The sequence below is a fragment of the Gopherus flavomarginatus genome, chromosome 3 (assembly GCF_025201925.1).
Source record: "Gopherus flavomarginatus isolate rGopFla2 chromosome 3, rGopFla2.mat.asm, whole genome shotgun sequence".
Taxonomy (NCBI): domain Eukaryota; kingdom Metazoa; phylum Chordata; order Testudines; family Testudinidae; genus Gopherus; species Gopherus flavomarginatus.
In genome coordinates, this window is record NC_066619.1 from 208,760,635 (window position 1) to 208,904,813 (window position 144,179).

A 144,179-nucleotide genomic window follows, 5' to 3' on the forward strand; every position below is an offset into this window, starting at 1 on the left:
CTGAGGAAAAGCTGAGATAGAAAACAAGGGAAATTAGCTATGGTTACCAGCTAATCAAACAACATGTACAAACTTCTTAGGACACCAAAAATCCAAATCCTTGTTAAGTGAATTGTATTAAAACTAAGAAAATACATCTGGAACTTAGGCATTTTCTAGATTTTAAAAGAGAAATTCCAAAAATTAAGCGCCCAAACTAGCTTTTTGTGGGGTTCAGCTTAAAGGTTACAAGCAAACAAAAGCATCATGGGTTAGCACAGAGCAGATCCACAAGCCAAAATAAAAAAGAAACCTGATAGCATCTAATTAAACGTTCCCTATCCAAATTATTTCTTCTAGGTATGGAAGATGCTGTGTAAGGTTTGAACCAGATATGAAAAAGTATTTCTGCTTATAGTACTGCAGCTCTGTTCCGTGTCCCTGCAGCCCAGAGACCAAGGGAAAGCTTCTTTCCCCATTTAAAAAAGCTCTAGCCTTCCCATTGGCTCATTTGGTCAGGTGCGAACTATTTTCTTTTCTTTACCTGGGGGACTTTTTAACCCTTTATAGGTAAAGCAAGTAAAGAACAGCTGTACCTTTTTACAGCTAACTGACTGGCTGGGTGTCCATCAAAGAAAGCTTTATTTATCACAAGGTCAAAAATAGCCTCCTTGAGGATTTGGTTTATTAATATAAATAACCTCCGAACAAAACTCAAAATCCCAGAAAAAGTCCAACCAAAAATCCACACAAAACAAAGGGTTCTCTCCCTTCTCGTAGGCATTCCTTGATTTGGAGGGCCACTCCCAGGCCCTACCTGACACTCGCTTGATCCTGCTCACTCCTACCAGTCTCAGGTCCTTGAGCATTCCTCTTTTGCAGGTTCCTGCTGCTTTAAAAAAAAAAAAAATCACCTGATTCCTCCAAGATGTTGCTTCTTCAGTAATCAGGGATGACTGGTCTCCAGCCCTTAAGGGCAAGCCCCCTGTTACAGGAAGTAAGAAATTAAAGTTAATAAGACATTGCCTGCATTGCTAGCAGTTGAAATTAAACTAGTGCTCACTGAGAACCAAGGGGGGAGTTTGCAGGGTCATGTGGAAAAAGTTGAAGACAGTAGTCACTAAACTTCACTTAAAACTGATTTCTATGATTTACAAATTTAGAATCACACTTAAAAGGTTTGTTTCATTTTCTTTTGCAAAGGATTGAGCCAAGAAGAAACACAAACATGTTTGTTTTGCATTATTAATAGGGAGAGACAGGAGGCATAGAAAATGATGAGACCATAAAAAAAGAATAGATTTAAAAAAAATAAAAATTAAAATAAATTCCAGAAAACAGTTTGACCACACAGCAAATTCCCAGCACCAACACAACTGACACCTTTGTTTCCAGCCTCAGCAGAAAGTCCAAGGCCTGAATGAACATGAAGACTATAAATCCTTGAGGTAGCTCTCTAAATCAGACTTGAGATACAAAGACACAACGGGGCAGGGACTGTTGTATTGTGCTGGTGAAAACTAGAACTATCTTGTCCAACCGTATAAATGGGAGCATTTCAAGAATAATTCTTTAATAGAAGGCATTGTATTCATCTTTCTAAACTACAAATTATAAGAATTTGTGAAATGCAAGAGGTGATATTACATTTTCTTCATATTATTGAATCCAAGGAATCATTATCCAAATAGCTAAAGACCTGTAGCTTAGTCTCTGTTGAAATGGTCTAACGTACAGTGAAGCTGGACAAGTACAGAATGTGTGCTCAATACTCAGACTATTAACTAAAAAGAGGTAGTTTTATATGTCAGTGATTGAGGAATATGATCTTAAACTACTTGTTGCTTGGCAACACTAAAAGCTGTTACACTGAGATCCTGGAATCAGAAAACTTTACATTAATGTCAATTATAGCAGTCAGAAAATAGCATGGAATGAAGTCAAAATATAAATGACTTTTTTAAGGCTATGAGATGAAAAGGCTACAGTTTTGGAATAGTAAACACAGAAAAGGAATATAGGAGTCAATGGCAAAACTTTCACTGACTTCAATGGGCCAGGATTTAACCCCATATCTTCTGATCACAGCCCTACCACTTCTATGTCACTGATTTTAATTGAGCACATTTTGATTGAACAGTAAATTGCTATGAAATGATAACTTTCAGTGTGAAATGGCATTTTAATTCAGTTAAAATTGTATTAACATCTACATCACAAAAACCATCATCATAACTTTGCTGTCAGTCTCAGTAAACATCATATGGAATGGACCTGGAGATTGAATTAAACCTTAGCCATAAAGGTGGCTCTCCAAGTCATGAGTGTTTATTAGAGAGAGAAGCTTGCTGTGTATGAACTGTACATGGATCAGGAACAGAAAGATGACAATCTCCGGAGCTATCAGTGCAGCAGCTTTTAGAAGAACTAAATTCACCTAATAATTGTAGAAAAAGGAAATTCTTCCCTAGTATATTTAATTTTAATGCTACAAATTTAAGCAAACATTGATTACAATTCTCACCACTGATGGCAAAAAGACATCTTGGTTAAAAGGAGACATGGAAGTGGATATACAAAGGATGGAAGTCAAAATACAAAGGATGGAAAAGAGGGTGCACAAAAAGCAATGAATATAAGCTACAAGTTCTAAAATGTAGGTGACTGATAAGGGAAGCTAAAGGAATCAATGAACTACCAATAGTCAACAGGGCTAAAGACAAAGGCACTTTTAAAAAAAACAAAAATGCTAGCTCATGTATACGGCCATTGCTAGATGTAGATGGTAAAACAGTCAATAGCGATGTAGAAAAGGCAGAACTGTTCAATAGATAATTCTGTTCTGCATTTGAAATGAAGCATTTCAATTTCTATTTCACATGAGGTTAGGAATGAAATAGAAAGTATCAAAAGAATACGTGAGGTAGTATCTGCTAAAATTAAACATTTTCAAATCAATATGGCACAGATAACTGACACTGAAGAGTCTTAAAGGAGCTAGCTGAGTTCTACAAACTACAAATGTCAATTTAACATATTTTGGAAAACTGGGATAATTCCAAAGGATTGGAGGACTGTCAATGTAGTTCTAATATTTAGAAAAAGGTTAAAAAGGATGTCATAGGGAAAAATAAATCAGAATGCATGACATCAATCTCATGTAAAACAATGGAACAGTTAATTCAAGACCATCAACAAAGCATTGAAGGATACATATATAATTACTACCAGTCAGCATGGTCTCATGGCAAGTAGGTCTTGTCAAACAAATGTGTTTCTTCTTGATAAGAAAAAGGCAACTGTGGTGATACAGCATACTTGGATTGTCCAAGTCATTTGATTTAGTACTGCATGGCATTTTGATTGAAAATTTGCATTATATGGCATAGACAGGGCACAAAACTGGCTCACTGACAGGTCTCAAAATGTAGTTATTAATAGGGAGACAAAAATGAGTGAGGATGGAAGGAATTTTCTCCAGATCAGACTGGCAAGGATGTATGGGGTTTCATGCCTTCCTCTGTAGCCTGGGGCATGAATCTTTTGCTAGGATCATCTGTCACCTAATCAATTCCCTGCCACTGCATGGGCCTCAGGCATTGGTGGCACTCTGAGCTCTCCTGTTCTTTGCCTGTGGGACACAGTAGTTTAGTCTCCCAAGGAATTATACGCTTTAGTCTATCTAAAGTGTTCAGCTTACAAAAGACAGTCTTGAAGAGATGTCTCATTACTGATGATGCTTTTTGCAGTGCAGACTTCAAGTTCTCTGTGCCAACTATGTTATTGACAATGGGGCTGAGGTAAAATCTCCAACAATCCTGACTGCGTGGTCACCCATTAAGATGCTAAAGCCTGCAGAATGTTCACTGACTGGAAGAATTTTGATTTTTACCCCAATTAATTTTCAGCCATTGAGCTTTCCAGGGCTTTAAATGCCACAACTAGCTTGTCCATTGATTTGACAACTAATGCTATGTCGTCAGAAAAATCAACACTGGTGAGGTTCTTATCGTCAAGGCATATGCCTAAAATGTATTTATTTAGTGTTTGGTCAAGCATATAGTCTATGAAGGCCTTGAAGAGTTCTGGGGCAGCAAGGCATCCTTGTCAAGTGCCTAACCTAATTGAGAAGATGATAGTTCTTTCCCTACTTCAAAGGATGTAATTTGATGAGTCAGCATATGGGAGAAAGAACATTCCACAGAGCTTGTCAGGAAGGCCTGTGAGTTTCAAGGTCAGCATAGTGATTCCCAGCAACAAGTGAAGGCAGCCTGTTGTTGTTTTCTCTTGCTCCTTTAGATATCAGCTGCTTGGGCCAACAAGACAGAAGCAAAAACTTTTCCCGGGATGGATAGAAGAGCAATTCCACAATAGTTACAAGAGTCTCATTTGCTGCCTTTCATTTCCAACATGGCAAAATAATGCCTTTTTTCCCCATTAGGATTGACTCTGTTCTCCAAAGGATATTTAAGAGAATCTGCAGCCACAGAAGAATAGCTGATAAGTAGAAAGACAAAGGTGAGGCTATATATTTCTTTCATGGTCTGTATTCTGACCTATGTAATTGAAACATTGCCCATCACTTTCTGGACACCATTCAGACAAAGCACCTCCAAATGATGAAAAATGTCAAATGGTATGAATTCAAGTAGAATGAAAAGCTCAATTTTCTAACTAAACAAGTCTTGTTCTCAGAAATAGCTGCCCACCACTCTTTAAGATGGTATGGTCATCTGCTCTGAATGTCTATGAACTTCCCTGTGAGAATCATCTTAGGCTTTGACCCAATGAAAACATGTAAGAAAGGGCCCCCTAAAAAACCTAAACCTTGATGGCTAGAAAGTGTCAACAGATACCTGTACCTCACAGGCATCCTACCCCATACTATGCCAGATTTGGCTCGGGACAGAACATCATGGAGGCACATCGTGCACTGGTGGCCTCTATTCTGTCCAAGCAACAGCATGAGAACTAACCTAATCTGTTACACAGAGGGACAAACACAATGATCTAATGGTCTGTGATGAGGTGCATACACAGATAGGCCCACATGAACTCCTTGCGGGCCTAAGAGGCCAGTTATGGTACCTGGCTGTACCTGGAGGGAAAGCCACACTTAAATGATCATGAAGCCCAGCTTCATGGACAGGTGCAGGTTGCTTAGTATAAAGCCAGGAAGTTGAGAGCAAAAAAAGAGAGAGAATCTGCCATCACTTTCTGGCCATGCAGAGGTGGTGAGGAGAAACCCTGGGGGAAGAGTAAGCCCAGGGATCCTGGCCCTGAAAGAAGGGTCAACCCAGAGAAGTTGCAGGAAAGAGCCTGAGAAATTCTGTGTAGGAAGTAGCCCAGGAAAACAACACTAAGGAGTAGGACTGTACAGACCTTGGCTGCTGGTTATAGGGTCCCATGGCTGGATATCAATGTAGAAGGTGTGCCCAAGTTCTCCTAGCGGCCACTAGGATGTGGCGCAGGACTGGTGAAGGCAGCATCTGGAGTACTGACATCTTTCTGTACCAACTGTCCAGAAGAGAGAAATTACGCAGTGACTTGCCGGAGAGCTGAGTCACAAAGAGAGAGCAACCTGAGTCCTGGTGAGAGAGACCACAGGGTGAGCAAGTGATGGAAGAGAGCACTAGACTGGACAAAAGCCGATCTCCAGACCCAGCTACAAGAGGGCACCTCAGCAGTGAGTGAAGCTTGTTACATGGTCCCGTCTGGCCTCAAGCTACCTGTGTGGTGGTTTAATGAGAAGCCTTGGGGTGACTGAAGTATTCACTAAAAATCTCAGAATAATCCAAAATGCCTAGCTCCCCTTGAATGATCTCCACTATGTGATAGTTACATTACATTCATAACTTTGCTAGACACTAAAAATCATGGTCTTGATAAAGACACTGGATTTGTAGCTTATTACAAACTAACCCCCCTTTTTGTCCTATGAGCACAAGGACGTTAATGGGCCAGTTCACCTTGAATGGTCCCTTAGAATATGTGCTGACTATTTATGCTAAACTATTATTTGGACCTTGTATTTAGCTGTGACACTCAGTACATTTCCCAAACCTGAGGAAGAGCTCTGTGCAAGCACAAAAGCTTGTCTCTTTCATCAAAGAAGTTGGTCCAGTAAAAGACATTACCTCACCCACGCTGTCGCTCTAATATCCTGGGACAGAAATAGCTACAACAATACTATATACACTATGTGAAGTCAATCAACATCTTTTACACTCTAGTCTCCTGTATATAAGGCATTTATGATGCAGCACTAACTATTAACCCATAATTGAGGCTGTCTAAAACATCACTAGGCATGAGGTACTAGATGTAAATGTCAACATATTCATATATGCAATTCTCCTTTTGCAGTTACCAGATTCTTCTTGAAATTATACCTATCCCATATTCAACTCAGTGATTCAATCAACTATCGTGCTTCATAGGTATTATAATAATAATGGTGGGGGTAAGAAATCACAATATCTACTCCACTAACCTTCAGCCTTTACTAATCAAGTATCATATAAAACTCTTACGTCCTGGAGAAATCCATTATGTGGTTGTTTTGTGTTTTTCCTAACAAGAAAGATGAGATTTTCTTTGCAGGTAATGGATGAAGCACTGAAGTGAAGCAAAGGATTTTTTATTTTAATCTCTTGATGAACCTGTGTGTTGCTTCTGAATAAATCATAATGACTCCTATGACTTTTAGAGCTTGGAACCTACGTCAAAATGAAATGAAAGGCATGTATCAAGTAGGAAAGTTTGTGTTTTGGTTTTATAGTGTCTGTAAACTTCCCAGATTTTTGCCTCCATTAAGTTTTTTATGACTACCATCATAAAATTTATAATATTTACAAACATAGTTTCCTTTTCTTTCTTTGTGTAATATTAAAAAAAGTAAAACAACCCACTACCACATCTTCACAGCACAACAGCAGTTAAAACAAGATCTGTCCATTCTGATTTACAGTAATGGACTAGTTGTATACATTACCTCCTCAAAACTGTAATTACACGTGAACAGTAAAAATGTGTTTTAACTGGATTTAGCATTTTATTCTTATTCTATTAACATAGGGGTTCTCAAACTGGGGGTCGTGAGCTGTCAAACCTACATCCCAAAGCCCACTTTGCCTCCACCATTTATAATAGTGTTAAATATATAAAAAATGTTTTTAATTTATAAGGGGAGTCGCACTCAGAGGCTTGCTATGTGAAAGGGGTCAGCAGTAAAAAAGTTTGAGAACCACTGTATTAACACCTTGTTTATTACCATATATTATCCTCTCTGTTTCCAGACATAAAGTTTGAACTATTAAAACTTTTCCTACCTTTCCGTATTTACAATCATGCAGCATCACTAAGAAGAGAGTAGACATTTGTACAGCAGTCTACTGTGGCTGGAAATAAGCAGGCAGACCCTCAGCTAGAGGAAATTGCCATTGTGCTGGTGAAGTCAATGGCACAATGACAATTTACAGCAGTGGAGGAGCAGTCCCTTAGTATCCATTACTGTGTTTTTGGTTCTTTACACCGCAAACATAAAATGAAGGAACACAGACACGCTGGCGTAGAAATATCTGTGTTTACTAACTAACTACACACACACGGGGTGCTGCTCTGGCAGGTTTCTGGTGGCTTTTGAAACACAGAAGTCAGAGACGGCTAGTAAAGGGCTTAGGGATACTACTCAATTCTGATACTGTACACATAAGTTCCTATATTGAGCATTTAAATGGCAGAATTGATTAAATGCTGCGGGGGTGAGGGCTGTCAAGAGACTGGCAAACTCATCTTTGGAGGATTTGAAATTAAGACACACCACTGAGTCTGAAACATGGGGAAAAATCTTAACATAAAAAAAAATGAAAAATGCTGAGCTTTATCCAAAGCTCATTAAAGTAAATGGACTTCAATGGGCTTTGGATCAGGGCCTCTCTCAGCTAAAACACAATATGAACTATATACAGAAAAAGGGATGTGTATAAAGATTCAAAATATAGGCAAATAAAATGCTTCAGGCAGTTTTAGGTCTCTTGTTCAGGCAAAATATTATCCTTGTTTAAATTTAACAAACTCACATAGCTAGAAAACAATGCAAATATTCATCTGTTGAAATTTTTTTCATTTATACTTTGTTGGGTATCTACGTATTTTTGTAAAAATTTCACAGGTGTCAAAGTGACATTAACAATAAGAGTAAGAAATGCACTTTGAATGTACAGTATTAGGAAGCGAGGCTGGGTGTGGGCAGCTTTGTCTGTATCTAATAGGCATATTTGGTCTTTCTAATAGAGATGTAAATAACTGCTTTGGGACCATGTCGGAAAGCCTGTATATAATTCTCAGGCTTTTTGTAAATGCTGCAGAAGGAGAACTTTTACTTTCTTGTGTTCGTATCTGATCTTTTATTTTTGTTTTGACCAACAGTTTTTTGACACAAGTGGGAGGATGAAAGGTGAGGGAAGGAGAATCTGAAAACAATATTTAGAGACTTTAAAAATAATATAAGTAATCACGGTCTTCTTAAGCATAAACAATTCTTACTTATTACAGACTGTTTGATCCTACTCCCACTGAGTTTTATGGAAAAATTCTTATAGATGTCAATGGAAGCAGAACAGTGCCCTAAGTGGCCAAGTGAATTTAGCAAAATGTGGATTTTCTTCATTTTGTTGGACAAAAAGACCCCACTTTTAAAGCTGAACATTCTGAATATCTGCTTACGTAATATTAAATGCTGATTCTGCTTGAAGTGCCTTTGGTCTCTGCTTGATTTTATGAGTCAAAACAAGAAAATACCTGCCAAGTGTGTTCTGAATCGTTATGCACTGTCATTGCATCTAGAGGAAGACAAGATTCCTTCTGGAGTGAAAAACTGTCTTCTTTTAAGTATCAGAGGGGTAGCTGTGTTAGTCTGGATCTGTAAAAGCAGCAAAGATTCCTGTGGCACCTTATAGACTAACAGACGTTTTGGAGCATGAGCTTTCGTGGGTGAATACCCACTTCGTTTATAATCACAACACTAATGGAGTAAAATGCAGTAATATATTCCAGCAGAATGAGTCTAGGAATCCAAAGATGTGCTATAAATATTCAATTAATCCTCCTGGAACAGTAGCAATAAGGCTGAGAATTAATCATCTTATCATTTCTTGATTGTTGTTGACAGTTTGACATGTGTTAATAATCTGGAAAGATTGCACTCATCAGAAGCAGTTTCACATGTGACATCCAGGCATTTTCATGGTCTCTCATACAATACTACTGTGTATAATACCAGAAACTCTGCCCCACTTGTGAGATAAAAGAGTAGGCTTTACTATTTATTCTGGAGAAGGGTTTGCACCATGCTTTGCTCTCTACTTAGCATTTATGCTCTTTGGGCAGAGACTACAGGTGGGATCCACAAAGGGATTTAGATGTTTCAAAGCTGAGCATTACAGCATCTAACTTTTAGGTTGCTAGAAAAATCACAGGATCAACATTGTATTGCACAAAGCAGAGTTAGGCACTTTGTATGAAGAGCAGAGAGTCGGCTCTCCATACAAAGAATTGGGAAAGATAGACCCCCCCTAAGAATGTGATCCACAAAAACTAGCATGCTAGGTGGGGAGCCACCTAAACTAGCCAATGAAAGAGGTCAACTGGAGAGGTGTATGCTAAGCCCCGTCCCTCTTGCAGAGATAGGCATCAAGACTGCATGGAAGTGTCTACCCATCCATGAATGGTTGGAGGGTACCCAACCATTTTATCCCAGTGGACTGAGCTATGGAATATTCTGATGTGGGGCCTGTTGAAGCTGTTCCACTGTGGATAAATAATGAAAGAGTGATCAGAGTAAGGAGAGTGGACCCAAGGTCTCCCATCTCCCAGGTGAGAGACAACCACTGGATTACAGAGTCATTCCCTGTCTTGTTCTCTGGCCCAATGTCCATTTAATTATTTACAGTGGAATAGCTTCAATGGGAAAGACTGAGGGAGTGCTACAGAATATCCCATACCTCAGTGTTTAGAGAATTCTCCTAAAAAATTGGAAGCCCCAGTTCAAACCCCTCCGCCTCTGGAAGATGGGGGAAATGAACATGTATCATCGACAGCCCAGGAAAGTGCTTTAACCACTAGGCTATAAATTGGGCACCACTCCCACCTCTTCCTCCTCCAACCAGATTTGAATGGAACCAAGTCCAGAGGCATGTGTACCAAATCAGGCCCACTGTGATTTAGGTGCCTAGATGCCCTGTTTTGTGAATCACTCTAGGGCTTAGACAGGAGGTCTACTTTTAGGGGCTACCGCAATTCTGACTTATTCAAAGGCACTGGGGCACTATGACTTGTGCCCCCTACTTCTCCCTGCACGGCCAGCAGTAGGGACAGGAACTGTAGGGGAGAACAGCAGCAGCAGGTTCTGCTACCCTCTGGTGGGGGGAAGCCAGGGTGTAGCTAGTGCATAGACTGCTGAGAGAGGGGAGACTGCCAGAGCAATCAGGGGACCTGGCACCGCCGCTTCACCGGGGGATAGTAGGTCCCATTGCTCACCCTTGGCACTTCACTGGTGGAGCCCAAGCTCTGACACTCTTCTCTAGAACCCATTCATCCCAGAAGGAAACAGAGGCACACCTGGTGCCCAGTCCAGCTGCTCAGCAGCAATCAGCTCATGCCTGCTGCCTCTTGTACCAACCACTCATTCAGTGATGGGCAGGGGAAAGAGATGGGAAATGGGGTCAGGGATCTGAGGAACCATGTGAGAGGAACTGGAGACCAAATGAGCTGAGGGATCAGTGATCAAGCCAGCTGGAAGAGAGAGAGGTCAGGAATCAGTGGTTAGAGGCGCTAGTGAGCCAGGGGTGAGAGAGAGGAACAGGAGACCTATGTGGGGAAAGAGGACAGGGAACAGCAGCTGTCACCATCGGGGACCCAGGGAATGAGGGAGGATACAGACTCAGCCAGGACCGGCTCTAGCAATTTCGCCCCCCCAAGCACGGTGGCACGCTGCGGGGGGGCGCTCTGCTGCTCGCTGGTCCCGAGGCTCCGGTGGACCTCCCACAGGCGTGTCTGAGGATGCTCCACTGGAGCCGCGGGACCAGCGGACCCTCCGCAGGGAAGCCTGTGGGAGGTCCACTGGAGCCGCCTGCCGCCCTCCGGGCAACCGGCAGAGCGTCCCCCGCAGCGTGCCGCCCCAAGCACGCACTTGACGCGCTGTGGCCTGGAGCCAGCCCTGGACTCAGCCCTTCCCCTTCTAGGAGCTTCCCAATAGGGAAAGCGCACCTATGGGCTGGGTGGAATGTCAGAGTGAAAAGGAAGACAGAGACAGGGGCAGGCCTGGGGGAAGCAGAGTGAGTGTTTGTCATGTACTTCGGTCTTGCTTATACACACCAGTTGTGTTCACCATAAGATCCTTAACCACTCTTTCAGATATGACTGAGGTTAGTTTAAACAAGGTCTTTTACACAAAATGCCACCTAGAGGCTGAACAGTATAATATAGTTTATCATTCTATTACATCTCCCCTTTTAAGATCTACATTCCTACCATTTACAATATTTACACTATCACACTGTCTTTGAAGTTCAGTACAGACCAGTCTGTTATGTGTGTCTGTATCATACTGGTTTTCTAATTATATGACCCAAACGTCTAACAATTTGGTCATCTAGCAGTCCATTAGTTACAATGACTGATTGTGGTCTGTCCAGAATCCTTGAGTTGTCTTCTTGTTATGCATCTGCCACCTGTAGAGGTCACTCTGATGATTATTCTCTCTGAGAAAAACTGTAGATGTCAAGAGTTTCTGTTGAACTTTCCATTGCTGGTCTTGGTCACATTTGATCTTGGTGCTGATTTTTTTTTCTTTATAACAGCTGGAATTGTCCTTTATCTCCATCGACTTTGACATGAACATTGTCATCCAGTTCTAGGCCTGGCAGTTCTCTGAATGACATCTGCTGTAAAAGTGTTTGTCAGTTCTTTTCACCAGTTTTGAATTATCTTCCCATCAGGAGCTGTGCTGGACTATATCATCCAGTAGCTGCTATTGATCTCTAACTCAGAAGAGCAAGGAATGGATCTTCCTGGAAAGGATTTTCTTGGCTCTCTCAGCCTCCCAATTTGCTTATGGGTAATGTGAACTGCTACTAATATGATCACAATTATGTTTCATTCAGAATGATTTAAACTCTGCTTCAGTGAATCATGGCCCATTATCCCTCACTAGTTGTTCTGGAATATGAGCAAAACTGCACTTCAGTTTCTCAGTAACACTGCCACATGTTATGTCTTTCAAGTACATTCCTTCTATATGCCTGGAAAAATAGTCCATGACAACTAGATAATGATGTCCTCTGAATTTAAATAACTCTGCAGCTAGTAGATTCTAAGGTGTCTCTGTCAAGGTTTTTGTACATGGTATACTTCAGCATTGCCTCTGAAGTTGATTTGTACTGTATCTCCTTTCATCATACCATATAATCATATGCGCTATCAAGTTCTTCCATCTTTCTGACTAGGCCCAGTGTGGCTGAGAAGATTGTTGCTATTTGATCCTTTGGTCACATGCACTCTGAATGCATAGCTTTTGTCTTTGTGTTTTTGTGGTGAACTGATCCATGCAGTTCAGAATACCAGGTATTCAGAGCGGTGGCAGATGAGTTCAGCTCTGGGAGAGGTTGAAGGAGATTGTAAATCCCTTCTGAGATGACTGTGATATCATGAGTCCATTTTAAAGTCAATAGTCTTGTCATGAAAACAACACTGGACTCCTTATTGTTTTTGTGGATACAGACTAACACGGCTACCCCACTGAGTCTTGCCATTGATATTTAGTTTCCCTCTCCAAGCAAGCTCTGTGTCATCTTCACAAGTGACAGATCCCAGAAACAATGGCTCTTGACTGTCTGTATTATGAGTCAATTCCCTGATTCCTTTGCTGTGGCTAACAGTTTCAAAACGCCCAGGAGTGGAGCAGGAGAGCTAAGCGGTTTTGTGTTTGCAGAAGGCTGGAAGGAGGCAGTAGTAGTTAGGCAGGTTAGACATAGGGTGACCAGATCACAGGGATGAAATATCGAGATGCGGGGGAGGGGGGAGAAAGCAAAAAAAACCAAACAAACAAAAATAAAAGCAGTTTCACAGCGGCCAAGCCGCGGGATCGCACACAGCGCCCCGGCCGTGTGCGCTGCCCTTCCCGCGGAGCCTCCCATCACCCGGCCCGCCCAGGCACATGTGGTGTATCCTGCTGCTGGTGGGGAGCCCGCCCTGCACCTCTCCCACTCGGCTGCACTCCAGTGGCTCCTTCCCAAGAGGGAGAGGCACGGGGCTCCCCAGCAGCAATGGGGAAGTTTACTGGTTCAGGGGACCCCGACTGGCTCCTCGCCCCTGTCTGCCAGCCCCCCCACCTGGGACAAGTCTCACCCCCTCAGCCTCTCTCCAAAGCGTGTCTCTGGCGGCCCACGCCCCTGGGCCGCGCTGCCCCCCCCCCCAGGCCCTGCCCGCTCCACGCTGATCCCCGGGAGGGATCCAATGGGGGACGGAGGGGGCAGAGTCGGGGGGGTGAGTGCCCCTCCAGGCTTCGCCTGTGTGCCGGAGCGGAGGGCAAAATTGTTAGGTTTGTCCAGTGTCCCGACCGAACATTGGTCGGGAAGCGGGACAAACAAGCAAATATCGGGACAGTACTGATAAAATCGGGACGTCTGGTCACCCTAGTTAGACACGAGGCAAAAGGCAGACAGGGATTTAAGGGGTAGTGGCAGGAAGAAGAGATCCTGTGGTGGGGGCAAAAGGGGAGTTATGAGTGGGGGAGTAGACATGGGGGTAACAAGGGAAAAAACAGGCAATCTTGACATGGAGGAAGCTCTAATGCTGTAAAGGAGGTACTCTCCTCCTCCCTTCCTGTATATGACTTATTTCAGACAGGGGCAGGGTCCTCTTCTGGATTACTACTGGTAGTTATTTTATAATAAACAATCACTTCCTAAACAGCTTTGTCAGTTTTCCATTATATTTCCTGGACCTCACATCCCACAAGGGCCCAACATAGTTTTGGGTGCTGTTATATAATTAATAATAAATGAGTGGGATATTTACAAGTACCTTGATGCTGTTGTTTGCCTCCTCCCAGATCTTTTACATATACAACCTACCTTCCATAACACGGCACATATTCTGCTCACTTGTTCCCCCCCTGCGATGCGGTATCCGCTCCACAGAAGGCCTGAAGGGATTAAGGTGGCTAGGTAGGCCAATTAACTGCCTAGGCTGCACCTGGAGGAGGAGTCAGAGAGTAATGAGTGTTAATTAGAGATGGGGCTCAGCTGGACAGGAACTGTATAACACCCAGTAACTGAGAAAAGAAGGGGACTCCAAAGAGAGGCAGACTGCAGTCACAGTCAGGGTGAGAGAAGGAATGCGAGGCAGCACCCCAGAGATACACAGCAGTAAGGTTAAGGATTGTGCAGACCTTGACTTTTTATTGTAGAATCCATGGGCTAAAAACCTAGTGTGGAAGGTACGCCTGGGTTCCTGCCTTACTGCTCTCTCATTTACATAAGCATGATCATATCATTACCATCATCAGTCACCTGCACCAGCTTCCTGTTCTTCCTAAAACTAATAACCTTGGGTGTGTTCCAGCATATCTCATGGATACTGATTCTCTTTACTCTCAGCCCAGATTCATACATTTGTCTGTTTCCTCTGTCTACCACCATTCTATTGTTTGTGCACCGGGGCGGCTCTAGGAATTTTGCCATCCCAGGCATGGCAGGCAGGCTGCCTCTGGCGGTTTGCCTGCGGAGGGTGGTCCCACGACTTCGGTGGACCTCATGCAGAGGCAGCCTGCCTGTCACCCTCGCGGCGCTGGCAGAGCGCCCCCCGCAGCTTGCCGCCCCAATTGGCATGCTGGGGCCTGGAGCCGCCCCTGTTTGTGCAACAGCCTCTCTCTCTGTAATACTTGCCCTCCGGAGCAGGCTTCCTGTATCTTTTCATCTCCCTTTTTTCCTGAGCTGTCTATGTCACTTTGTGCATTACTTATAGTGGAACATGCCACTTATTCTCTAGTGTATATTTACACAATTGACTTTTGTCATTTTGTACCATACACTTATTGTATTATAATATAAAGAATGATGGGAAACAGCTTGTATGAGAGATACCTGACAGGATAAATGTGGGGATCTCACCTTTTTTTCATTGAGTTAGGTTTATCTATTTAGATGAGCTACTTAAAATATATGGATGGGGGTAGGGAATGACACCTTCCAGTAATACTGACAGAAGATGAATGTGTCTTGAATTTAAACTCCTTACGTGGCTCCATGTGCCATTTAAACCAGTGCTTAGAGCATTAGCCAAAATGAAATTAGCTAGTAACCCTAGAGGAATGGCCACGGTGCAGGCTAGCTAACCAGAGATACAGAGATTACCCAGAAAAACAAAGTTATCTAAAGTCTATCTAGGAAATCTGGCAGATGGTACTCTGGTTTTAATTTCCATTATGTCTGCAGGCATACTTCTAAGCAACATGTGGAATGGCAGCAACACTATTACTATGATAAAATCCACACTTTTCTAAGAGGCTGTCTACAGACACAACTGAAATTGAAACCAGAGTCACTGCAAGGTGCTTTGCAGAGATGAACTTTTCAAAATGCAAAGGAACAGAGCTCTTCATTTGAAATATATGACTAGAAACCCAGAATGCTAATTTCACACAGAAGAAAATAATAAATTCTTTACAGAATAACATTGAAGACTTGGAAAATCAATCTGGGCACTCTAAGTTCTGCCTGTTTGTCTTTCCAGAATATGATAAAAGGTAAACCCATAGAACTTATGCAGATTTTCTTCTTTTTAGGAGACTCATTACAACCGACTGATAACCTTAATTTACAAATCATTGTGCACATTCTGTATCTGGCAACAAGTCCCTTAGGAACTTCTTTTTGGAGGGAAGGCCAAGGAGCTACAAAAATTGTAGTAGGGTATCTTATGCCCTGCAAAAGTCATATTAAAGGTCTATATAAAATCTATAGGACAAGGCTCCCAGTGCTGAACAGCTAAGGAATGAACTAGAAGTCTTTACCTGTTGTATTTTAATTTCTAGCTGACTGTTTTCTGAGAGGAAAAAGATGACCAGCATTACAGTTTTCCCTTAATGGCTAAGGTAGAAACTTACCTGAAGGACCTGTAGATTAATAGACTACATTAGCTAACTACTAGAGTCTCTGGCTATTTACCTGGTTCTCCTGTTTCATGGCTTGCTTTAGTACTACAGCTGATTCTTTACAACAAAGACTTCTGCCGAGCTCGGGGAACTGACAGGGTATTGTAACTCTTCTAGATACTGTTACTATTAATCTGAAACCTCTTACATGTCTCAGGGACACAGATCCCTGGTGCAGAACTGAAATAACTGAGCTGGATAACTGAGAAGAACAAAATGTTAACAAAATTAGCCAATAAGTATATTCACCCAGCAATTTGGTTGAATTAAGGACCGAAAAAGGAAGGGAGAATAAAAGCGAAAACCTACACAGAAAAAATAAAAATAGATGGGAGTAGAGAACAAAGAGTAGCGTTCAAGGTCAGTAATAAAATAATGAGGGAACAACCATTCCCCAACACTTGAAAGAAGAAACAGTGATCTTTACTAGGCTACTGTTGAAGATAATACTGGAAAGAGGAGATTGCCTAATATAAAACAATGAATCTTAGTTGTCTCCTTTATTATTCTATTCTTGGTTCAGAATTAATAACTAAAAAGCATTTATTATTCTATTTATTAAAATCATGCATACATTCGTACTGAGACATAAGATCACTGTTTACCCAGAATGGAGATTACTCATCAGCTGATATCACCTTCCAGCCCCCACTCAAACACACACAATTAAAACATCTTTTTGTCTCACCCTGGATGGCAAAATGGCATTGCCCTCATTAGGTAGCTTCTGAAAATTATAAACTAGGTAAAGCTTAAAAGATCAACCTCACTAGTTCCCTTCCTCCTCTGCCACCCACACATCTCCCTTTTTATTTCATTATGTCTGCTTTAGAGTCAATTGTTAAGAAATTATTACTTTTTTATGCTCTGTACCTAACCATATATGGTTTGAGACAGAATATTATAGTTTATTTGGATAAGTGATTAATTACTTATAGATACCTACCCTATTTATTTATTTTAACTTCACAGGGAAGAGTCAGAGGGATAAAAGTGAGATGTGCTTAGAATCTGGCATAGAAAAAAGACAATGCTTTTCATCTACCTAGATTGCAAGCATCATAGCTAAAGGTGAAGATTATGCCCTGATCGAGTTCCTCTCACCTTACACATCCCTTTGGGTCTTTATTCCTCTTTCTTATGAGTATGCAAACTGATTCTCAATGAGGAGGGCCCCAGTCCAGCAAACAGGTACAAATGCATGTAACTTATGCATGTAGTTAGATCCACTGACTTTAAAGGGACTTTAAATGATTTGCATGAGTGAAGATCTTGTTGGCAGGACCAGGGTTTAATACAATAAAGACACAGAGTTACATTCACAAGTGGGACTTAGATGCCTAACTGCTCATCATTTTAGGTGATACTGGCATTCACAACCCCCCTGCTCAATGCCACCTAAGCCTGTAGGTGCCTAAAGTCACTAGATACCTAAATTTCCACTGGTAAAGTCCCTCAGGTGCCCAAGTTTCAGCATCTGGGGATGTGCACAGTTACTTAACTCATAACACCCTTCAGCAGCTTGCCATCTAATGCCAAAGATCCAGAGGGCTTCCCAACTAGGCATTCTCTCACCTATCTTGAGTTTGGGGCCCAATCCAGTAGCCATGTGCAGAGCATACCTAAACCAGCACAAGAGACAGTGGAATGTTCAGCGCTAACAAACTTACTTTCACTTTTATCTGATGCTGTGTGTATTGTAATATATGAAATTCATACATTAGGAAATGCCAGGATTAAGATTGCCACGTAACCTTGATTCTTCCCTTGTGTATGTATACATTAAGATAGTCTATAACTATATGATTTCATACTTTTTTCCCTACAGGATGTAAAGAAATGAGGTAGGGTTACACAGTGAAAGAGGCTGGGGTTTCAGAAAGGCAAACAATGGCCTTGTGATTAAAACACTGGTTGTGAGACTCAGCAGTCAGAAGCCTGCAGCAGTATATATAACAATGGGCACAATCCAAAGGTAAATAGAATTGCCAATGGGCAATAGATTTTCAAAAAGAAAATACTTAACTAAACATTGGAAGAATGTTCCAGATGCAAATAAAGTCCTGTATCCTCATTTGCAACAATATTTAAGAAAATAATATTCAGCACTTGCACTGCTTTTTTATTTTCAAAATGATTTACATACATTTAATCCTTACAACATTTATCACAGGCATTGTAGGTAAATCATATTATTCCTCAAAGCAGATTTAGATGCAAGTCTTCCTGGAAGGCTAATAGAAGATATCTTAATCCCCCTAGACTGACTTGTCTTCCATTAGCCTTCCAGGAAGATGTGCATCTAACTTACTTAGACTGCTTTAGAAATCTCAGCCTCAGGCCATGTCTACATCTAAAGTTTTGCAGCGCTGGTTGTTACAGCTGTATTAGTACAGCTGTATAGGGCCAGCGCTGCAGAGTGGCCACACTTACAGCAACCAGCGCTGCAAGTGGTGTTAGATGTGGCCACACTGCAGCGCTGTTGGGCGGCTTCAAGGGGGGTTCCGGGAACGCGAGAGCAAACCGGGAAAGGAGACCCGCTTCGCCGCGGTTTGCTCTCTCGTTCCCGGAGCCACCCAGCAAACCGCAGGGAAGGAGATCTGCTTGCTCTGGGCTCCGGGAACGAGAGAGCAAACCGGGAAAGGAGACCCGCTTCGCCGCGGTTTGCTCTCTCGTTCCCGGAGCCACCCAGCAAACCGCAGGGAAGGAGACCTGCTTGCTCTGGGCTCCGGGAACGAGAGAGCAAACCGGGAAAGGAGACCCGCTTTGCCGCGGTTTGCTCTCTCGTTCCCGGAGCCACCCAGCAAACCGCAGGGAAGGAGATCTGCTTGCTCTGGGCTCCGGGAACGAGAGAGCAAACCGGGAAAGGAGACCCGCTTCGCCGCGGTTTGCTCTCTCGTTCCCGGAGCCACCCAGCAAACCGCAGGGAAGGAGATCTGCTTGCTCTGGGCTCCGGGAACGAGAGAGCAAACCGGGAAAGGAGACCCGCTTCGCCGCGGTTTGCTCTCTCGTTCCCGGAGCCACCCAGCAAACCGCAGGGAAGGAGACCTGCTTGCTCTGGGCTCCGGGAACGAGAGAGCAAACCGGGAAAGGAGACCCGCTTCGCCGCGGTTTGCTCTCTCGTTCCCGGAGCCACCCAGCAAACCGCAGGGAAGGAGATCTGCTTGCTCTGGGCTCCGGGAACGAGAGAGCAGACCGGGAAAGGAGACCCGCTTCGCCGCGGTTTGCTCTCTCGTTCCCGGAGCCACCCAGCAAACCGCAGGGAAGGAGATCTGCTTGCTCTGGGCTCCGGGAACGAGAGAGCAAACCGGGAAAGGAGACCAGCTTGATTACCAGAGGCTTCCTCCTTCCACGGAGGTCAAGAAAAGCGCTGGTAAGTGTCTACATTGGATTACCAGCGCTGGATCACCAGCGCTGGATCCTCTACACCCGAGACAAAACGGGAGTACGGCCAGCGCTGCAAACAGGGAGTTGCAGCGCTGGTGGTGCCCTGCAGATGTGTACACCTTCAAAGTTGCAGCGCTGTAACTCCCTCACCAGCGCTGCAACTTTCTGATGTAGACAAGCCCTCAGTTACTTTTCCCCGGCCACAGAAACAGTATTAATGAAAGTATTAGAATCAGGTTTCTAGCTGCTGGTCCTATGCTCAAACCACATCTCTCTTCCATACATCATAGCTTTCTCAAGATGAAAAAGTAAAAATAAAAGACAAGGAAAGCTCAGATTAGAATTATGAGTAAGCCTGGTCATATTAAAACAAGGCAGAAATGGAAAGATATTGATTTCAGAACATTATCCATCTTTTGCTCCTCGTACGTGGTTAGAGAAGTGGTGAAGTTCTGTCTTTTTTGGCATCAATTGCAATATATAACATCAACATTTTATAGTATTCAACATTCAGATATAACTACTTTGCTTTGGTGTTTTTTTGTTTTGTTTTTTTTTTTGCAAAAAGTTATTGTTTCTTGTATGTAGCATTTAACATATTATCTGTTTTGCAAAGAGATTTTATCTCCTGTCACTGTTCCCCCCATATATAGTCTCTAATATTTGTTCTATTTTAAAATATCCTACTCTTTTTGTCTCCTTTGTCCTTCCTCCATTCTGCCTGAGTATCCTATCCCCAGAATAGCAAGACTGCATGCAATACAGGAACAGAAATCTTGTAAAAGAGTAGCTATCTCAAGATTTCCAGTGTCTGAGACAGAAGGAAATCTTCTGATGGCAGAAGGTAACTAGTATTTTGAACTAGGAAATAAAACAAGATTTACAAGCCCAGAAGTTGCCTAAGAACACTAACCATCGAAAGCTTAATTTTGAATCCACTAGCTTTACGTGCACATAAGATCATGCAAAATGTGTTGTCATTCCTATTGTACAGGTCTGTGTACAATCCTTAAGTGGATAATTTTTCTGTACAAATTCCAGATCTGTGTTCTGAACAGATATACAGTACATTTGTCCTCTCCTCACTTATTGAATTAACTTCTTTGTTTAGCTATTCAGATAAAGGTAACTCTTCTCCTCAGTTAACCAGCAAATTAAATCCAAAAGCCACAAAAGTGCGGGGGGGAGAAACCTGTCTCTAACAAGACATAGCATTTACTCTCCTCCTCTTGTATGATATTTAGCAAGTTGTACTAGTGGACATGTGGAGCGTCAGCAGTTTACTCTCTATTACTGTAGCATGAGTGCAGGAAAATAAGTCTCACTTAATGAAAGAGTAGCATGAGTTCTAAGATACTGCATGGAATAAAAAAAAAATTATGAAGACCCCCCAAAAAACCTCAATCTATCTTTATCCATTTGAACAAAGTGAGCTTAATATTCTAACCAACTGAATTTTGAATTCAATTCAACTCACAGTCCAGAGTTCAGTATTTTAGACAACTTTAGCAACTAAATTTATTCAGCCTGAATTAAAATTTAAATAGAATCTTCAATGCCATTTAAAATATACAGCGTTCGCTGACCCTATCTTGTGCAAATGGGAAAAATAAACCATAATTACTTTGCTACAAAGATAGTCACTCTTCTGGCCTGTAACAACCATTTTTAACTTCCAGCATATTAAGCACCCTGCCTAAGCTAATTTCAACTTTATAGACAATTATTTTGTTGTAAGAACCAGAGTTTGAAACAAGAGTGTGCAAAACCTTCCCTCGCCCCTTCAATGGGAGGAGTAGGAGGCTATTTGTTGTTTGTCTAAAAGGCTCTTCTGATAGCAACAGATTAATGGTCTGAGTGCTCTCACCTTCAGTCACACCCAAATTCTTTAGGTTTCTCCAAGGGTTTCTCTAAGATTCATAACTTCGTGGAACTTCTATTGGCTACATATCTTCCAGAGGACTTTCTTCTTTCATCATACTGAAGCAACTGAAACAAATACTAAACAGTCAAATACTCATAAAGGCAGGAAACCCTAAATAACATGCCCAGGAAAGAAGTAACAATTTCCTGCCAGATTATAGTAATTGTTTTTTACTTACTGTCTCAAACTCTAAAAGCACCATAGTACTGCTCTGTGCTGGCATGGGGAAGACCTGGGCTGCCAGAGCAATTTCAGAAAGAGAGAGAATTGTATTGAAAAGAGAAACTAGGTGGACTAGAAGTGAAATTATTCATGTTGGGGAAAACTGGTTTCTTAGTGCCACCCTGATCTCAGAGCACATCTTCCCTCCCTCTCCATCAAATGACTAACTTTATAATACATTACTGGTAGGAGATCATGGTCGATTTGTGCTGGGTGGGAGAAAAGGGCAGAAGCTTTCCTCTTGCAACCAATGCCAGTCCCATACAAAGTGAAGTTGGAGTCAGTGGGGTGGGGGAGGGGGGCAAGGGTTGCAGGAAACTGGCCATCACAGCATAACACTTTGGGGGGCAATGGGTAAAGGCAACAGGGACACTGATGGGAAAGAGATTAGGCCTATTAAGTGGTATTGGGTGCCATGGCTTGGGAGTGGGGGGAATTAATCCTCTTTTTCCCTCCAAGGTTGGTTTCACCAGGAAATCTCTAATCCTTTTCCCATGCCTGGAGGTTAGGGCCCTAAGGTAGGAAATGTGTCCTCTCTATTCCTAGCAACATTGTGTGTGTGCAGTATGGCATCCCAGCTCTTCACCACTTAGATGTGGAGCTCCCTAAATAGAGGGTTCTCTCCATCTTTCACCTGGAGATTGCTGGGAAAGAAGTAAAGATTCCTCTTCACCCTCCCTCTCTTTCAGCAGCATGAGGGAAGACCTACAGGGGAAGATGTGTGAGGGGGCTCATTCACCAGGAATAAAACCAGTCTCCAACTCTCTCACTTTCTGATGTTATAGAACTATCATGAGCCACCGGTCTCACTATAACTATTCTCCCTATCTGGGGTGACAGTTTTCTTTGGCTCAAATACATTGCAACTGCTCTGGATAATTTTCATCCAAAATCCTAAAGTTCCAGGGAATGGATAAAAGGCTTTATTCTTGGCCCCTATATGCTATTATTGTGAGGCTCTGCTATGTGCCAGTTTACTTGGGTGAATGTTCAGTAAAGATGACCAGATGAGCCAATGTGAAACGTGGTGGTTGTACATACTGCACTGGTTGGAACAGTAAAGCTTTGAGACAGACTGCAGGGTTGTTTTATTACTAGTTTGATGCATGTCTGTCTGCCTTGTGCGTCTGCATAGTTGATCAAATTAGCAAAATTAGAAGGGAAAAGAAAGAAGAGGGGGAAAAAAAAGGATTTCTGTTCAGGTTTAACTGGTGATGCAAAAGCTGAATGCTCAGTGAGCTGTGCTGAAGACAACTGGTGATAAAAAGACCCTATTACTTCTACTTCCACTAGTGTTTTATTTGCTTTATCAGAGGTGGTCCCATATGTCATACTCCTCAATAGGTCATATAAAGTACTAATGAAAGGACTCAAATCATCAAATTTATCTTGCTCATTTCTCTATTGAAAGCACATTAAATGGGAGGTAGGAGTGGTTGTGTGTGTAAAATCACAATCTGATGTCGATCTGGGTCCTTTTCAACTTAATACAAATACCAAAACCTCCTTTTATTTATCTATATCTATATGGCATTGGCTGGGTGGATCTAGGAATATGACACTGCTCCTAGTAAGGGATATGCTAAATACAGCTAGCTGTAGGGCTTGATATTTCAGTAATTCCTTGAGCAAGCTATGAATTTCCATGGTTGCTCTGGCTGATGCAGGCTGGTTTGTCAGCATTACAAGTGCCCAGTGCTTCAGCAAGACATGCCAGCTGTAAGATCCACCTCCATTATGTAGCTGGTGCTGTCAGATAATTCAATTTAAGCCAAAGCCACACACTTTATTTTTTAAGTATTGATTCACAATAACCACATTTTTCAGAACCTGGCAATGGATCATACCCTATGGAATACAAACAGCCAAGCATGACTTTCAGATAGAAGCGTGAAATTTTGATCAAGAAAAGAAAACAGGAATGGCTCCTTAACTTAAACCTTTTATAGACATTCCTATGCCCTTTTTCTGCTAAAACCCTGCTCTTCTGCCACATCAGTATCTAGGTGACACTACCATTTACATTATCCCTGGATTTTTAGTCAAAAGCTTATCATCATGAACCAAGTTTTGAATGAATTTTACATCTCGCTTCTCCAAATGAAAGTCATCATTCAGGTGGTCAGGAAATATGAAATATATTAATGAACTAACTGAGCAAGAGTAGCCTGACAGGTCACTCTGGAGTCAGAGCTTCTTTTCAGTATTACCAACCTCATGATATTAAAAATTAAAATCATGAGTTTGATTTTTTTTCCTAAAAAAAGTTATGCAGTGTTTTTGTACTGTCTCTTGATTTGTGCACTCCCACTGGGTGTGTGTGTGTTGAGAGAGAGGGATTAGCTGGCCCATGCTACAGGAGCTCTAACTCATCCCTCTGCCCATGCCTCTGCAATTAATTCTGCTTTCATCCTCAGAATCAATCCTTGGCCCCCATTCCCACATCAGTTCAACCCTCCAGCCTCACCTCTGCTCCTTCTGAGTTTCTTCACTCCCCTCTGCCTCTTCCCAGGCCAGCTGTTGCAAGGGAAATGGAGGAGAAGCAGAGGCAGATGCAGCATTCCTGCTCACGGGAGGGCTGTGGGAAGGAGGGAAAAGAGCTGCCCTAAGCTCCTGGGCTATTAATTACCTCCATCCTCCTTTGAGAACAATGTTCAGTTGAGGAGGGCCAGGGGAGAGAATTCAACCTATAGCAGCTCTGATCGGCTGCTCTGGCCCAGGAGATGGGCAAGTGGAGCAGACGGCCAAGCAGAAGGAGGCCACCTGCACCAAGGCAGGGCTCAGATTTGCTAGAGGGCTGGAGCTTGTCCTGGCAAAGCTAGAGGGACCCCAGCCTCCGCTGAAATCCCATCACTTGTAAAAATGTCACAGGAGTTGCTAACACTATTTCATGCCCCACATAAAAAGAACCACTTGTGCAACAGAATAAGTCCTCCAGGAAGAATAGAGATGCCACCCATCCTGTCTCGCTGCAGTTGCCTGGTTTTCCAATGAGATGCTGTAGGCTGGGCAATAGAAACAAAAGGAGTACAGCGCAGTTGCAGGCTGCAGCAAGTGAGTAGTAGGACATTTTGTTAACTTATTTCCATACAGAATTTTCCTCCTAATAAAGGAACTGGTCTGCTGGTCAATAACATACCACACCCCCTTCACAACAGTAGCTACATTTATGCAGGGAAGCATTGTAACTAACTGTACTAGGATCAATGTACAGTAGGTTTCTCTATACCACAGTATGAAAAGGAAAAATGAAGTTATTCAATCTGTACATGCATGCAATTTTAAGGTCAAAAGCAGAGCTAGGTGCACACTAAAAAAATATATTAGTAAAACCCATTTAAATAGAAACAAAAATTCACATTGCTGGTATCTATTGCCCCTTTTGCTTTCTGAGAATGTTAGTCTGAGCTTGCTTCCACAAGTTTTCATGAAATATTGGACAAGTTTCCTTTACAGAAACTTTTTTTTTTTTTGCTGTTTGTTTGTCTTTTTAATGAGAAAGCTAATAAAAGAGCAGGTGCTTCTCTTTTGTATTTTACTGCTAACTGATCCAAGTACAATTTCTTTAAAGTTTATCCCACCATCTGGGCAGTTTAACAGTAGGTGAAATAACCAGTTTATCCAATTTCATTAGATCTGTAGCCTTATCATTTGCCTGATCTGGTGGCCAATAGAATAATCCTACTAATATATGTGTGTCTTTCTGACTTGGGACTTGTACCCCTTCAAATTCTACCATATGGTCCTCTCTACTCCTCACACATCTTTGACCTACTTTGTCCTTCCAGTATAGTTTACATTTAGATAATACAATATTCCTTTGATTGATTTATCATTCTGCTGTTTGAAAAAGAACAAAAACAAATTGTCAATATCCTCAACTAGGGCCAGGCATTCCAGTTCATGTCTTTTTGCCTGTAAGCTTCTTACACAGGTATATTGTTTTTACTGCTGTTAAAATAAAATTGGTCATTTTTCTCTTTCCCACTTCATAGTTTCCAATTCCAAATGCATCTCCACATAATTCCTCACAAGAGAGAGATGAAATTCTACCCAGTTCACACATAGTTTCAACAGATAATCTTCTTCCCAATCGTTATATGCTCCTGACATTTTTCTCCTTTTTAGAGAAAGTATACATCTCCTGAATCAGTCTTGCACACAGAAATCTCCAAGGAACCTAGTCTGTGTTTAACTGGCATTTTATTTTTAAACTCTGAGAAGTTCCTAGATTTGTTTTAGCTTTGTAATGAGACCCACAGGCTGACTACATATGCCCCATTCAAAGAACACAAACCAAACAGCCTTTGCAGAGACTTGCTATAAGCAAATGTGGATACTTAACGTTTGAGCTTTTTCAGCTATGCTCCTTCAGCCAGCATAACCTCATTGCTAGATTTAGGATTCAGCATCTAGTGGAACAAATTATCTGTTGTTCATTAAGGGTAGATATTCACTCCAAGCATAGGAGCCTGACTATTTGCATTCTATGTAGATAGAGTATGAAATAACTGGGAAGATTAATTCCACCTCCCTAATCAGAGGCCGTGGGAGACTCTGCTGTGCAGTGCCTCATCACCACCCATGTGGGATAGCAGGGCCACTGGTTTTGTGTTAATGTGAATCTTCAGCCACTCTGATGAATTGTCACCTGTTTTACACACCTGCAATTGCACAGAAAGTGCTAATGCACAGTTCTGCATCTATGTACACATATTCAAAATAAAAAACTGGAATCATTTTAGATTAACAATAAAATCACAAATAGCCTTTCATGGCTGCCAAAGGTTCCACGTTCATCAGGCCAAAACTATGCTGCATTGATATGTAGATGGGCATAAACCTCCAGAAACTTCAAATAACTCTGGTATAGTAGAAAACATTAATTCTGCTGTCTGAAATGTATATTTACTATGAAAGATCATCACCTGAAGTTTTAGTGTCTTGCAGTAAGTCCATACAACATTTTCCACTGAGTGCAACAGCAAACACCTTTACTAACTGCTCTTTGCAGAGATGTAGTTTCTTTATTACTTTAGTCAGGTAGTGTTAAGTATTAAAGTTAACAGACAACAACAAACAACATCCTTGATGAACACACGGAGCTGGGAGAGAACCTGTAAATTAGTAATTATAGCTATACTTAAAAAACCTGCCAGACTTATTATTTCCAGCTGTGCGACACCAGCATTTCTATTAGCATGAGTGCACAGCTTGATCCAAAAGGTTCCTCTTTCGGAAAAAAAATCTCCAAGGAGGAGCTAAATTACAGATATTAAAAGTAATTCTCAAAGTCACATTTTTTTAACTTGTATTTTATCTTATTTACTTTTTTTGGTGCTCTCTTACTATTCTTTAAATTATTTTCAAAGTAAAGTTGTACTACACAAAATGTTTTATCCCCATGGAAGAAAATGACAGCAATTGAGACTCCAATTAGCCTTAGTTCTCAAACAAGTAATAGAAGAACAAGCCTTTAAATCAGTGAATGAATGAGTAAATAGAATGAAAATAGAATTAGTCACTAGCTTCCACAGCAAGCCCAACTTTTAACACAGTATGGAGATTTCAGCTATCCATATCATGAGGCTTATGAAACTTCACAATAACAACAAATTAAAATTTATGTTTATTTAAGCCATTACAACTAGGCTTAATTCAGACTATGCTATTCCCACCTTCTATAATGTAGAAACAGCAGCCTCTCTAGTTTGAATTGCAGATGACTGGAAGAGTGATAATTTTGTGCCAATATTCAAAAAAGGCAAATGGGATGACTGAAGTAACTATAGGCCAGTTAGCCTGCTGTCAGTGCTAGGCAAAATAATAATTTTATTATTGGTACTGACTCAATTTATAAAGAATTAAAAGATAGGAACATAAATAATGCCAATCAACGTGGTTTTATGGAAAATAGGGCTTCTCAAACAAACTTGATCTGATTCTTTGATGAAACAACAAGTTTGGTTGATAAAGGTAACAGGATAGGGGTAATATACTTAGACTTCTGTAAGGCATTTGATTCAGTACCACACGACATTCTGATTAAAATTTAGCACCATGTAATATCAATAAAGCACACGTTAAATGGATTAAGAAGTGACTGACAGATCTCAAATAGTAGTTGTGAAAGGAGAATCATTGAATGGGGGTGGTTCTATGGAGGTTCTGAAGGGATCGGTAGCAGAACTGATTCTATTCAACATTTCATCAGTGGGCTGGAAATAATTATACAATCACTGGAGATAAAACTTGCAGATGACACAACAGACATAGAAAGATCAAACAAAATGTGTTTTAATACAACCAAAGGCAAAGTTTACATGCAGAAACAAAGGAATGTAGGCCATATTTACAGAATGGGAAATTGTATCCTGGAAAGCAGTGAATCTGAAAAAAAGATTTAGGGGTCACAGTGGACAAGCAATTCAACATGAGCTCTACTAAAATACTGTGGTAAAAACAGGTTAATGCAATCCTTGATTGTATAAACAGGAGAGAAGTGAGTATACTGGAACATGTAGCAGTATATGTTGTAACACATGTGATGGGGCAAGATCAGATGGCTACAGTAAAGTAGTAAGGAACAGGTATGTTAGCCCCAGGCTAACCAAATCTCTAGTACCATGGTAACTAAATGGCAGTTGCTCCAGGTTAATCAAGACATCTGGGGCCAATTAAGATCTTTCTAGAAGGCAGTGGAGATAGCTACATTGATTGGGCCACCTGAAGCCAATCAAGGGCTGGCTGGAACTAGTTAAAAGCTTCCCAGTAAGTCAGTGAGAGGCATGTGTGAGGAGCTGGGAGCAAGAGACGCACGGAGCTGAGAGTGAGAGAGTATTGCTGCAGGATTGAGGAGTACAAGCATTACACTGGTCTACAATTTTTGAGAAGTCGTCTGCTTCGGAGATAAAATGTGATATTTATTATGTATTTTGATGTGCTGAATTCAAATATGACAATTAAAACAAATGATTGGCTACTGTTTCTAAGATATTTAAGTTTTTACATTTTATGTCTATGTATATTGTGTAGATAGTAGAGTTTTAACCATAAATTGTAAACCTAGGTCTTTTCATGTCTTTATGGTTGCTTTACATGATAATATTTTCCTGTTTATGTAACACTTTAAAAATCAGCAAAAGGGTTATATAAATAACATTTATTATGAAACAAAAGGCAAAAAACTATTATGTACATAGTTTAGTCCTATTCAGTGTCTACTCGGCACTTCTTGGCTTGTCTCTTGTATTCATTAAATGGAGCATCTCTTGTCACTGTCCAGCAATAGTCTGCAAGCATTGATGGGCTCCATTTGCCCTGATAGCCTGCCAGGAGATTCCACTGCTGTAGTCTGGAGCCCAACAGCTCTGCCTTACTCTTGGGTAGTTCCAAATCCCTGACAAGGTCATTCAGTTCACCTTGTGTTATGAGGTGTGGTTCAGAGGAGGAGGATGGGAGAAAATGTGGGTCCTGTGACATAGATGGTTCAGGACCAGAAGTTTCATCCTCTTCCTCTTCCTCGTCTGACTCAAGTGAGAATGATTCTGGTGCATCAGGAACCAGCAGTCCTTCTCCGTGGGGTACTGGGTGTATAGTTGATGGAATGTTTGGATAATACACAGTCCACTTTTTCTTCTTTGACACACCTTTCCCAACTGGAGGCACCATGCAGAAGTAACAATTGCTGGTATGATCTGTTGGCTCTCTCCAAATCATTGGCACTGCAAAAGGCATAGACTTCCTTTTCCTGTTCAACCACTAGCGAAGATTTGTTGCACAAGTTTTTGCAGTATATGTGTGGGGCCCACCTCTTGTCCTGATCTCCAATTTTGCAGCCAAAAGAAAGGTGACAGGCTTTCTTAATCATAGTGGTTATACTGCGCGTTTGTGATGCAAAAGTCACTTCACCACAAACACAGCAGAAGTTATCTGCACTGTTCACAGAAGTACGAGGCATCTCTGCTCACTTTGGCTAAACAGAAATGTGTCCCTTTGCAAAATCAACCACTGACAAAGAAGAGAGCATGACACTGTAGGATTTCTAGAGCTGATATAGGGCAATTTGTTCAGCAGAGTGATGTAAGCTTCGTTATGACTACATCATCCATGACTTCTAGGAATAACATGATGTAATTCATATCATGTATGATGCAATGCCAGCTTCAGATTGCATCATTCATTGTTTTGCCTAAAAAGCAAGTACTGTCCAAACCCAGTCATAGATTTATTCATAGATCCAGTCAAAGATGTATTTTAGTCATTTCTGGTTTAAACTGAGATCCCTTCCCTTTATAACTCACTTATCCTCCGCCATTCCCAAGTCAAGGGTCGTATATACTGACCCAATAGCATATCTTGAAAACTAGAGCCAATCAAGAATTTTAAGCATCATTTTCGTTCTCAGTGACCCAGAATTAGTAAAGTTGGACTACATTTATTTCAGAAGCATTTTGGCTGTAGAGCAGTGTTATCAGACACCAGGAGGAAGGTGCTGTGGTGAGGATAAAGAAAGTGTTTGGAGAAGGCCATGGGGAAGTAGCCCAGAGAGTTGTAGCTGTCATGCAGCTGTTACAAGAGGCACTATCGACAGCTGCAATCCACAGGGCACTGGGCTGGAACCCGGAGTAGAAGGTGGGCCTGGGTTCCCCCCAAACCTCCCACCTCCTGATCCGACACAGGAGGAGTTGACCCAGACTGTTGGTTTCACCAGAGGGGAAGATCACTGAGGAAAGTAAATCCGCCAATAAGCGCAGGACCCACCAGGGTAGAGGAGGAACTTTGTCACACACACTACAGGCCATTGAGGCCTAGTGTGAATGGAATATGCTTGACATGAGTACATGAGTTGCATGCTGGCAATTGAAGTGAGGATTTAAGGTTTTGAGCATTCAAGAACTGTTCATGTAAAACAACTTTGTTGTGTCAATGGGAAATAAGAAGAATAATCAGATAAGGAATAACACTGGCTGTGTTGTTATGATAATCTATCCATTACAGATGTGGACAAAAATTGGGGGGGGGGGGGGGGGAAAGGAATGCCTCGGATTACGGCAGCCTGCCCAGGACTGTTTTCTTGGAGTTTTGGGTGAAAAGTCCAGTGAACAGACACAGAGAGCTGATGACAGACTGATCCATAAATGGTTGCCTGACATATCTGAAATGTGGAGTCATCCATCGATCCAGGGCCCTGTTTATGAAGAGGTGTGCCACATCATCTCCACACCTTGCAATCAGACTGAATCTCAACTGGCCATTGAGACCTCATTCTGATCTTTGGATTCTGGTGCAGTATGCTTGGAGTATGAATGTGGAGTGAGTGAGACCTATATTGTGATTAATAAAGAGCATTTAGAGTACTAAATATCAACAGAGTGTCCTGTGGCACCTTACAGACTAACGGAAGTATTGGAGCATAAGCTTTTATGGGAAAATACCCACTTCGTCAGAGTGGCTTAAATTTCCAGAGGCAGGTATAAATATGCAGGCAAGAATCAGTCTAGACTGAGAAAATACTGGGTACTAAAGGGACCCTTAATCCCGAGGAAGAATATATAAAAAGAATCAATGGCTGGAGACTGAAGTCAGACATACGCAAATTAAAAATTAGGCACTTTTTTTTTTAGCACGAAAAGAAAACATTTAAACAAACTATCAAGGGAAGGCGTAGATTTTTACTTTTTACTTTTTTCCATCTTTTGAGGTCTTCAGATCAAGCCTTTTCAGAAGATAAGTTTTAATCAAGGACAAGTTATTGAGCTCTATACAAGGATACCTGGATGAGCTTTAATGGCCTGTAATAATCAGGAGATCAGTCTATGGTTCCTTCTGGCTTAAACTCTAAAACTATTAATCTATTTAAGGTTCATACCTCATTTCCATTTCAAGCAAACTTTCACCACTACGATCTTAGAAATGGAATTTACTTTTTTCAAAGTCTGTATATGTGGCCTGTGAGGTGTTTTGTATCTCCAAAATGTCTTCTACAGACTTAGAAGAATTTATAAAACATGATCAGGGTGGATGAAGTTTTTGTTTGTTTCTTTAAAGTATTTATTTTAAATTAAGTACATTTTACTTTTTAAAATTAACTGCTTTTGAAAGTTTAGGCCTTAACATAGATTGCCATACTTACTATAATCTAGTCAAAAAGATTTAATTTCCTAACCCAAAAGTGTTGCATTCAGCATGGGAGAACTATATTCTAGACCTTATTTTGACAGATATAGAGGAACTGGTCACAGAATTAAAAATTAGTGGTAGCTTAAGTACAAGTGGTCTTGACATGATCACTTTAGTAATGTGCAAATTGAATGAAGTCCAAACCAATAATATGTATATTTGGTGCCTTAAAAGAGCCAATTTCAAGAAGCTGAAAACAATTGAGCCAAGTCAGCTAGGAGGAAGAATTTAAACAGGAAAAAAAAAAAGAATAATAATTGGGAATTGTTTATGAGCATTTTACCAGGTGCCTAAAGAGTCACAATCAAGGAAGATGGCTGTAATAGTTTAAAAAAATGATATGGCTGAGAGGGGAAGTGAAGGCAGCAATATATGGAGAGAGACCGACAGAGAGAGCGACAGAGAGAGAGTGTGCAAGCACAAATGGAAGAAAGAAGAAGTCAATATATAATGAATGAATTGAATGAATATAAATCTGAAGCTAGGAATTGTAGAAAATTGATAAAGGAAGCAAAAAGACACAAAGAGAACTCTCTAGCCGGCAGTATTAGGGACAAAGAGTTTTACGTAGATTAAGAACAAAAAGTATCCTAACAATAGTATTGCTCCATTACTAAATGGAAGTCGTAGATATAGCAATAATAATGCAGAAAAAGCAGAAGTATTCAAGAAATATCTCTTTTCTGTTTTGGGGGAAAAGCCAGATGATGTAGTAATATCATATGATGATGGTATAATTTCCATTCTACTAGCATCTCAGAAGGATGTTAAACAGCAGCCACTAAATTAGACAATTTTAAATAATCAAGTCTGGATAACTTGCAGTCAAAAGTTTCTAAAGAGCTGGTTAAGGAGCTCCCTAGATCACTAACGTTAATTTTCAATCTTAGAAAAAATAGGAAATCAAGATTGGATTTTTTTAAAAAAAGATATATAGTTAAAAAGATATATAAGATATATAGTTCAAAAATAATGGTTTTGGGGCAGGTCTATTTCTTGTGTTACACAGAAGGCCAGACTAGATGATCACAATTGTCCCATCTACCTTTGTAACCTATGAATTAAAATAATATTAAGCTTGTTCCAAAATTTTAGACAGAACTGGTAAATGTCACTGCCAAAGCCCTTGGCACCAGAATTTTTTGAAGTGCTAAACCAATTTTTGACAGGTGCTGATAAAATATTTCTTCATTTTAGTGTATTCAACTAGTTTAGTTCAATGATTAATCATTCAAAGTTAAGTAATCAACTGAGAGTTGAAAAAGCAGGGAAGATTCTCTTCCTCTTTCAATCTATGAATAAAAATGAGGTGCGAGAGGATGACATCTACTAGTTCTAAGGTGCCGAAGGACATGGTGACCAGAAATAATAAGTTCAATTCACTAGCTACAGATAATACTTCCTTTGTTTACTAAATCAGCTAGTTTTTGATAAACTTTCTTTTCTTATGTGCCCTGCACATTTACGGTAGATTTATTTAACTAGTTTAACTACGTGTGTGTGTGTGTGTGTGTGTGTGTGTGTGTGTGTGTGTGTGTGTGTGTGTGTGTGTGTGTGTGTGTGTGTGTGTGTGTGTGTGTATGTATATATATATATATATATATATATATATATATATAAAAATAACAGTTAAAATACCACAGTAAGTGTAACTACCATGGGTAGAAATTTTAGTTATTTGCTCACTAAAATAGTTAGTTACACCCACAATTAAATATATGGCAAAACCCATAATGCCTTAGATGAGTTGTCAAGGCTGATTCCCCACTCTGGCACTTCAAGTGCAGAAGGTGGGGGCCCACAAGGATTTTAACAATTAATACTGGCCACTCCTGGTTGGTATTAAACTCCCAAGGTCACAGCTTCTCTCTGATCTTGGATGGGTAGATGCTGCCACCACCCAAGTGCAAAACCCCCTTTGAGCACCTAGGAAGGCGCACTTGTGAATTCCTTCCTATGGGGTACCCTTAAGCCCTTTCAGCCCCTCTTCGGGGAAAAGCTGAGAAAGAAAACAAAGGAAATCAGCTGTTGCCACCAGCTAATTAAACAACATGCATAAACCTCTTAGGGACATAAAAATCCAATCCTGTTCTTAAAGGTAAATTTTATTAAACCTCAAAAGAAAGAAAATACATCTGGAACTTAGGCTTTTTGATAGATCTTTAAAAAATATTACAAAAATTAAGCATCAAAATAGCTTTCTTGAGGTTCAGCTTAAAGGTTACAAGCAAAACAAAAGCATCTAGGATTAGCACAGAGGAGTCCACAAGTCAGTAAGAAATAATCCTAATAGCATCTTTCTAAATATTCCCTGATTTACTTACAGATCTGGGGTTTCAGATAAGTAGGTTTGAGGTATGAATTAATGCTTTTTCATACTTGGTTTTATAGCTGCTTACAGCATTGCTGCTCTGTGTCTCCACTCTCCGGAGAGCAACAACACACACAAAGGGGAGTCTTGTTTTCAATTTTAAAAAGTTCTAGCTGTCCCATTGACCCCTTTTCTTTTACCTATGCTGGGAGACTTTTTGACCCTTTACAGGTAAAACAAGCAGAGAACAGCCACCAAGAGGGACTTTATATCTAACTGGCTGGCTGGCTATCCATAAAAGGGGTGCTCCGCCTCACCATTTATCAAAGGAGTATATTTAATCACTCAGGCGTTATGCACGTTTCCCATACCATTCAGCTGAAGGGGAAAGCTCCTTAGTGGCCAGCAAACTGGAGTGGTTGTCTGTAGACCAAAAGAATGCTGGGTAATAATATTACAGTATGTAGGACACAAATAGCAAATGCAGCTGCTAGGTTTGGGATTCTAATGAAATAAAGTACTGCTTGGCCTCCTGTTAGAAACAACCACAATCAACTCTGGATGTGGATGTGACAGTGCCCCCCATAAGGCTTTATAGAAATATGCTTATGAATGTATATATGACATAACTAGAATGTTTTATGCGACATATGCCATGTAACATATCTCTGTAAAGGTTACGATCTACTGAATTTATTAATCCCATTTGTATGCATGTATTATTTTTGTATTCCAAGTTATGAATATTGGCTGTGTACTGGCTTGATTTTCAAGTAGTCTTTGTAAAGCATATGGTCTGCTTCTTGAGAAAGGAAAGTGTAAATTAAGTGCCCACTCAAGAAGCACTTAAGGGACAATGGATCCTGCAAGGCTCCAATCCACATAAGAAGTCTACATGAGGACATTCAAGGTAGCAGGTAAGCAATGGCTGCTGCCTGTAAAAACTGGACATGAGACTTGCCCATGTGACTCCAAAACTATCTTGAAGCTAGACATTGCATAGGAAAGGGGGGGGGGGTCTCCACTCACAAGAAAAGGTCTATTTAAGCCCATGGGAGACCCCTCCATTTTGTCTTCAGCTTGCTCAAGGGATAGCCACTCCACCCCCAAGGATACCTGAAAGAAACTGGAACAAAGGACAGTAACTACAGAGGGTGTGAGTGATTGCTGGACCCAGACTAGCAGGGGACTAGTCTGTAAAAGGAAGCTTACTGGGTGAGGTTTTTTCCTGTATTCAGTTTTCTTAGACATAGACTTGCGTGTTCTATTTTATTTTCCTTGGTAATCCACATTGTTCTGTCTATTACTACTTGGAACCACTTAACTCCTACTTTCTGTATTTAATAAAATCACTTTTTACTTATTAATTAACCCAAACAGCTGTGCATCTCTCTCTATCAGTGTTATAGAGGGCAAACAATTTATGAGTTTACCCTGCATAAGTTTTATATAGGGTAAAATGGGTTTATTTGGGGTTTAGACCCCATTGGGAGTTGGGCATCTGAGTGTAAAAGACAGGAACGCTTCTTAAGTTGCTATCAGTTAAGTCTGCAGCTTTGGGGCACATGGTTCAGACCCTTGGTCTGTGCTTGAGCAGACTGGCGTGTCTGGCTCAACAAGACAGGGTGCTGGAGTCCCAAGCTGGCAGGGAAAGCAGGGGCAGTAGTCTTGGCATATCAGTTGGCAAGCCCAAGGAGGTTTCTGTGATCCAACCTGTCAGAGTGGATACTCTCCATACTTATGAAAATCCTGATTATCATCCCTTATCAATATGTGAGATGGGTTGTTAGTTGTTCGTTGCATCTCTCCATTGGTGGCAATTCCACCACCTCCCTTAGCAGATTGTTGAACTGGCTAGTTTTTCTGACAAGTTAAGTTATTCCTGCAACATTATTATTAGGGCTAGCAAGAAAACAAGAATTCTGTTTTGTGAAAAGTTTCAAGCTTTCAAAGACTGATTTCCTTCTGATGCAAAACAAAGGTACCTTTCATTATTTTTCATCAAAAAAAGACACATCCCCACCACAGAATAGCCAATAGCTCAATGAAAATACTGTCTCACTTTTGCCAAATAAAGCAGACTTGTGCATGGGTCTCTGACATCCCAACCAAAGGGGTATTGACTAGTCTGGGACAAATCAGTCTCTTGAAATTCGATACTGGACCTGAGAAACTTTTTTGATAAAAGTTTTATGAAAACTAATACATTGCTGCCAAAATATCTTTAGTCTGATGAAGCAGCATTTTCCAACCAAAAAACAAAGTTTGGGATAAAACTTCCCAACCTGTTCTAATTATGTCTCACTGAGTGAAAGAGTATTATTGAGAGGTTTTATTGTAAATCTGTTCCAACTGCTTGGTGATAAATGTGGAAATGTCAGCCTAAAAAGTTTAACACTGCATAAGCCTGTAACTGTAGGATTCCCATCTCAAGTATAAAATGACTAGACCGGGTACTGTATTCCAGTAAAAATGGTTGAATGGACCTTCACTAGGAACAAAGAAAGAAAGAAATGGACTAATTTTCAGAGGAGCTTGTGTGTGCAGTTTACATCTCTAAGAAGTCAGGACATGATTTTTCTTTAAGGATGTGGGAGACCAAAGTTCAAATCCTACTCAAATAACTGCAGGGGGTCGGACTAGATGATCACATTGTTCCCTTCTGACCCTGAAATCTATGAATCTATGAATCTATGAACTACTAGGTTATTTAGGTACAGTGGAACTGTTTCATCAGGAGAGATTGAGAGGGATCCTCCACACCAGAACATCCTATATTCTAGTGGCAAGAACAGTGTCATGTAATGTGAAAGCCCCAAGTTTGTATCTCTTCACCAGATCAGGCACAGGTGGGAAACTGAAGCTGGATTTCCCTACATCCCAGGAAAGTAGCCTAACCACTAGGCAACTGGTTATAACGGAAGGTCTCCTCTTCCTCCACAACACTTTATGAATCTAGTCCTTTGCTTTTGTAAAAATGTCTGCCTTGGAAACAAATCTTTTTTTGTCAGGACAAAATGCAATGTTTGATTTCAACCCAACTGAAGATTTTTCTGACTTTGATTTTCTGGGGAAAATTGTTTTTGATTCAACCTGAATTATTTATTATTATTATTTTGGTATTGCCAGAAAACTGAAAAATCCATTATTCACTCTGCTCTACTCAGAAGTAGCCTTTCAAAACTGTGTGAAGAATGGACCTGCAAGCATACTGTAAATACTACTTACACTTCATCACCTAAAAAAGGAACGTTTTGGATATTTTAGAAAACTATTGCTTTAACACTGAAGAGTTGTTCCATCTGAGCTACTGCAGAAATCTGATTTTTTTCTTCTAACCCGAGCTCATTTTTCACATGTATAAACATAAAAAAAGCATTTTTAAGATTATTTTCAAAGATGTGAAAAACACTTCATCTTTCTCTGAACATCTGCCTCTTTACTTTCTAAAAGATCTATCCCACGGTTTTATGTTCCTTCTTATGACCCATCATGTTTTTTCCAATGGCTTTAAACATAACAACGCATTTCACCCTGTCTCTCTTCTTTTGGTGTAGCAGTGCTGATCAAGCGATGTCCTAAGATAACTGCACAGTGGTAGCTCTTATTTACAACAAATAAAAGCCTGATGGTGTTAGCATCTAAAACCCTTTTTCTGCAGTCTAGTTCTGATGATGACAAAAAGCTTATGAACCTTTCTGAAAAAGACACAGGAAATGAGGTACCATATTTCTGATTGTCTTAAGTTATTATTAATCATGTTTATTAGGGCAATGCCTAGTTGACCAACAAAGAATGGGATCCTATTATGTTAGTTCCTGCCCCAAAGAGCTTACAACCTAGGCCACGTCTATATGTATAGCACTGCAGCAGCACAGTTGTACCAATACAGCTATGCTGTTGCAGCACATGTGTTGAAGACTCTATGCCGATGGGAGAAGCTCTCCCACTGACATAGCGCTGTGCTCACGAGTGCTTATGCCGGTGTAACTTACGTCATGGTGGTTTATTGACACTCCTGAATGACAAATTATGCCAGCATAAGCTGTAGTGTAGACAGAGCTAAATAGAGAGGGCAGAGAAGGGAAAGGGACAGAATGCACAAGCAGAGTGAACTATGTGAGCACAGCAAACACACTAGAATCATAGGACTGGAAGGGACCTCAAGGTCATCTAGTCCAGTCCCCTGCACTCAAGGCAGGACTAAGTATTATCTAGACCACCCCTGACAGGTGTTTGTCCAACCTGCTCTTAAAAATCTCCAGTGATAGAGATTTCCCAACATCCATAGGCAATTTATTCCAGTGCTTAGTCACCCTGATAGAAAGTTTTTCCTAATGTCCAAGTTAAACTGCCCTTACTGCAATTTAAGCCCATTGCTTCTTGTCCTATCCTTAGAGGTTAAGGAGAAATTTTTCTCTCCCTCCTCCTTGTAGCAACCCTTTATGTACTTGAAAACTTATGTCCTCTCTTAATCTTCTCTCCTCCAGACTAAACAAACTCAATTTTTTCAATCTTCCCTCATAGGTCATGTTTTCTAGACCTTTAATACTATCAGAAATGCAAACCTTCACCCAAGTTAGTGCTGGCAGGCAGAGGCTGAGTTTCATGGACAGTATGAATTAATTAGAGTTAGATGTCATACAGGCACTCTGTTCCTTTAATTATTGTATGTTATCAGCTTTATTTGTATGTTTTTGATACAGAGGTGTCTACGCACTCTAAGCTTTCCACTAACCTTAGGAACTACTTTACAAGTGCCATTGTGTGCTCACAGATTATATGGTAGACAGCACTGAAGTAATTAAAAACTTCTTGCCTCTCCTTCTGTCCAGGGACCATAGTTACTCTAATTCTGACCCTCCTGGAAATCACTGGTGTTAATGTGCATTTCATCTACTTGCCATTTGCCTTGAAAGGAGAGTCTGGCTGCAATTCATTTATAATTGGCATCTTGGTTTAACAAAAAATGTGATTGCAGGAACATAAGCACCTTTTTATGTACTCCTGCATGCCTGCAGAGTACAAAGACAGTTCTAAGGTAGTAACTGTTGTTCAAGAAATCAGGAGACATGAATCAGCCAGAGACTACAACCAACACAAGCACCCAAAGCATGTACTGCTGCACTACGGGACCCACTGGTGTCACCACTTCCCCAGTATCCCAAAATCTAGAACTGTGCAGAGGTACTCCCCTGCACATTCTGGGGAAACTAGGACCCAGGTGTTGCCTTCTCTTCCCCTGTCATATGCAGTCTTGAGGGGAAAATCTGCAGAAAGGAACCAGCTACTAGGAGCAGCTACAAATATTCACTTTTTACCAATTGCTCACAGAAGAAAGGACGAAAGGAAAAATAAGTAGATCTTAAGCATCTAATTTGCCCTAGGTAATGGAACTGTCCTTTCACAAATGAATTCAGCATCCCAGATATGAAAAATTGGTAAGTTCTGCTCCTCCAGTAGGTTTCATTAAAGGTGGGACACAATGTCTTAAGAAAAGTATAACCAAAACCATTATGAAACAAAGATGAGCCTGTAAGGTGGTTTTGGTACATGATTATATTCTGTTAGGAATGTTGCTTCAATTCAAAATGGAGATTAAAAATGCAAGATGGTGCATATGTTAGGGAGGGTTTGAACTCCATCGTGCTGCCCTTCTTCATGGCATTTTCCCACTAAAACTCTGTTTCCAGGCAGAACTTGAGGGACTGAGAACTGTCTGGAACTGGTTGAGGGCAGGGCCTATCAGTGTGTGCCTCAGAAAAGCACATCACAGAGAGCATATAAAGGGACTGTCAGTGGTGATGCAGGGACTGTCCACCATCGAGGCAGCCACGTCCAGGTTCTTTGCGTGGCATTGGATCAAGACTTTGGCTACTAACATCTGTCAAGGACTAGGATACTTACCTGATTTCTGTAATCCACCAAAGACTTGCCATCAGCTCAGCTCTGTTGATCTCCTGCTTTGGCAGTAAGACAGCCAGATCCTCCGATGTTCCAGGGATCCTAAGATGGACCATCCGTTGCTGGTGTCCTCCATCTACAATTAAAGAGAGACAGCAGTTATTTTGGGGCATTTATTAGTTTAGCCAAGGGAGAGTTTAAGAGCCTGGGCTTTATGCCGCCCTTACTGGAATCTATTCATGGATAGTTGTATTTGTAGTGTTCCCCATAGTAAATCTTCCCCGTTGCATCTATCCCTTAATAAATCTTTTCTGTTTAAGGTTATATTCCTTCTATCCTTTATTTCAATGCAACATGGATGGGAGGCACACAGATTTCTAATTCTCCCAGTTGATAGCTGCTGGTAGCAGTCAAACCTGTTGTATATGTCACCTTATTATTCTACACAGAGATCTAGGGTAACAAACCAATGCCGCAAACTTATTTTTGCTTGAAAGTCTAGTTCTATAACCAGGTAGAGAATTAACCCACCCCACCTCCCCAAAAATAAACTAGCAATATTTTGACATGCTACAATTTTAAAACCTATTTGTTGAAATCTTCTGGCACATTAGCGACAGAAGATAAAACATGTAGCTCTAATTCTGTCATGTTCTGTAGTTCAGTCAGTGCAATGTCTTTTTAAAGTAATCATGAATATTAAACAAACTTAAAATGTTTAAAAGCATACCCCCAAGGTTAGTTTAACTTTCAAAACCAAAGACATTCAAGATGTCTATATACCTACTTATTCTGTAGTGCCTAAATATTTTGGAAGGGCCTCCAAACACTTGATAATCTTACCTGTTACTGTGCAGTGTAAGTTCATTAGTAACTGGAACAACAACAAAATGCTAGAGGAAGTATTGTTTCTGAAGAGAAAAGAATGGAAAGCTGGGGCTGAAGAAGAGTCCCTCCTACAACCAATTTGTCCAGATCAGCAAGCCAGGGCTATTTAGCAGAGTTGTAAGAAAGTATTTGCCTATCAGGTACAGATTTTGTTTTCTTTGTGGAGCAGGAGAAAGGGAAGAAAATAGGGAGACCAAAAGGCTGAGAAGGAACAGTTACTCACCTTCTGAAGTAACTGGAGTTCTTCATGGTGTGTGCTCCTGGGGGTGCACAACATACCTTTAATCAGAGATTTTCAGTAGCAGTGCCCATTTGGCCTACACTCAAGCTCTACACCTCCTTGTGTGTGGTACCTAGGATATATACAGTTGCTTGGATGAACTATCCTTGGTTCCTTCTGCACTGTGAAATGACAGATGAGAGACTGAAGTTGAGGGCAAGTAGTGGAGGCACCAATAGGAAGACACATCTGGAAGGACAAGGCAAGTAACCTCTCCTTCCTCAAGCTGTGTCCCTATGAGTGCCACTTCAGGTGGCTCCCAAGCAATAGCTGTAGGAGCGAGCTTTGGAGCCAGATGCAAGACTGATGATCTGGCCTAGAGGCTGTACATGGGCATAGTGTTTTGAGAAAGCATGAAAAAATGCCCAGCTTTGCAAATTTCAGTCACTGGCATATCTTTCACCCATGCCATGGAGATGGACTGGGATCTAGTGAAATAAGCTGTTGCATTCTTAAAGGACGCTTAACATTAGTAGCCTCTTAACAAGTAAGGATACAGCCAGAAATCCATTTTGAAAGCCTTTAGGTGGAAATTGTAAGCTTTTAATCTCTCTGCAAATGAAACAAGCAATCAATCTCAGAGGCACTCTAAGCCATATGGTTCTGTTCAAATAGAAGGCTAACTCCCTTCTAGCATCCAGAGTAGATTCCAGCCTAGAGTGCTGAATCTTTGGAAAAAACACAAGAAGATATATAACATAATTGATGTGGAAATTAGAGGATATTTTGGGTTAAAAATTTAAGATATGGACATGAGGAAACCTTTTTCTAAAAGAAAACTGTAAGAATGTGTCTGCCATTCATGCCCCCAGTTCTCCAACTCTGTGGACGTTATGGCTACAAAAAAATACTGTTTTCTTAAATAAGTGTAGCGTAGAGCAATTCGCTAGTGGATCAAATGGAGAGTTCATGAGGCAGTTAGGAACTAAGTTCAAATCCAATACAGGAGTGGGTTGTGACACTACGCCCCACATTCTTCATAGAGATATTGTTATGATATGAATATCGCATAACTAAGATGCATTTTATGCAAGATGGGTCAAGTGAGGTATTATTGGAAAGGTTATGATTTACTGATTATTGTTATTCTATTTGTATGCATGTATCATTTCTGTATCTGAACTTAGGAATATTTACTATATAACACTTACAAGTGGGTTTAAACCTGGGGAGTGCACACTAGACAAAATGCAATCAGCCTGGATGGGCCATTAGGAAGAATAGGACTTTGAAGATGCTAATCTTCCACCTTCCTGAGAAGCTTCCTGGGATGCTTCCTGGGATGCTGCGAACAACCTTTGACTCATGACTGCTTTGACATTGCAGGGTCATGTGATCATGTCACCTGGTACTGGACTCCATCTTGGACTACTAGTATTTTTCCACTAATAGGGAGTGGGGATCAAACTGGGAAACAAAAGATTCCCACCATAGGTAAATCCTATTTAGGACAGAGAAATGAGCTAATCAGGGTTCATTCTTCACTGAATCCCCAACCAGGATGAAACAAAGACAAAATGGGGGAGAAGAACTGAGCCTAGGCTGGAAAAAGTGTCTGGCCTATGAAAACATTTAGGGGGAGAAATTACTACTTGTAACAAGTTTCTTTAATGTATTAAGCTTAGTTTGTGTGTTTATTGTATTTGTTCCATAATCTGCTTTGATCAGTTTGCTATCTCTTATAATCACTTAAAATCTCTCTTTTGTAATTAATAAACTTGTTTTTGTTTTCTCTAAACCAGTTTGTAGAATTCATAACTGGGAGCAAAAAGCTGTGCATATCTTTCTCCACATTAAGGGAGAAAGCGAATTTAATGAGCTAACACTGTAGAGTTTTCTGTGCAGCACAATACAATTTTGGGTTTACACTCCAGAGAGGGAGTGCACTTGAGTTCTGGGCAATTCCCTAGCTGCGTCTTCCCATGCAGAGCTGATTTCAGTGTCTCTCTTTCTGCACATGGGCGTGCCCCTATTTGTGTGTGTGCTGGAGGAGGCTTGAGGGCCTGGCTCAGCAGGACAGTGTAAGGGAGCTCAGGCTGGTGGAACAGGCGGGCAAGGAGGTACTCCAGTACATCAGGTGGCACCCCAGACTGGGGGGCATAAATTGTCACATGGATTTCCTTATTTGTGGGAATAGGTTAATCAATTTGTCACAGCTCAGGGCAACAGCACCTGTATTTCTCTCCTTCCACTCCGAACAAGCACTTTCAGAACATATTTAGTCCATCCTTGATACTGTTCAGAGGTCTTCACGTGCTCCTGGAAACTCCAGATCGATTAGTAAACAATGGATTTTCCTCACTGGGGCATAGTTTCAAAAGGGTGGATTCAAAGTGGATCATTTGCATTCTCCTTACACCACCCAGGAAATCCTAGTAAAGTCACTTTACATGTATTGTTCCAAAAGGCCCTTTGAAGTTCCTAAAATCTTCCAGTGATTGAATTAGTCGATCTCTTATAGAAGTTACATGCAATTCCACAATAACTCATACACAATTGCATTTTAATACAATGGACTCCAAAGGTATTAAAGCTAATTCAATAAGAGAACAAGGCAGGATCAAGAGCTATCATAGCTGTTGGTGATTGCTTTGAGCAGCAGCTAAACTGCTGCTGGGCTAAAAAGCTTATCTGCTGAACCTTCCAACCAATTAGACAGTGTAGCCAGTTAGGCAGCCCACTACAGGCCAGATGCACGCATTAGGTTGCCCTGAGACTGCCTCTGATGCAGGCCCTGTTTCCTTATAATATGGTTCCCTGAAGTTTCTAGCTTAACAGATTTACTTCCTAATATACCTAAGTAAAGGTTATTTTAAATTCCTTAAGTATAGTTTTGTTCTCATACAATCCTTTTTTATATTAATTTCATAATGCAGGTAACCTAGTGAGTCCAGTTCTATCCCCAGAATAGCTAGTTACCTGATTAACCAGAGTGGCTTACTCAGCAAGTTACTCAAGATTTACAGTTACTTCAGACATGAGAAGAAAAATTTGGTTCAATATATGTTTACAAAACAGTTCACTTGCAAATCAGTTCAGAAACAGAATATAAAAACCCTTGTTTTAGCAGGGATTAACCTGTCACAGTTTCAGGCCTGGTCTACACTACGCATTTATACTGATTTTAGCAGCGTTAAACCGATTTAATGCTGCAACCATCCACATAACGAGCCCTTTATATCGATACAAAGGGCTCTTTAAACCAGTTTCTGTACTCCTCCCCGACGAGAGGAGTAGCGCTGAAATCAGAATTACCATATCGGATTAGGGTTAGTGTGGCCGCAAATCGACAGTATTGGCCTCCAGGCGGTATCCCACAGTGCACCACTGTGACTGCTCTGGAAAGCAATCTGAACTCGGATGCACTGGCCAGGTAGACAGGAAAAGCCAAGCGAACTTTTGAATTGCATTTCCTGTTTGCCCAGCGTGCAGCTCTGATCAGCACGGGTGGCAATGCAGTCCCAAATCCAAAAAGAGCTCCAGCATGGACCGTACGGGAGATACTTGGATCTGATCGCTGTATGGGGAGACAAATCTGTTCTATCAGAGCTCCGTTACAGAAGACGGAATGCCAAAGCATTTGAAAAAAATCTCCAGGCTATGATACAGAGTCCACAGTATAGTGCTGAGAGACAAGCGTAATGGAAAGCCAAAGAATCAAATGGACATTCATGGAGGAAGGGGCGGGGTAGGACTGAGGACTCCAGCTATCCCACAGTCCCCGCAGTCTCCGAAAAGTATTTGCATTCTTGGCTGAGCTCCCAATGCCTGTAGGGCCAAACACATTGACGAGATATACCCTGAACCACCCCGGACAATTTACTTCCCCTCCCCGCCCCGTGAAAGAAAAAGGGAAAAAAATCATTTCTTGACTTTTTTCGGTGTCACCGTATGTCTACTGCATGCTGCTGGTAGACACGGTGCTGGGGCACTGAACAGCAGCATCCTCTCCCCTCCCTTCCCCGGTGGCAGACGGTACAGTGCAGTAGGACTGGTAGCTGTCCTCGTCACCATCCCATGAGTGCTCCTGGCTGGCCTCAGGTGAGGTCGGCCGGGGGCGCCTGGGTAAAAATAGGAAGGACTCCCGGTTATGCCCGGCAGATGGTACAGAATGGCTGGTAACCGTCCTCATCACAGAAACTGGGGGCTGAGTTCCATCAGTCCCCCCCTTTCATGTCTAAAGAAAAAATTCTGTACTGCCTGGACTATCATAGCAGCGGGATGCTGGGCTCCTCTCCTCCCCCACTGTTTAATGTCCTGCCTGCTACAAAAACACATCTAGACAGTTACAGTGTAAAAATAGTGTTTATTAATTCTTGGAATGCTTCAAACTTACTACATATCAAAGTTAAATCATTATTCAATATATTTCAGTTTTTTAAAGATGGGCTTATCAAAAGAAACACCAGTCTTTGCATGTCTGATATTGCTGCATAAGGCTGTATCTATTTAGCATTAGAATTTTGGATTTATTCTGTTCTTCTACATAATTTAAGCTCCCTCATATAAAATGTAAATAGCAATCACAAAATATACGGGGGTTTGTGGGTAGGAAAGCCATAGTTTTCCAAGATCCGCCACTCATTGTACACTCAGTCATGAAAATACTCATCTAACTGTGAGGTCCAAACTGAGATGGATGACCATTTGGAGAAGCAGGTGGTGGGGGTGGGGGTGGAGGAGGGGGCGGGGGGAATGGGAATGGTGGACTATAAATGTTAGAGTACATGTTGGGCCCTGTCCACATCATGTTTGGATTGGGGGGTGGAAAGTGATGCATCTCATTACCAACAGGTCCAAATCCTGGAGGAGGAAAAGGATACTGCAGCATCATGGGATTTTTTGGTCTATGAGGCTGTGGAAACATTGCAGATTCTTGATGTAGCCTGTGATCTGAAGAGTACAAGTGTGGAGGTCTTGGTTGTGGTCTTGAGAAGCTTGGGTTAACAGATGGGTGAGGAAACCTGTCCCTTGAGAAGCCAGGGTTAAATTCTCTGCCACGATATCCTCTTGAATAATTTGAAGTAGGCTTTTGCATAGGCTGATGTTGAACTTCATTATTCTCACCTTAAAAAATAGCCACAGAATTACTTTTTTTTTTTTTTTTTTTGAAGAACTAATATTCAAATTTTAGAACTTGGACTATATTTAAAACAACTTAGTCTAAAAGTCTGACAAAACAGGTGGTCGTCTCTTTCTCTTTAAAATCTAATAATTAAACACAAAAGTATGCAACCCACATTTAAACAAACTCAAAACCAGGACTAGATTATGTTTACCAGCTGACCTATTTGTGTTTTTAAAATGATGAAAAAATAAAGCATATGAACTGTAAGGTATCTTTTACACATCTGAAATTAGTAAATTTTGTGTGATTAGTGTGGTTAATAAATTACCATTTGTAAAGAAAATGTTAAATGAACTCCATTAGGTTTAGGGTTTTGTTTGTTTGTTTGTTTTTTGGGGTGGTGTTTTTTTTTTTTTGGTTTGTTTTTGAACACTGCTGTCAGTGGGTTTTTCTTGTAGGATTTGAAGGCTTGAAAATTAGTAGTAAAAAGAAGAAACAAACTTTCCCCCCCTTCCAGCATGCTCATTGGTTTATTTACGATAGGGATACTCAAATTATGAATAGCACACTCTAAAGTTCTCTTTACAATAAAATTAAAGAGTTTGTTTTGAATAGAAAAAAATATAAAGCTGAAGATGTAAAAGTTGTGTTCTCATACTGTGCAGGAGTTTTCAGATTTTAACTCCACTGAACACTGCTAAGATGACTGGTACTGGATTACCGAATAAACAACCAATAATTTGCCTGTAGTTAAAAAAAAAACAAAACACATTTTGCTCAGATAATATGCCAAGACACAATATTTATGCATAGAGTTGACCAATATATGCAAGGCTAATTATAATTATATCACATTATCAAGGTGAATTATTGATTCCACATATATTAATATGCAATAAGCATACAGTATCAATATAACATTATTTTTATATATATATATTTTTTTTCCTAGCAGTTACAGGGCCTGTTTTGACCTATGTCTTTTTATAAGCCTGTTCACTTACGTTAAGTATCACCTTACAAAGCTGAACTCATCTTCGGCATTAGAACACAGGAAAAGTACCAAAAGGGAAAATACATTAATGTTCTGACATGGTACAAGCTGAGAAGGTACCTTCATGAACCAGTATCTAAAATACAAGTATCCAGAATAAGAATAAGGACGGAACAGAACAACAAGTTGAAGAACTGTGACAAACTGGTGGATTTTAGTGCTATGTAAAAAGTTTTGTAACTTGCAATATCATTTATAGGATGATAAACACTCCTGGTTAAAATGTGTGACTTTGGGAGCACACCTTGTGTGTATGTCGAATTTAACAACACCTGCACAAGACAGCTTCCCTGAAACTAATATTCTTTAGCAATGAACCTGACTGAAAATGGTTATTTGGCCTCTTGAATACATTTCATACCAAACCAAAGTGTGGTCAAGCAATTGACTATACAATTTATCAACAGCAGTATGACAAATCTTGATTTTACCATTTAAATTTTACATGTCTCATGCAAGGTAGTGTCAAAGGATATCCTCTGTATTAACTCTAATTATTTAGTTTATCAGAGTAAGCACATATGAGGCTTAATCAGGATTTCGATTTTTACGATAACAAAAAACATGTCATGGAGCCCTTAATTAACAGGTATTTTGACTTACTGTGGAAGATCATTTTAAAAGCACGTACATTTAAAAAACTGAGCTTACTATTCCACCAAAAGGAAAATTATCAGGATGTCTTTGGTCATAAAATATTCACAAGATTCAGCATTAGACATCTGGGGAATTTACATTTTTATTGACATAGCTACTGTTGTAATAACTGAGACTACAGGTTAATTATGAGCTCAACTGTAAAAAAAAGTGAGTGAATTCATAAGAGGTCACAATCTATAACAACAAATGTTTACGTGAAAAGGTGCAGAAGCAAAACAGAAAATCTCAATTAGTCCCAATAAAAAGACCTAGTGATATAACTCAAAGACTATGTTAAAATCATGCTTGGTAAACAAGAGAAGTGTGGAATTGAAAATCAACAGGCCAAAATTGGTGTTTTGGAAACTAAGCCTAACAACTGGTGAACAAAAATAATGAAAGAATGGACTATTCCATCCAAACATCCCTTTTGGGGTCCTTAAAAACAAGACTTTTAAAAGAAAAATTAGCAAAAGCAGCAGCTGATTGCCAGAGACTGAAACAAGCTTCCCATCATGGCTGCCATTCCAAAGGTCTCCTGGGATCCCAGAACTTCTTTATCCTGAACTTGAAAGACAAACTGAGACAGAGAAAGAGAGAGCCCACTAGATGACATCACCAGCTCCAGTTGAATCCTGAATACTTTCGGGGATGTTAGACTTTGCCAACTACTTAACGCTCCTATATATGCTTTTCTTTCCCCACCTTATTTCCTGCCTTTCCTATGCCTCTTCTTTTGCCTTCTGTCTAATAAAAAACAAGACTGCATATTTTGTAACACTGCTATAAGCCCATGACCAGAAAAAGGCACAGCAATGCCCTGAACAGCCCAATGTTGTTGCCAAGGCTTGGAGTGGCTGATAAGACTGTGTATTTCCAGAGGTGAGGTTGCAAGTGAAAGTCAACATCAGGGACAGAAGCTGCATTTTCCATCTTTGTTTTTCTTCTCTCCCCTTTTGTGTTTTTGTCTTACATCTTCTTAGAAAACAAGATCGACTTTAACAGCAGCAGCAATAATAGCCCCAGCCTATCAAAACTCATTACCTCTCTTTTTCCCAAAAAGGACAGCTATTACTTTCTTGGATATCATCTAAAAGATTGTCAAACAAGGGTTTTTGTCCTTCTAAAAATTCTCGTCAGCTCAGGAGAAGAGAACAGGGGATGTTGTTAATATGAAAGCCTTACTTAGTACTTTACATTTTAATTGCTTTAACTGATTTTCCTTCGTTTCTGTATCTTTAATAAAAGGTTAGTAGGATTTTTAATGGCATTCACCATGGCACTAAGCAGGTTGAGATCTCTGTCTACTAACACTGAACCTGGTTTAAAATATTTACTGTTGAACACTAACCGAGTTAACAGCTTTGACTCTTTCGGCCCATTTATTCAATCTAAACATGTACACTTATGCAGTATTTGCACACACATGCAAATTTAATATTAAGTATATATATAATCTTCCAGACAATGTAATACTTAAGCAAACTAATATTTTTAGTTCACAATAAAATTCTCATTTAATCTGTAAATATTTAAGCTCATCTGATAGCAATTCTTTGTTCCAGTTTAGTGAGTTATGTTTGTATTTGGCTTTCAGACTCAAAACCAAAAAGAAAAACAATAGTGAACTCTTGCAAATTCCAGGCACCACTAGACTAATGCATCAAGAACAACTCTTGCCAATGGTTTAAGGGTTAGACTATTCTAATAAACTTTGGTGTGTTTGTGACATTTGTGCAGATACATCAACATATAACAGATTTTCCATTTTTCCAGTAAAGAAATGAGATTATTTAAATTTCACTTACACCAGAATCCTTGCCAGACTATGTACACTTACTGGATTAATGTAAATGGAGAGGGAGGGGTTAGGTTCCAGAGAAATTTTTTTTGCCAGATTAAAATACATTATATACATATACAGGATAAGTTTTAAATAATTTTATACTAACAATTTAATACTGTACTGATTGTGAACCTTAGTCGAGGCAGTGGCGTAGCGAGATCGGGGTATGGGGGCTTGCCCTGCTCCACTCACCGGGCATTCCAGACAGGGAGTGGGGTCGGAGTGCAGGGCTTGCCTTGTTCCATCCACCTGGGGCTCCTGCCAGGGAGTGGGATGGGGGGAAGAGGGCTTACCCCATTGTGCCCACCTGGCACTGCTGCTGGGGAGCAGGACCGGGGCACGGGGGCTTGCCCCGGTCCACTGGCCCAGCACCCCTGCTGGGCAGTGGGGTGGGGACTTCCCCACTCCCTGGCTGAAATGTCAGGTGGGCAGAACAGAGCAAGCCCCCTGCACTTCCACCCCACTATCCAGCAGGAGTGCCAGGCGGGCAGAACGGGGGAAGGGGGGGACATACAACGTAATAAGGGAACACTGCAGGACTTTAAAGGAGTATGTTCTCTAACAGGTCAGCAACCGAACAACAAAACGACATTAACTAGGACAACATTAAGTGAGGGGTTACTGCAAATGATGAACTGAGTGCTTCACCAAGATTAAATGTTTTCATTTAGTGGGTAAGGTCTTCTCTCTCTATTCAATGGCTCTGCACTGAGGCAACTATGTCCTTCCAGCCAAGGTGGATGTGATGCATCTCCCATGCAGTCTGTCAGTTTTGATAAATGTTCTCTAGACAGGGTCACTAATGAGTCATTACTCCTTTTGTGAGAGTTCATGACAGTTGTCCCCAATGTGTTCTCAGCTACTGTCAGCTATGGAGTAAAGAACTGAATTCCATTCCTAACCATGTTTCAAACAAGCACACTAGACCAGCAGATTTACTTTTTTTCATTTTTGGATAGTAGGTAAATTGACAATTTAGAATATTCATTATATGTACTGCTGATACTTAATAAGTTATGTATATTTACATAGAAAAAAGTGATAATTTAGCATAACAATAATCTCCTCAAAAACTTATTAGTGTGTTTATCTATATCAAATAGTGCAAGTTTAAGGGATGTGTCCTTATGTGTTTTTAATTACAACTTTTTAAAAAAATGAAAGATTTCATGATGAAATGTACCAAAGCTCCAATATTAAACCAGTATGAAATTTAAAGAAATCTCTATCACTATGCTTTTCAGACTTGGTCTGAGGGATTGAGGTTAAACCATTTATTTTCTCTATGATATTTACTCACTTGATTCATTCACTGCTGATTTGGGTTTCTTTCTTTCTTGATTCAGAGCTTTCTTTTTCTTTTGTTTTCTCTGCCTCTCCGTTTCATCATCACTGAAATCTATGGCCTTAGAAAAGTAGAAAAAGATATTATTTAGAAAAGTTATCAAAAAGTTGTTATACATTTAAAATTCGACATTTTAACTTTTAGAATACCTTACAGAGGTCCTTTGGAAAATAGTTTGATCAAGCAATTGCAGACTGTATCATAATATATATGCACAAGGGATTAAAATTAAGGTTTCACAGGCAACTTTAATTCTATCGTTTCCTAACTTCTGAATGTTTAACTTAGTTTTTTGGATGTTATAACTAACTATATATGTGTATAAAAACATATATGTAGTATTGTTAATAGCTACTGGATGCTGCCTACAATGTATTTTTACTCATTAGAAGTTAATGAGTAACAGGATAAGCCAGTTATCACACAGCTAATAATTCATCATTCCAAAATTTGAACTGGCCAGAAAAACCCTCTACAGTATATTGGGAGTAAAGGCATATTTAGGCCTGACAGAAATGTATTGTGAATTTTAAGAGTTTGTCTGATAGCATTTAACAGCGTAAGCATAAGTTGAATTGTGCATGCGTAAGAAATTGCACATTAATCAAGTTTATGAGAAAAAGAACAGATAAAGTTCTAAAAAAGCTAAAAAAGATCCACTTGAACTTGTAATGATGAAGAAGGAAAGTTAACATAGAAATGAGAGACTAAAACGTATAAGAAAAGATAAAGTTATAAATAAGTTTGTGTAACAAAGGGAGGTTGACTTTGTATTGTCCAGTGTTGGAGGTGATTGTGATGGGATCATCCTGATGAGCTTCCTACTTGTAAGTAACTGATCATCACTTGCTGAGCACTTTGTCTTAACAGACCCATGTGCAGATTAAGTGAATCTCAATCCAACATAGCACACGCCATAAATCCTCATATCAGGGGATGGAGAAACAACATTAATTTTTCTTCTTTTCTTCCTTCACTCCAACAAATTCCCAGCTACTAAACAAAAATATTGATTAAAAATAAAGGGCACTTTGGCTCAAATTTTAAAGGTATTTAGGCAATGAACTCATGGAAATCAATGGGCATCTAAACGCCTTTAAAAATCTGATCCTTCTAATTATTCAACTGCCTAGAGGCTGTAGTGAGAAATTAACCATTTACACAGAGAACAGAGTGCTTGTTAAGCACTCATTATGACAAGTCAAGGTTGAAAAATAATCCAATACATAAAATATTTTTTGTGAATAGTGCTAATCAACACCAAAAAAACACAATACATTTTAACTTAATGCCTCTTACTTGAATTCATTATGCAGAAGTACAGAATACAAAATATACACATTTTATATAATAGAAGTTTCACAACAATAGTAAATTTTAAACCTGCATGGTGGTGGTCAGAACACTTGCTTGCTGAAAGCTGGAGTAATAAGAGGAAAATGCTTCTTTATTTTAAAGAATATTGATCTTTAAAGACCATTTGTCACTATTATAATGTATTCAATATTTTTGCAACATTTGTGTTCTGATTTAGCTTGGCTATGCAGCATTTGGAATTCTGGCTAACACAATTCATTTAAGATTAATATTACTCAGTAAAAAGTCACAGCATCCACTCACACTCTATGACGAAGTCTTGTGGTGTGATTAGTTCTTTGAGAACTTGCTCCTCTGTTTTGGACTCAAAAGACGAAACAAAACAAAACCATAACGAAGCCAAAATTATTTTGCTGCTATACTAAGCAAATTATTTTGCTGCTATACTAAGAACCCATATTAGTAAGTACAGAAAAACAAAATGGGCACCTGTTTCTATTAAAGGCAGTGAGCTAACACACTGCTGAAATGCCAGAAAAAGCTGTGTGGCTTAACTGCCCAGATGGGGGCCCAAGGCATGGGACAATTGAGTTTATGGTTAATCCAGGCCTACTTGAAAATTACGAACTTGCCAATAAAGAAGCATTAAGTGTTAAGGCAGTGAGTTATATGGGTCCCTGGTGCCCATGCTCCACCAATATTTATGAACGTGGTCTGGCTCCACCAATGTTTGGGCTTACAGCACTTTGGGGGGCCCTGCACTTCAGAGGGATACAAGGTCCAGGGTGGCCTGCCGGAGGGCCTGGTGCTGGCAGCAGTGAGCGACCTGGCCCCAGCTCACCCCGGTTCCATACATAGTCATGCCTATGCTCCACCTGGCAGCCTCCATTTATTGGCAGTTTGATAAGCAGTGCTGAAAATAACCTGGAGGAGGGAACATAGTCCTAACTGCACAGAGACTGAAATACCATTCTACCAAATCTAGCTTCAAACCTTGAGGCCAAATCGGGAGTATAATACTTAGCAAAAGTGTGTACAGAACTCCTGGTTGCAGCCCTGCAAATTTCAGTAACAGACACTTGCTTAAGGTAAAGAATAGAAGCTACCACAGCTCTAGTGGAATGAGATTGTACTGTCGCAGGCACAGGAATTTCTGCTAATGTGTAACATTCAACAATACATTTTAATCCATCTAGAAATAGTCTGGGAATAACTGTATAACCCATGTGATTCTTAGAATAAAACTTGAATAATCTAGATGACTGTCAAAAGCTTTTAGTTCTAACTAAATATGCAAGAGCTCTTACTTCCAAAGTATGTAAAACAGATCACCCTTATTAATGTGTAGCTTTGGGAAAAAAATACCATCAAATTAATTGTCTGATGTGAAAATCAGAAGCCACTTTTGGCAAAAACCTGGGATCAGTCCTAAGAACCACCTTATATTTATGAAAGGACATAAAAGGTGGATCAGCCATCAAGACATTTAATTCACTCACCCTTTCGGCTGCTGCTATGACAATAATGAATTCCATTTTAACTGACAAATAATAAGGAACACTCATCCAAGGATTCAAAAGGTGGCTTCTCGAGTGTAACTAAAATCAAATTAAGATCCCAAGGAGGGACAAGATTTCTCAGAGGGTGAATGCATAATGCATTGCCTCTTCATAAACTTCTTAACCATACTATGCACAAGCAGCCATCTACCATCTACTAAAAAATTGGTAAGCAGAGATCTATTTGAAAGTTCAGCTGGCAGCTGAATGGGATAACCTCTTAGTTTTTAAGGTGCATTAAATGTTCTAAAAGGTATGGTAGCTGAGACAGGAGAATCAGACTTTCCCTTCATCCAAGCCACAAATGTGGTCCATTTCAAATGGTAACACATTCTAGTAGATCTCTCTCTAGAATTAAGCAGTATATCCTAAACCAACGAGGAACATGTCTGTTCAAGAGCCAGAGTCCGATCACCCAGGCCATCAGGTGAAAGCACTGCTGGTCTGGATGAAGAATCCTGCCCAATTGCTGAGACAGATCTGGAGACAGAGGAAGATGTACAAAGGCCCCATTGAACAGCTGAAGGGGGATCCATAAACCACTGCAGATACCACCAAGCCAGAGCAACCAGAAGCATCTCTACTCTATCCTGACTTATCTTTCTCACTGCCTTCTGAATCAAAGGGCGCGGGGGGGTAGAGCATACAGATGACCCCTTTCCTTAGTGTAGAATGAAAGCATCTGATATGGATTGATTGTTCCTGTCTGCACTTGAACAGAAAGGGCAAAACTTTTTGTTGAAGCTCACAGTGAACAGGTCCATGTCTTGCTGACCCCAACTGGAAAATATGCTTTGAATCAACTGATCCTTGAGCGACCATTCATACATTTGAGAACTGTCTCTATTGAAATAATCTGCAATCGTGTTCTGTCCTGCTAAATGCAGGACCACTGGATAAATGTCAGAAAGAATGCATCAGTCCCATAACCTGATCACCTCTGCACATAGCTTAGCAGGATGAGCACCCACATTTGTTGGCATAACACATAGCAGAACTAGTTGCAGAAACCTTCCAAGTGAGGAAGGAATGATCTGAGGGCCAGACAAATGGCTCAAGTCCAACACAATGTGCAAGCCTCTCCTCTTGAAAAGTCCAGTGACCTCAAACTTTAAGTTGGTTCAGATGCACCCTTCACCTCACCAAACAACTATTGACACATATGAAGTTACAGTCACCAACAACAGGAGACTGAACTGGATACCTCTGAAAATGTTTGCTGACTACCACGTCAACATGTCCAGAATGTCTCAAGGCATGATGAACATTTGAAGATTATCCAGATTTGTTTGTATATTCAGGATATCCAATGCTATACCGGTCTCGTTCTGAGACATGTAAGTAGTAGCTGCCATGAAACCCAGAGAAAAGATTAGTATCTTAGCGTTATCTGCGAACTTGCATATCTGAATGTTTAAAATATATTGCAATATCTTTTAAAAATTCTGTCCTCTGGTAGAAAGGCTTTCCAGGCTACTGAGTCAAATATAGAACCTATGAATAAAATTCTGCGTTGGACAGAGATTTGATTCTTTTGACATTCAGAATTTATCCCATGTCTGAGGAAAAGATGGTTGTAAAAGCAATAAGGCTTAATAAATCCATGCAAATGTCAGCCTTCAATAGCCAATCACCGAAATAAGAGTAATCAAAAATACCCTGCATTCTCAATTGAGCTGCTACCACAGACAGGCAATTAGTAAAAACTCTTGGTGCTATGGGAAGGCCAAATGGCAGCACCTGGTCATTGAAATGGTGTTCTGCTGCCACAAAATGAAGTTACTTTCAATCATTGTCAAATGATTGTCAAACTGGCTCTGTGGACATAGGGAAAGAAGTGCACATGATATAACCTGACTTTAACAAAGTTTTGATATGGTCTCCAACAGTATTCTTGCCAGCAAGTTAAAACAGTATGGCTTGAATGAATGGACTATAAGGTGGACAGAAAGATGGCTAGACCATTGGGCTCAATGGGCAGTGATCAACAGCTTGATGTCTAGTTGGCAGCCAGGATCAAGTGGAGTGCCCCAGGGGTTGGTCGTGGGGCTGGTTTTGTTCAACATCTTCATTAATGATCTGGATGATGGGATGGACTGCGCCCTCAGCAAGATAGGGTCCAGAGTGACAGACAAATTGGAGGATTGGGCCAAAAGAAATCTGATGAGGTTCAACAAGGACAAGTGCACTGTCCTGCACTTAGGATGGAAGAATCCCATGCACTGCTCTAGGCTGGGGACAGGCTAAGCAGCAGTTCTGCAGAAAAGGACCTGGAGATTACAGTGGACGAGAAGCTGGATATGAATCAACAGTGTACCCTTGTTGCCAAGAAGGGTAATGGCATATTGGGCTGAATTAGTAGGAGCACTGCCAGCAGATCGAGAGAAGTGATTATTCCCCTCTATTCAGCACTGGTGAGGCCACATCTGGAGTACTGCATCCAGTTTTGGGTCCCCCATTACAGAAAGGATGTAGACAAATTGGAAAGAGTCCAGCGGAGGGCAACAAAAATGATTAGGGGGCTGGGGCACATGACTTACGAGGAGAGGCTGAGGGAACTGGGGTTGTTTAGTCTGCAGAAGAGAAGCGTGAGGGGGGATTTGATAGAAGCCTTCAACTACCTGAAAGGGGATTCCAAAGAGGATGGAGCTAGGCTGTTCTAAGTGGTGGCAGATGACAGAAGCAATGGTCTCAAGTTGCAGTGGGGGAGGTCTAGGTTGGATATTAGGAAACACTGTTTCACTAGGAGAGTGGTGAACCACTGGAATGGTTACCTAGGCAGGTGGTGGAATCTTATCCTTAGAGGTTTTTAAGGCTCAGCTTGACAAAGCCCTGCCTGGGATGATTTAGTTGGGGTTGGTCCTGCTTTGAGCAGGGGATTGGACTAGATGACATTCTGAGGTCTCTTCCAACCTTAACCTTCTATGATTCTATGATATTTATGAAAATATGTTCTTTAAATCAAGAGTCACAGACCAATCTATGACTGAAAGTGAAGGCAAGTGGAGGCAAGAGTTAATGTATATAACCGAAATTTCCGAATACAATTTTACAGGCTTCTTAGATTTAAAATTAAATGAACCACTCCACTACTACTTCTGTGCCAGAAAGTAACCTGAATAAAACTCCTGATCCCTCAGGTGTTTGGATACCTTCATTACAGCCCTTATGAGAAGTAACTTCTGCACTTCTCAAAGTAGAATAACCTCATGAGACAGTTTGGTGAAAAGGAAAGGGCAGGGGAAACTGAGAAGTTTTCAAACTGAATGGCATAGTGGTTTCTATAATTTCTAGGACCTATTCCTCCAACATAATAAGCCTTCATTTGCTGATAAAATGGGCTAGCCTATCTCCAAACTGAGGAAGCGAAGGGTCCTTGCTGATTAGCTCTGGTCACTTGATACTCGCATCAAATCTCAGGGTTGGTGTGCAACAAAGATGATGGAGAGGTAGCAGACTGCTTAGGTTTTGACCTCGATTTAAAAAAAATAAAATAAAAAAATACTATACTTTTTATGCAGGCTCTAAAATGACATACCCTGCTCATGCTGTTGATGTCTTTGATATGATGAGAAACAACCCAAAGATGACTGCAGATAATATTGTCTGAAAACAGAAAGGAGGAGTAAAAGGTCTATTCCTAATAGAAGAAATCAAGCCCAAAGACCAGGTCATCAATCTTGTCTCCTTCAGCAACTCATCCATCTTTTCACTGAGAACACTATCCCCTTCCAAGGGGTCATCTTCCATTTTAATTCTAGCACCGAGACAAAGAAGAGGAACAAAGCTAAGCATGTCTCCTTGGAGAAGCAGTAGACGCCAATGCTCTAGCAAAAGAGTTCAAGGTGTCAAATGAAGTCCAGAGACTGTGCTTTGCCACAATTTGAATCTCGGTTAGGATTGCATTTGCCAGTTTCCTTTTGTCATCCAGTAAATCCTGCACACACAGTGCCATCTTTGGAATTGATAACAGGCCATAACAGCTTGGTAATTTGCCACCCTAATACCAAGAGAGGAAGAAAAGAACATTTTTCTTCCTAGAGAATTAATCTTCTTTCCCTCTCTATCAGCAGAGGTGGAATGTGCCTGTCCATACTTCAACCTGCTACTAGCAGCAGCCACTATCAGTGAATTAGATACAGAGTGTGTATGGAAATATAAAATCCCCTCCAAAGATATTTGATATAATTTGTTTGCTTTCTTGGCTATAGACAAAAAGCAAGAGTGGTCCAAGATGTCTTACCACGCTGGAGCACACCAGCAAGGATTGGTAAAGACATGGGGAGGTAGCCCCACGAACACTGGATGAGATATCTTCTCTATAGGCACTAAAGGCAATTTCAAAGTGGATACCAAGTGATCCACTAAAACTTACCTCAGGTGGTGGCTCCTGGTCATGCTTCCATGATGCATCAGACCCTTTTTCCCTAAAAGATTGGACACAAAGATATTGAGATATTGATATTTTAATAGCAATCTAATTAACTGGTTAACAAGAGATTCCTAATTCTGTGACTTAATCTAAAGTAATGACTTTACAAAAAAACAACACTAAGATAACAGATAGGCAGCTGTGGCACCTGGAATAAAATGTAAGTGAATTTTAAGCTCATCTTTGAAACAGTTTCTAACTAGTTAGAAATATATTTCACAGCTTGGTAGATCATGCAGTTACTACACACCATTTCTACAATGCTCCTACTTTGAGTGAAAAGTGAGGGCTTCACATTGTTAATATTAAGCTTTGGCTGAGTACTTTTTCAAATATTTTTTTAAAGCCAAATTGTTACAGTAAACTGGGGTACCTGTTGTATGGCCATTCTCCTTCCTAAGGATCTGTTTTGACAATGGCACAGCATAGTTCGGAGGAATAGCTAATGTTAAAAGGAGGTTCTTCTTACTTATGGCCCTGTGTCCAATCAACTCATCCTCCTCCGTATTGCCACTTCTGGTTTGTGCTTATCATTGTGTAACGCCGACAGATGTCAGTCATCAGCAGGCAGGATTGAAACTGAGAGCTTAGTGCATGAGCCTCTACTGCATGAGGTAAAAGCCAACTGGCTTGTTAGCTAAGGCTGTAGAACAAACTCATTAATCTCTCTCTCTCAGTGGTCTTGGTGCCACTAGATGGGACAGAGCACCACAGCCAGAAAGTATGTGAGTTACATATACACTCCCTCTTTTCCCCAAACCACATTGTCCACACTTTCATCTTGCTATCACTTTCGTCTCATTCCCCTTTCTGTTATTAGAAACTCCTCACACCCACATCCACCACCAGCTGGAGAATTCATTCCACTGTTGTAGCAGGTTTTCTCTGCAGTTTACTTATTAGCAGAAAGATGGCTTAAGGAAACAAAGGTAAACACTTCTTGCTTAACACAGAAGACGAACAATTACCAGTCCTGAGTTAAATTTCATTCAAAAGTCTGTAAAGAACCCCAAAGATATCAACATAAAAAGCAAATGAAAAAACGGTCAACTTGACGATAGTCTCTGAATTTCCACTTGTTAGTTTTCTGCAAATTAGCAGGTATGAAAGTTAAATTGTACTACCATCCATTTGTGAAAACAACACTATATGGTTAACTTAAATCATGATGTTGGAGAGAAAGTTTAAGCAAGCCTTTTTTTTAAATGGTGAAAATATCTTTCTCCACATTTCTTACAAATAGTTAAAAAAAAATGCTTTGATCTGAAATACCAGGATATTTGCTAAGATATTTGTTTATGCTAGTGTTCTATTTCAGTGGTAAGCCATGGCTTGTGCAAAGTACAACAGTGATTTCTAGAAAGCAGTGTTACAGTTCTATTATCCCTTTAAGTCACAGCACCAAACTGAGATGGGTCAGTTACATTGCCTCAAATTGTGCTATGGAAGGAATGCTATCTCAGAAAAGTAAATTCTCCAGTCTGCACAGAGCATGCTCACAGATACGCCCCTTCAAACTCTCCAATATACCATTATGTCCCATCTCCTCCTAAACTTCCCTGCCATTCTCGGTGCATTTGGCCCACAGAATGAACAGTCTCTGCTCTCTGTGGAAAGCAAGGGTGCGTGGGAGGAGGAAGTTAAAGTAGGGTACAGCCTGGTGATTATTATTATACGTAATGAGGGCCATAGTGGCCACTTGTTTGTTTACCTCTTACTGAGTCCTTGGTCTTGTCTTCAAAGACTGATATTCTGTTACCCTAGGAATGCATATACTGCAGAATCTATACATTTTGAGTGCAAATACAGAGTTGTAGGAATTCCCTCCTTCTTCTAAATGTTCTTAAGAATATTTCCTGGGAGACACATTTCAGGTTCTTTTCCAAAAAAACAGACCGCACCGCTTCCTGCAGCTCCCAGTGGCCGGGAACAGTGAACTGTGGTCACTGGGAGCTGCAGGCACCCATGCCTGCATCTGGACAATATAAACAAACTGTCTCACAGCCTGCCAGCAGTTTACCCTGATAGGCCGCAGGTTGCTTACCACTGATCTGAAGTAAATGAACAGAGAATGACTTGTCTGAACATCTGTTGAAAGTATACAGTTCAAATGCACATAACGGAGAAGTAAGGGGACACTAAAGTGAAGAAGCCTATGCCTGTGGATAAACTCAGTGAAAAGAAATACAACCACAGGAACAACAAATTTAACAAGCACTACAAGCTGAAGAGAAGCAAAAGATAGGACAGCAAGAGTGGAGCTGGACTTACAATGAAGGAGAGGAAAAGTTGATTCTTCTCTGAAGTGACACAGTATACTGTTGAGAGTAATTGTTAATGATGCATTTGGTGTTAACTGTACAAAGCAAGCAAGTGTGCACAAGCTCGCAGAAGTTAATGTGTTGTTAACTTACAGTTCATTATTATAAGTAGTTGGTAATATCCTGTATTATTTACTTTCTAGCTACGGTTTTGGGTTTTCCCTTTTAAACTTCTAAACATTTAAAATGATCCCTTTTATCTTGGCTTGCCTTTGCCTTCCCTCACATTTAGTATAGCCTAATCTAGCCTGGAATCAAAGCATATGGATACAATTAAAGCTGTATTAGTGGCTGCAAGCAATCTTAAAACTGAAATTACCACAGGAGAATTAAGATAGACTAGTAAGTTCCCAACGCAACATTACTCAGTGGATTTCACCTAATCAAATACCTTAGAGTTCTGAACCCAGCTTTGCCAGTGCCTCACCGTATTGCCTGGTGAAGTCACTGAACCACTCTGCTGTCTCAGCGTCTCTATCTATAAACTGTGGATAAGAATGCTTAATTACCTACTTCACAGAGATATTGTGAAAGATAAACTAGTTATATTTTATAGCACTTTGTAAATGTAAACCACCATGTAAGTGTTAAGTATTATTTATTATCTAAGAAGTAAATAAAAGCTAGTTTCAAAACTGAGTTTTAACTGAGAAGATGAATTCAAATTCTTGATAAGGAAGAAACAGATGTAAAAGATATCGGTGTATCTGGATTAAATTTAATGGCCAGTGATATGCAGGAGGTCAGATGGTTCCCTCTGGCCTTGAACTCTACAAAACTAACATTAAAGAGGGAGATGTCTTCTATCAAGACGGAGCAGATAATGAAAATGACTACCGTATATACTCATTCATAAGCCGATTTTTTTTAGTAAAAAAGGGAAGCACCAGAGAAGGGGGTCGGCTTATGAACGGGTACAGAGAAGGAGAGGTGGGACACAGCCCCCCCCCCCCACAACAGAGGGAGCAAGGAGAGGCAGCACAGCCAGAAGGGAAGAGGTGGGGCCAAAGTCTCTCCGCTTCTGGCCATGCTGCTCTCCCCCAGCCTCTGAAGCAGCTGCAGCTCTGGGGCTGGCAGGCTGCAGCCATGCTGCCTGGCCCAACCCGCTGGAACATGCTGTGGCTGCGCTGCCCAGCCTGCCAGAGCAGCTCCAGCCAGGTCAGAGACATCCTCCCTTGGCCCTCCCCAGTTAAAGTGGGAAGGGATGGGTTGGGGAGAGTGTGGGGTTCTGGGCTAGGGGTAGGGTCATGTGGGGGGTGGTCACCAGGGGTTACTCACCTGACCCCCAGCTTCTCCTCCCCCCCCAAAAAAATCCCCACCAGTTGCTGTCCCAGACCACCCGGGTAAGCAGCCGGTACGCCCGGACACTTTGTTTACTTAGGTTTACCTCCATGCCTGCAGACGCTCAAGGTAAACAAACCATCTTGGCCCGCCAGTGGCTTATCCTCATGGCCTGGGAGCCAAAGTTTGCTGCCCCTGAATTACAGAGTCAGCTTATGAATGGGTCATAAAAATTTTCCATTTTTACTTATTTATCGGGGGGGGAGGAGGGGAGATCAGCTTATAAATGAATCGGCTTATGATTGAGTACATACTGTACTTCAAAGATTTAAGATCAAAACAAAACTGGCTCAAGAATCCAAATTTCATGAATTATTTCACCAGAAGTGTACTACCAGTTCACGTTAGGGATACAGAACACTAGGTAAGCTTGATTCCTACCATCTAAAAATCTAATTTTAACCAAATTTCACTTTGTGTATTGAATCGTTAGTACTTGCTTTGTTAGGAACTCATTTGAAATTGCATCTGCCATTATAACTTCTCATAGCAAACGTGGTCACCCTTCAAAGTCTTTAAAAAGCCAAACTGTGTAATCTTCTTATAGTCCCAGATAATATAACGAATATAATGAACTCCTTAAGGTAAAGTACATGTATAAACAAATGGTAAAAAAGATGTAATTGTCTCAACAATAAGCATTATAAACCCAAGAAATTCAACATTAAGGTTCCATTTAAGAGAGATCCAAACACAGTAAGATGTGAAAATACACAATTAAGGCACCTTAACCTCATCCTATGCAGTAACCATACAATTAAGATTCATACACAATAGTGTTTGTAGCCTCAAATTAGAAGATATTTGTTTCCGAAAACATTTGACTTCCAATTTTTTTCCTCATGGAAAAGCCAAGATACCTGAGGGAAGGTGGGATGTGTCAGGAGTCACAATCTTTCCTCAAGCATCTAGGCTTCATTCTCGTTAGGAACAATAGGAGACAGTGGCCATTTTCATAAAGGACTTATTTCTAATGGCAACTCTAACTTCACTGTTCTTGTGAGCTATATGATGTCAATCATTTTGAAAGAGGGTGATGTTTAATAGTTTTCTGTAATAACATAATTTATCAGGGCCCGCTGAAGGAGAAACTTTCTGTTATGAAGAATAAAGGGAAAAAAAAGACTTTTAATCCTGTAAAACTTCTTTAAAAGTAGACAATGAACTGTAAGTTATAACTATATGGGAAGCCTGAAGAGTTTGAACAGTTCCTTTATTAAGATCCCTCAGGACACAACAGTTGTCTAACACATGGTGCTAAGTTTCTTAGTGGATCTATTTTTAAAGTAAACTTTAACTTGGATTTATTTGCCAATTGTCAAAGTTTATTCTGTACCCAAAGACTAAGCGCTATAATTTTGCAAAAGATACACTGAATTCTTCATACATAAAATTCTTTAAGAGTAAAAAACTCAACTCCAACTATGGAGCCACTAGTGGGGCTTCCATACGTTTGCAGCACTATACGAACAAATTATGAGAATTTTTTTCCAGTTTTCAAATATGTACATTAAAATACATAAACTATACTATCCAATGGTTCAGGGAAACAGCAGGTTGCCCTCCAGCAAGACACTGCCTAAAAGTCTGCATTTTCTTATAGCATCTGTGACAGATATATTGACAAAGGCATATCTTTGTGTTTACATTTAACATTATGAATGTTATCTGTGCCAGCCACTGACAGCATGAAAACTTCAAAGACTATTACCCTGAGATGGGCCAGATATGGACCCATGGCATATTCATAGATCTTTGTATCAGAAAGTGTTAAAGTGTTAAATATACTTGTGTTCCCGGCTCGCTGTGGAATCTGGAATTGTTAGGGGGTGATTACTGCAAAATATCAAAACTAATTATGCACAAGTGACTGAAGTTTCCCTTGGGAGAAGGGACAATGATCAATTTTACCTAATTTTACCAATTGTTTCAGAAGACTTTGGTACAAAGGCTTTTGAGGGTATAAAGAGCCAGCTTGAATTGACAGAAGGGGATCCTTTATTTTGATTCAACAAATTGACATGACTTTTGTCCAAGTAGGGGCCAAACACTGAAAAAGGGTTCAAAGGACTGGAACCTGCCACGGTCTCCACAGGACTTATGGGGAGATGCTGGTAAGTTTAATGTAGCGTTTAGACCATTTCATTGTTTTATATATATTCTCTGTAAGGCTTTTATCCCAAAATAAATGTACTCTACTTTGAAAGAGCTGTTTTGTTACTTGTAACTACTTGCCTATGCTATTCATAACCCTTAGAGAACGCAAAGTGCAGGTGCTGGACTCTGGTCAGGCCTGCTGGAATAATCACATTGAAGTGCAGGAGGCCTATAAGCCTTGAACTCCAGTCTAGAGAAGGCGGGGTGCATGCCTCTGCCCAGAGAGAAGTTACTGCTCAAGGCCTGAGATCTAAGAAAGTATAGTTTGAGGAGATCACAGAGGGGGTCAAAGGTGTAGTTAACTTGAAACTAACAGAATCCATATTCAAAGCACATAAAACACGAAAAACCTGGTAACTTTTTTTTAGGGGAAAAAGTAGAAGAGAGTGAGGGAAACAAGTGTCATCTTGTAATGAGGATAAAAAGTTATATTTTGGAACACAGTCAAAAAGTAAAAGGGTGTTTTATTTTATTTACTTTTTAATCTACGTTTGGTTGATATATCTAACTTAAATTGTTTAGGGCTTGAGTTACGAAATTAAGCTTAGAACAAAAAACTCACCAGACAAAATGTGTTCTAGAGAACTACTCCATCTATGATTGCCATGAAGCCTGTTGTGATCCTCACAGTAAGTATATCTATGATGGACAGATTGAAGAAGAGCGCCAAGGTACTCAAGTTGATTGATTAGATACACAAAAAATATGTACTAATATTGATAGTTCTTATCACTTCCGAATGAGGAATCTACTTATTTTAGATATTAAAACCCACTTTTAGTATTTATTAGAAAGTATCAATCTATTTAATGCATCAATGGCAACTGAGTTCTCTGAAATGGGTTTTATTTGACTTACGCAAATTCTATGGACCATAATATTCCCTTTCAATGCATACATTGAGTGAGATCCTCTGTGGACAGATCTCCCACAAGGCTCCTCTGTGATAGCATCTCCTCTCTGTATCTGGGATCTGGGCTGGGAAGAGGTGGAAGAAATGGACATCATTCTTCTCCAACTCCAGAGAAATTGGATAAAAGATCATACATCTTCTCTGTATCCTCCTCAGCCTTCCTAGAGGCAGTTGTTGCCAGGGGAAGTCCCTGGCAGTGCAGCTAATAGAGGCCATTAGGTTGGGGAGTGGGATTTCCCACTGAAGGCCTAGAGCCAGTGCCTCTGTTGGACTGGCCCAGCCTACTGGGGATCCAACAGTTTTAAGGAGAGGCTCTGAAGTCTTTTCCAGCTCCTACCCCCAACTCTGAAATAATATATATGGGAGCTACATGAGGGATCCCTGTGAGGTTTCCTCCCATGGTCTGTCCCGAAAAAGGGAAGAGCTGAGCCCAAATTTATTTTCTTGTGTATTAACTGAATGCATCCAGATTCTATAGGAATAAAAAACAAAATAAATTTGGAAAAATACTATTATTGTTGGGTACTGCTGAAGAGACTAGTGAAATTTTGGTCCCAAGAACAAACAGAAGAGAGGCCCTATGGCAATCTAAAACAATACATATGTAAATAGTGGAGGTCACCAAAAAGCAACAATCAATAGTTCTACAAGGCTCTTATCAGTGAATGCTTCTCTGGGGTTTGTCTTGAAAATTAGTAAATAAACTGGAATTTTTGAAGATTTAATTTGAAAATTATTCAGACAAATCCAAGCATCTGTCAGCTTACTCAAAGGTTCCTGAGGCTGTCAAAGGGAGCACTAATGAGCCCATGCTAATCATTAAGCCCAAATGTCAATTATATTCAAGATAGCAACTGGGTTTTAACTGAAAATGACAGTTTCAGAAAAATTGTTTCAGCTACCATAATACTAAACATCTGGTGTAGCAATCTGTCCAAAAGTAATATAATAAGCTTTTCTGACCACAATTTTGTTACTTAAAACTTGTAAACAGAAATAACTGAAGTGCATATGTATACTACCTCGAAAGTATCTAATAGCAGCTGCATAATGGATATCAAGGGGAAAATTACTAACAATTCTACTTGCACTGTTCTTCCCTCATTGTAGCATTAAGTATCATGGCTCCACCAACAAGGAAGCCAGGCAGCAAGAATCTACAATTCCAACTGGTTGGAAGTCAGACACAGTAACCCCTTCTATTTCTACCTCAATCAACAAGAAAATTCTTTTAAGGGACTCGTCACCTAACGAGCATTCCCCAAGAGAGAAGGAAGACAATAAAGAGAAGAAGAAGAAAACAGACAATTATTGCTAAGTACATTTCTGCTGAGATACACATATTAAGCAGATACAACGTGCAGTAAGAATAAAGGGGAGTGAATATTCTCATAGCAGCACACATCTCATACTCTGATCAAGTGCTTACAATATAGTTCACAGATTATGGCATTGCACTGGAACTCATGAGATATTGGTTCAGTTCCTGCTCCAGCAACAGACTATCCATGTGAGCTTGGGCAAGTCATTGTAGGTACCATGTGTCTCAATCCCCCCCTCTGTAAAACCATAGACAGCACTTCCCTGCATCACACAGGAATTGGGGGGATAAAATCTATTAATAATTGTGAGGCACTCAGAACCAACAATGATGAAATACAAACACTTAGGAGGAGAAACCTGCTTTTTCTTGTGTATGCGCAAAACTGATTATTCCTGAGCAGCAGAAGACTGCCAAATTGCTTTAATGATGGCATGTAACTCTTGCCTTTGATGTCAGAGGAACAAAAACATCTCTCGTCCTCATCCTCTACCCCCAGAATTTCTTCTCAGAAAACAAATGTCTGTCAGAAGTACCAGAGCGAAGTATCAAAGGGAACCTGTAGTTCTGGCAGGTCATTACATGACACTTAGCAACCATGCTGATTGCCCACAATACTCAAACCTTGCTATAAGCCAGACAGGGAAACAATGACAAACTTGTCATCCTACTTCTGAGCCAGGCTTTTCTTCTCAGCATACCACAACACAGTTCACATGAATAGAGATACTAAATAGCCTTCTGCAAGAAGGGGTAATAATTCTTTGATTTTTGAACTCTGGCCTTTATTCTTAAGATTTATAAGTCCATCAAAAGGCTGACTTATCAGAAATATTATGTAACAATAAATCTTAAAATTATACTCTAGATTGGACTTCATGTTTCAGACAATTGTATTTTCCTTTTTAGCAGGTGATTATAATTCATTAAAAACATTATATTATTAACTGAACATCTACTTTCCTCTGGGGTACTAGTTAACAAAACAAAGTGAGGTTTATGCATAAAACATTGAAACTTTACTTTGTTCAATATGGGCTGAATATAGGATACATTTTCAAAAGAGATCATAGCTTCCCTTATGATCCTGATCTTCAAGGTGTTCCTTTTTGAGAAGCTACAATTATCTAGTCAGGAGCAGGACCTGGAGCATTATAATTGTTGTCAATCATCAATGCTGGCTGCAGAGGAGCTCAACTTATAAGAGACCAAAGCTAGCTGTACCTGGAGCTCTGATTCTCAGGTCACAATCATAAGTCTCAGCATACCCAGATACACTGAGAGATCTGCTGATGCAGGATGAAAAGAATGCAAAGCCAGTCCTATAGCCTGGCAGATAACTATGGGTTACATCAGACAATGTGCTGCTACTCTATATGACCATCCTCCCCTCCACTTGCAGCACATAGATGCAATCTGAGTTGTGTAATATTAACTACAGTTGCAGAAGTGCTATTTTGTCATAATGCTAGACAATAAATTTTATAGTATAACATCACATCTGGAATAAAAAAATCAGTGTCAGAGGGATTTTTATAATGGTGGTAGAGTCTCTTAGGACAGAAGAAAAAACTTTCATTTGTGGAAGAAAGAAAATAAAATACATTACAAAGAAAAGGGATGGCAGGCATTGCAGAAATTGTGCCAATTACAATAAAATGAAACTATTTCAGATAAAATAGTGACATGGGAAGACTGGAAGTCTGGTTATGTATTTTAGGTTGTTTTAACAATAATTTAAGTTTCAGTAATTGCTCAAACACTTAGAAGCTTGAAGATTACATATATTCCTGTAATAACTATCTTTCTACACTACTACACCTCTACCTCAATATAATGCTGTCCTCGGGAGCCAAAAAAATCTTACCGCGTTATAGGTGAAACCGCGTTATATCAAACTTGATTTGATCCACTGGAATGCGCAGCCCCGCCCCCTCGGAGCGCTGCTTTACCATGTTATATCTGAATTCGTGTTATATCGGGTGGCATTATATCGGGACAGAAGTGTATATGTATAACTTTGTCATTACAGCATGGCTGTGAATTTCTGAAAGAGTTTTGTTGGGATTTTTTTGTAGTTTTTAAACAAAAGTACATGCAGAGAAAATTAGATTATCTTTGTCAAAGTTGGTAGTATCAAATTTTTACCTATTTTTTTTGTTCCTATCCTGGCCAGTTTAAGATACTGTGCTTTGTTTAGCTACATTACAATATATATTATACTAATATTTTAAATAAGTTAGATACTCACTGTTTTAGTTTCTCTGTGAATATATACTGGGTGAAGTCCTCTACTGATGGCGCAAAATACACGGTATCTTGGATATTAATACCTTTTGCTTCAATATGCTCAGGGCTGTTAAATAGTAACACATAGAAGGGATGCAAAACAGGACCAAATATCTCATATATCTGAAAGGAAAAAAAAATCATAATTTACCTGAAGAAACAATTTCCAAAGAGAAAGACAACTGTGAAATTTTAAACGTAAACATTATTGGTTATTATCAAGACAACATTAACTAAACATTAAAATAATCACATCAAATAATTAATTTTTGCATGTTGAGATTTTGTGAGACTTTTTTTTTGAGTTGTTTGACAGAGTTATGTCTGTCTTCTGCAAATATCACTGCTAAAAAATAATTTTCTTCTTTCCATATCTAACCTTGTCACCACCGCACCAGCAGCAGTCTCTCACCAAACGCGAACTCCTCATCCTTGCCAACATAGTCTTGCCTCCACCCATCTCTCATTATCCTCTTCTACCGCTCTGACTCCCTCTGCTCCTCCCTGTCCTTTTGCCTTGTTACCTCTTTGCTTTCCTTTATTACTCTTTGGTCTCCTCTCTTTGGTCATGTTGCTTGTCAAAGTTCAGGGCAAGGCACTTACATTTCCCCTCCATGGTCTACCAAGGGCAACCACTCTACATTACTAGATCCTCAGTCACCTTTCTTAGACAGAGAACCATATCTCTATCCTTCCTGAATGGGTCTTTTTTTCCCCCACAGGCTGCAAAGTTCCCTCCCTACACTGTGCTATTTCTAGCAAGCTGGACTGCCCAAAGGGCCAGCATCTACACTTTGCTTTCTTCCAGAGGTTATGAACAGTGTAATTGCCCACAGTTGCAAGTTACAATACAGTTTTCTAAGAAAGCACATTCATTCTTAAGGTGAAAGCATTACAGAGAATACACTAAAAGAACCTATAAGCATGCTAAAAAGCTTACCAGAGATCACCCCAACTCCAGTCTCTGTAGGTATCAGTCCTTCAAAACCCACAATTAGCTTTCCCCATGCGTTATCAGTTCACACGTATCTTAGATTCAGAACCACAATCACCACAAGTAGTTCTGTCTTTCCTTTATACTGCTCTTTACTTTACCTTGATCTCATGTAACAGGTGATCGGCAAACAATGACCCACTCCTCATGCCATAGATTCTAAAGTATGGAGTTTTTTGCATAATCAGAGGTGGGGAATTTGCATTCACCCCCACCCCACCAGACATTCCGCAGGAAAACCACTTAACACTTTCTGTTCCAAAAGCTCATTCTTGTCCAGCACATTGTTCAGTATAGTCCTTTGAATCCCCAGGTCTCACTTCTCCCCCCTCAAAATGTTACACACAATCCTGGTTCACAATAACATATATACCAGGGGTTCTCAAACTTTTTCTTTCTGAGGCCTCCCCAACATGCTATAAAACTCCAAGGTGCCCAGCAACTGTTTTCTACATATAAAAGGCAGGGCCAGCATTAGGGGGTAGCAAGAAGGGCAATTGCCCAGGGCCCCACACCACAGGTGGGCCTGTGAAGCTAAGTGGCCCAGGCTTTGGCTTCAGCCCTGGGTGACAGGGCTTGGAATTCCAGACGGTAGGGCTTCAGCTTTCTGCTCTGGGCCACAGCAAGTCTAATGCCGGCCATGCTTGGCAGACGCCCCTGAAACCTGCTTGGGGCACCCCAGTGGGCCATGGACCCCTGGTTGAGAACCATTGATATAAACTATTCATTTAATACAAAGTACCCCAAAGATACTGAAGCTTAATTCAGTAAGGTCTCCCTGGGATAAGACAGGAAATTGCCCTATCACATAGTCTTCTATACCCAGGCCCCTACCAAATTCATGGTCCATTTTCATAAATTTCAGTCATAGCATTTTAAAAATCTTGAACTTCACAGTTTCAAATATTTAAATCTTAAATTTCATGGTGTTGTAATAAAACATGAATACGTATTTAAAAACAGCAAAATATAAACACAAAGCCTTTAAGACTCTGCATTTCTCAAACTGGGAGTTGCAAGGCTATTGTAAGGGAGTCATAGTATTGTCACCCTTATTTCTGTGCTGCCTTCAGAGTTGGGCAGCTAGACAGCAGCAGCTGCTGATTGATTGTCCAGCTCTGAATGCAGCGTTGTATACTTTTGTACATTTTTACCATACAGTATAGGGTACTTTTAAAATATAGTGTAAAAGTATACAGAATACCAGATTTCACAGTCCGTGATACGTTTTTCATGGCCATGAATTTGGTGGGCCTATACCTGGAACATTCTCCCTGTCTTTTTCTACCAAAAACTTACTACTCCTGCCTAAAATTCACTTCTTCAAGGAACCCTTCCTCCCTTTTTAACATCCACACTGAATCCCTCACTTGTACTGCTGTGTTTGTGCAATTAGTCTTTATACTGGGAACTCTTTGGACCAGGGAATGTGTCCCTATAGGTTCACTATGTATTGTGTAATTGCCTACATTTGCAAGTTACCGCACAGCTTTACAGCACTAAGTGATTTGTAATAAACCAAGTATCATGCTCATATTACTTTTTAATCTAATTTATCATTTTACTGACCTAAAATATATAATTTAGATAAGTAATCCATTTTTTAAATATAATTCAAACAGCCTGCATGTAATCTGAAACATTTCTCATAATAGGTCAACTGATTTTTCAAAATCTGCAGTTAAGATAATCAGCTTCAGACTGTAGACAACCACTATCTTGATAAGAAATAACAGGCTGTAAAAATCTCCTTCTTTTACACTTTGTTGCTTGTTCAACCCAGAGAAAGCCTTCACTGTACAGACAGTATACAATGTACAGAAACATTTTAATACTTAAAGTATGCTAGCAAAATGGAAACTTATTTTACAGACTCTTGGGGTTTTTCATTTCTGACTTCTATCAGATACAGCCACAAATTGTTACTATTCAATCGGAAGGTAGCAATTTTTAAAGAAAGTATTTTTCAAGAACCATTTCCTTCCTTGTGTAAAAAAAATTTGATATAAATTTTCTTTTCAGGTAGGTATCAAATATAGGGGAAAAGTACAATTTAATCTAAAAACCCCACTTAAATTTGTTCTGCAATTAGATGGCTTCTAAGTTTTCACTGAGTTCTTAGGAAAAACTGAAGTCTGAATGAAGTCTTGATAAGCAGGTGGATCATACTGAAATTTAGTGGAGAAACACCTGGCCACGTGTCTAGAAACAAATCTATAGTAAGGAAGTGAGATTACAAGAACCATGCCAGGGGTCAGGCATGACAGAAATCCTTTGACTTACCAAACAGAAGAACTCCAAAGAACTAGTGCCCCTAATAGTGATAGTTTCTGCAAAGGTTTGGAGAGGAGCAAGAAGGTACCAGAGCCCTATAAATGCTAGCCAGAAAAGGGGCATGCATAGCATACACTCTAAGCTGGAAGGCACTATTACAACAGCAGGTCGAGAATTTTTTTCAACATCAGTTTTTCCTTCGGAAAATGAAACATATCTGTTTTAAGGAAACTTTTTGTTGGGAATTTTTCTCAACTCTAGGATGGATTTTCTGGTTTAAACCACACAGAAAATCCCACACCAGAAAAGCCAATAGCCTGGTTGTTAGGACACTCACCTGTGATCTGAGAGGCCCAGATTCAAGTCCACAATTTATCCCATGTTGTATAAATAATTCTATATTCAATGGGCCAGAGAGACAGGCTGATTATAGTCATTATGGCACTCACATGGGACTAGGGGAGGCTGGAGAAGAGACCTCTCACTTTTTATTAAACATTTGAAAGGTCTTGATTTTGTCCTGTTGCAGAGTAGAAAAGTTTCTGAAATCTCATGGGAAAACCATTTCCCACCCAGCTCAAGAGAGCACAATCTCTTTTCCCCATCCTACTGAAAAGCTGTAGCTCTGCTAATCATGTGACATCCATCAAAGCCCCTACACCATTGGTATAAATTTTACAGGAGCTGTCAGGCAATTCTAAATTCTAAAGCCAAGGCAGACCCTTAGAATCAAGCACTTGGAACTTGTACCCTGAAACCTCACCACCCACACACACCCCTGCACCAAGTATAGGTTTGTCTTCTATTTAAGAAAACACACAAAAACTCCTCCTCCTTTGCATGTGTCAGTCCATTATTCCACAGGCAGTTGACTCAACAGACTGCTGGAAACAACACCCTACTGACCCTTCTGCCACATTTTCTTTCCTATGACCAGGAACTTGCCTTCTGAAAAGCTGTTGACCAATGTTGGGATATCTACTCTGAAGAGAGCTGCAGATAGTTCCTGACTACACAAAGACTCACATTCCTAAAATCCTACAGTAAGCTTGCTAGTAGTTAAATGTCAATACTAAGTGTTGATAAAGAGGTTTCACTATTTTATTTTTAAATAGGAAATGTTCAGTCAGTCTTAATTTATACAGACTATTATAGCAGGAGCCAGAAGCAGCCTAACTCTTTCCATTATAAAAAAAAATTAAGAAAAAAAAAAAAAAACCCAAACACCCACCTTCATTGTTTGCATCAGAATTTTGAAATTTTCCAGGGAGAAAGCCCTGTAAATCACCCTTCATAAACAACTGATGTTTATTAGCCAATTTTCTCAGATAATATATCTGATTATACCTGAACAACATAACATTAACCCAAGATTAAAACAGCAGCAGAGATCTAAAAACACCCCATACCTTTCCTACAGTTTAGGAGTAGATCCTACTCTCTTCAAACTTTTCCTAGTTCCCTGCACAATACCTATTCACTGCCAAAAGAGATAACTTTTAGATAATTTTTACATGCCTGAAATCAAACCACAGCAGAAACTCTTGTCTTGTCTTGTCCTGTAATTCTTTAAAGGACAAAAATCTTGAAATCTAGTCAGTTTAAAATAAAATGGGAGAGCTTCACTGGTGCAACCCCATAATAAAAAAGTCAATGTTTGCAATTTTCAAACCTTTTCTTTTCTTTTTTTTTTTTTTTTGGGGGGGGGGGAGTGCTTCTCCCCCATTCCTATCCAATTTCCACATAAACAAGAGGGAGAAATGGACTACAGTGAAAATGACAATAGAGCAGCAGTTCTCAAACTTTAGCAACCTGAGTATCCCAATTTTTATTTAAAATCTTTTGTAGACCCCCAAGGCCCCCACTCAATGCCAGGCCCCGCCCCTACCCCACACCTTCCGCCAAGACCCCACCCCCCCTCTGCCCCTCCTCTTATCGCCCCCTCCCCCGAACACACCCTGTCCCCCCTCTTTCCAGTGCCTCTTGCACGCCGCTGAACAGATATTCCACAGCATGCAGGAGGTGCTGGGAGGGATGGGGAAGAGTTGACCAGCAGAGCTGGTGGCCCCAGACATGACTCGCTGAGCCCCTGGAGTACCCTCACAGACCCTAATTTGAGAAACCCTGCAATAGAGAAATGCTGTCAAATGTATAAAATAAAAAAAAAAAACCTGCGATGTTTCATTTACAGTTATGTTGAATGTAACTTGTAAGAGAAGGTAAAATATTCATATATATATGATTTGAAGTTTGTGTCCTTTTAAGAAATATTTTCATTTACAAGTATACCTCTAAAGTGTCTTATTGAAAACTCAGTTTTATAAAAAACTAAGACTTTTTTCCTTGAAAGTACTAGAAGCATGGTTAATTATTCTAGTATTACATATACCTTCTGTTAAATGTAAGATACACAGGTTAGGTGTTAAAAAACATATACAAAAATAGTCACACTCTAAACTAAACAGAGCTATCAAAGTAGCCTAGCAAATATTATTTTACAGAACAAACTGCAATACAATATAATAGTTTTTGTTTCACACACACCTTTCCTGCTGCATGCCGATCTCCTTTAAAAATGATGCTTTCCTCATTTACTGGAGGTAGGCCTTTCAGAGACTCAATTATCACTAAAATACAAGAAGATTTAAAATATATTAACCTTTAAACGTATTTACCAAATTATTTTAACAAAAAGCAGTAATTGCAAATAATAAAGAGCATGTTTAATTATGAAACAGCTTTAAGCAATAAAATTTGTGGATGAGACACGATGCACACTTGTCATATATATATATACACACACATATACACACACACTCAACTATTTTTCAAATAAAGTTTCACCTTTACACATATATCAAAATACATTTTTGTTTGCAGTACAAGCATTTTAATAGACAGCCAAGAAACCCAAGAAAGCACAATAATTCCAAGGTTATATAATAAAACCTCTCTTGAAATACTGCAAGAATGACACATTGATGGAGATTCTAGGTAGGAAGAAAAGAAAAGGAAAAGTTATGTACAGGACCAATATTTATATTTGACCTTCATAGGGGAGGGAGGAAAGTGAGAAGAAATTAATTCAGATAGAAATAGAAGGAACAGAAGAAGGGGGAAAGAGAACAGTTTCACATACTAGGGGGCATCACAGATAGGCAAAACTTACCTTCTGGCCCAAAACATAATGTGGATCCCCTGAAAGTTTCTTGTCTTTCAAATGAAGACAGTGGGATCATATGAAAAAGTAACAAGTCACTAGTTATCACTAAGTATAATTTGACCCTGTCACGTTTGTGGAGAAAGTGGTTTGCTGGTTTAGATTTACTTTTGGATGCAGTCATTCTAAAGACTGAAGTTATGTCCTGGACTATGGGTCTCTGAAATATGCTAAAGTGTGTTGGACTGTTGGGTGGGTGAAGACGAGTTTGTTTTGGGTAATTTTTTGTTTGTTTGTTTTAAATAAAACAGTTTGGCTAACTACAGTGATAAATCCCATATCAGAATGAACAAATATTCCAGATTAAATGCACAACAATTGCATTGCACTCAACCTCCACCTTCTTTCCCCAGCCCAAATTGTCATACAGAGTTTAAAAGAAACAAGACATACCAGTTCCATGAACACAGCAAAAGTTGTTAGCTTCTCTATAAAGTTAGTTTGTTCTTGCTTCAAAGATACTGGGCCTTTGAAGCTTAGCTGAAGTGAAAATACTTGAGCACACCTGCACTGCTAACTTCAAAGAATGGCTACTGTATGTATTATCAAGATATTTATAACTATTTTAAAGCCATTATTTACAATTTTAAAAACCTTCCCCAAACGTATTATACTCAGTTTGAATGACAGGACCAACTGCATCACCTGGCAGCAGATGTGTTAACACAATGGTGGGCAAACTTTTTGCCCCGAGGGCCACATTGGGGTTGCAAAAGTATATGGAGGGCCAGGTAGGGAAGCCTGTGCCTCCCCAAACAGCCTGCCCCGCCCCCATCTGCCCCCTCCCACTTTCTGTCCCCTGACTGTCCCCTCAGAATCCCAGACCCATCCAACCACCCCCTCTGCTCCTTGTCCCCAGAGTGCCCCTTCCCAGGACCTCCTCCCCAACTGCCCCCCCCACCCGGAACCCCACCCCTATCCATCTCCTCTTCTCCCTGTCCCCCGACTGCCCTGACCCCATCCACACTCCCCCTGACAGGCCCCCTGTAACTCCCATGCCTATCCAACCACCCGACTGTCCCCCCCAGAAACCCCGACCCATCCAACCTTCCCCACCCCCCACTCCCTGTCCCTGACTGGCCCCCTAGGACTCCCATGCCTATCCAACCCCCAGTTCCCTGACCCCACCCCCCGAATGTCTGCCCCATCCTCCCTGTCCCCGATTTCCCCCTGGGAACCGCCACTCCCCGCCCTCTTACCATGCCGGAGCCAGCCATACTGCCACGCTGCCCGGTAGGAGCAGCGGGCCAGAGCGCTGAGGACCCAGTGAACTGAGCCTGTGGGGGAGGGAGGACAGCAGGGGAGAGGCCGGGGGCTAACTTCCCTAGCTGGGAGCTCAGGTGGTGGGCAGGGATGGTCCCGTGGGCCGAATGTGGCCCGCAGGCCGTAGTTCGCCCACCTCTGTGTTAACGGCTTCTCTAAAAGAGGCACAAGAATCTTTTATAATTAAGTGCTCTTCAATCTAAGTATACGTGTCACCACCAACTGCCACTATAGTTTATAATATATATTTAGTAGGGCCCTACCAAATTCACAGACCATGAAATCTGGACTTTCGTGTGCTTTTACTCTATATTATAAAGATTTCAGGGGGGAGACCAGCGTTGCCCAAATTGGGAGTCCTGACCTGAAAGGGAGTTGCACAGGGTCACGCTACTGCCACCCTTACTTCTGCGCTGCCAGGTACCCCGCTCTGAAGGCAGCATCCCGCCAGCAGCAGCACAGAAGTAAGGGTGGCAATACCATACCATACCATGCCACCCTTACTTCTGCGCTGCTGCCTTCTGAGCTGGGCTGCCGGAGAGTAGTGGCTGTTGACTGAAGGCCCAGCTCTGCAGGCAGCAGCACAGAAGTATGTTTGGCAATACCATACCATGCCATCCTTACTTCTGCCCTGCTAATGGCGGCGGCTCTGCCTTCAGAGCTGGGCTCTCAACCAGCAGCACCGCATAACTAAGGGTACCAATACCGCAACCCCCACTATAATAACCTTGCGACCACCCCACAACTCTTTTTTCAGTCAGGTTCTCTACAATTACAATTAATTCCAGATTTAAATAGCTGAAATCAAGAAATTAATGATTTTTAAAATCCCATGACTGAAATTGACCAAAATGGACTGTGAATTTGGTAGGGCCCTAAGTTATAAAATTTGAACATAGCTGCTAAAATACGATGTTAGTCTCCATGTGGCTTGAGAACTGCTTCCTACAGGTACTGCTAGGCAAAATTCTCCAGTTTCAGTCTACTGAGCACACCCACATCAAAGTGGAACACACGACTGCATCTATTTGAAAAATTATTAACTTTGTATGTTTTAAATTATGTATAAGTGCCATTGGCTTCAGGATTGTCACTTCTAGTTATAAGATTGAACAAAACAGTTAAATGACTCAGTATGAACAGATGTGAAAGGCACTGCCTTGTCCCCAGCGAAGAGGAAGGTTGCTGGAGCATTTGCAGAAGAGAAGGTGTACAGCAGTTAAGTGCTAGAAACTTGCCGTATGGGAATTAAAGAGGGGCGGCTGCCTGTAGGAAAGTAGTGCTCTGCAGAAATGGACGTAGGTCTAGGCCAAATTCTCTCTCTGGTGTTTGTGTTAATGCTTATGACCAACAATTAAGTTATCCTTTGAAGACCAAACTGCAGATACAGCTGTATTTTGTTTCTACTGAGTCAGTACATCTCAGCTATCAGTACATTTTTTAAAATAATGCTACTATCTTTTTTCAGCCTTTTAAAAAGGTCATCCCAATATCCTGCATTGTGGTAATCCTCCCTTCCAGCAAAGAACTAGACTTGTCAGAAGGGAAGCTCAGATGTGCCAAAACACTATGGCATGGAGGTTATAACTTGACATTACGTTGTCGCTATAAATATGGAAGCTTTATTGTTTCCACACAGTGCTGCTGCTAAAGCTAATTGTAAAGTGATTAGATTCCTGACGGAGAGCTATAATACTCCATAATTGATGGGAGCTTACTAGAGTGGCATAGTTGAACATGCACTGAGCAGTAGCTTTTTTTTTTAAAAAAAAAAAAAGAACACTGATTATGGCAATCTGTTCTAGAACATTTATGATTCTGATAGAACCACCTCAAAAGGCATCTGGGATTATTTGTTTCTAAGAATTGGAAGCAGATAGCCTAAAGGCTAAAATTAAGACAACAGTATAAGAACTAGAATAAATGAGGAAAAAAGTTTCCTGGAACTGGACTTCTAGCATTTCCTTTAAAGAGTTATTTAGGATGGTGGGACACTAGCCCCTCTAGGGGAAGGACTATGCAGACAGGACAAGCTCTCTCAAATATTAATACATTATAAAAACTGCTTCAAAGTCATTGTTCTAACATACCTATTCCTTTAAACACATACACAAAAAATTCTGCTGTTTTGAACACATAGTTTGGTAGACAGGAAATAAGTCCACTGGATTCTTTTAATTACATTTTTTAATGTATTTTCATCTCTGAGGAAATGTAAATTTATTCCTTTTGTAGTTTCTTTTAAAAAAGAGTTGACTGTATTCAAGGGTTTTGTTTACTTTTGCTGCTTTACAGCACAGAGGAATTTAAAGCCTGTTCCTTTATTCTAGCAGAAATTAGCGTTGACAGTTGCTGGCCCACAGAAACTCAATGGGCCTCTTGGGCACAACATTAAGGAATACTAAATCCAGACTCAAAGGTAAATTGTCCCCTCGAGACAGCATAATGTTCAATCAGACATTCTCATTGTCTCATCACCATTAGTGTAGTCTCTTGATCACTTAGGTCTTGTCTAAACTGGCACGTCTCTGCGCAGTAAAGCAGTTTTCTGCAGCGTAACTCCAGAGGCGTACACACTGCCAAGCCACTTAGTGTGCAGAAACTGCACAGCTACAGCACTGTAAAAAAAAACAAACAAAAAAAAAAACCAAAAACCACCCCAACAAGAGGTACAGGGGGTACAGTGCTGCGGTGCCAGTGTAGACACCCTGGTCAATTACAACACTGCAATTGGTATCCAGTAGCTGTCCCACAATGCCTGTTCTCGCCTCTCTGGTCATCCGTTTGAACTCTACTGCCCTGCCCTCAGGTGACCAACTGTAAGCCCCACTCCTTAAATTCCTTGGAAATTTTTGAAAGTCCCTTTCCTGTCTGCTTGGTGATGCTTGTAGTGATCTCAGCGCATCTTTCCAGGTGATCCCCTGCTTGGGGCAACGTCAAGCTGCTGGACCTCATCAGCATTTGGGGAGAGGAGGCTGTCCAGTCCCAGCTGTGTTCCAGCCATAGGAATTATGGTACCTATGGACAGATTTCACAATGCATGACAGAAAAGGGCCATGACGAGGAAACACTGCAGTTCAGGGTCAAAGTGAAGGAGCTGTGTAACGCCTAAAACAAGGCGTGGGGGGCAAACCACTGCTCCAGTAATGCACCCAAAAGTGCTATACCTGTCTGGAAGCCAATTACCCAACTGCTATAGGTCCACTGCCAACCAGTTTGGAAAGTCGACGGTGGGCAAGGTGGTGGCGGAGGTTTCTGAGGCAATCAGGTGTCTGGTTTACCCCAAGGAGACAGACATTAAAGACACTCCTCAGAAATTTTCTGATTTTGACAGAATGGGGTTTCCTAACTATGCCAGGGCTACTGAGGGGACTCAAGTGCCGATAGATTTCCCTTCTCAAGGATCACACAAGTATATACATCGCAAAAGGTACTACTCCATTGTTATACAAGCACAAGTAGACCATAAAGGCATTTTTATGAATGTCAACATGGGCTATCCAGAAAAAGTTCACAATGCCAAACTGTACCCTTATTTCAGAGGCCCTGGCAAAAAGGTTTAATTAGCAGCTTTAGAATGGCTATTGAATGTGCTTTTGGCAAATTAAAATCACATTGGAGGTGTCCACAAATCCATTTGGATACCAGTGTCAAAGCTGACCACGTTACTGTCACTTGCTGTGCTCTTCACAACCTTTGTGAAGCCAGAGGTGAGCTATTTCCCCCTGAACAGACCTATGAGAGCAAGGGTACACTGGAACATAACCCTCAGCTACCACTGCAGGACCTGGTTGCACCTGGGAAGCAGAAGTCAGGGGTGCTTTCTGTTCTCACATTATGGACTTTAATGTCCCAATGGAAGAGGGGGAATAGTACCTGTATAAATGTGCTTGGAGGGAAGTGAGCTTGATTACCATGCAGTATAAGTCAGTGACACAAATAATGAATTTGGTGAGGGGGAGGAGGTAGCAGAATGGCTGTACAGACTATATTTATTGAAATATGAATCACTGTACCTAGCTAAATAGAGGAACACTGCTTCCTCACTAACACTTAATTGCTCCTGAACATGTTTTTAGCTGTATTAACTCAAATCATGATTGCAACATGTAATGCAGTGACAGCAATAAACTTTCTTGAAAAACATAACATGCTTTATTTGTAAACATATCTTAAAATATTAAAACATTCAGTCTTGGGCAGGCCAGCTGCCATTATAAAACCACACACACAAAAGAGGGCAGGAAATAGTTAATGCCCAACACAATGTACTTCTACGTGTCCCCTGGCCCCACATTCTCCTTGCCCTTCTTTACATATTTTCCCCTCTCTTGGCAGCAGAGGCGGTCGGTGAAGGTTTCCACTGGAAAGGGTTTGAAGAAGGAAGCCCTGCCCCACACCTCATGACTCCTGAATGCACAAGCTGCCCCAACATGGAGATATTCAAGCTACTGCAGGTATGTTGCAGGGCGATCATGCCATAGACAGGACTTGCTGAAACAGTTCTTTCTGTTGAGCTCTGTCCTCTTCCCTTAGATACCATTCCTGTTCCAAGAACAGTTTTGCAAGTGCTTGCTCCGTCGCTGAAACTGGTCTTCCACTTGGGCAGCAAGCCTTAGTCTTTCCTGCCACCTGTCAGCATGCCTTTGTTCCAGTCTTTCATTCCTTCTCTTCTGGTACTGGACCTGCTGGTCTACCCTCTCAAGAGCACCAACCATAACATCATTGTGGAAACGCTTCCTTTTGGAATCGTCCATGAAGATACATTGGGCCAGGGATCGAGTTCCCGAAGAACAGCAGGCAACATAGCTTGAGGGTCCTGAAATAGGACAAAGAAACAAGAGGGTTGCTGGCTAAACTAACTCTGTGGAGGAGCAAAGAACTAATGATTGTGGAATCTGAAGGACAAATAACATTTCTAAAGCGAATCAACACATATTGTGAGGGGGGGTACTTCAGTCCTCATACTGTCTCCGGACATAGCCTTGTTAATTGCAGTGGGAAGTGCAGAAATAGTGGTCAGTTTAAAACTATCATTTTTTTGTTTCAAAAAAAATTATAAGTGCCATATTCAGGAGGCAGAAAGAGGTATAGTGCCTTTGCTGGAAAAGGCTTTTTCTGACATTTCAAGCCTTTCGTATTTTGGAAGATAACTGATTTTGTAGTGCTCTATTGGCAGACGGAGATGTTATTCCAAGCTGGTAGATGTATACAGCTCATGTATTCAAACAAATACTGACTGAACAGCACACTTGTGAGTGGAGTGGATTGCTCAGCTGTATGGGGGTGGGGCCTGGAAAATATGCCTTTCTCCACAATGTAGGTAACTATCTGGAGTTCCTGCTTCAGGAAAAGTTTGCAGCTATTAGGAGCCAGGATTGGGTCAGAATCTACGAGGGGATTAACACGATGCTGTGTTAGCTCAATAACAGTGCAAGCTGTTATGTGCTGCATGCAAACACGCTGAAATCTGCAGTTTTTCTCCACCCCATATCCGGCACAGTTCTGAGGGGAAAAGAAACAACACTACACTCACACTTTGGAGACATGATTTTGTGACCTGCAGACTGCATGGATTACCTTTAACTGAATGAACTAGATTTGGAAATAGAATATTGTTTCCCAAACACACACACTCAGTTCACTGTTCACAAGAGGCTCAATAGACCCAGGAGGAGTGATTAAAGAGTGGTAAACTTCTTACTACTGAAAGGAAAACAAGAATGACCCTAGCAGACATCTGTGACATAGTTAAAATAACCTTTTCAGCTGTTTATGAACATTTGAAATTCCAAGTCACCATTTTGAACTCCTTGGGGGGGGGGGGGGGGAGACAATGAAGACATCTAGGTGCTGTTACAGATTAGTAACTGAATGCTGGTAGCCAGGCCTTATTTTTGCATTGCTTTTTACAGCAGAAATCTCTCCACTAATGTAATAATAAACTTTACATATGAGTCACACTTACTGGCCTCTAGGGTAGCTTCTGTCTCCACCAGGTTCTCTGCAGGTTTGTCAGTGGGCCGTTCCTTGTCAGGGGTTGGAAAAGGTGGAAAGAAAACAGTTCTTCCAAGTAGGGTCGGAGAATTTGCTGTTGATCCTGATCCACAGCCTGCTCTTGGGACTTTTTTCCATGGAAAGAGAGAGTCAATTCAAGCTGCTCACTGAGAGCCTGCTGCTGGTTCCCAAGCTGCATTCAGGGGCCAGTAGGGGATACCCCCTGCTGACCAGGTCGTCATGAAGCAGAATTAGCTCTGTGCTGGTGCGGTATCCAAAATCCAAAAGACATCATAAAAATGGGCATGTTGTTGTTAAGCTGCCTGAGGTTTGGTTCTTGTCCCTGGTCTTCCAGTACTCACTCTTCAGCCTCTTAATAAGCTCCCTGCACTGATCACTTGTCCAAAAAAATCTGCAGAGCTGCCACTTTAAGCTATCTTCTGATACGCATAGTCAGACTTGGTGCTTTTGCTGAAGTCCACAATTTTACTGGCCTCATGCCGGAGTTTCACCAAAATCTAGTTGTGTTCTCATGGCCATGAAGCAGCTTGCTTTGCAAAAGGTTTGATCAGTTCGCTCTCCACTGCAAACCCAGAAGGCTCTCTGACAGTTGCTTACAGACTGATGATCAGAAAAAAATGAGTAATGCTGACGTGAGCTGCTGCCGTTTGCAAAGTGGGGGTGGCTTCTTGTTTTCAATACAGTGGATTGCAGATTCTTGGGACAGAGGGGACGAAGGCAGTTATCCCATGGAATTGTGAAATACTGGCTAACTCTAACTCCCGGGACCTCAGTCAAGCAGGGCTGCGTATACACTGCAAAGCAATAGGGCTTGGACTCTGTATCCTGGCTTAACTTGAGTGAAGATCATTCAGCCCTGCATGGTCCTGTGACCCTGGATCCAAACCCTACGTTAGCACAAGTGCAGTGCAGCACAGTGCAGATGCAAGAAGAGTCAGGCTGGAGCCCAGGCTCAAGCATGGGCTTACATTGCAATGTAGACATATCCAGAGACAAATACTGGGAGACAACATAGATCTCAGAAGAGAATGAAATCTTGGGACCATTGGTCCTACCAATATGGACTCTAACTTAGAGTTGGTTTTAATCTTAGACTTGCTCACCTAATGTCTGCCATATGTTCTATTCCAGTTGACTAATAAATGCCATCTTGTTTTGGAAAGGCTGCCTGCTTCAACTGCACATATTTTGCTGATTGCATTGCTTTCAGAAGGTACAGCCTCTCTCAGGAGTCTCATTTCAGTTGAGCTTGCTGTTGAAAGCTACAGTAAGCAGGGTGTGCTGCAGCCTAAGAGTTCAGACTCCGAATCAGGGGGTTGCATGACCCACCCTGAAAAAAGTATGGTCCCTTGGGGCCTCACACACTAAAAGGGTTACTCCAATCCCTTTAAATATGACTATATTTTACTTTCCAGTGCACTATAGATTTTTGTATTTATGATGCATTGTTACATTGTACACATGCACCTCTGAGTCATTCTCTGCCTCTGGGTCTCCTCCACCTCCGCATCCAAGATTTCCTCCTCGTGGCTCAGTTCACTCTCAATTGGCATGTGAGCCACCGGAGTATCCACAGTGGTCTTTGCAGTGGAGGTGAGGTCGCCAACAAGTATTGTGTCCAGCTCTCTGTAGAACTGGCAGCTTGTGGGTGCATTACCGGAGCAGTAGTTTGCCTCCCATGCCTTGTTGTAGGCATTCCACAGCTCTTTCACTTTGACCCTGCATTGCAATGTGTCCCGGTCATGCCTCTTTCTGTCATGCACTGTGAAATCTTTCCATAGGTATCATAATTCCGACAGCTGGAGCACAGCTGGGACTGGACAGTTCCCTTTCCCCAAATCCTGATGAGGTCCAGCAGCTTGGCATTGCTCCAAGAGGGGGGTTGCCTGGTGTGTGCAGCAGGCATGGCCACCTGGAAACATGTGCTGAGACCACTACATGCATCAACGATCAAATAGGAAGGGAACTTTCAAAATTCCAAAGGAATTTACAGGATTGGGCTGATGTGGTGTGGTCACCTGAGGGCAGGGCAGTAGAGTTCAAACTGATGACCAGAGAGGCGAGAACAGGCATTGTGGGACAACTCTCGGAGGCCAATCACAGCACCGTAATTGACCAGAGTGTCTACACTGGCACCACAGTGCTGTAGCCCCAGCGCAGAAAGCTGTACGTCTCTCGTTGGGGTGGTTTTTTTAAAGTGCTACAACTGCGCAGTTTCTGCACATTAAGTGGCATGGCGGTGTGTACACCTTGGGAGTTACAGAGCAGAAAACTGATTTACTGTGCAGAAACTTGTCAGTGTAGACAGGGCCTCAGGAATATACCACCCATCCCTGCACTGGTTTACATTTGGAAGGTTCCTTTGAAGTTATAAGGACTATAAAACTTAGGCCATTTTTTTCAAGCCTGTACACTAGAGAGCTTACAGTGGCACAGCTGAGCCACCAATGCAGCTTCACCACTGTAAGATCTCCCATGTAGCCACTCTATGCCAAAAGGAGAGAGCACTCCCATCCACATAATTAAACCATTCCCAAAGAGCCGCGGCCGCAGCTACATTGGCAGGAGAGTGTCTCGCACTGACATAGTGCTGTTCACACCGACACATCTGTCAGTGTAACCTGTCACTCAGGGGTGTGTTTTTTCACACCTCTGACATAAATCATACCGACAGAAGTGTAGAGATAACCTCAGTCTCTTAAAATTTCATGTACACAACTAAATATAAATGACCCTCAGGAAATAAGTGACTGAGGAAAAGCGATTAGGCCCTACTTTATTCCTTTTACTTCCAGAGGATCTGTATCACGGTTACTATCCTTCCAAGTGAGGATAACTGAACTCAACTTTCTCCCAAGATTCATTCTGACTCCTTTGAACAGCTAGAAAATGCAAGGGGACTGTATGAACAACTCCTTCCTTTCTCCCAGTAACTTCTATTTGGAACCAAATTTAAACTGTGACAGAAGAGGTTCTCAGGTTCAAATTCATTTAAAAAGAAAAAAAACAGCAGGTTTCCTTCCCTATATTACCAACAAAAAATTAGATTCAAATACATTTTAAATTATCTAATTTATTTTTTGGATTTCACTCAAAGGAACAAAAAGAAACTAGTAGTCAATTTCAAGCTTGTTTAAAATGAGTTTCAATTCCTGGTTCTCAAAGGTGATAGGCTTGTGTAACAATTAGGTCCGAAATATTTTTTAAGGAATAATGTACTCCCATAAATAAGCTTTAAGTTAGTTTTTTAAACAAAATTTCATGTGCTATAGAAGCACGATTTCACAAGATCTACATTTGGGATCTATGTGGACCTGAAATATCCCTTTAATATATACTACCTGTATCTATGCTTTTGTCCACTATACTTCACACAATCCCACCTGGGCTCACCCTGCAACCAGCGCAAACATGAAACACTTCCACACTTTAGTCATGCTCTATCCCAAGGGTCGGCAACCTTTCAGAAGTGGTGTGCTGAGTCTTCATTTATTCACTCTAATTTAAGGTTTCGGGTGCCAGTCACACATTTTAACATTTTTAGAAGGTCTCTTTCTATAAGTCTATACTATATGTATAAACTATTGCTGTATGTAAAGTAAATAAGGTTTTTAAAATGTTTAAGAAGCTTCACTTAAAATTAAATTAAAATGCAGAGCCCCCCGGACAAGTGGCCAGGACCCAGGCAGTGTGAGTGTCACCGAAAATCAGCTCACATGCCGCCTTCGGCATGCGTGCCATAGGTTGTCTATCCCTGCTCTATCCTATGGCTGCTGGCACTCTTAACCAATACCTGAGTCAAGGTGCCAGGAACAACATAAGTAAAAAATGTGAAAAGGATGAACAAATGCATAGTGACAGCACTGTGGGAGAAACAAGATGGTTTCTCTATTACCATATACTGAAGGAGAGAGGCGAAAGCATTCTGGCCTGCATTGCTATAAAACGTTGAAGGCTTTCCTCCATCATTCTATATACCTTTAAGGGTATGTCTTTAGTACCAACTACTTTGCTTTAACGTAGCTGTGTAGTTGTGGCACCAGTGCTGGGAGAGCTTTCCCAGCGCTGTTAAAAAAAAAAAAAACACGCCCTCAAAAAGGGAGTAGCTCCCAGTGCTGGTGCACTGTCTGCATTGCCACTTTACAGTGCTGAAACTTGCATCGCTCAGGGAAGTGGATTTTTTATATCCCTGAGTGAGAAAGTTTCAGCGCTGTAAAGTGGCAATGCAGACAAAGCCTAAGAAAATTTAAATATAACATGTGGGACTAAAAAATTTTCTGAAGGTTTTTTAAATGTTTACAGGAAGATCAAATGTTTACATCTCAAATATTTTTGTAATTAAGATATTTAAATAACTTCTTCCAAATCAGAGAAAAAGTTCTCATTTTAAACCTTTCACAAAAAACACAGCCACTTGACACCTCATTTCTTTGTCTAGTGCTGTAATCATGCTGTGTTCACTTGGTCAACCTCCTTTGGCTTCCCAATTAAGTGTTACTGTTCGGTCACTGAGAGTATGTTGGGGTTCTCAAACTAGGGGTCGGGACCTCTCAGGGGGTCATGAGGTTATTTTGTGGGGGGTTGCGAGCTGTCGGCATCCACCCCAAACCCCACTTTGTTTCCAGCATTAATAATGGTGTTACATATATTTAAAAGTGTTTTTAATTTATAAGGGAGGTCACACAAAGACTTGCTACATGAAAGGGGTCACCAGTACAAAAGTTTGAGAATCATGGTATGTCTACACAGCAAAGACAAACCTGCTGTTTTGTTGCTGTGTAGACTTCCAAGCTCAGTCTGGAGCGCAGGCCTTGGGACCCTCTCACCCTGCAGGATTTTTCTTTTGCTGGGTAGACATACAAAGAGAAACTCAGGGTCTCCTCCAGTTTCTCCATTCATATGCAGATTCTATTCAGCTCTTGATGGCACTTTCACATTAACTCAGACAGTGACTCAACCATCCAATAGCCACAGAGGGGCATTCAGCACAAGTAATTCTACCCCAATTCAATTACTGAGGAACAATCTCCACACATTGATATATTTTGCTTTCCTCCATAAAATCTCTGTACAACTTCTCAAAAGTGATGTACCCAAATACTTGGATGCTAATATCAAAACTCTACTCTTAAATTTATTCACCTAAATTTGGATTATTGCTGATTATGTACTCTATGTATCATATGACTTTTAAAAACGAACTCTGTATTTGTGGATAATCTAAGCACTAATCCCAGACATGCAGACACTCTTGTCTCAACCTGTTGTCATAACTGTCCTACTCAGATCTGAACCTTAGAGTTCAGAACATGAGAAGCTAGCATGAAACCTCCAAACTTAATTACCAGCTTGGATCTGATATCGCTGCCACCAGCCAGAAAAATTCCAGTGTCTGGCTCACTCTGGTCTCCCCAAAACCTTCCCTGGGGAACCCCAAGACTCAGATGCCCTGAGTCTCATCACAAAGGGAAATAACCCACTTCCCTTCCCCCTCTTCCCCTCCAGGTGTTCCCTCTCTGGGTTCCTGAAGAGATATACAGATTCAAGCTCCGTGAACCTAAACAAAGGGATTCCACCCTCTCCACCTCCTCCCAGATTTCCCACCCTGGGTACTCTAGGAGCTTCCCTGCTTCAAGTCCTTGAAACACAAGTACCGAGAGATCAAATCTCTCTCCCCCCTCACCCAGAGGGTATGCAAAGTCAGGCTTAGTAAATCTAACACAAAGAGATTTTCCCCCTCCCTTCGTTTCTTAGCCTTAACTCGTGAAAAACACTCAAACAGGTCTTAAAAAGAAAGCTTTATATAAAAAGAAAGAAAAAGGACATAAAATGGTCTCTGTATCAGGTGACAATATACAGGGTCAATTGCTTAGAAGAAAAAATGAATAAACAGCCTTATCCAAAAAGAATACAATTTAAAACATTCCAGCAACTACACACATGTAAATACAAAAAAAAAAAAAAAAATAAACCTATTGTCTTACTATCCTTGTACTTATAACTTGGAAACAGAAGATTAGAAAGCCTGGAGATTCCTGTGGTCACTCTCAGAGCCCAGAAAGAGAACAGACCAAGAACAAAGGACTCACACCCAAAACTTCCCTCCACTCAGATTTGAAAAAGTCTTGTTTCCTGATTGGTCCTCTGGTCAGGTGTTTGGTTCCCGTTGTTAACCCTTTAAAGGTAAAAGAACATTAACCCTTAGCTATCTGTTTATGACACCTGTGTATTACATAATTTTTTAAGGTTAGCTTTAATACAATTTTTATCTGTTCAGTAAAACAGTTTGCATTCAATGCCCTAGCTTCTTTTCCTTTACATTCTGCAAGAGCATGAAATCAAAGGAAATGGAGGACTGCCTTATCCTTCAATTCTAGTACACCAATATGTAGCTTCTTTTCCAAGTGGTTCCAATCATCATGAATATATATATACACACACACACATATATACACACACACATATATAAAAATGTATTTTCATTTAAACAAAATAAGAGAACTATATCTTGCTTACCCAACTGCTCAATAATGCTTGAAACTGTCCCAAAGGGCTTCAGCTCAACATCCTCAGGCAGAATTATTGTCAAATCTTCAACAGGAGGTGGTCCCTGCTAATATAAGAGTAATTAATTTTCAAAATATAATACTTTGTGGTTAGACATTCCTCAATTGCTAGCAGAGTATGATTTTAAACATTTCACTTTTGCAGTTCAAGAAAAAAAAATACGGCTAAATTCCAGTAATAATTCATTCTAATGAATGGAATAGAAACAAAGTTGTTAAACAGAGCTGAAATTACATCTGGGGAATGTTATTTTACTGATTTTTTAAATACTTCCATGCCACAGCACTGCTGCATGTATATCCATTACATCTAACAGAGGGGTAGCCGCATTAGTCTGGATCTGTAAAAGCAGCCAAAAGTCCTGTGGCACCTTATAGACTACCAGACATATTGGAGCATGAGCTTTCGTGGGTGAATACCCACTTCGTGGGATGCATGTGACATAAGATGCCACAGGACTCAGCTACTTTTACATTACATCTAAGTTAGTTTTACTCAAAGAAGATAACTTGAACAGCTGAGAGAAATTTGGTTTTAAACTTCACTTTCTGACATGAACTTTTAGATGATTATATAATCACATCCATGCACAAACACTGGAAAATATTTCTGTAGCAGCAGACAAAAATGGTATTAAATGCAGCACAGCAGAGATTAAATATCTGATATAAAAGCATGGAGAAGAGCGTATTAAACCTAAAAATTTTTGAATTATATAGGATACTAGTACTGCAATAAATTAGTAAGCCTTTAGTAAGAAGATGTCTGAGCTGTTGTCCAGCACACAATAAAACAGCCTATGAGAACATTTAAAATATTTTTTAGGTTCCCCCCCATCCTTGCCCCCACAAAGATGCCTGGTGCCTGGAGTGTCCTCCTGCGAACGACCGGTCAGAGAGGGGCAGCATCCGTCCAGCCAGCCCAGTGCCTGTTCCTTGGCCAAAGCCCAGCCCCAGAGCTCCCTCCATTGCATGCCTCTCAGGCTCCCAGCTGTGCGGCCTCAGCGCTAGGAAAACTCCAGACAGGGCTGGGTCCAGTGTGTGTCCCAGCTTCTCGTGCCTCAATGACTAGCACCTTACCTACAGCCAAGTACAGTGGTGCGACAGGAGTGTGACATGAAAAATATTGTGTCACATGGTATGACACGGTCACTCATAATGGGAACGTGTGTAAATGTGTTAACGATTACTTGTGTGTACTGTGCAGCCCTATTGGCGCCATTCATGCCAATTTCCGTGTTGCGTTGGTGCCAGTGATTATAGGGCTAAAATGCCAGGACAAAAATGAAAATGACGTTCCGGTGCTGCCTACGTGTAAAATGTATAAAAGCCACACACAGAAAAAGGGGGAGGGGAGGCAATTTTTTTTTTGCTTGGGGTGGCAAAAAACCTAGAGTCGGCCCTGTATGTATATTACGTGTACTGCTTTGTATCTATCTAAAGTTATATCTATACTGCAGTCCACAGATGTGACTGTAGCATATGTAGACATACCCAGCATAGTCTTGATCTAGCTAGATCAAAGCTAACTTGAGTAACAATAATCATGAAGCTATAGCAGCACAGGCAGCAGCCACTGAATTATGTACCCATAGGTCCTCTATCGGCAGAGCTACCCTATCCAGCCACCAGTCTGCGATCACATCTCCTGAATGCAGCACAAGCATGCCCTAAGTTTCACAGTATGTAACAAAAAGTTGAAAGACCCATCAAGGTACAGCAACCACCATTACCCTCCAAACTTTTCTCTAAAACTATTAGCATACAAAACTTAAAAATATTCAGTATTAATTAGCCTCATCATCCCATTTTATTGTATTGCATTGATATTGTCAGGAAGATACCATGTGTAACTTCTTCTTATACTCCTTTATGCTTGATACAGACCTCTCCTCTTACGGTGTTAAGATAATTTACACGTTAGTTCACTCATCCTTGAATCCAATGTATTCTGGATTCTCTTGGGTAGATTCCACAGATACTCAACAGACCTCAAAGTACTAGCTTAATTTTTGTTATTTTTGCTCTCCACAATCAGGAAACCCCAGAGTATTAAAAACCAGATATTAGTGAAGACTCCTTTATCCAGTTTCCTAGGATGGACTTGTACACTAAGATAAACAATTTTGATATTATACCTCCCCAATGCAACCAGAAACGGGCCTAAATTTACAATTTTTGTGCCACATTTCAGACATGTTAATTATTGGAATAAATTTGCATCTGAACAGTGGAGTGAGGGGTTTTGTATAACTACAGTGCTTCTCTTGCATCAACATCATTAGACACTTTGGTAGTTGTATATAGTACCACATCCAACATTATCATCTCCCCTATCCTGAGATATCATTTCATACTATTCTAAACTTAGAGCTAACAAAGATTCCCATTTTCACTGAATATTTTTATTAGTAAAGACTATACTTTTAGGAGGGCTTTGGGTATACAAAATGTACTTCAGGGATAACAGAGCAAAGCCAATGATTACTTTATAGACTCTCATAAAATATGCAGGGTCTTGGCTGAGCAAATACAAAAAAGTGAGGGATCTGGAAAGCTCTACTCTTACTTTTAGTTATGCAAAAAGGTACAAAGGTTTGGAACCAGAACATATTAGCTTGACATTTAATACCAGCCTCGGACCACACATGAAAAACTAAATTGGCCAAATTAATGTGGAAAAAGAAATGATTCAGGATTGGCCTTAGACAGGATAGGGATAGAAAATTAGCCAGATAGTTAAATATTGGAAGTAGAGACAATCCTTTTTATTGGTTCTCATATCCCTAAATAACTAACAAAAAAAATAGCTTAATATATTCCTCAATAGCTCCTTGGAGGCATCATGTTGACAAGCTCTCCTCAGTCTGGGCAGACAAGCTCTCGATCTTGGAAAGAGTACAGTTCTTCAGGACTCAAACTCCAGCAATTTGCCATTGACAAGCTATGTTCTACAGTTTCAGGTTGAGGACTTCTAGACCTCAATTCTCCTTCCCACCCCTACCACACAAACGTTTTTAGTTGGATACTAAACTCCTCGGGACAGGGACCATCTGAAGGTTACTCTGTTGCACCCAGAGTTCTTCACAATGGATCCTGAACATTCCCATTCATGGGACAATGGAACATTTCACAGCAGTGCCCATTGCAGTGCTCATGTCCTCTCCTACTCTTTTTCTTGCATTTTCTGAGAATTAAGGAGAATGGTGCTCCAGTTGCCTGAGTTCCTTCCTTTGCCTCCTCAGGTCCAAAACTGTACTTAGGACTCCAGGGAAGAGAAAGGTAGGCAGGGAATGTAAATGTGCAAAGAATTTCAGGTACAGGTAACCATCATTTCTACTTTGTGGTAGTACCCTCTTCACATTCCCAACACATGGGATAGTTTGGGAAGAAGTACTGTCATCTGAGAAAGTTGGAATAGAGCCCTAACTAAACAGAGACTGAAGAACCACTCTACCAAACTGAGCAACTGACCTGTATGCCAGGTCTACTGCATAGTGTTTAGTAAAAGTGCAGAGTTCCACAGAGCTGCTCTATAAATTTCTACAGTAGAAATATATCTAAGGCACAAAGCCATCTTTGGCACTATGGAATATTATCTAATCCCAAACGAGAGAGTAGAGTCTAGCTATCTTCAATATATGTTTTCTTTAGATGAGAGGAAACACATCTAAAATAGACTAATGTCTGCTTCTGCTCTCAAGCAGAACCTCAGACATATGGAGTTGGGCCTGGTTGTGAACAGATTTCCAGATAACCCAAGGCAAAGCTCTCATCTATCAATGATGTCTTTAGAGAGACTATTCATGCAGTTCTCTTCTGACACTACCCAGCTAATCTACTACCTTGTCTTCTTTGCCAACTATAGAGTAAAAGTAACGAATGCATCAGTCCCATAATCCCACAGCTTCCTTGCACAGTTAGGCGGAGAAGCTTCTCTTTGCTCACATTGTACATCACTGATGTGTTGTCCAGAACAACTTGAAGTAGCTTGGCTTGCAAGTGAGGAGGAAAGACTTTAGCATCCAGCTAATTGCTTCCAATTCCAGTACGCTGTGTGTATGTAGCTTCTTTTCCAAATGGTTCTCATTATCATGAATTGTTAGATTGCTGAAGTGGGATTCTCCATCCCAAACTGGGTTGCTGATGAAGCTATGGAGTTTAAAGTTACTCCTTTCAGGATGTTCTACCATGAAAGAGATAGGAGAGCTTCTCTTGGGAGAGTCAATTTCAACTTGGCTGATGTTCTGCTTGCCAATATTGCAGAGCTCTCTTCTTGAGCTGTGCATTGGGGTTACGTATGTAGCTGAGGCTATTAGGTCTGAGGAAGAACACTGCTGTCTAGTTCGAGTTCTCTTGACGTCTAATTATTGCTGTCCGAATTTTCAGGAAGGGTTCCTCTGTATGGAAGGCTCTTCCTGCTTGAAAATCCAGAATCACCCAGTGAAGGAGAATTTGTGTGTAAGTGCTTTCCCCCGCAATTTATTCTGGGTCAGTTTCTCAAAAAGGTAGCATATGAGAGTCATATTCCTGGATAGACTTCTAAATAGGGGTGTACAGGGTGTCACAGTTACAGGGAAAGCTGCACTTCAGACCCCCTTTAAACCGTCTTGAGAATATCGCACAGGTGGGAGGCCTGGCTTCCTTTATCCCCCTTCCCATGGGAAAACCCATGCAGTTCGAACACTCAGGCTGGGTCTCCCCTTTTAACAACGATGTTAACCCAACAGGACCTACTATGTTTGGCATCTATAAGCCTTTTTCCTCTGCGAGCCTGTGACAATAGCTGATTAAAATGACTCAAAAACAATCTTCAAAACTAATTATTCACTCACCCAAAGGTACATAACACCTAAAACAAACGATTGAAACAAAAAGTCCTATAGACATAGGTTTTACCAATGTTGTCATGTTTCCTTGAAAGCTTTTATACACACACTTTCAGCCAGTTACCTCCAACTCTGAGTTGGGGGAGACCCTGACTACTGAAGTTTCTGGGAATTTCTAAGGCAATGTCTACACTACTACTTATGTCGGCAAAACTTATCGCTCAGGGGTGTGAAAAAAATAACTCATCCTTGAGTGACATAAGTTTCGCCTGCATAAGTGGTAGTGTGCACAACACAATGTAGGTGGAAGAGTTTCTTCCACCTACATAGCTACTGCCCCTTCTTGAAGTGGTTTTATTATGTTGACAGGAGAGTTCTCTCCTACCAGCATAAGGCAGCTACAGGAACCATCTTACAGTAGCACTGCTGAGACACTGTAAGCTCGCTAGTGTAGACATGGCCTCGGTTTCTCTGTCACGGCTTCCCTCCAGACAGCTTCTGAATATCCACTCATTTCTTCCCTATGCCAATATCTTTAAGGCAGTTTTCCACGCTTTTATTATTTTTTTTTGGGGGGGGGGGAGGTGAGCTTCCCTTCAGAGATTCATGTCTCATGCACTCCTCTCCCCATTTCCTTCCAAAAAAATATTTTTTGCAGGGAGCGAGAGATGGGTGCCAGGGGAGAGCCATAATGGAGATAGGCAGGTGCTCACCATATGGTAGTTGAGGAGGCCTTCTGCTCCTTGCAGTGGCCAGGCAGCTTCAGCAGCCAGGAAGGACTCAGCTTCCTGTTTGTCTCACTCCTCACTGAGGAGGGGAAACAAACAGGGTAGTGCTGAAGGGCAGGGGTCAGGAGAAGAGCAGAAGGCTGCACCCCATGAGTACTGGCTCCCCTTCCAGACAGCCCCCATCCTGACCCTTCAGCATAATCCCATCCACCTCTGTGCAGGCTCTGTTCAGCAAGGGAAGTAGGCAACATGGTGTGTCCTGATGCCACACTCAGGAGGGGGCTCTGTCTGGTAGCAGAGTCAGTACTCTCAGGGTACAACCTTCAACTACTTGCTCAGAGATCCCATCAGCCTCCTCCAGTGAGGATGCAATATGGGCAGGGAGCCTAGCCCCAGTAGCCAAGACCACCTGTTCAGAGCTTCCTCCTTCAGCTCAGGCCTATCAAGTCATCATGACATCCTAATAACCTTGGTGAATCACCCATAGGTGTACATACCTCCCAGTTTGAAAACCTCTGCTTTAAGATATCTGTATTCTCTTTGATCCTAGGCTCAGGCCTGGGAAAAGTGAACCTTGCCAGCCTGACTAGAGCTAGGCAGGAGCATTCCCCACTTCATAGCCCCGCCACTGTCTCACTAATGAGCCTTGTGTGTCATTATTTCATTTTCCTGTTTGTTTCCCCCACAAAAAGCCTCCTTCAATTTAACTCCTTGCAGTCAAGCAGGATAATATCAAACAGGTAAACTGAGGTGCATATATTTATAGGAGATTACACACAACTTCCTTATTCTCCACACCATGTATAGCCTATCATCTTAGATGTGCTGCCACCGCTGATGGACACTTTGTAAATACTGTATAGGAGAATAGTAGAGAAACCAAAGGGAAGGACCCTGTACTGCTAGTGATCTACTCCCATAAGGAAGCAAAAATATTTGCAATATGAAAGCCTCATAACAAAGTGGTACACACCCTGTAAACAGAACCCTGAATCAATTTTGGGTGGATAGGGAAGGAATTATGGATGCTTGTGTCAGACAGACGACGAACTTTCTGATGAAGGAGTTGAACTTTCTCAGATCTAAGATGGGTCAGAGTCCTCCATCGGAAACCAGAAAGCATATGGAATAGAATCCCTTTTGAACAGTCTATACAGTTCCTACTTCCAAGAGCAAATTAAATTCTGTTCTTAGCTTTCCAAGAGTCCCTGAACAGAGGTGGAATGGATGGTGTAAAACTGTAAGGAATAACTCCTTTGTATTATTTCTAGGATCCAAAGGGGGGAAAGAGGAGAAGAAAGGAGAAAGAGCATCAACAAATTAAGATTGGTTTGCAGCTCGAGCCTCATATCAAGCCTGAAATCTAAGGCCTGAGGCAGAAGATAAAGATGTGGTTTGTCTGCCTTTTCAATGGGACTTGAAGCTATCTCCTCTCCGCTGCTGTTGAGCAGGAGGTTGCTGGTGCTGGTATCAATCAGGGTGGATAAAAAACAAACAATGATTTTAAAAAAAAGTTTTTATTTAAATCGTATTTTTTGATAAAATACTTCGAGGAAAAAACCTATTTAAAGATTGTTTTAATTAAGATACATCATAGCTCAAAGATAGCTCATCATGGAATAGGGATTATAAATTCTAATTCTATAGTATGAGACAATATATTCATGTAATATTTAAGAAAAATTTTGTAAATGAGTTCCAATAGTACATGGAATAGGGACCCAATGTTATGGGGTTCCACTGGCTTCTGTATAGATTATTTAGGTTAATCTTTCTATTTACCCAATGGGACTCAGTGCTCAGCCTAGAAGGTACCATCGGAGATGCTTAGTTTTGCAGTTCTCAAACTGTGGATGTGTCTCCCCAGAGGTAACATGCTTGTTAACAGCAAAAATGTTTTTAAATAAATATATAGAAGTGAGAAATAACATACCTCAACCCTACTGTCCCTCAGAAAATGTGTGTACACAGAATCAATCCCTTACCTCTCTCTAAAAGTGCAAAGTTTCAAACAGTTCAATGAATAGAAGATTGATGGGAGTGGAATAGATCTGGACAGAGAGAAGAAGCCTGGAGATAAATGTGAGAAGTGAGGGACACACGTTTGTTTTGTTAAAATATTATATGTTTGCTGTTGAAGAAAAAAATCCAGAATACTTAATGTTGTTGTTTTAGTTAAATAAAACAAATTTAAATTTCTGGTGAGGTTCTCCTCCTAATACAGCATGGCAAGAAAATCCTCCAAATACAGTGGAGTCATTACAAGCCTCTCTGTGCAATTCTTACCAGCTCTAAGTCATGACTTACAAAAGAAACGAACAAGAATTCTCATACTGAGCTCAAACTGGGAAGTGAAATCCTCGGATGCTCATCTATATTGAAATGTTGAATTATATAAAATTCATGTTAAAATGAAAATGCTTGTGGGATGAAAACCCTGTTTGTACAGAAATACGAATATGGTTCTGTTCTCATATAAGGTACTCATTTGGTTTCACAGCCTTGCCAAGCTTGTGGTTGACTATATTATAGTGAGTCTAACATCCTTAATGTTTCAAAGTTGCTCATGGGTCTTCAGTGCTAAATAGTGTAGTAAATGGTAAATTTAACCACAACGGTCAAGTATATACCAGCTTACAAAATAACACTCAAAAGGTACATCAGGAATATTACAGAACCAGATAGATCACTGCTTCAGCTACAGAGCCTGTCATTGTTTGACTCAATCACTCAATTTCCTTGCTTTTATGGCGTGAAGTCCTAAACACAAAAAAAACCTTCAAAAGTAGAGAACACTAAAGCTAGTCCTCAGTCCTTGATACATCTCACTATACTTCAGTGTGCCCTAGGCAAGCACACTATCTTATATACACACAAGATGAGCTGGTAACAATAGGACAAGAACAGGGCAACAGGCTTAAAAATTCTTTTAAAATGCTTTTTCCGTCTTTAAGTTTATGCAGAATTTATATATATTGAATCGGCATGAATTTTGGGGAGTCCAACACAATACACAAAAGAACATCAATAAAACCCACAGTATTATAGGATCTGCCATACTAGATCCTATTCCAATCCTATCTAGCCCAATATCCCGTCTCTGACAATGGCCAGCACCAGCTGTTTCAAAGGAAGATGCAAAAGCCATACATAGTAGGAAGGTATGGTACAATCTGCCCCAATGAAGATCTCCTCCTAATCCTTAATAGTTTGAAGTTGGCTTAAACCCTAAAGCATGAGCTATTTATTTCTTCCAAGGTACTTTGCCTGCATTAAATATTACAACTCTGAATATCCAGTATTCATATTGTCATCCAATCCCTCCAAACCATATAAATTCTTGCCCTCAATGACACGCTGCAGTACTGAGTTCCATAGCCTAAGGCCATGTCTACGCTTACAGTTTTGCAGCGCTGGTAGTTACAGCTGTGTTCGTACAGCTGTGTAGGGCCAGCGCTGCAGTGTGGCCACACTGATAGCTACCAGTGCTGCAGTGTGGCCACATTTGCAGCACTTGCAGTGCTGTTGGGAGTGGTGCATTGTGGGAAGCTATCCCACAGAGCACCTCGTCCCATTTTGGCGCTGTGGCTTATGGGAAGGGGAAGGAAGTGTGCGGGTCTTTCCGCTTCCTGTTCCAACGCCCGGTGGTGCTTTGCTGCACATTCCGAGCAGTTTGGCGGCATTGTGAGGCCATGTCTACATCTAAAGTTTTGCAGCGCTGGTTGTTACAGCTGTATTAGTACAGCTGTATAGGGCCAGCGCTGCAGAGTGGCCACACTTACAGCAACCAGCGCTGCAAGTGGTGTTAGATGTGGCCACACTGCAGCGCTGTTGGGCGGCTTCAAGGGGGGTTCCGGGAACGCGAGAGCAAACCGGGAAAAGAGACCCGCTTCGCCGCGGTTTGCTCTCTCGTTCCCGGAGCCACCCAGCAAACCGCAGGGAAGGAGATCTGCTTGCTCTGGGCTCCGGGAACGAGAGAGCAAACCGGGAAAGGAGACCCGCTTCGCCGCGGTTTGCTCTCGCGTTCCCGGAGCCACCCAGCAAACCGCAGGGAAGGAGACCTGCTTGCTCTGGGAACGCGAGAGCAAACCGGGAAAGGAGACCAGCTTCGCCGCGGTTTGCTCTCTCGTTCCCGGAGCCACCCAGCAAACCGCAGGGAAGGAGATCTGCTTGCTCTGGGCTCCGGGAACGAGAGAGCAAACCGGGAAAGGAGACCCGCTTCGCCGCGGTTTGCTCTCGCGTTCCCGGAGCCACCCAGCAAACCGCAGGGAAGGAGACCTGCTTGCTCTGGGCTCCGGGAACGAGAGAGCAAACCGGGAAAGGAGACCCGCTTCGCCGCGGTTTGCTCTCGCGTTCCCGGAGCCACCCAGCAAACCGCAGGGAAGGAGACCTGCTTGCTCTGGGCTCTGGGAACGCGAGAGCAAACCGGGAAAGGAGACCAGCTTCGCCGCGGTTTGCTCTCTCGTTCCCGGAGCCACCCAGCAAACCGCAGGGAAGGAGATCTGCTTGCTCTGGGCTCCGGGAACGAGAGAGCAAACCGGGAAAGGAGACCCGCTTCGCCGCGGTTTGCTCTCGCGTTCCCGGAGCCACCCAGCAAACCGCAGGGAAGGAGACCTGCTTGCTCTGGGCTCCGGGAACGAGAGAGCAAACCGGGAAAGGAGACCCGCTTCGCCGCGGTTTGCTCTCTCGTTCCCGGAGCCACCCAGCAAACCGCAGGGAAGGAGATCTGCTTGCTCTGGGCTCCGGGAACGAGAGAGCAAACCGGGAAAGGAGACCCGCTTCGCCGCGGTTTGCTCTCGCGTTCCCGGAGCCACCCAGCAAACCGCAGGGAAGGAGACCTGCTTGCTCTGGGCTCTGGGAACGAGAGAGCAAACCGGGAAAGGAGACCCGCTTCGCCGCGGTTTGCTCTCTCGTTCCCGGAGCCACCCAGCAAACCGCAGGGAAGGAGACCTGCTTGCTCGGGGCTCCGGGAACGAGAGAGCAAACCGGGAAAGGAGACCAGCTTGATTACCAGAGGCTTCCTCCTTCCACGGAGGTCAAGAAAAGCGCTGGTAAGTGTCTACATTGGATTACCAGCGCTGGATCACCAGCGCTGGATCCTCTACACCCGAGACAAAACGGGAGTACGGCCAGCGCTGCAAACAGGGAGTTGCAGCGCTGGTGGTGCCCTGCAGATGTGTACACCTTCAAAGTTGCAGCGCTGTAACTCCCTCACCAGCGCTGCAACTTTCTGATGTAGACAAGCCCTGAGTCTGCAGCGCGATTTCTGAGATTTCTGTTACAAATGGAGCCTGAGCCGCTGAGGACCTTGCTGATGAATGTTGCCAGCACATCACGCATGGCAGTGGAGCTATTCCTTCAGCTGCAAAGTGACAGTGAGGAGTCAGACGATGATATTGAAACACCTGACGCTCAAGACATTCAATTGCTCATGGCAGTAACAGACGTGCTTAGCACCGTGGAACGGCGCCTTTGGGCTCGGGAAACCAACACTCAGTGGTGGGATCACATCATCCTGCAATCCTGGGATGACGAGCAGTGGCTGCAGAACTTTCGGATGAGAAAAGCCACTTTCATGGGACTGTGTGCTGAGCTCGCCCCTACCCTGCGGCGCAGGGACACGAGATTGAGAGCTGCCCTGCCAGTGGAGAAGCGGGTGGCTATTGCAATCTGGAAGCTGGCAACTCCAGACAGCTACCGTTCGGTGGCGAACCAGTTTGGAGTGGGAAAGTCCACCGTTGGAATGATGCAAGTTTGCACAGCCATTAACCGCACCCTGCTAAGAAGAACTGTGACTCTGGGGAACGTACAGGACATTGTGGATGGCTTTGCACAAATGGGTTTCCCTAACTGTGGAGGGGCAATAGATGGGACGCATATTCCTATTCTGTCACCACCCCACCTGGCATCAGAGTACGTGAATCACAAGGGGTATTTCTCCATGGTTCTGCAAGCGCTTGTGGATCACCGTGGACGTTTCACTGACATTTACTCAGGATGGCCTGGAAAGGTGCATGATGCAGGCATCTTTCGGAACAGTGCCCTGTTCAGGAGGCTGAGAGCCGGGACTTTTTTCCCAGACCACAAGATCACACTAGGGGACGTCGAAATGTCCACTGTGATCCTTGGAGACCCCGCTTACCCCTTAATGCCATGGCTCATGAAACCGTATACAGGGAAGCTTGCCAGGAGCAAGGACCGGTTCAACTACAGGCTGAGCCGGTGCAGAATGACTGTGGAGTGTGCTTTTGGCGGTTTGAAAGCCCGCTGGAGGTGTCTTTATGGGAAGCTGGATTTGGGGGAAAGCAGCATCTCCGCTATTATATCCGCGTGCTGTACCCTCCATAATATTTGTGAAGGGAAGGGTGAAAGATTCAGTGAGGAATGGACCTCCGAGGTTCGACGCCTAGAGGATGAATTTGCACAGCCAGAGAGCAGGGCTACTAGAGAGGCCCAGGAAAGGGCTTCAAGGATTAGGGATGCCTTAAGGGAGCAATTTGATGCTGAGAGCCAACAGTAATGTTTGGTGCCTTTGATGTGCTCCTTTCTACCTTGGGGTACAATATTTACCACTTCCTGCAATAATAAAACATATTGTAAAAGCCATAAAATCCTCTATTCAAAGTAGAGTACATAAAAGGCCAGGGGGGTTAGGATGGTGGACTGTACATTCAGAGGTTTGAATATGTCCTGTTTGGATTACTGTTCAATGTCTGCTGCACTTCAGGATTACTATGCTGCAGAGTAATGGGGGTGGAGTGCACAGGGTAAGAATTGTAGTTATCAGGGCTGGTAGGTGATCGTACAGGTGTTGGGGGCAATAAGAACCAGGCTGCTGGAGAAAGGTGTTTTGTGCAAATACTGGGGAACAAGAAAGAGCTTTGGGAGGGGTGTGGGTTACCACGGTACAGATCTGCCTGCATGGCTACAAGAGACTCGAAAGACTCAGTTTGGCGAGCCAGGAGGCTTATCAGGTGCTTTGAGGTTTTTTTGGTAGCCAATTCCTTTCTCCTGCTTTCTGTTTGCCTCCACTCATATATTTTCTCTCTCCATTCCTGCGTCTTCCTACTTTCTCTGTTGTAGTGAATCATAACTGCTTTGATCAATTCTTCTTTTGATTTTCGTGGATTTTTTCTCAAGTTCTGCAAGCGACGTGAGGCCGGTGATCCAGCTGCATTGGTCAAGGTCACTAAAAAAACCATAGATAGAAACATGTAATACACAGAGGCTACATTGTTTATTATCACACAGTGAAGGAGTTTTTAGACTTTTTGTAGCATCCTTCCCACATACCTAACATAACACAGAGAGGCCAGGGAAGCGAAGCCATGGCGAGCAATGGGGTGAGTGTTTGTGCCCCGACTGCACCTTGGAGGGGGAATTGACCGATGGGTCACTGGGGTTTATCTGCACTGGGTACAGGAGGTAGCTGGTGTCCTGCACAGGGGACAGTAGTGAACAGGAAGGTGGCGAGCTGCTGGCGGGGGGGGCGGTCCGCGTAACTGCCGGCCTGCTGGTGGGGGGGGGGGGGGGGACTGGAGCGCACCGCGGGGATGGCTGCCTGCTAGGAAGGAGGGGGGGGGAAGACCGGAGCACACCGCGGGCCTGGCTGCCTGCTGGGAAGGGGGGGGAGAGACCGGAGTGCACCGCGGGGCTGGCTGCCTGCTGGGAAGGGGGGGGAGAGACCGGAGTGCACCGCGGGGCTGGCTGCCTGCTGGAAAGTGGAGGGGAAGACCAGAGCACACCGCGGGCCTGGCTGCCTGCTGGGAAGGGGGGGGAGAGACCGGAGCGCACCGCGGGGCTGGCTGCCTGCTGGAAAGGGGAGGGAGAGACCGGAGCGCACCGCGGGGCTGGCTGCCTGCTGGAAAGGGGCGGGAGAGACCGGAGCGCACCGCGGGGCTGGCTGCCTGCTGGAAGGGGGTGGGGAGACCGGAACGCACCGCGGGGCTGGGAGGGGACCGCGAACCTGGCGCCCTGCACTCAAGTATCCCTAAATTCTCAACAGGGTTTCCTACTGCCAGATATATCACTGCTGCATGTTACCTGGGAAGAGAGGGAGGGTCTTCTACAGCAATGTGGATTCCGCCCTGGCCCCTATGCAGCTTGCCTGTGTGCAGCCATGGTCCCCCCACCCCTCGCTGCACAGTGGATCGGACGAGTTAGCCTGACCAGGACAAGGACCACGGTGGCTCTCCCTATAAACTTGCGAAAGCACATTGCCCACACTCTGGCTGCAACTTTTCAAGAGATTACTGAGGCAGATTACAGAGACATGATAGAGCAAATCAATGGGCTATTCCACGTTTAGGCATGCATGCAGGCAGCCATAACCCAAAGCCTCCTCTCCCAAAACATAAAAATCTGCTTACCCCGAGCACGCTCCTCAGCTTCTTCCTCACCAGCAACTTCCAGCTGCTGCGACTGGCTAGCCTCCTCCTGGCTTGAGAAGAGCTCCTGGCTGCATGCCTCCTGGGACTCCAGGGTATCTCCTTCCACGGCAGTAGCCTCACTGTCGGCTTCCTCTACACCCTCCCCCACTTCTCCCTGCTCTGAACTCTCCATCGTGCTCCTAGGATTGGCAGTGGGGTCACACCCAAGTATGGCATCCAGCTCCTTGTAAAAACAGCAGGTTGTGGGGGCAGCTCCTGAGCGGCGATTTCCCTCACGGGCTTTGCAGTAAGCACTCCTCAGCTCTTTTATTTTGATCCTGCACTGCAACGCGTCCCGTTCATGGTCCCTTCTCAGCAAGGACTGAGATATCTGCCCATAGGTATCATAATTTCTCTGGCTGGAGCACAGCTGTGCTTGCACAGCTTCCTCACCCCAAACACTGATGAGGTCCTGCAGCTCGGAATTGTTCCATGCTGGGGCTCGTCTGGGGCGTGGAGGCATGGTCGCTGATTGATTGAATGATTGACTGCACTCCACACCTGCAATCAATCCCCACAAGAAGGGGATTTTTAAAATTCCCAGGGCATTTAAAGGTGGGGTCAGCTGAGCCCAGGGCTGTGGAGTGTGCATGATTACCAGAGAGGCTTCTAAGGTATGCTGGGATACCTCCTTATACCCCGGAGGTCAATAAAAGCGGTGGTGGGCGTCCACACTTGCTGACCAGCGCTGGATCACCAGCGCTGGAATCTCTACACCCGAGGCTCGACCGGGTGTACAGCCAGCGCTGCAATCAGGGAGTTGCAGCGCTGGCCGTGCTTTGCAAGTGTGGCCACATCCTAAGTTGCAGCGATGTAACCCCCCACCAGCGCTGTAACTCTCCAGTGTAGCCATGGCCTAAATATGCATCAAGTGAAAAAGCATTTCCCTTTTTCAGTATCCAATTTGCCACCTTTCAGTTTCACCAGCCATTCCCTCATTCTTGTGTTGAGAACGGGAAAACAGAAGCTCTTGATCTACCATCTCTAGATGCTTCATTTTTTTTTTTTTACATACTTCTATCATGTCCCTTATTTGCCTCTTTTCTAAAAGAGACAATCCTGACAAGTTCAATCATTTTCATTGCCCTTTTCTAACACTCTCTAATTCGGTAGTACTCTTTGTGTGAAAAATTGACTATTACCGCACATAGCATTATAGATGAGGGCATATCGTCAATCTATATAATGGTATTAAACTATTTTATAATCCTTTTATTCTTACTTCATATAAAGCAGATTATGGCTAATTACCCATCCTCATGTTATCAGAAAGAAGCCAGTTTTAAATATCTTAATTAGAATTTAGTTCTTATCTTGAAATAGAGAGTAATAATTACCGAACTATTTAATGAGTTTGCACCATGTATGAAACCCAGGAGCAAAGAAAGGAACAATTAGATTCACATCAAGATGTTTCATCTGCAGTACTTAGAACAGAACTGTAATTGCAAGCACACACCAAAATATAAAAATCCATAACAAGTTTTGTTACCCACCAGACAATTCTCATTAATATGAAGTGAGAAGCGGGAATGGTCAGCGTAATCTTTAAATCCTTTGAGAGCTTAAGAAGAGCCAAGACATTTGGGAGGGCCAAAACGTACTTTTCCAAGGTTTGATAAGCTCTACAAACATTTTAAAATAATTTGTGAAGCTTACAGAATACATTTAAGTTTACGAGTCTCACATTTGAAAGAAAGATTTAAATTAAAAACAAAACAAAACAGGGAAATCTGCATGAAGCAGAAGATGAAGAAAACCACTAATACTTCCTGATTAGTGACAAATTGCTTTAGAAAGCCTTTTAATGGACCTAATTCAACTATGAACAGAAAATATATATACACACACATTTTGAGTTGTGTGAACTTCTCCTATAATGATCTTATGTAATACACTAAAATGTCTCTGAAAATTCTGAAATAAACAAGCTTGTAATTTATACTGAATGCTAATTATAAGTAGTCTATATTTCATCTAACAAGTCTGTCTACGTCTGACTCATTGTGAAGTGAAAAAACAATAAATAAGTACGACCATACTAGCTCAGACCAATGGTCCATCTAGCCCACTTTCATGCCTTCTGACAGTGGCTGGTGCCAGATGCCTCAGAGGGAATGAACAAAACAGGGCAATTATTGCATGATGTATCTAGTCTCACCTTCTGGAAAACAGAGGCTTAGAGACACTCAGAGCATGGGGTTGCATCCCTGACCTTCTTGAGGGACATATCCTCTATGAGCTTATCTAAATCTTTTTAAATCCAATTATACTTTTGGCCTTCACAACATCTCCTATCAATGAGTTCCACAGGTTGGCTGTACACTGTCTGAAAAAGTATTTCCTTAGGTTTGTTTTAAGTCCTGGTTCTTGTGTTATGTGAAAGAGTAAATAACGTTTCCTTATTCACTTTCTCCACATCATTCAGGATTTTGTAGACCTCTATTATATCGCTCATAGACATCTTTTCCAAGACGAAAAGTCAAAGTCTTTTAAATCTCTCCTCATATGGAGGCTGCTCCATACCTTAATAATTTTTCTTGCCATTCTCTGTACTTTTCCAATTCTAATGCATCTTTTCTGAGATGGGGTGACCAGAACTGCATGCGGTATTCAAGCTGTGGGTGTAGCTTAGATTTATATAGTGGCATAATAATATTTTCTGACTATTAATCCTTTTCCTAATGGTTCTTTATATTCATTATTTCTGTTAGCTCTTTAACTGCCATTGTATAGTAAGTGGATGTTTTCAGAGAACTATCCACAATGACTCCAAGATCTTATTTGACTGCTAAACAGCTATTTTAAGCCACATCCTTTTGTATGTACAGTTGGAATTGTTTTTTCAGTGTGCATTACTTTGCACTTGTCAACACGGAATTCTATCTGTCATTTTCTTACCTAGTCACCCACTTTAGTGAGATCTCTTTGTAACTCTTCACAGACAGCTTTGAACTTAACTATCTTGAATAAATTGGTGTGGTCCACAAACTTTGTCACCTCACTATTTACCCTTTTTTCCAGACTACTTATCAGTATGTTGAATAGCACAGATCCCAGTACAGATTCTTGGGGGACTGCACTATTTACCTCTCCCCATTCTGAAATTGATCATTTATTCCTACCCTTTGTTTCCTACCTTTTAACCAGTTATTGATCCACAAGAGGACCTTCCCTCTTATCCTATGACTGCTTACACTGCTTAAAAGTCTTTGGTAAAGGACCTTGTCAAAGGCCTTCTGAAAGTCTAAGTACATTAAGTCTACTGGATCACCCTTGTCCACGTTTGTTGACCCCCTCAACGAATTCTAATACATCGGTGAGGCATAACTTTGATTTACATTTCCCCAGTATATTGTATTCATCTATGCCTCTGATAATTTTGGTTTTTTTACTATAGTTTCAAGCAATCTGACCCGTACCGAAGTTAGTCTTGCCAGCCTATAATTGCCAGGATCAACTCTGGAGCATCTTTTAAATCCACATTACATTAGCTATCTTCCAGTTATCTGGTACAGAGTCTGATTTAAGTGGCAGGTTACTATAATAAATAGTTCTGTATTTGCATATGAGTTCCTTCAGAACCCTTTGTGAATACCATCTGGTCCCGGTGACTTGTTATGGTTTATTAATTTGTTCCAAAACCACCTCTCCTGACACCACAATCTGTGACAATTCCTCAACTATGTCACTAAAAGAGAATGGCTCAGGTATGGTAATCTCCCTCACATCCTCTACATCAAAGACAGATGCAAAGAATTAATTTAGCTTCTCTATAACAGCCTTGCCTTTCATGACTGTTCATTTATCACTTTGATTGTCCAGTGGCCCTACTGATTGTTTAGCAGACTTCCTGATTTTTATGCACTTAAAAAAGTAATGCTGCTGATTTATTTCTTTTGCTAGTTGCTCTTCGAATTCTCTTTTAACCTGCCTAATTATACTTCTACTCTTGACTTCCCAGAGTTTATGTTCGTTTCTCTTTTCCTCAGTAGGATTTCACTTCCAATTTTCAAAAGATGTCTTTTTATTTCTAACCACCTTTTTTACTCTGTTTCACCATGGTGGCATTTTTTGGCCTTTTACTGTTTTTCTTTTTTTAATTATTTGGGGTATACATATAGTTTGAGCCTCCACTATGGTTTTTTAAAGTTTCCATGCAGTTTGCAGGCATTTCACTAGTGACTACTCCTTTTAATTTCCATTAACTAGCCTCCCCGTTTTTGTGTAGATCTCCTTTTTGTAGCTGAATCCCACTGTGGTGGATTTCATTGGGTTTTTTCTCCCTAGGGGCGGGGATCCATTTTATTACATGATGGTTGCTATTACCGAGTGGTTCAGCTATATTCACCTGTTGGACCAGATCCTATGCACCACTTACAACTAAATCTCAAATAATCAACTAATCAGCAAGTGAGAGCCATAAACCCACTGATCATTTTATTTTAAAAAGTGATTTTACAAAAGCTGTAAATATATTAAGTTAAATATATTTAACACGATAACTAGAAAATGTTGGAAAGCTTTCATAACATACTTACTTCAAGAGGCAATTCATCTTTTGTTTTAACATGGTAAGATGTGTTATCGTTTCCATTTTGCTGACTATCACTTTCAACAGATCCAATTGAAAGAGAACATGAAGAAGAGGAGACAGAAGATGAACTGTCAGAATCCGTATCACTGCAGAAGACAAAAACAGGAGTTATAAACATTTGTGTCTTTTTGTAAGAAAACTCCTATGCTACAGTAAAATAAAAGACAAGGATTATCCTTTAATCTATTATCCATGAATAACTCAAATAAGGGCACAACACAAGATTAGGCCAGTTACCAGCAATGGAATAAAACCATCAACTTTCTTAGATTGTACGCTTACTGGGTCTATGAGTGTTTACATAGTCCTGACTGAGGCCCCATTTTACTAGGCTTCCTGAACACCACTGTAATAAAAGTAATAATTGTAAATAAAATACATACACACACACACACTTATTTTATGCAAAGATACTGTGCTTACAGAAAAGTTAAATTTATACGGAGGTGTTTTGCGTGCCCATTGCCATGTCACCTGAGCATATGACAAAATTAAACTTATTAGTTTAAACTGTCTGCTACAGAGTACACAGCTATCATTACTGTACAACCAACAAAAACATTAACACGGAGTCTAGCCCAGACAAGCAAACACTTGCTCTAAAAGATACATTTTGCACTAAGCTCTGAAGGTAAATAATTCCTAGCCTTTACAGATAAGGAACAAGTTTCACAGTCAATTACAACCACTTGAAAATGGTCTCTTTCTTCCCTGCAATTACGCATTTAGAGATTTAACAATTTTATCTCTCACCAGGCACAAGAAGTATTTAAGGTAGCCAAGTTCTAAACCATTAGGCTTTATAGGTAAGAAGCAACACCTTGACTTGCACACAGAAGCAGTCAAAAGGAAGTACTTCACACAACACAGTCAATCTCTGGAACTCGTTGCCAGGGGATGTTGTGAAGGCCAAAACTATAATAGTAAAGAACTAAATAAGTTCATGGAGGATAGGTCCATCAGTGGCTACCGGCCAGGGATGCAACACCATGCTCTAAGTGTCCCTAGCCTGTTTGCCAGAAGCTGGGAGTGGATGACAGAGGATAGAACACCTGATGATTGCCTGTTCTGTTCATTTCCCCTGAAGAATTTGGCATTGGCCACGGTCAGAAAACAGGATACTGGGCTAGATGGACCATTGTCCTGACCCAGTATGGAAGTTCTCGTGTTCTTGTTCCACTGAGCAGACAGGCTCTCACGTTCTATATTAAAGTTTGTGAGCCATCTTCAAAGATAGCCCTGAATTCACTGCAGTACTCTGTCCTGCAGGTTGGAAAGGTATGTCTGAACATGGCAAGGTCTGCTACTAGGGAGAACAATCAACTGCAATCAGCAATTGTCCAAATTACTTCTCCCCCCAAATTACCTTTTCCAACTTCCGCTTCACCCAACTCTCTCAAAGCCCAGTTTCATTGCATTCTCAAAATCTATCATCCAGATCTGACAGAAGAGACAGAGCAAAGTATCAGCAGAAAACTATGGTACTACATCTTAGGACTCTTTGCAATTTCCCAACCATATACTCAGGGGCGGCTCTAGACATTTCGCCACCCCTAGCATGGTGGCATGCCATGGGGGGCCCTCTTCCAGTCGCCAGGCCCGCGGCTCCGGTGGACCTCCCACAGGTGTGCCTGCGGAGGGTTCGCTGGTCCCGCGGCTCAGTGGAGCCGCGGGATCAGCAGACCCTATGCAGGCATGCCTGCAGGAGGTCCACCAGAGCCGCAGGACCAGCGGACCCTCTGCAGGCATGCCGTCAAAGGCACCCTGCCTGCTGCCCTCCCAGCGACCGGCAGAGCGTCCCCAGCGGCATGCCACCCCAAGCACACACTTGGTATGCTGGGGCCTGGAGCCACCCCTGCATATACTAAAAGGAGAGTAACAAAACGGAATCTCTAGTAAGTTATTATAGAGCCTTAAAGGAGGATTAGCAATATCAATCCTCCAAGTTTCTTCAAAAAGGAAAGAAAAAAGCCACTGCAGAACCAACCTAATTCAAACATATCAGCAACACCTCAGTCAAGAGTAACAAAAGATACGATAAAGCTCAACTAAGGCCCAGACAATATCTAATAAATAGATCGATCTACCTTCATCAGTGAAGGTCATGAAAAAATTCACACCCTGAACAATGTAATTAGGTCCCCTCACCACAGAAACAGCTAGGTCAAAAAAGAATTCTTCCATTGATCTAGCTACCGCCTCTTCGGGAAGTTAACTTACAACAGAGATGGAAAAATCCCTTCCACACTGAGTAAGTGTCTACACTTCAGCACCATAGCTGCATCATTGCTGCTGGGGAACATGAACAGGGTGACCAAACTACCCATTTTTAAAGGGACAGTCACGTATTTAAGCCCTCCTGCAGGTGTCCCGATTTTTCTTAAAAACGAGCAAACTGTCCCATATTTTCTGTCTCTCCTCCCCTCAATAATGGTGGGTCCTGCTACTGGCCGGATCCCTGCTCGCCAGCCAGATACCCGTTCACCAGTGATGAGGGGGAGGGGAAGAGGGGGTTCCAGTGGCAGAGGATGGGCGTGGGTATGCAAGGCTGGTGGCAGGGCAAAGCTGCAGCACACAGGAGCAGATGCTCCCCCTGTTGGTCCATCAGCACAGCCCCCGCTGCATACCAGCAGAGCCTCGTCCCACTTGCTGCGTGCTGTGAGCTGCGGTGGCTGGTGAGTGCAGGCATATGATGAGGTCTGCTGTGATGCTGAGGATATGCACTGCAACATTTTGTTCTACATAGTGTTTCCTAGAGTGCCAAAGGCTTCATGCCCAGGTATATTGCATTGCTGTAGTCCAGCCAAGAGGTAACAAAGGCATGAACAACTGAGGCCAAGTCTTTGTACACCAGGATGGGATGGAGAGATAGAAACATCACTCATGACTACCCAAGTTTGAATCTTGTAGTTAGTAAGTTGCAGCTCCTCAAGCATGCTCAGGACCCTAGCATACAAAACCAACAGGATAGCATGTTTATCTCCTGATAGTGATGCTATAGAAGGATTCAAGTCAGTTTGATCTGACTTAGGAATCTTCCATCTACTTTGTGGCTCTCACCAACTGTACTACACTTCTGCTCACATCTGTACTTACAAAGCAAGTCTGTTCTCACTTATCTTTCATACCCCAAAGAACAGTTCTGCAAGCCTGGACTAGATACATTTTTACCCTTCACTATGGCTTCAGCATAGCTATGAAAGTTAGAAGTCCCCTACATCAACTCTTTCAAATTTGTTCACCATGATCCACCAATACTAGTGCAAAAGAAACTAGTACAGTGGTTGAGGGCCCATTGTTAAAATTATGACTCCCCATCCACACCCCCACCCCACAAAAAGTAGAGATGGGGGTTTGGCTTAAAAAGACAATTGATACCAATAACCTTGACAGTTAACAACCTGCCTTGAATTGTAGGTTGATTGAATTTTCACATTTTCAGCAAGTAATGCTTAGTTCTCTTCCCTTTCCATAGGAAAGGCAACACCTGCGAGGACAAGGCACAAGAGTACATCCAGAGGGCTGCTGGGGAGAAAGCCAGTATAACCATAATCACTGAAATACACATGAATGGGGCAATGGTATTTTCCTGATGGTGGAAACTGGCAGGCCCAGAGCTCTGCTAGTCAGCGCTTCCCCAAGCCGCTCAAGGCTGAAACTGACAAACCCTCCGCTCAGTTTCGCGACTGTTCCTGCCAAACCCGAAAGTGACCGGCGCTGTGAACGCCACCAGCGGCCGGCACAGGGACGAGGAGCAGGGAGCGGAGGGAACGAGACTGGGCTAGGCACCTGTCCGAGTCGGCACTGCTCTCCCCTGGCTGCTCCTCCTGCGGGCCTTGGGCGCCGGGGACTCCTCCAGTCACAGGCACCGAGGCTTGGGCCGTCTCCTCGCCGCCCGCGGGCTCCTCCGGCTCCAGCTCCGGCCCCGGCCCCGGCCCCGGCTCCTCCCCGCCCGCGGGCTCCTCTGGCCCCGGCTCCTCCCCGCCCGCGGGCTCCTCCGGCCCCGGCTGCGGCCCCGCCGTGCTGGGACTCCCCGGAGCCCGTCCGTTATCAAACTTCAGCGTCTCCAGCTGTTCAACCACCTCCATCTCCCCACGCCCGCTGCAACACCGCGCGGCAACCAGCCACGCTCTCAGCCCCGCCCCCTCCCAACAGTCCTTCCGACTTCCTCTACACGTGCGCAAGGGGCTGGAACTACTCTCCTGGCAGCGTCAGCGGCGCCAATGCGCATGCGCATCCCGTCCGCGGGGGGGCTCGCGTTCCAATTCGCCCGGCCTTATTGTTTTCTGTGTGCGCATGTGCAAAAAAATAGTGAAACTGTAGCCTGCAAGAAGCTGCTGCTTGAGGAGGGAGAGTTCGTCTTCTTCCTCCCACTTTCCGGGGTGCTTGTGGCGGAGGCAGCGGCAGCGGCCCAAGTAGAGATAGGGCTTTGAAGTGGGCCCACATAGTCTCCGCCATGCTTTGGGAGCGGAGAGTGACGTGCGTGAGAGGAGCACACTCGACCCCCTCACACTGCACTGTCGGGTGGGTGCAGAGCCATGGCACAGCAGCTCGGGTAACCAGATGTCCCGATTTTATAGGGACAGTCCCAATATTGGGAGCTTTTTCTTACATAGGCTCCTGTTATCCTCCACCCCCTGTCCCAATTTTTTACACTTGCTGTCTGGTCAGCCTACACAGCATGAGGGGAGTCGGTACATATGTGCCCACGCTGTGCCATGGTCCTGTACCCACCTCACAGTCAGTGCAGTGTTGACAGTGTTGCAGGTGGCAACAGTTGAGGTTCGTTTGCCCGGTGTGAGTATCCCCAATGACCACACTGGAGTGGAGAAGCAAGTCTCTTTATTTGAAATCAAATAAGGTGCAGGGAGATACAAATCTCAAATCATGCACACATTCCTATCCTTTTCCCCATCTTATATACCCTACTTGTTTACAGAGATGTTCGCAGGTGCTACGCTTGATCTTTTACAATTCATTAACTACCCGATCCTTTAATTAACTACATCCTCTACCCACACTACAGACCCCCTTTGATTAATTACATCTTATACCATAAACAAAGGAACAAAAGGAAAATAATAAATGATCACATGTACTCATGCTAGCTTCAAAGGAACATATTGATTAGCCCGAGGGGCAATCCGAGGGCAATCATAGGCCTGAGAATGTAAACTTTTGACCCCACGTCATATTGCCAGTTACTTGGAGCCTTGCCCCCCCCCCCCCAACAACAGGGTTGAGGAGTGTAGATCAGCTCACAGGCAATGACAGGCCTCCAGGGCCATGGGCACACTGCATTGCTCTCCTTTGCTACCTGTCTCTTACCCAAAGAAGGTATAAAGGTCCTTGAGCCCATAGCCAAAGCTGCAAGTACACGTACAAGTACAGCCCAATATGCCATTGGCCTTCTTGGCAACAAGGGCACACTGCTAACTCATATCCAGCTTCTTGTCCACTGTAATCCCCAGGTCCTTTTCTGCAGAACTCCTGCTTAGCCAGTCAGTCCCCAGCCTGTAGCGGTGCATGGGATTCTTCCATCCTACATGCAGAACTCTGCACTTGTCCTTGTTGAACCTCATCAGATTTCTTTTGTTCCAGTCCTCCAATATGTCTAGATCTGTCCTGTGACCACTTGCTGTGCAAGTCTTGTCCTTTGCATTCACAGATGTGCAAAACATAAGCAACTGCTATAATCCAAACATCCTGGCCAAATTGGCATCCAGCTGTTTCTGGAGGCATCGCCAATGAGCTTTCAGATGCCTACAGGTATACTGCCCCACCCTTCTGCAGCTACTCCATCTGTGGTTGAATTCCCTTTTCTTTGCGTCATCAATATTGGAGTATAGCTTCATTAGCCAGGTAGGAGCAGGGTTGCCCAAAATAAAGGTCAGCACAGAAGCACCATACACAACATTTTTTCTGAGGGAAAAAAGTCCCTTGTTGCCTCTGTGATACAGTCTCAACTCCTTGAGCACCCTGGCATCATGGACTTCTCCCATGGGTCTAATGTTGGCATTCATAAACTGACCCCTATGGTCCACTTGGAGAACAAGTGAATAGTAACTGTCAGTTAGGTATTCACAGGCCTCTTTTGGTGGGAAAAGACTGAGGATCTGTTTTCCGACAATGGTCCCAGCACAGTTCGGCAATCCCATCCTCTGAAATTGTGCTATTATTTCAGGGATACTGGTGAGAGCAGCCACCTATTGGAAGATCACCTATTAGTGATGAGTCAACAGTATAACACTCTTGCAAAAAAAAGCGAACATCATTCTGGCATATATTAGCAGGAATGTTGTAAGCAAGATATGAAACGTAATTCTTTTGCTCTGCTCTGCACTGAGTAAGCCTCAACTGGAATATTGTGTCCAGTTCTGGGCAGGAAAGATAAGGACAAATTGGAGAAAGTCCAGAGAAGAGCAACAAAAATGATTAAAGGTCTAGAAAACATGATCTATGAGGGCAGATTGACAAAACCGGGTTTGTTTAATCTGGAAAACAGTAGATTGAGAGGGGACATAATAGTTTTCAAGTACATAAAAGGTTGTTACAAGGAGGAGTGAGAAAAATTGATCTTCTTAACCTCTGAGGATAGGACAAGAAGCAATGGGCTTAAATTGCAGCAAAGGAGGTTTAGGTTGGACATTAGGAAAAACTTCCTAGCTGTCAGGGTGGTTAAGCACTGGAATAAATTGCTTAGGGAGGTTGTGGAATCTCCATCACTGGAGATTGTTAAGAAGAGATTAGACAAACACCTAGCATGGATGGTTTAGATAATACTTAGTACTGCCATGTGTGCAGGGGACTGGACTAGATGACCTCTTGAAGTCCATTCCAGTCCTATAATTCTATGATAGCCTTGTACACCTCTACAGCCACTGTCCCTACAGTTGACTTTCCCAACACCAAACTGTTTTGCAACTGACTGGTAGCTGTTAGGTGCTGCAAGCTTCCAAACAGTGATGACCACACACTTCTGGCACTGGAGGTTTGATGCAAGCTCCTCGCCCAACTCTAGAAAGATATGCTTCTTCATCCTGATGTTCTGCAGCCACTGGTTGGCATCCCAGGTTTTCTAGACAATGTAGTCCCACCACACCATTCTGGGTCTCTGGGACCCAAAGAGACAGTCCACTGTGGGTTCCAATTCCAGCATTCAAGCTAGCTTTTCCATAGGATGCCATTGGACTTTCATTTTTCAACTGGGACAGCTGTCTTCAGCAACTCAAAATTCTCTAGAGCAAATGCTTCCAGCGTCCGGTACTGGACCTCTGGAACATTTGTCTCACAAGCAGTAGTAGAAACAAATCCTCACACTCCATGTTTCCAAAGTAGTTTGGAAGAAGGGTGAGATAAGCAGAAGCTGCTGTTACCAAAATGTGTGAAAACATCTTAGGGTACCTGCAACATGCAGCAAGGCTGTTTCCAGAGTGTCACCTATGATGCAAAGGATTCTGGGATACCACCCCGGAATTCATAATTCTACTGTTGCCTGCTGCAAAGGATGCAGGTACGTGTCCATGCACAGCATATACCCATGCCTGGAAAAGCATATGTGGACACATTGAATAAGTATGAAGTGCCCCTCTAGCAGGGCACTCATATGTACCTGTGTCCACTTGCAAGTGTATATGTACCCTTAGAAGCCATGTGACTTGTGATTTGTTTAAGAACATAAGAACTGCCATACTGGCTCAGACCAAAGGTCCATCTAGCCCAGTATCCTATCTTCCGACAGTGGCCAATGCTAGGTGCCCCAGAGGGAATGAACAGAACATGTAATCATCAAGTGATCCATCTCCTGTCGCCCATTTTCAGCTTCTGGCAAACAGAGGCTAGTGACACCATCTCTACCCATCCTGGCTAATAACCATTGATGGATCTATCCTTCCTGAATTTATCTAGTTCTTTTTTGAGCCCTGTTGTAGTCTTGACCTTCACAACATCCTCTGGCAACGAGTTCCACAGATTGACTGTGCGTAGTGTAAAAAAATACTTCCTTTTGTTTGTTTTAAACCTGCTGCCTATTAATTTCATTGGGTGACCCCTAGTTCTTGTGTTATGAGAAGGAGTAAATAACACTTCCTTATTTACTTTCTCCACACTAGTCATGATTTTATAGACCTCTATCATATCTCCACTTAGTCGTCTCTTTTCCAAGCTGAAAAGTCCCAGTCTTATTAATCTCTCCTCATACGGAAGCCGTTCCATATCCCTAATAATTTTTGTTGTCCTAAGTGATTACATGGAAGTACAGTTAGTTTGCTGACAGGGAGCTGACTATGGGCTGAAGCCATAGAGGCAGCAAAAGCTGCCTGTGAATGGAGGGCAGAGGCCTCTGCATGGGAAGCAGTGGAGTCAGGGACAGGAGTGGAAGTGGGATGGGTGCTCTTTGGAGGGGTGAGGTAAGCTACTGAGACTCAGCAAGGAGAGTTTCTACCTGCGCCCCAGTCTGATCTCAGGTACCCCGGTGGCCACTCCAGACCCTCCAGCTTTCACTCTCACTTCCACCCCTAACATGTATGTGTAGTTTACAGGGAATGATGCACAGGAATAGAAACATAGATCAGCCCCCGCAATATTTCCATTGCAGAGGTGCTAGCCCTCACCATCCATCCCACCCCTGTTCCACCATCCCATCAAACTGTGCCGACTATAATTAATAGGAAATATACTTTGGATTTATTATTAATTTGAATTACTGTCATACACCTAGGTGCCCCAGTCATGGATCTGGACTCCATTGCGCTAGGTGCTGTATAGACACAGAACAAACAGTTTCTATCCCAAACGGTAGGGCCCAGTCTTACAAAGCACAGAGCATCTTTCACAACTATGATGCCCAACAGCTTGAGTAGGTTACAGAGCCAAGTATAGCCTCTGAAAAGGAGAAGTATTGGACAAGATGACAATGTAGGTAGAAAGTTAAGAAACGCTTGTGCTATTTTATTAAAGATTGTAGTTTGTTATAGGCCTGGTTTAGTACTTTACAGGATTGGGCCCTATATTAAAATAGGGCATTATCGCCACATGAAATTAAGAAAAACACTGCAATATTGTTAATCCATTGGGCAAAGGTACAGTCAATGTTTATATTCAATTAGTTATTACCATCTCTAATTTGCTTTACCAATATGAATAATAGTTTTCAGTTTATCATTTTAAAAATGATGTTTGCTTAATTAATTCTTAATTTCAATGTTTACTGTATTTCATAATTTATTTAAAGTAGTAAATGATAAGTTTTATTTTCATTAGCTGTATTTACTTACATGACAGAACAAACATAGGGACCATTCCTAATGTTTTGGGTAGGCATAAACCTGCCATTATGGAGATTATTTCTTTTTAAATCAAATCTTGAATGATGCTGGAGATATGAGGAATTCACCATTCATGTTAGTATTTCTTATGGCTCAGGTAAGGGGCTGACAGAACAGCACCAAAAACATTTCCTGTGATTAAAATTAATTTCAAACGTATAAGTACTCCCCGTAACGGATTACTCGCTAAAGTCTAATCAATACCACAACATCTTTAACAATGCCAAACTGTGACCTATTACCACAGTATGCAGGAGAGTTTACCATTATAGGTATATTTTTATTCTCTTGTAGATGAAGTCAGAATTTTGGCCCTGAGCTATCAAACACTTATGCACTTAATTTTACTCAAGTGAGTAGTTCCATGGAAATAATAAGATTAATTCCCCATGTAAAGTTAAGCCCCTGAGTAAATGTTTGTAGGATAATGCACCATTATTTCACTGTAGTATATTTACCTGAAATTTGTATGTACCATTTAACTAGAATAGGGCCACTGTTAAATATTACTTCAGATTTAATATTATTTTTTAAATTCTTTGGAACAGGAACTGTATCTGCCTCTCTGTTTGTATTGCATCAATCGTAATAAGGTTTCATTTCAACCCTCACAAGTCCCTGGGCACTTGTGAAATATAATTATTACACATTAACAACAATATTAAATGTTAACAGCTCTTCATAGTTGCACAGTCAATGTCTCAAAAATAAATGGTCAACTGTCACCAAAAAGAATATATTTTAAATCTCACTAATGATATGGTGTCATGGTAAAAACCCCCACTCTGAACCTTAGCGTCCAAAAGATGGGGTACCAGCATGAATACCTCTAAGCTCAATTACCATCTTAGAACCTGTAGCGCTGCCACCAACCAGGAATTACAGTGCCTGGTACACTCTGGTCCCCCCAAAACCTTGCCCGGGGACCCCCAAGACCCAGACCCTCTGGATCTTAACACAAGGAAAGTAAACCCTTTCCTCCACCGTTGCCTCTCCCACGCTTCCCCTCCCTGGGTTACCCTGGAAGATCACTGTGATTCAAACTCCTTGAATCTTTAACAGAGAGGAAAATTCACCTTCTCTCTCCCCCTCCCAGACTCTCCCTGAGAGAGAAAGTAATCCTGACACAGAGAGAAATTAACCTTTCTCTCCCTCTTCCCTCCTTTCTCCCCACCAATTCCCTGGTGAATCCAGACCCAGTCCCCTGGGGTCTCACACCAGAATAAAAAAAACAATCAGGCTCTTAAAGAAGAAAAATTTTTAATTAAAGAAGGAAAAAACAGTAAAAATTATCTTTGTAAATTTAAGATGGAATATGTTACAGGGTCTTTCATCTATAGACACTGGGAATACCCTCCCAGCCTAAGTATACAAGTACAAATTAAAATCCTTTTAGCAAAATACAAATTTGAACACCTTCCAGCCAAATACACATTTGCAAATAAAGAAAACAAACATAAGCCTAACTCATCTTATCTACCTAGTACTTACTATTCTGGACATATAAGATCCTGTATCAGAGAGATTGGAGAGAAACCTGGTTGCACGTCTGGTCCCTCTGAGCCCCCAGAGTGAACAACAACCAAATTCTAACAGCACACACAAAAACTTCCCTCCCTCAAGATTCGAAAGTATCCTGTCCCCTGATTGGTCCTCTGGTCAAGTGACAGCCAGACTCACTGATCTTGTTAACCCTTTACAGTCAAAAGAGAGATAAAGTACTCCTGTTCTATTAACCCTTAACTATCTGGTTATGACATATGGTTTCATCTCATTTTAATTACATGAAATTAAGAAAGAATGACAGAAATAGGGAGGTACAAGCACAGAAGATTTATGAAAGGCAGGATCCTGCTAAGGCCCCAGTCCTGCAAAGACTTATGCACATACTTAATTTAAGAGTTAAGCAAGCCTTTGCAGGATTGGCGCCTAAGAGCGAACAGTGACTGTAGCAAGGCTACGGCAAACCAGCAAGAGAGGAAGTTCAGAGGTTCAGGTTGGAACACAAGTCAGCAGCATCTTTGGCCTCTAGGTAAGAGTTATTGCAGGGATTCTGGTTCAACCCAAACTAACATCAGCTTTATAGATGTCTCTAGCTGCAATCCTTCCATGCAATTTTATACACCCCAAACTCAAAAATATAACAGAAAGCATAAAGCATACAAGGTAGTCACTATGTTTCCTGAGAACAATCCCCTTCTTACAGTGAGACTGGTAGTACTGACAATTATGTGTGCTTGACATTTCCCTTTATGAAATCCGGTTTTCAGTTGTGTATAACTTTGCTAGACTTTACTGTTTGGGCTGAAATTTTCTGTCATGTCAGCCTCAAGCAGAATCTTTTTGGAAAATGTCAGCCAGTCAGCTGTTTCCAGAGAAGAGACTAGGGAAAATCCATTGCTTTTCCCATGTGAAATAATTCTAGCACTTTTTCTTTGAAGAACTCTGGCAACCCCATGCTTTGAAATAGGAACATGAAATTTGGTATGGGTAGGAAGATGGCCTTCGTGTCAGGGATGTGCCTTTTACCATCTCTGCGAAAATCCATCAAATTTTGGCCAGGTTATAAGCCTTTGAAAAATTCCATATGCTCGGTAGAGGCTTCTGTCATTTTAGCAGCTAAATTCCACTAAGATTTCATCTGCATTGGGCATATTCAAACCTGGAACTGAGCAGGGTTTTTTCCTACAAATCTCTGTGCTGCCATGCGCTGTGCTTTGTCCAGGTCTGGATCCAAGCACTGATGAGTGCTGGAACAAATTTTATAGAGGGGGTTCTGAGAGCCATTGAACCAAACTGTAAACCCTGTATATGATAGAAACCACTTCAAGCCATCCCCAGTATCCCTAGTTCCAGCACCTATGCAGGCACCTGAACTGAGACCAGGTAGACTGTCTGTCCTGTGCTCTTAGTGCTTCCCTGCTTGTCCCAGGCAGTCTGGAGGAGATAAGTACCTGATTTAATGCTGAGGATACAAGAATAAGACCCAGGAAAACCTGGAAGTGAGAGAAGGAACTTGAGAGGGGATACTGAGATTGAGTGGGTGATTAAATGAAGTGAAATGGGAGCCAAGGATAGAAATTGGGACTGAGAAATGGTAGGACTGAGGGGGCAAAGAGAATGGGACAAGGAGCCTGGGGGAAAGGGGAGAAGGAAGGAGAAGGGAGACAGTGAAATTGGGGAAGGAACCTGGAGAGGGAGATTGGGATTTGGAGCCAGAGATGACAGGAAATGTGGATGTGGAAGAGGTGACTTGAGTCTAGGTTAGGTGAGAGAGATCTAATGAAGAGCTGGGAGGGTGTGAACTGAGATTGCCTGGCAATGAGACAAGGAGGTGAAGTTTGGGGCTGAGACTGGGATTTGCGAATCAAGAAGATTGGAACTTGGATGAAAAACTTGGAGAATTAAGATAGACTAGGTGAGGTGAAGAGAATGTGACTGGACAAAGAGCCTGTGTGGAAAAGAGACAGGACTGGGAAAAGGTCAAGCTAGATGGGACAGGGCAGGGCAGGGGGGACAAGCTTGGGGCAGAGGAAACAGTGCCTCCTGGATCACATTTGCCTCTAGATTCTGTAATGAAACCTAAGATATGCAGATTTCATTATTCCTCTGCTGATAGAAATTATCTGTGAACTCTGCTGGCAAAGTATCCCATCCCCCACTGCCACTGGCCCACAGAGACTGACAAACTACTACTCCCATCCATTGGTTCAAGTGGCAATGGTCAGAGATGGATCTAAATGTTATGTAACCCTTCTGCCCCTCTGAGTTGGCAGCAACAAGGGCCGGGTTCAGTATCCAGGGGTTCTGTTTCAATAACCCAATGCCAAACCAGCTCGAGCCCACACCCAGTGACCTGGGAAAATCTTACACACACCCCTAGGCGCCTCAAAGAGGCAATGCTTCCCCTCTCGCAAGCACAGAGTCTCGGTGTAGCAGAAAAGGTTTAATACATGAGATGAACAACAAACACTAAATTGGGGAAAACACCTCAACTAGAGTTCATAGACCCAACCGTGAGCAAAGACCCACCCCAGGAAATTGGGCTGTGTCCTCTTTCCTGGGCTTTTGAGTCCAGCAACCCCCCAAATCACCCACAGTCCCAAAAGTCTCACAATCCCAAAAGTCTCTGTCCTGGGTCAGTGCAGCCCCCAAAGTTCAAGAGTTTATCTGCAGAGGTCCCTCCCCCCAGCCTGGGTAGAAAGGGGCACCTTACGTGGTCCGGGGCCAACTGCCCTGCCTCTCCGTGGGTTCTGCTCCCACCTTCTCCATGAACTGCTCCGCTTTACCGGCCGCTCCACTCTGCTCCTCCAGCCGTCCTTACAAACTGCTCCGCTCCACCAGCTGCTCTGCTCCACCAGCTGTACTGTGGGCTGCTCCAGTTGTCCCTGCAAACTGCTCGGCTCAGCGCGCTCTGTGGGCCGCTCCACCCGTCTCACAGCTACTCCGCTCTGCCAGCAGCTCTGCTCCACCAGCTGTCCCGTGATCCACTCCAGCCGTCCACACAAACTGCTCCACTCCACCAGCAGCTCTGTTCCACAGTATAGCTTTGGGCTCCCCACTAGTTAGCACAGTACTCAGTGCTCTCAGCTCAATAATTTCAGCTCTTTAGTGATTTTCAGCTCTTTAGTGATTCCAGCTCATAGTAGGGGAGCCCCAGTGCTAGTGCACCATTAGCCAAAGTGATTTCAGCTCAGTAACCTGTATCTAGATTCTTGAGGGAATAAAAAAAATCAACTCTGACATTCCTCAGTGGAGAGAGTGCAACTGGTGCTTCTGGCTCCACAAGGAGACTGCACCACCAGGCACAGATACCTGTCCCCAGCCTCTCTCAATTCTCTGGGTTTTGGAATCCATGTCCCTTGTCTAGCAAGTACCACCCAACTAAGGGTGAGTCATTTGTCACCAAGCAGTCCCACCGCTCAGCAGTCTGGGATAGGGTAGGCGTGCCTATGCAAATATACTCTCTGAAATTCTTTCCACCAGATGTCAGTGTAGAGCTTATCCTGACACTGCTTACAGTTACATGCCTGCTGATGACCTATCGAGGTATCAGTATTATGCCACATGATGGAATTTCTGTTATTTCAGTTTGCATTTTTGGTAAATCCATGGAAGGGACTCCAAAGCCCTGCAGCACCACATCCAGTTGTTACGCTAAGAAGAGCCATGCTAGACAACAGCCTGGAACATCAAGTTTAATTCCCCAGCCATAATTCAGAGACAATTCAGAAAAGTATTCCAAGCTGCGAGCTAATTAGGTGCAAACAAGTTCCCTGCTAAATATAAATATCGTAATAATAATAAAACACTGATTCATGTCATGCAGTTCTTGTTCGGGCAAAGCACTACATGATTTTTAAACATCTTATGAATCATACTGTGACATTCCAGTCCATATTCCTTATGAAAATATGCATATGTACATATTCCTTATGAAAATATACTTAGGGTATGAATATGACATAACTGATATGTACTTTATGTAAGATGGCTCATGTAAGATATAATTGGAAAGGTTATGATTTACTAAATGTGATTATCCAATTTGTATGCCTGTATCATTTCTGTATCTGAAGTTAGGAATATTAACTGTGTATCTGTATTTTAAATGTATTACTTGGGTGTCAACCCCAACCAGCCCTTCACATACAACAGTGGAAAAGCCAGACAGGGCTAATGGGCCATTAGCAGAAACAATGAACTGTGAAAGAGCTTAGCCTTCCTTGGACACAGGAGACAACCTAAAAGCAATGGCCATTTTTACAAGGAGCTGGATGCCATACTTGGGTGTGACCCCACTGCCAATCCGAGGACCACGATGGAGAGTTCACAGCAGGGAGAAGTGGGGGAGGGTGTAGAGGAAGGCAACAGTGAGGCTACTGGCGTGGAGGGAGACACCCCGGAGTCCCAGGACACATGCAGCCAGGAGCTCTTCTCAAGCCAGGAGGAGGCTACCCAGTCGCAGCAGCAGGAAGTTGCTGGTGAGGAAGAAACTGAGGAGCGTGCTCGGGGTAAGTAGATTTTTATGTTTTGGGAGAGGAGGGTTCTGGTTATGGCTGCCTGCATGCATGCCTAAACATGGAATAGCCCATTGATTTGCTCTTTCACGTCTCTGTAATCTGCCTCGGTAATCTCTTGAAAAGTTGCAGCCATAGCGTTTGCAATTTGCTTTCTCAAGTTGATTGGGAGAGCTACCGTTATCCTTGTCCCGATCAGGCTAACTCGTCCGATCCACTGTGCAGCGAGGGGTGGGGGGACCATGGCTGCACACAGGCAAGCTGCATAGGGGCCAGGGCGGTATCCACATTGCTGTAGAAGACCCTCCCTCTCTTCCCAGGTAACACGCAGCAGTGATATGACTGGCAGTAGGAAACCCTGTTGAGAATTTAGGGATACTTGAGTGCAGGGTGCCAGGTTCGCGTTTCCCCAGCCCAGTGCGCTCTGTTGTCCCCCCCCCCCCTCCCAGCACGTAGCTAGCCCTGCAGTGCCCTCCGGTCTTCCCTCCCCCTTCCCAGCAGGCATCCAGCACCGCGGTGCGCTCCGGTGTTCCCCACCCCCCCTCCTAGCACGTAGCTAGCCCCGCGGTGCGTTCCGGTGTTCCCCACCCCCCCTCCCAGCACGTAGCTAGCCCCGCGGTGCACTCCAGTGTTCCCCACCCCCCTCCCAGCAGGCATCCATCCCCGCGGTGCGCTCCGGTGTTCCCCCCCCAGCAGGCATCCATCCCCGCGGTGCGCTCCAGTGTCCCCCACCCTCCCCCCAGCAGGCATCCAGCACCGCGGTGCGCTCCGGTGTTCCCCACCCCTCCGCAGCACATAGCTAGCCCCGCGGTGCGCTCCGGTGTTCCCCACCCCCCTCCCAGCAGGCATCCAGCCCCGCGGTGCATTTCCTCCCCCCCCCAGCAGGACGGCATGAACGCGGACCAAGGCGCCCCCCCCCCCCGCCAGCAGCTCGCCACCTTCCTGTTCACTACTGTCCCCTGTGCAGGACACCAGCTACGTCCTGTACCCAGTGCAGATAAACCCCAGTGACCCATTGGTCAATTCCCACTCCCAAGGGGAACTCGGTGGAAAAACACTCACCCCATTGCTCGCCATGACTTAGCTTCCCTGGCCTCTCTGTGTTATGTGAGGTATGTGAGAAGGATGCTACCAAAAGTCTAAAAAGTCCTTCACTGTGTGATATTAAACAATGTAGCCTCTGTGTATTACATGGTTCTATCTTTCTTTTTTCTAGTGACCTTGACTAATGCAGCCGGATCACCGGCCTCACGTAGATTGCAGAACTTGAGAAGAAATCCCAGAAAATCAAAAGAGGAATTGATCAAATCAGTTATGATTCACTACAACAGAGAAAGTAGGAAGACACAGGAATTGAGAGAGAAAATGTATGAATGGAGACAGAAAATACATGAATGGAGGCAAACAGAAAGAAGGAGAAAGGAATTGGCTGTCAAAAAAACCACAAAGCAGATGATAAGCCTCCTGGCTCGCCAAACTGAGTCTTTCAAGTCTCTCGTAGCCATGCAGGCAAATATGTACCGTGGTAACCCACAGCCCTCCCAAAGCCCTCTTTCTTGTTCCCCAGTACTTCCACAAAACAACTTTCTCCAGCAGCCAGTTTCTTATTACCCCCAGCTGCCCCCAACACCTGTACGATCACCTACCAGCCCTGATAACAATAATTCTTACCCTGTGCACTCCACCCCCATTACCCTTCAGCAAAGTAATCCTGAAGTGCAGCAGACATTGAATAGTAATCAAAATAGGACATATTCAAACCTGTGAATGTACAGTCCACCACCCTAACCTCCCTTGCCTTTTATGTACTGTATGTTGAATAAAGGATTTTATTTCTTTTTCACTACGTTATATTATTGCAGGAAGTGGTAAATATTGTACCTCAAGGTAGAACAAAGCACATCAAAGGCACCAAACATTACTGTTGGCTCTCAGCATCAAATTGCTCCCTTAAAGCATCCCTAATCCTTGAAGCCCTTTCCTGGGCCGCCCTAGTAGCCCTGCTCTCTGGCTGAGCAAATTCATCCTCTAGGCGTCGAACCTCGGAGGTCCATTCCTCACTGAATCTTTCACCCTTCCCTTCACAAATATTATGGAGGGTACAGCACACAGATATAACAGTGGAGATGCTGCTTTCCCCCAAATCTAGCTTCCCATAAAGACAGCGCCAGCGGGCTTTCAATCGGCCAAAAGCACACTCCACAGTCATTCTGCACCGGCTCAGCCTGTAGTTGAACCAGTCCTTGCTCCTGTCAAGCTTCCCTGTATACGGTTTCATGAGCCATGGCATTAAGGGGTAAGCGGGGTCTCCAAGGATCACAGTGGGCATTTCGACGACCCCTACTGTGATCTTGTGGTCTGGGAAAAAAGTCCCGGCCCTCAGCCTCTTGAACAGGGAACTGTTCCGAAAGATGCATGCATCGTGCACCTTTCCAGGCCATCCTGAGTAAATGTCAGTGAAACGCCCATGGTGATCCACAAGCGCTTGCAGAACCACGGAGAAATACCCCTTCCAATTAACGTACTCTGATGCCAGGTGGGGTGGTGACAGAATAGGAATATGCGTCCCATCTATTGCTCCTCCACAGTTAGGGAAACCCATTTCTGCAAAGCCATCCACAATGTCCTGCACGTTCCTGAGAGTCACAGTTCTTCTTATCAGGGTGCGATTAATGGCTGTGCAAACTTGCATCAGCACCATTCCAACGGTGGACTTTCCCACTCCAAACTGGTTCGCCACCGATCGGAAGCAGTCTGGAGTTGCTAGCTTCCAGATTGCAATAGCCACCCGCTTCTCCACTGGCAGGGCAGCTCTCAATCTCGTGTTCCTGCGCCGCAGGGTAGGGGCGAGCTCAGCACACAGTGACATGAAAGTGGCTTTTCTCATCCGAAAGTTCTGCAGCCACTGCTTGTCATCCCAGGATTGCAGGACGATGTGATCCCACCACTGAGTGCTGGTTTCCCGAGCCCAAAGGCGCCGTTCCACGGTGCTGAGCACTTCTGTTACTGCCACAAGCAATTTAGTGTCTTCAGCGTCAGGCGATTCAATATCATCGTCTGACTCCTCACTGTCACTGTCACTGTCACTTTGCAGCTGAAGGACTAGCTCCACTGCCATGCGTGATGTGCTGGCAACATTCATCAGCAAGGTGCTCAGCAGCTCAGGCTCCATTTATAACAGAAATCTCAGAAATAGCGCTGCAGAATCACAATGCCGCCAAACTGCTCGGAATGTGTAGCAAAGCACCACGGGCCGTTGGAACAGGAAGCGGAAAGACCCGCACACTTCCTTCCCCTTCCCACAAGCCACAGCGCCAAAATGGGACGAGGTGCTCTATGGGATAGCTGCCCACAATGCACCACTCCCAACAGCGCTGCAAGTGCTGTAAATGTGGCCACACTGCAGCGCTGGTTGCTGTAAGTGTGGCCACATTGCAGCGCTGGCCCTTCACAGCTGTACGAACACAGCTGTAACTACCAGCGCTGCAAAACTGTAAGTGTATCCATACCCACAACAGTGGAAAAGCCAGACAGGGCTAATGGGCCATTAGCAGAAACAATGAACTGTGAAAGAGCTTAGCCTTCCTGTGGAAACAGGAGACAACCTAAAAGCAATGGCTGCCACAGCCTTGCAGACACATGGTTCCAAGTCATCTGGTGCTGGATACCCCTCCTCCCCTTTTGGAATGCGAGTGGTTTTGCTCTTGAAGACAATGGGTTCCTGCCTTACACAAGAGCTATGTAAGGCAGAAGAGTGACATCATCATGCTTCTCCTCTGCTTTCCACCCAAAGAGACACTGAAAAAGACCTGGAAGCAAAAACTGAACTAGGGAGAGAAGGGTTGAACCCAAGATGGAAGATTGTCTAGCTTGTGAGTAATAATATCTGAGGTCTCAAGAGGGAGACCAGTGCAGCAGTCTTTCAAGACTTTCTGTAATCTGCCTGCAACAATATCTAGGGCAGGGGTCGGCAACCAATGATACGCGAGCCAATTTTTAATGGCACACTGGGGCCTGCCGGGACCCCAGGGTGCCATTAAAAATCCTGTGGACGCGGCAAGCTGCAGGGTCTGCACTCAGGGCTGGAGCGCTGGGCCGAGCACAGCAAGCCGCCGGCCCCTCCCCTGCCTTCCCATGGAGCCCTGCCGCTGCGTACAGCGCTCTGGGGGTCAGGGCTGTGTGCTCCCGTGGGGCAGCGTTTCGCTCCATGGGGAGGAAAACACGCTCCCCGGTCATCCGGAGCCCCACCGCCGCATGCAGCCCCACCCCGCCCCGCCCCTCAGAGCACTGTGCGCGCAGCGGCAGGGCTCTGAATCCGCGGGAACCTCCAGATCAGCGGGAACCCAGCTGGTAAGGGGTCTGGATCTGGATATGGATCCGGGTCCGGGGGGGGGGGGTCAGTCAGGGAACAGGGAGCAGGGTGGGTTGGATGAGGGGGTGGTTAGGGGCATGGGTCTCTGGAGGGGGCAATCAGGGAGCAGGGGAGTTGGAATGGGCATGGGAGTCCCGGGGTCTGTTAGGGGGTAGGGGGTAGATAGGGGTCAGGGCAGTCAGGAGACAGAGAGCAAGGAGGGTCCTGGGGGGGAAGTTAGGGAGGAGGGGTCTCTGGAGGGGATGGTCAAGGGACAAGGAGCTGGGGGGGGTTGGGAGTTCGGGGCGGCTATCAGGAGGTAGGGGCATGGAGAGGGGATGGGCAAGAAGGGAGCAGAGGGGCGTTGTATGGGTCCAGAGTTCTGAGGGTCCTGTCAGGGGGCGGGGAGCGGTTAGATGGATATGGGAGTCCAGGGGGTTCTGTCTGGGTGCGGGGATGTGGATAAGGGTTGAGGCAGTCAGGTGACAGGTAGGGGGTAGGGTCCTGGGGGCAGTGAGGGGACAAGGGGCAGGGAGGCTTAGATAGGGGGTGGGGTCCCAAGAGGAGGTAGTCGGGACAAGGAGCAAGGGGGGTTGGGGGTTCTGGGGGGGGCAGTCACCCAGCCCTCTGCCCTGAGCCCTGACCCCCACACACACCCAGCCCTCTGCCCTGAGCCCTGCACCCCCACACACTCCCAGCCCTCTGCCCTGAGCCCTGCACTCCCACACACACCCAGGCCCCGGCCCTGAGCCCTGTACCATCTAGCTCTCTGCCGACTCTTTCACCCATGACCCCAACCCTGACTCTGGCACCCACACACATACCCAGCCCCCCTACCTTGACACCTGCACCCCCCTCACATGTGCCTAGCCCTCTGCCCTGACTCTTGCACCTCCTACATCTCCAGCCCCCGCCACACACACACATCTCATGCACCCCGCACATCCCCATCCCCACCCTGAGCACCAAACGGGATCTCCTGCACCCCCACTCAGGAGCCAGCAGATGGAACCCCTGAGCGGCAGTGGGCTGAGCCGCTCAACCCACTTCCAGTCTGGAGTCCCAGCTGCTAGCCCCGCACAGCCCGCTGCTAGTTGGGGGTTCTGGCTGCCAGACCCTTCCAAGCTGGGGTCCCAGCCACAGGCCCCACTCAGCCCACTGCCAGCCTAGATGAACAGAACCCTAGACCAGCAGCGGGCTGAGCCGGCCAACGGCATAAAATCAACATTTTAAATGAAGCTTCTTAAACATTTTGAAAACCTTGTTTATTTTACAATACAACACTAGCTTAGTTATATAATATATAGACTTGTAGAGAGAGACCTTCTAAAAAACATTAAAATGTATTACCAGCACGCGAAACCTTAGATTAGAGTGAATAAATGAAGACTCGGCACACCACTTCTGAAAGGTTGCCGACCCCTGATCTAGGGTGAGAAATACTAATTGTAACCAATTTCTTTAGCGAAACTAGCTTAGTTTGTGTGTTTGGTTTCATTTGCTTAGTAATCTGCATTGTTCTGTTTGCTACCCCTTTTACCACTTAAAATCTGCCTTTTTTAGTTAACAACATTTGTTTTGTTTATAATATAACCCAGTTTCTGTAATTTCTAACGAGGTGGGGCGGGCAGGAGAGAAGTTGTGCATACCTTCCTCTACATTAAGGGAGGAGGGGGATTTCATAATATACCTCTGGGTCTGCATTTCAAGGGAGGTGAACACCTGAGTGCTGAAGAAAGTCCCTTAAGATGAGTCTTCCCAGAGCCAATCTGCAGTTGCGTGTGGTCCTACCTGTGTGTGTGTTAGAGGAGGCTTTAATAGCCTGGCTGAGGAAGACAGGTTAAAGGGGGCCCACACTGGCAAACCAGCTATGCTCAGTGGTATCTCAGAATATCAGATGTCTTCCTAAGGGTTCCAACCTGTCACACATACCTTCCCTATATATGCCCTGTAAAAGTATTTTAGTATTTTGTGATCATCCTATAGCAATCACATTTGTTGTACTATAGAAGTTTCCTCCATTTTGAGAAAATTATCATTTCCCATAGAATTCTTCATTTTGAGTACATGGAATCTCTCTCAAATTGGAGAATCTTCAAATCAGAAGACTATTTAGTGTGAACATAGGGCTTCTCTTAGAATAATGGTTCTGAAAGGCATTATACATAATAAACATCAGCGTCCATTCAACAAAGGCAGAAATTGAAACAATCTGCAAAGCAGCAATGCAAGCACTAACATGTTCTAGGATAAAAAGAGAAATATTTAATATGAACAGCTGAGACAGTATAGCTCACATGCCTATTTTATTCTCCATCCTCTATTGCAATGGAAAGATAATGCAATTTCAGTTTCTTTTAGATAGTGTAGGTAAATTTTGCATAAATATGTTTACAAAAACAATTCTTTGCTTTTATTTTACTGAGTTTTTCCTCTACTGTTCTTTTTTGCTTTTGTTTTGGGAGAATGGCAGAAAATATGAAAGCAGACATTGTACCAACTGGAAAAAATATGTTTTCAAAAGCCTTAATTACATGGAGCATACTGATTTTTTTATGTTAAGGGAGTATTAGTGAACCTTGATTCGCAATAAGAATGTATCAGATGATATTTTCATTAACCTGTGAAACAGGCAGAAAATATTTTATTATTTAAAATTTTAATATTAACAATCGTTGATGTCTATACAGAGTTTATAAAATCAGCTGTATATCAATCTATTATTTAACATGTTTAATTTCAAACACTGGATATTCATTTTTATATTTTAAGGACAGGATTGTGATCTACCATTCTGCACTCAAAAACAAAACAATGTAAAACTTTAGAGCCTACAAGTCGAAGCATGGAGAGGCACACAAATTGTTAGCATATCTGGCACATAAACATCTTGCAACACTGGTTACAACAGTGCCATGCTAACTCCTATTCTCACTTTCAAGTGACATTGTAAATAAGAAGTGACAGTACTATCTCCCATAAATATAAACAAACTGTCTTAGCGATTGGCTGACCAAGAAGTAGAACTGAGTGGACTTGTATTTTTTATTACAAATATTTTTAATAAAAATAATAATATAAAGTAAGCACTGTACACTTTGTATTCTGTGTTGTAATTGAAATCAATATAGTTGAAAATGTAGAAAAACATCCAAAAATATTTATAATAAATTAAAATTGGTATTCTATTATGGTTTAACGGTGCAGTTAAAATTGATTAATCTTGACCTTTTAAAATCTGATTTTTTTTGCGTTAATCATATGCATTAATTGCGTTTAATTGACAGCCCAAGTATGAACCATTTCCCTCTCTCTTCCAATGTATTTGAGTGCCTCATCTTACCCATTCTCTCCCTTGCCAGATAAAGTAAACACAATCACAATTACACTGTGTGGGGGACAACGTAAGAAAAATCTGCTAATCAGAAGTTACCTAGTCTAGTCAACGTGTTCTAAGGTGGAGCTGAAACTTCTGGGCATGGCACCTTCATGACTCTTCCTGTCCATGAAACCCCTGCCAGCTCTTGCCACCTCCCTCCAGCCCAGAGGAGAGTGAGTGGAATCTGCTTTGGTGGAGCAAGAGTGAGAACAGGAATCCTTATGGCTGGTCCTGCTCATAGTGCTCTCATTTCTTTCAATCTCCCTTCTCCGATGGCAGGGAAGACAGCTGTCTTCTAGGTCACTATCATAGATCATCATGTCCATCAAGAACATTTTCAAATTGTTACATATATTCAGTAAAACATTGCCATTAATTACAATACTAGTTTTCACAGTCTTAACATTTGATGCATGTTCTTCCTGGTACTGTGATCCAATACCATCTGTTAAGATAGGACTAGAAATGATTTCAGGCCTGTTTTCTGCCATGTGCAATTCCTTCTGTTGAAGCTCCAGGAAGCTGTTTTTGACACTTACTTTATCAGTTCCTGCCAAAAGCTGATGAGGGAGTTCTGCCTGCTTGAGTCCATAATACTTTTAAAGTTAAAAGTGACACCATAAAAATTGCAATGTATTGTTGTTATGATGCTGGGTTAATTTTTTTCTGTACACTTTAGGAACCAGTTAAAAATCTCATCTTAAACCTCAAGACTGCAAATTTCCTTGGGATTAATATGCTATATTATGTGTGTGAAGAGAAAAAGTAGAAAAAAGCAATAGTGAAAATGAAAGACACATTCTGTATTGTTATTGAACACTTTAATTTCATCATTGTTTTGCATTTCAATTAATATTTCTCTTGCAGCCATATTTTTATCAGTCATCCATAGTCCTTATGTTTTGCCAGGATATTAAGAAGTCAATTTTTACTCATATAAATTGTTTTTTGTGCCAACATTTCATCTTTCCTGCGATATCAATATTATAGCTTGCAAAGTTAAAATATCTTGTTCTGAAACAAATTTAATAGTTACTATACAGCATTTTGTCACCTGTTCTAAAACTTCAAGTTTGTTTGTTGTTTCTATATATGAAATCCTTTTCTGATAACTAGATAAAAGAAAACATAAACAGAGAGCTTGATCTTCTAGCTACAGAAAACATCTTTCAAAACATCTGCTTTCAAATTTGGAAGAAACAAAAAAAGTTCCTCTAGGATTTATTTTTGAAATGTTCATCATTTTCTTTATCCTTCCAAACACAACAGTAATTTTTTGATGATTGAGCTCCCTACAGACTATTTCTTTTATAACAATTTTACATCCATTCACTGGCATACTAATTCCCCAGCTATTCTCATGGAACATACGGTTCATTTATCATCTCTTCTAGTAGGTTCTATTAAACTTTTCCCAGTTATGATTTGTATCACTATTGATTTGTATCTAGTCTTTTTATTCATGCCAATATAAGTACTGTTTTATCAGTTGTCAAGCTTGTAAACTGCATCTACAAAATTGGTTTAATTCCTTACTCAATTCTATATGTATTTTGGCCAGAAATTTCAAGAGTCTTCACATGTGAAATTGGTATTTTGGGTAACTAGAAGTTTTTTTTTTCTGGCCACTCGTGGTGTCTTCGAGTGCATAGCAGGGAGGTCCTGAGTGCATAGCAGGGAGGAAAGGGCCAGAACAAGAGCATGTTTAAGGGCCTTGCTGCTGACCTGGCACTTTCAAATATCCTAACGAAGGTACCATGTCCTCAGTAGGTGCTGCTGCTTAAGAGCTTTCTGCACTGCAGTGTTGCCCCTAACCTGACTCCTGTCCAGACACAAGAGTCTCTAGCTCATATTAATTGATGCTTTAAACTTGCACTAGCTAGCCTGTTGGGGGCACGGGTTGATATGTAATGCTGCTGATTCTTGAGCTTATAATATGGTGGGGCTGCAGCTGCTGTGTGTTGCTAACCCCAACAATCTGTGCAGCTCAAGTGTTAGTTTACAATGTGACTACTCACACTGGGGCAAGGCTAACTCAAGATGATAACTCAAATGTAGATAACTAGAGCTAACTGCACCAAAGAAATACCCTTAGTCGTGCCTCAGACGTATCTAACTCAATAGACAGAAATTATTAGATTTACCTCAATGACACTCATTACCTCAGATATATGCCACACACCTGCAGACCTCATCAAACAATGACAGAAAGACCACTCCACAGATAAGATAGCATAGGAGAGATAGAGGGAAGTGGCTGTGGTTAGTGGGTTTGCCCTGGCCAGGAGAAGAGTTATAGGAGAATGGAGGTAGGCAGAACAGAGGCTGGACATCGTCTAAAGTCTCTGATAGAGCTGGGAATTGAACACAGATTACAGACTTGACTACCTACTTAACTTTCTGCCTCCCTATACAAGTGTGATAGGTTCTTGCCAGCCCATTCCCCTCATCTTGTACTTGTACATCATTTATATATTTTAAATCCTCTTTTTTAATATTAAGATTCTGGAGCATAAAAAGCAACAAAATAGGAAATCCAAGGTTATATCTGACATTCCCTAGCTCTAATTTTTAAAGGGAGGGTGGCTGTGTTTCACCCTGTTCTCTACCCTGGGTTTGCATATACATATTCCAGTATGCATGTTTCTGTACACTCCCTTGCACTCCCTTACACTTTCAGATGACAAATTTTTTGCCTGCACAAATCTCATTGTGTGTGTATACAGAGGACTGTGCACAGAAAGTGCACATGTAGGTATGAGAGTCTTCAAAGTCATGAAACCACAAATGTCAGTCCTGTCCCATTGAAAATGAGACCCAGAATGTCAAATTTAACCTTGGATTCCTCTTTCAAAATTGTGCATGCACAAATGGAGGCTGGCATTTGAAAAATCTAACCCTCTATCTTTAGTTGATATGAAAAAGTCAGTATTGTTAAGAGCAGAATGGCAAACTTACACTGAAAAGAGCTGCCACGACAAATAAAAGAGACAAACCAAGCTGAGATTGACTCTGGAAACAAAACAGATTTCATCGATATGGATAGGAGTTCACTTGTGTGGATATACAATTCTTTTATCCAAGGAGATAATTGAGTATTATCCCCATACAAATTAGGAAACTTTGGCACAGAAAAGTTAAATGACTCACACTAGGTCACACAAGATATCCCTGGAAGAATGATAGTAGAAATCAAGTTTCCTAGCTCCTAGCCAGTACCTTAACCACAAAAGCATTATCTCCCTAATTCCTTGCCAGTTACGATAGATGCAATTTTGGAATCCTCAGCACAAGACTGTAACTAAGATTATTTCTGGGTATTCTTCAACATGACAATCCTTGAAAAATCTGCCTACCATGTATGCCATGATTACAGCAGAGGTGGACAAGAGTGTGAAACAGTATGGTATGTTTAAACAAGCAGGGCTGTTGTTAAAGTGAACTGATTTGTTTTGATCTAGGATTTCAAATACATTTCTCCCGTGATACTCTGCTTATAGTTTTGAAGCAAGCATCACTTTTGTACTTCCAAATGGGGACAAGAAACCAAATTCCTTTTCCATTGACAACATTGAATACAACTGACAAAAGCCATGCATAAACTGAACAAGAAACTGTCAGTATAGTTTTGGAGATCAGATTTGTTCATATGGAAGGTCGTTTTCTTTGAACACAGTTCACTGTTCTAAACACAGCATTCTTCAATAACAGAATGCTTATAGAAATGAGCTTATTTCTTGTTTGTTCACACTTACATCATACAATACAAAATATCAAATTGTATTCCAGGTCTCAAGGCCTCTCACATCATCTCTGCATAAATTATGAATAATTAAAAACTGCTTCAGAGACCTTTGATGAAATTGACAAAATTACCTGTCATTGATAAAAACTGATCCACTGAGAGAGTGGCAAGGATCTTTTACTACTAATGAAGGAGGATATTCATAATGTCAAAAAGAGACTGCTTCTGATTTAGCACCATATCACACAGCTTTCTGCACTACAGCTGATTGGATTCTCCCCAGTTTATGCTCACTTCTGCTGATATAAATCAGGATGCAGGACCCTGGAAAGTTGTGCAAAGGACTTTGCATCCACATAAGACAGCCATAATCTACTCTCTGCCAGGGCGTGAAGGGATTCAAGCACAGCTCAAAACTGTGCTGTGTTAGGCTGGGACAGCTGGACAAGGCAGTTGGGGAGATGCTGTGATTTAGTGAACCTCTTCAGCAGCCTTTACCAGTGAGATCCTATGGAGCTTTGTCCCAAATTAATACTGCTTCTCCAATCTAACCCCAGAGGCTGGAAATACCTTCTGCCCTCTATGAACAAATTTCCACTGGAGAGCATTGTGTCTTGCTGGCATAGGGAGTTGCAGTTTGCATCTTACTGCACTCACTGGGATGGATCTGGCTCAGTAACATAGGGTGTGCTAGAATCAGAGGTTCTCTGTACTAATGTCTGAATACTATGTTGATCCAGTTAATAACTGGATGTTTATTGTATGAGCATATTGGTTTAATTTAATAGGGAGATGTAAGAAAAAACAACAGTAATAAAACATAATGGTTTGAGAAAAGCCTCTTCTCCGCAAAAACTTGAGGGCTGTTAAGGGACAATGCCTAGATTGTTAGTGTGACTGCTGCCCTCTTGGCCAACACATCAGGAATCCTCTCTAGAGCTATAAAAGTTAATTGCCACAGTTTGGATTAGAGATTCAGAGCTCTGTAGCTGGGGAGTAGTAAGAATTTTACCTCCTCCTCAGCCCACTTGCTAAACTAATTTTGTCCAGAAGGGCCACTGCCTGGGAACACAGAATAAAAGGACTACAGCAGTTTAAAAAGGGTCTCTCTCTTTCTCAAAAGAAGGGAAGGGTTGTTCATGGAAACGAGACTAAGGTGCATGCACCCATTATGGTATCTAAAGAAGTAAGGCCTGTCTAGGTTATCATTAGAGCATGATAAGCCATTAGGTAAGATAGTCATGCATATAAACTGTTGTTTTAATATCTTTTCTCTCTAAAATGCTTTGTTCCTACTGTTAAAATAAACATACTTTGTTTTAAGAAGTCTATTTATCTACTGTATACTCCCTAGGGAAGAACGGTTGATATCAAATCCAGTTGGACCATCTGGGTAAGCACAGTTGATACACAGGGCACTTTATTCCAGTGGCCCACTCAGAGTGGGATAATTGTGTAATTAAACCCAACATAAGTAAAAAGCTGAGGCCTGACACCTGAGGGAGTCATACAGAGAGACCAGAGGGGGACAGAAATACAGCTAGCTCTGTAACATAAGAGACATGTGATCTCACTCTCACATCGGATTAAATGCTATAGTTAGCACACACTAAATGCACTGGAGTATGGTAGTATGTGAACATGATCATTAGGTGTCATGCTGGGACCTGTAATTGATCAGACAACTGACCACACTGCAACATTTTTTTAATTGATTGTCATCTGGGTCCATTATAACTTCATCCTGGTCTCGTGAGTTTTATGTATGTTCACTTGTCCTGTGCAATGTTTCTGAAAACCCAAACAGCCATGGTCACAAAAAAACACCCTGTCTTTTCCAATCTATGTCTGACAAGAAGATTGTGCCCTTTCTGTTTTCAGACTTAAGCTCAGAGATCCATGCCCAGTTGACTTTCAGATTTGATTACTGGAGTTTTCTGTACCTAAGAATGCAACTGCCAAACTTACAGAATCTACAACTGGCTGAGGATACAGCATGCCATTTGCTCTTCAAAACAGTTATAGTAATAACTATAATAAATCCTCTGATCCCCAGTGGCACCAGAACACTTAATTTCTTTTGTTTTTGGAGGGAGGGGGGAAGTGTATGAAAAGCAAGACACTTTAAAGAATCAGAAGCTGCAAATAGAAAACAAAAAAAAAAGTGGAGGCAATGGATTTTGCCACCACTGCTGACCCCTTTGGTAATCAAGTTGAATTTAATTTCATCAAAGAAAAAGGCATTATTTATTTTATGGCAAGACAAAGATACCCTGAACTTTAAAACTCATTAAAGTCACTGGAAAAACTGAACGATGCCTATAATTTTCTTAATTTGGTTTACTTACTGAAATAATTCAATATATTAAAGGGAAACATAATCCAGAGTAGCTCGTTCATTTTCAGTCCACTTGGGAATTTTTGTTCATTGGGAGAGTTTCAGCACCTCATTTCCACAAATGTTTATGGAGTGGAAACAGGGTATACTCACAATAGTTACTTACACACACACGAAGGCAGCATGCATATCTGCACTATTTCTGCAGCTCCAGGGCAGAAGAAGAGCTTTAGCGATGGAAGAATTCTTGAAGAACAAGAAACCTGGGATGCTATCTGCTGCTCCAAGTACACAAGCAGAGCCACTGTCTGAAACTCCCCTTCCTTGTATCTTCAGCCTGCACTGACCTTGTTTTGTAGGCAAGCAGTATCCTTCATCCGACTTCCCAGCCTTCAGTACTATCAAACTTTATATATAGACCACCTCTAGCCCTTTATAGGTATTAGTTACTTCTTTTCTCTATAGCAAGTAGACAGGGAGTACTGCTTAGAAAAGCTCTTAGCAATGGCTGGAAGAATAAAGGATGAAAGATTGGAAATCTAATTCTCTTACAGAGAATCAATTCTGTCAGTACAGGTTGGAACTGGGGGAACTTCCACAGGGCAATGAGGCATAAGTGACTGACGAGAAGGGGAGAGGCATTGATTGGAGCAGATGGAGAGAAAATGAACCATCGGCGAAAGGGAAATGGGTCGGGGGAGACAAAGAGAAGTGACAGCAAAATATGACATGAGGCAGAGACTGGTAATATTTGGAGGAAGAAATAGTAAATTACTGGATTGTGTCTATTAAGAGGAGATGTGATGAGGGAGAAGCAGTGACATTGGAGTAGTGGGCAATGTAGATGATTTAAATGTTAGTTTAATAGGGATGCTGACATATGAAACCATTCCCTGTGGTCATAGTAAAAGCCAAATCCTAACTGATTAATAAAAAAAATATAGCTCAGAAAAGTACTAGTAATATTTACAAATTTTGCCCATTCATTTTTTGTGATTTGTTTTCTTGGTTGTTCAGTAAAATTATGTCTCTGAGGGCTTGATCAGCTACCTGAAAAGTTAGAGGGAACATTGATTCAGATCACCAACAGATGATCAAAATGCAGCACCTTAATTCCATCTAGTATCACATGCAAAAAAGAAAAAGAAAGAAAGCCCCAGATACTTAGGCCAAAGAGTTATATATGGGCCTATCAGAAGAGTCTTTTAGAATAGTTCAGATGAAATTGTATTTCTAATACAGTTACATTTAAATTAAATACATTTTCATTAAAATGTGGTTCTACCTGAAAAGTGACTCAAATAAAAATTTAGCATCCTGGAAATTCTACTCACTCTTGCGAGAGAGAAAAATCAGTCCAATATCCCATATTACTGTAGTAGATTGAATGTTACTATTACTCAATTATTCTATGCCTTGATCCTGTGCCACTAAAATCAAGGGAAGCAGGACAGGTCCCTACAGATGTTATACAAAATGGAAATATAATCAAGCAATAGAATTGTCTTTACAGTGTATGATGGCCACTGAAATATAAAACAAAAAAGGTAGTTTAAAAAGGAGAAAAAACGGTTGAGAAAATTTGGAATATGACTACAAAGCAGGTATTTTCTCTTGCTGTTACTTCTATCTGCAACCATATTATTTGCATACCTATCTTTTTCTTAATTTATGTTCTGCTTAATCTTTGTAGCCTTCATGCACAGAGCACAGAAATCAAATGCCAAAAAGACTGCTGAAGGATAATCAGGGTAACCAATAACAAAAAGCAAATAATTTGTTTGATTTCTCTCTTTATTGCCACTTCTGTTTAATCATTGCTGTATTAAATTTATTTTTATCATCTGGTATTACATGGTATAATAAATGTACTTTTCGATTTATACTTTTAATAAATCAGTACAAAGTTGTGTGTGTGTGTTTATTTCTTTGATGACACTGACTAGGATAAAATAATTTGGCAGTGTTACCAATGCCATTTGCTGTTTTGCAAACAGTTGGTTAGCCAATGCAACAATTCCTTACCGAGGTACTCCTAGCTGATTTTTAATTTTATGCTACTATATCTTTTATTTACATCTCACAGTTAGTAAGAACTGGATTTTTTTTTCAGACATTCTTTTCTTTTTTACATTAAAATACACTAATATGGTACTCAGAAATGTGGAAAGAATGAATATAGAGGATAGATTCAGTTTTCCATTCCAGAAATGTCAGAATCAACAGTGAACATTTGGCATTTCTTCAGACTAATAATCCAGGTGGTGAAGTCATATGTGAAGCATGTTGAGAACATAATTTCATCAATTACTACTAATGTTTCTTATCTTCACAGATAAAATGCTGAGTTTTCCTGAACTCAAGTTAATTAATTTAGAAGCTATATGAATTTACACCACTGAATCTCAATTTTGGAGTAAGGCAGTATTTATATACAGTATTTTAATGTTTTCAAATACTGTGCTTCTTGGACATTTCTGTTCAAGGAAGACAGAAAATAGGCAATGCTACTTATTGAAACTTGTACTGTTTCTTGGTGTATGCAAGTGTTTGTTCCATCCAGGTCTATACTTTACTGATATCACTGTAGTTCTGCTGCACAAATGGGACCATTTATGGAAAGGCTAGGCAAGAGGACTTGGCAGCCACCTTCATGCTGGTAAACCAGTATGAAGCTGTTCTGCCATATCTAGCCTATAGCTGTGGACTGCCTGAGAAGGTGCTTCGGGTGCCTGCAAGTGGCTCCAGGTTGGTGTGGGAGGAATCAGTGTTCCCAAAACACTGATTCAGTCCCTTCCATAAAGCCTGTGTTCTTAGGTTTACTGTCAGTAACGGGACTTTCCACATATACAGCTATTAAGTGAAATGCTAGCCCTATTGAAGTGAGTGGGAATTGAGATTTCACTCACTGTTTCTGTCTGGCTGTGCAGAGTTGGTATAGTCCCAATCATTGATCTCAGGGGGTGTTGCATTCGCCTGTAAAAACACCTTAGTGTTCTGTATTCAGAGTACTGTGTCTGAAATTATAAGAGTTAGAAACATAATGTATCAATTTAATAATATTTAGCTTATATAGCACTTTTTCATTTCTATATCTCAAACCAGGTAAGTAAGTTTATATTTTGCAGAAACTAATCTGGGCCATCAGAGAAATGCCAATATAGTATCCCAGAAAGTAATAGCTCAATCCAACACACACTTTTGGATCTTTTAGAAAGTTTGCTGGTTTTGTAATGAACAGCTATCTCCAGTCTTACTTTCTTGCAGAGTAAATTTCTAGTCATTATATATTTCCTTTGCTGAAACACTTTTCTTCAAATGCTTGACAGCTGGTGTAATGATTTTCTAGGTATGTTCCTCTTCAGATCAGTCATGACAAACCCAGCAGATAAGTAAAAGTGATATCCACACATGACTCTCTAGCTATCTAAGAAAAGGTAAAATGAAACGTTCATGTCTCTCTCTATATATAATGATCTCAAGCAGTATGACTCGTGTTTATTGAGGATATATAGCTCTAATAACCATTCAGCATCAAAGAAAATTTCAGGTATCATTCTCTCCCTAAGGCCAAGAGTTATTTCCATACTTTCTCCCTGTCCCCATTTTGAAAAATCAGAAACTGAAAGAATCCATTTTATGACTGTAATCAGCAGCAAATAACTATGACAGTGGCTGAAAGCTTTCTTCATCAAACTGATGTCTGTTGACTTCTGCAATGTGTATGATATCCATAGTTGCTGTCCATAGTTGCTGTGGACAAGGGCTCTGCACAATATTTTATTGAACTGGGGGTCAAGGCAGTCACTTCCTGAAGGATGAATTTTCTTGGATTAATAGCCTATTAAACGTTGACAGGAAGCCTTTGTATTGCAAAGGTCGATGTTGTAATTTAGTTACTTGACATCTGTCATGTTTGATTTCTTGGCTCATTAAATAAGATATGGGCTGTGGAAGGAGTCAATTATGGTTTCCTGTCTCCAATAAATGTTCACAGAATTGAAGGACCCGGAGAGTATAGTCTAACACTTTATCACAACCTTGAGTACATCTTGTCAACATCACTGAGGCTTTTGATAGAACAACCCATCAGATATTTGTATGATTCTTTTACATAGCCCCATACTAATTCTTCAGATTACTCAAGTTCAAGGAAAAACATGTGTGCCGTATGGGTATGCAAAATGAGGGGACATTACTGAGCCTCTCCTCTTGTTTTGTTCTCCAATTCCATTTCTGATTTTGGTCTCATAACTCATTCAAGGGTCTTGTGACATTGACCTGGATCCACCTAGGTACTTAGATGCCTAAACACCAGATGTAGGAACCACTACAATCCACAAAACCCTTGCTTGGCTGCCACCTAACCCTGTAGGCATCTGAACTCACTCAATGTATTTCACTGGAAAAGTTCCCTTGGCACCTATGTTTCTGCCTCTAGGCATCCAGGAGCCTAAAGCCCCAGCAAGATTCAGGAATGGGGGGAAATAAGCACTCCTCCACCTATCTCATGTGGGATGTGGGACCTGATCTGTTAGGTGTGCTCAGAGGACACTTAACTCCCCCCGAAAACAGCCAGAAGAGGATGAGTTCCCTTATAACCTTTAGCCTAGTGATTAGGGTACTCAGGAGGTGAAAGAACCCCACTTCAATTTCCCCCTCTGTCTGATGAGGAGAGAGGATTTGAATAGCAATCTTTCAGATGTGTGCTCTGGGGATCATATTTTTACATGCCTGCCTTTCCCTCTTCATTGTCTTAGGAGCCTATGTACCTAACTCAGGCTTTGTTAATCCCAATACCGTTCCAGAGATTTGTCTAGGCACCTGCAAGGTGAGTGTTCTGATGCTCAGTGTCACAATGATCGGGATCCAATGATCCAGTCCCGAAATAACAGAAAAAAAAGTGTATATCTTTACAATATCACTTAGCTCTGTAAGGTTGGTGAAGGGTGTTCAGTTGCATCACCTCAACTCCTCCTCTCTGTGAGGGCAGGGCATTGGGTCTCATTACCATGCCTACAGATTTCACTTGTTTTCTGCATATATATTCTCAGTGGCATTTTCATGTTTATTTGTGGAAACTGAGGAAATCAAGTACTTCTTGACCCAAGATATTCAGGCTAGCACTGACTGATTGTCTTATCCACATAAATGAAGACCCTTCTTTTCAGGGTGCTATCAGCTATGAATTTTTTTGTAGCCCACTAATGGATTCTGCAATAGTCTGGCATTTGCCTTTGTCAGGATTTGTACAGTATATACTGTACAGAGGTAAGCCACAATCTTACAACACTTAACACATCTTTAAATGCTCCAAAAATTAGGTGGCATTGTTTATCCTCTTCAGCTAGGGGATCTGCAAGTAGGAACAAATTTCTATCTGGAAGTATTGCTCAATTTGAGCATTGAGTGAAAAACCTCAGAAGGAGGTGAATTTTTTCCTTTGCTTTCATTACTTCAACATCTTGTTGGACACGGAAAGCTGTGATGTCTTTCACTGATGGAGTCTATATGCAAGTGACATAGGTGAAAATGGAATTCTGTGCAGTTGTGTAAATGACTTTCCTACCTTTTGTCCTTGGGACTCTTTTGTTCTTTTAGGGGAAGTTTCTATCTCCTCACTTTCCTGAGATAATGACACCACAGCTTGAAGTCACACTGAAGGATGTCACTTTCATTCTGGGACTGCTCTCTCAAGGGCCCTTCATTATTACACTGTTAAAATAGTCAGGTCTATGTTTATCAATGGTGAGGATGAGGCCTAGAGGGCAATGATTTAGAGATGAGGGAAATGAATTTTTTTAGTAAAAAAGGAATAGTAACCACTTAGTACCAAAAAACATAAATGAGACTTTAAGAAAAGTCTCACTAGGTTTGGACTGGTCTCACTTGGGGCACGGGTCACTTACTGGAGGATTCTCTGCATCTTGAAGTCTTTAAACCATGATTTGAGGACTTCATAACTCAGACATAAGTTAGGGGGTTGCTAAAAGAGTGGGTGGGTGAGATTATGTGGCCTGCATTGTGCAGGGGGTCAGACTAGATCATCATAATGGTCCCTTCTGACCTTAAAGTCTATGAGTCTATGATTTTTGATCTATTGAGGTTGGCAAAACTGAAGTGACGAGTTTGTTCTCTCATTCTCTGCCAAGGGGGAGAAGGGTGTGCAGCAAAGTGTCTTCTTTTGGTAGTGTGATTTGTTGTTGTCTTTTGGGGGGAGGAAAAGGGGGGCAGTTCTGTGTTGATTCTCAGGGCACCCATGGCTGAGACTCTCCTTGTTGCCACTTGCCTCATGCGTGAAGGAGTCTTGCCTGGGAAAACTGGGTGTTAGCTCACTAGTTCAGCCAGCCCAGCCTGTCAGACACTCAAGCACTCTTCGTGGTGCTATACCACCCCTGACGGCTCAGAGTAAATGCACCCCTAAGTCCATTCAAAGTGTCCTCCTGTGATAGACAACCCAGAATCACCGGATACCCACAGAAATCCCAGATGCCCTGCTCCTAAAGTGGGTCACGATCACATCTTAATGATGTCACCAGGGCTGGCTTAGACTTCTTGGGTCCCGGGGCCAAAGCTGAAGCCCAAACTTCACCACTCAAGGCTGAAGCCAAAGCCTGAGGGCTTCAGCCTGGGTAGAGGGGCTCAGGTTACAGGCCCCTTGCCTAGGGCTGAAGCCCTTGGGCTTAGGCTTTGGCCCCCCTGCCCAGGGCATTGGGGCTTTGGCCCCACCACCCGGAGCAGCATGGCTTAGGCAGGGTCAGGCTTCAGTGTCACCCCCCTCCTCCAGGTCATGTAGTAATTTTTTTCTTCAGAAGTGGGTCACGGTGCAATGAAGTTTGAGAACCCCTGCTCTAGATAGAGGCAGTTGTGGCCTCACAACATTTTAAATTCAGTCTAACCCCTAGAGGGCAATGAAGAGCCACATTTGTGCTAGCATGAGTTGCGTTCAGTCTATTTCTCTTATCTTTGTATATATACTAGGCTGGAGTGCTTTTATGATTTTAACTACCACATGTATGCTGATGATTTACGCACAGGCCTCTCTAAAGGACTCAGAAAAGCAGACTGAGATCTTTTTCATTTCTTAATAGATGGGACAGAAGTGTCAAATCTTCCACAAATTTAAAAAAATAAAAACCTTTCTATTTAATATTGTTAAAATATAATGTACTATTTCTGTGTTGACAAGAAATTGCTGCAGCCAATA

General features: G+C 42.1%; 1 protein-coding gene across 1 annotated transcript; it reads right to left on the reverse strand.

The window, feature by feature from the left end:
- Positions 1-45,579: 45,579 nt before the first annotated feature.
- NAF1 (nuclear assembly factor 1 ribonucleoprotein) lies at positions 45,580-111,966 on the reverse strand. The gene is made up of 8 exons (XM_050946530.1): positions 111,603-111,966; positions 107,758-107,899; positions 89,181-89,277; positions 74,708-74,790; positions 68,858-69,018; positions 58,497-58,548; positions 51,201-51,306; positions 45,580-46,360 (listed from the first exon to the last, which is right to left on the reverse strand). Exons 1-8 carry the CDS (start codon positions 111,899-111,901, stop codon positions 45,906-45,908), a joined length of 1,395 nt encoding a protein of 464 aa, XP_050802487.1. The 5' UTR covers positions 111,902-111,966; the 3' UTR covers positions 45,580-45,905.
- Positions 111,967-144,179: the final 32,213 nt, after the last annotated feature.

Coding starts and splice junctions, on each gene's coding strand:
- NAF1 (XM_050946530.1), bottom strand. CDS start 111,901: ATGGAGGTGGTTGAACAGCTGGAGACGCTGAAGTTTGATAACGGACGG. Junction 74,791..89,180: donor AAGCATTATTGAGCAGTTGG/GTAAGCAAGATA, acceptor CTTGTATTTTAG/TGATAATTGAGTCTCTGAAA. Junction 46,361..51,200: donor ATCAGCAGTGAATGAATCAA/GTGAGTAAATAT, acceptor CTATTTTTTAAG/GTGAGAATAATGAAGTTCAA.